This window comes from Carassius carassius, chromosome 45 (genome assembly GCF_963082965.1).
Source record: "Carassius carassius chromosome 45, fCarCar2.1, whole genome shotgun sequence".
Classification (NCBI taxonomy): Eukaryota; Metazoa; Chordata; class Actinopteri; order Cypriniformes; family Cyprinidae; genus Carassius; species Carassius carassius.
This window is the reverse complement of record NC_081799.1, coordinates 3,981,254-4,125,432: the sequence shown is the minus strand read 5'-3', so window position 1 is coordinate 4,125,432 and position 144,179 is coordinate 3,981,254. Positions and strand designations below refer to the sequence as shown.

The window sequence follows — 144,179 nt, the reverse complement described above, 5'->3', positions numbered from 1 at the left end:
CATTAAAGAAACAGAACAGAAATTAGCCTGTACATCAGAAAACATAGGAAATAGTACTGATATATATAGATATATATATAAAATAAACACAGGAAATATCAGAATTACCTCTGAAAGAAAGATACAAATATGATATATTCAGCTTATGCTTGAAATCAACACTCCACGAAACAATACTATACAAATTATTGAAACATAAAATTAGCTCTTACAGTAAGTGTGCTTTGTTATTAGTTTAAGTATTTGCTGTTTAATGTTCAAATGGAGAGTTTTACGCATTGCATGTGTGTGTGTGTGTGTGTGTGTGTGTGTGTGTGTGAGAGAGAGGGAGAGAGAGAGGGAGAGAGAGAGAGAGAGAGAGAGGGTCATACAGTTTAGTCAGCTGTCTTAACCGTCCGTGGCTTGTTTACTGAAAACACATTCGAGCTTAATCACTGTGTCTGTCACGACTCTGTTCCTCTTTTGGGCTTGAACTGATGGTAAAACTAAGGACATTATTAACTGTCTTTACATTTATTATTATTATTTCCGACAACTGCTTGTGAAGTTCGGCCAATCACAATGCACTGGGTCAGTTGGCCAATCAGAGCAGACTGTGCTTGTCTGAAGGAGGGACATTGTAGAAAATGACGCGTTTGAGAGGGGCGGGCATACAGGACCTATAATAATGCACAGTATTTAAAAAAAATATGTGTTTTTTTTACCATTAAAGCATGTCACCATATTCTGTTACACCAATTACACAAAATAATGCTTTTTAAAAAAGCATCATAAGACCCCTTTAATTCTTTAAAACAGTTACATAAAGCAAAACAATTTATTTCAAATTAATCAATAAAAAACATGTAAGAGAGAATGAAACAAAAGTCTAACTTTACTTACATAATACTAACATTAAAAAAAATTGTTTTGTGAGAAAATAAGGACAAAAAAGAAAATGAAAATGAGAAAATGCGAGAGAAAATGCAAGCCAGTCAACCAAATTTCTAATGATTTACAACACCACTAAAATTTCATCTGGTCTTCATTGTAAGGCTCACATCCTTTTATGTCCCATCATTATTTATTCATTCGAGGGTTTATAATTTATTGCTGTTATCTTCACTCCTCTAGACAAAATGCAGTAAGGGTTTTTCTTTTCTAAAACAAAATAGTTTATAGTCAAGACTTGTACACTATGTTTGCATTTCAATCTCCATGTTGACATCATTTGATAGCTGAAGCAAGCCACAATGTGGTATTGATTTCTATTACCCTATAGTCCCAGAATTGAACGTCATCCTCATATAAATATTCCAAACTCAAAAGCAAGATTTAGCACTCATATGTTTTCTGAAAAACGCTGGGAATGTTACACATAATTTTTCCACAGGCTTGCTATATGTGCCAACAGCGCAGAACTGGCACCAATTCACCTCTCAGTGCCTCTTCAATATATGGCCCATCCAACCCCCCACACTAGATAAGGTCCCAGCTGTGGTGAGCAGCCAGGTAATTCACGTCTTATCATCTGTCCTTCAAATAAATGTCATGGGAATGAGAGGGCCAAGAGGTCAGAACCACTGTATGGTTATTCAAGCAGAGGATTGCTGTCGAGCACCATGAAGAATCACTGCTTTCAAACTCTGTTGGTTTTACGCTGTTAATGCACAGGATGATGGAAAAATAGAGCCAGAATCTGAGCGAACCATAATGAGACTGAACATGGTCAATTTGGTGCTAGTAAAAGCACTTTGTTCTGGCATAACACTATGTTAACATACATGTGTACATACAAACTGCACATATGGGCACCAAGAATCTTGTAAAATCAGACACTTTTTATTTATTATAAGAAAGTGGTTCTCATCTGTCACAGGTTTGTCTCAAACAGCAAGGAAATAACAATGCAGTCACAATTTATTTTAAGGTCATATTCTTGCTATTAACAGACCATTGACTATGACTTTAGCCTCAATGAAATCCTTATTTGCTGCTTATTTATAGTTAAGTTTAGGTACTGGGTAGGATTAGAGATAATCATGCAAAATATGTACTTTATAATAATAATAAAATCCAATATGTTAATATATTAAGCTTTTTATAGTGCCTTGTGTTTAACAGGAAATACTTAAGTGCTTTGCATCACAAATGCAATGCTCTACTAGGTGAGCTTCTAAGCAAGTTTACGATGACAGCCATTCATATGGAGATGGTTCAGTGATGCAAACATCAAAATCTGTAAGTTTACAACTTATGCACTATGATAAACATATTTTGAGATCATAACATACCCATAGACTTTATTGTTCAAGGAACCTACCTGAAAATAAGTGTTTATTAGTTGATAATGTATATCTCCCTGTAATCATAATAATGATGTTATGAAAAGCATAGTCAAATAACGTTTTTTTTTTTTTATTATTAACGCATTGGTAAAAAGAAGGCATCTTCAAGAAGGACATCAAGGCCTTCAGAACAAAATCAAAGAGGACCAAATAAATATTTGTGAGGTTGGTCTCTGCACACTGTTTCTCTTTGAGTGCACTTGCCTTGAGCACACTGTTTTATAAACCCAGTCATATTGATTAGATGAGTATTCAGAGCTCTAGACAGGTTTACGTTTTCAGTGCCTCCTTTTAGTAGATGGCATTGCAGAATAGAAAACCAGCTTTTTGAGCATATGATAGGGTGGTATCTACCTAGTGATCTAATACTGACAAATAATTTAGTCATACATGCATATGACTGATATAAAGTCATGAGACATCTGTAAACAACAATTAGGAAACGCGAGTTGTTTTCAGATTGCAAAACTTCCTGACACAATCTTAAATGTTTTGCTTTCCATTGTTGCTTGTTTGGAGTGATTTCTATCTTTAATTTCTAACCAATTATGTTTCCTACAAACAGATTTTGGCTTTATAAGATGTTAACTGATGGACTGATGGAGCGGTGTGGATTATTGTGATGTTTTATCTGTTTGGACTCTCATTCTAACGGCACCCATTCACTGCAGAGCATCCATTGTTGAGCAAGTGATGCAATGCTTCTTTTCTCCAGATATGATGAAGAAACGAACTCATAATTTCACATTGACACTGAAAGCTATACAAACACTTTACGTTTTCCTCCATACCTCTAAATCCAAAGATCACATCATAAAAACATCTCATGAATATTCATGCCAGCATGTGATTGAGGATGTGTACTTAGACGGTGGATCTATTTGGAGCTGTGAGAAAGAGATGGGGGTTGTGGAGTACATTCCTCCTCAGGGCAAGACAACCAGGGCATTCAAATGACTGAAGGCCAAAGCCTGGGAAACTTCAGCAGCAGGAGCCTCATGTCTTTGATGAGCTGTTCCGTGTACACAATATGTGAAAAGGATTTATTAGGTAAAGGAAGAGCGGTAAAGGAAATGGACACAAACACGGAATAGAATCTCACTGGATCATTTGTGAAGGGAATCACATTGATCAAGTGTAGCACAGAAATCAATGCTAATTTTCTCAGTGTGTCTTGGGATATGTGAAAGTGAGGGAAGCAGTCAACATATTTAGCTTTCAGCTTAAAAACATACAAGTGAACCATTACCCAGTGATAGGATATCAGCTATAAGTATATATATATATATACAGTATATAATACATTTCCTTTAAATGAGTTTGGATTCATTACAGAAAAAAAACTTGATTTTTATAAAAGGTGATTTGCTTAAAAAGTTTTAAAATAACACTGAATATATTTTCATTTTGGTCTACGCTACATAAGCAATGTAGAGGAAAGTTACTTTTAAAAGTAATGCATTGCAATATTGCTTTACTCCTTGAAAAAGTGACTATTAACTAATAGTTACGTTACTTAGTTATGAAAAGTAATGAGTTACTTTTTAAATCTGAGCAGGGCTTGTTTGTTTGTTTCTAATATAAAAAGTTCTTCTTTTAAAAATGTAAAAGCCCTTTTCACAACAAAAGTGAAATGAATAATCCTCAGGCTGAAGGAAAGGTAAATTCATGTCTGTTAAGTAAAGGGTGCAGCTCAAATTGCATGAAGAATATGACACAAATGACACATTCCTTTTTTATTAATATGGTTGAACTGGATCATCAAAGGTGAGTAGCAAGGACATTGGTTAATAAATTGAGAATAAATACATAAATTATATATGTCGTAACATATTTATTTAACGCAGGTTTGTATAATGTTCTGAGTTTACATTTGACTGTTTTTATTCATTTTGAGGAATACTGAATCTGTTTTCAGGCAGGTGAGATGAGTAAATTAATGGTAGTCTAGAATTACAGTAACATCAGGTTCATGTTCTTCACTTATTCCCAATTTCTCTCAACATGGCAACATGAGAGCTGTCAGTCAATTTGTGGGAAACAAAGTAACTGGTGTTACTTATTTGCAAAAGTAACTCAGATATTTCCTTCTAACTTGAAAAGTAATGCAATATTTTACTAGTTACTTAAAAAAAGTTATCTGATTACGTAACTCATGCTACTTGTACACTGTACATAAGTTTGTTATTTCTGCTGACATCACTTCTAAACTCACAGCCAGACATCTTCATTTCATTCCAGTGAGACGCTTTGTCTGAAGATGACATCTATTTATGGATGTCAGATAGCCTGCAGTCAGTCAGACCACGGTCAGGATATAAATGACCTTAGGTCTAATAGAGACACAAATTACCCATCTTTGTAGCCTGAGAGTAAATCATCTGAGTGGGTATTGCAGGTGCTATCAGAAAGGAGTCTGTGCGGCTTGAATTTCAACAGTCCTCGCCCACTGAGGGTGACCCCATTACCCCGGACCACCCCACACTGGCAGAGCTGTCAGAGGTGCCATCCCTATACAGTATTTCACTTCTGTAAAAGCACACTGGTGCACCAAATGAGTTTTCATTGCTTGTCACATTGCTTGAGAGTAAGAACATTTCAAAATAAGCTTCAATAGAGCACTGGATTGTGAGCTCCAGGTTAGAATATCACCTCCCTAGATCTCTTCCATAACGGCTCTCTTATTCTGCCTAGGTGTGTTATGGGGAAGGTGGCCTTTCTCCAATGCATTAGTCTTTCTTTTTGCTGCTGTGATCATGTGCAGTATAGTGTTAAAACATATCATAATTATATCTGTAAAAGACTAAATGTTATGTAAAAAACCTATTACTTGGTTGAGAGGCTCTCTACTATATACAGTAGTCAAGTCAAGTCACCTTTATTTATATAGCGCTTTAAACAAAACACATTGCGTCAAAGCAACTGAACAACATTCATTAGGAAAACAGTGTGTCAATAATGCAAAATGATAGTTAAAGGCAGTTCATCATTGAATTCAGTGACGTCATCTCTGTTCAGTTAAATATGTCTGTGCATTTATTTGCAATCAAGTCAACGATATCGCTGTAGATGAAGTGACCCCAACTAAGCAAGCCAGAGCGACAGCGGCAAGGAACCGAAACTCCATCGGTGACAGAATGGAGAAAAAAACCTTGGGAGAAACCAGGCTCAGTTGGGGGGCCAGTTCTCCTCTGACCAGACGAAACCAGTAGTTCAATTCCAGGCTGCAGCAAAGTCAGATTGTGCAGAAGAATCATCTGTTTCCTGTGGTCTTGTCCTGGTGCTCCTCTGAGACAAGGTCTTTACAGGGGATCTGTATCTGGGGCTCTAGATGTCCTGGTCTCCGCTGTCTTTTAGAGCAGTAGAGGTCCTTTCTAGGTGCTGATCCACCATCTGGTCTGGATACGTACTGGATCCGGGTGACTGCAGTGACCCTCTGATCTGGACACAGACTGGATCTGGTAGCTACGGTGACCTCGGAATGAGAGAGAAACAGACAAATATTAGCATAGATGCCATTCTTCTAATGATGTAGCAAGTACATCGGGTGTTATGGGAAGTGTTAAACCCGGTAAACCCGGTTCCGGTTTACCTAGTTAATGCATCATTAATCCTTTAACGGATTTGGATATTAAAAGCATATTACTATGTTATGTGTAAGCCAGGTTAAAGAGATGGGTCTTTAATCTAGATTTAATTTGCAAGAGTATGTCTGCCTCCCGAACAATGTTAGGTAGGTTATTCCAGAGTTTAGGCGCCAAATAGGAAAAGGATCTGCCACCCGCAGTTGATTTTGATATTCTAGGTATTATCAAATTGCCTGAGTTTTGAGAACGTAGCGGACGTAGAGGATTATAATGTAAAAGGAGCTCATTTAAATACTGAGGTGCTAAACCATTCAGGGCTTTATAAGTAATAAGCAATATTTTAAAATCTATACGATGTTTGATAGGAAGCCAGTGCAGTGTTGACAGGACCGGGCTAATATGGTCATACTTCCTGGTTCTAGTAAGAACCCTTGCTGCTGCATTTTGGACTAGCTGTAGTTTGTTTACTAAGCCTGCAGAACAACCACCCAATAAAGCATTACAATAATCTAACCTTGAGGTCATAAATGCATGGATTAACATTTCTGCATTTGACATTGAAAGCATAGGCCGTAATTTAGATATATTTTTGAGATGGAAAAATGCAGTTTTACAAATGCTAGAAACGTGGCTTTCTAAGGAAAGATTGCGATCAAATAGCACACCTAGGTTCCTAACTGATGACGAAGAATTGACAGAGCAACCATCAAGTCTTAGACAGTGTTCTAGGTTATTACAAGCAGAGTTTTTAGGTCCTATAATTAACACCTCTGTTTTTCAGGATTTAGCAATAAGAAATTAATCGTCATCCAGTTTTTTATATCGACTATGCATTTCATTAGTTTTTCAAATTGGTGTGTTTCACCGGGCCGCGAAGAAATATAGAGCTGAGTATCATCAGCATAACAGTGAAAGCTAACACCATGTTTCCTGATGATATCTCCCAAGGGTAACATATAAAGCGTGAAGAGTAGCGGCCCTAGTACTGAGCCTTGAGGTACTCCATACTGCACTTGAGATCGATATGATACATCTTCATTCACTGCTATGAACTGATGGCGGTCATATAAGTACGATTTAAACCATGCTAATGCACTTCCATTAATGCCAACAAAGTGTTCAAGTCTATGCAAAAGAATGTTGTGGTCAATTGTGTCAATAGCACTAAGATCCAATAAAACTAATAGAGAGATACACCAACGATCAGATGATAAGAGCAGATCATTTGTCTCATTTGTCTAAGGAGAGCAGTCTCAGTACTATGATACGGTCTAAATCCTGACTGAAAATCCTCACATATACCATTTTTCTCTATGAAGGAATATAATTGTGGGGATACCACATTTTCTAGTATCTTGCACAGAAAAGGGAGATTCGAGATTGGTCTATAATTAACTAGTTCTTTGGGGTTAAGTTGTGGTTTTTTGATGAGAGGCTTAATAACAGCCAGTTTGAAGGTTTTGGGGACATATCCTAATGACAATGAGGAATTAATAATAGTCAGAAGAGGATCTATGACTTCTGGAAGCACCTCTTTTAGGTGCTTAGATGGTATAGGGTCAGTGTTGGGAAGGTTACTTTGGAAATGTAATAGGTTACAGATTACAAGTTACCCTGTTTAAAATGTAATAGTAGTGTAACTTTTTCAATTACTTTATTAAAGTAATGTAACTAATTACTTTTGAGTACTTTTTGATTACTTTTCTAAATTTGTGAAATTTAAAGAATAATAAATAAAAGCATATACATCAACTTAAATACAGTTATCTAATAAGCATGTGTCGTATTCTGTGTAATAAACTCCTAAACATTGGTGTTTTTTTTAAACTGCTGTCTCTGTATATGATGATAGTTTTCTCAAAATAAGTAAAATGCACATGAAGTGACACAGAGCAGTTCTAGAAATTATGTTTATGTGCTCGTGTACTCCTATATTGAGGCAGCAGAGGTTGAAAACACTGCAAGCTTCAGTAGGCCTATGTGTAGTAAATGAAACCATGTCTTTGCCATTAATTTACAGGAGGGGCGGACTGGGAAAAAAAATTCAGACTGGAAAATTCAAACTCATACAAACAAATTCATGGACAAAACTATTTTTTATCTATTTTAAATCTTTAATTTGGGGACATGCAAAATAATTATAAGTTCTCTCCTGAACTGCACCTTCACTTCTATTTTTCTCTTCAGTCTCTTTATTTTGCCCTGTTATCCATCTCTCTCATGACTTTAATACTCAAGATTGAACAAAACTATACAATACAATACTCTACAATACTACAATATCTTTATAGAAAAATCCTAATACTGTACACGAGTCATGTTTTCCTTACAAAAATTGACTTGCTTTTTTTAGCCTATATAAAAGTAAAATAACCTTGTTTTTTTGTTTTTTTTTGCAAATGGATTTGTATTTATTTTTAAATTTTTATTTTTGGTGATCACAGTTAAACAATAGTAACCATTTTCTCTGGATTTATAGTTAAATATTAAAATGTTAATTTTCGTAAGGGTTGTGTTGTTGTCTGTCGTAGCTCCCCTAAACCTATAAAAAAAAATCTGATTGTTTTTCAGATAAATTCCTACTGTAACATTACAACTGATAATAATGATGTCCTTTATATAGTTTTTTTGAGTGATGACTGATGAGCAACGTGCTGCTGCTTGATTAAATAAATAAAAAAACAAAGACAAAAAAGCATCTTTACAGATGAAACTGACCTGAAACCCTGAACACTAGTTCTGCTTCTCTGCTCCAGCTGTGCGCTTCCCCAGTCCACTCTACTCTCTCTCTCTCTCTGTCTCTCTCTCTCTCTCTGTCTCTCTCTCTGTCTCTCTCTCTCTCTCTGTCTCTCTCTCTCTCTCTCTCTCTCTCTCTCTCTCTGTCTCTCTCTCTCTCTGTCTCTCTCTCTCTCTCTCTGTCTCTCTCTCTCTCTGTCTCTCTCTCTCTCTCTCTCTCTCTCTGTCTCTCTCTCTCTCTGTCTCTCTCTCTCTCTCTCTCTCTCTCTCTCTCTCTCTTCTCTCTCTCTCTCTCTCTCTCTCTCTCTCTCTCTCTCTCTCTCTCTCTCTCTCTCTCTCTCTCGCATTGATTACTCTGAGTCTGATCCAAACCATTTGGCGGAGGCGCGGAGAGCTTATTAGAGATTTAATTATCAAATGGCGGATTCGCAAATGATCGCTTTAGTACATTCGGCAGGCAATTATACAATAATGATATTAAATAGTGGGGCAAAATCGGCTGCCAGGCCACCGAAATTGTCCCGGTTCTCCCGGTGTCCAGTCCGCGCCTGATTTCCACAGACACGCAGAATGTGCATTCAAGTGTACTGACCTACTTTTGATTTAGTCATCCAAAATGTGGCATATTCCGTCCGCGTTAGGCATTCCGTTTTTATGACTGGATTCTACGAACCATAGTCAGTGCGATTTGGGAAAGAAATCAGTTAAATCTGTATGTGGATGTGTGTAAATATTCAAATGTAATCCCCTTTGTAATCGTAAAAAATTTCATAAGTAACTGTAATTTAATTACTCATTTTTTCGTAGTAACTGTAACTAATTACAGTTACTATATTTTTGTAATTAAATTACGTAACGCTGTTACATGTAACTAGTTACTCCCCAACACTGTATAGGGTCTAACATACATGTTGTTGGTTTAGATGATTTAAAAAGTTTATACAATTCTTCCTCTCCTATAATAGAGAATGAGTGGAACTGTTCCTCAGGCGGTCTATAGTGCACTGTCTGATGCGATACTGTAGCTGACGGCTGAATGGTTGCAATTTTATCTCTAATAGTATCGATTTTAGAAGTAAAGTAGTTCATAAAGTCATTACTGCTGTGGTGTTGGGAAATGTCAACACTTGTTGAGGCTTTATTTTTCGTTAATTTAGCCACTGTATTGAATAAATACCTGGGGTTATGTTTGTTTTCTTCTGAAAGAGAAGAAAAGTAATCGGATTTAGCAGTTTTTAATGCTTTTCTGTAGGATAGGTTACTTTCCCGCCAAGCAATACGATAAACCTCTAGTTTTGTTTTCCTCCAGCTGCGCTCCATTTTTCGGCTGCTCTCTTTAGGGTGCGAGTATGCTCATTATACCATGGTGTCATACTGGTTTCCTTAACCTTCCTTAAGCATAAAGGTGCAACTGTATTTAAAGTGCTAGAAAAGAGAGAGTCCATAGTTTCTGTTACATCATCAAGTTGTTCTGAGGTTTTGGATATGCTAAGGAATTTGGATACATCAGGAAGATAAGTTAAAAAGCAGTCTTTTGTGGTAGAATTGATGGTTCTTCCATACTTGTAACAAGAAGTAGAATTTACAATTTTGGCTATATGAAGTTTTCACAAAACTAAATAATGATCTGAGATATCATCACTTGGCTGCATAATTTCAACACTATCAACATCAATTCCATGTGACAGTATTAAATATAGAGTTTGATTTCGACAATGAGTAGGTCCTGAAACGTGTTGTCTAACCCCAATAGAGTTCAGAATGTCTATAAATGCTGATCCCAATGCATCTTTTTCATTATCAACATGGATATTAAAATCACCAACTATTAAAACTTTATCTGCAGCCAGAACTAACTCGGATGTAAAATCACCAAACTCTTTAATAAAATCTGTATGGTGCCCTGGTGGCCTGTATACAGTAGCCAGTACAAACATAGCAGGGGATTTATCATTAACATTTGTTTCTCTGGATAATGTTATATGAAGCACCATTACTTCAAATGAGTTATACTTGAAGCCTGCCCTCTGAGAAATCCTGAAAACGTTGTTATAAATTGAGGCAACACCTCCCCCTTTGCCTTTTAGACGCAGCTCATGTTTATAACAGTAATCTTGGGGGGTGGACTCATTTAAAATAATGTAATCATCAGGTTTTAGCCAGGTTTCTGTCAAACAGAGTACATCTATATTATGATCAGTGATCATATTATTTACAAAAAGTGTTTTCGTAGAAAGGGATCTGATATTCAATAAGCCAAACTTTATCATTTGTTTATCCATATTGCATCTGTTTTTTATTTGTTGAACCTCAATTAAATTGTTAATCTTAACTTGGTTTGGATGTTTTTTGTATTTTCTAGTTCGGGGAACAGACACAGTCTTTATAGTGTGATATCTAGGTGAAAGAGTCTCTATGTGCTGAGAATTAGCTGACCTCTGTGACGTGAGGCAGCTAGCAGACGGTCGGTTTAGCCAGTCTGTCTGCTTCCTGACCTGGGCCCCAGTTAGTCAAGTATAAACACTAAGAGTATTTGCCATATTTCTAGAGAGAAGAGTGGCGCCACCCCAGGAGGGATGAAGACCATCTCTTTTCAACAGGCCAGGTCTGCCCCAAAAGCTCGTCCAATTGTCTATGAAAACCTGTGTTATTCTGTGGGCACCACTTAGTAGACTAGGACATTATGCGTAATTATAGAGTTAAATACTGTTAACCTTTTTGTGCACCATTTCGTACCATGCTCAATTTTTTTAAGTGAAAAACAAGTCATCTTACAATTTACAGTGAAAAGAATATAAATAGACATTTACATTTTTTCATAAATGTTGTTTCCTACCTGTTATTTGTTTGTTTTCTTTGTTTTTTGTTTGTTTTGTTTTTTGCTTGCTAAATGTTATTAAATTATTGTTTATGTTAAGCCCCTTAAATATTTACATCTAATAATGAAGGTATTGGTTTACAAACTTTTGATGATTTAAACATAAGCAATTATGTTTTGACAATTAAATAATTTAAATTATAAAAGAGTTTAGTATTTCATTTATAGAGAGATTAATATATTTATGCATTTATATATTTCCCTAATATATATATATATATAATATATATATATAAATTAGACAATCAACCAATGGCTTAAATATATTTGTCTTTGTGAAAGCTATTGAAGATTATTTGGTTAAATCTTACCAAAACTTTGTTAAGAGTGCATAAAAATTTGTCTCCTGTCTTAGGAAATTTCACATAATGCATCTTTGTGACATCCGTAAACAAAATTTAGAAGCCCCGGCTATTTTGTGTGTGTGTGTGTGTGTGTGTGTGTGTGTGTGTGTGTGTGTGTGTGTGTGTGTGTGTCTGGTGGACAATTTGTGAACCATTGTGACAGATTGTATCCATAATGAGCAATATTATTAACTCAACAGGGTGATAAGGTGAAAAAGCAATAGAATTTGTATTTATTGTGTGAACAATTCCTTCAATGATCAACACCAAGGCAAGCAATCTATTGAATGGACTGTAGGTCAGTCCCTCACAGCCGCATTTTCATTTGTGTCAAACCTATACCCTGACTATGGTTCAATGAAATTTGATATTGACATGATACAAATAAATCAATCTTGCATAATTCACATAGGACTGTATTGTTCAAAGTTCAAAGCAGTTAAGTCAGTTTAGTAATTATCCAGTAGCATTCATTAAAATGGCTTGGGAAAATGCTCCCAAAACACTTACTACAGACACTTACTCTGGTGCTTAAGGCTGTGTGTGTGTGTGTGTGTGTGTGTGTGTGTGTGTGTGTGTGTGTGTGTGTGTGTGTGTGTGTGTGTGTGTGTGTGTGTGTGTGTGTGTGTGTGTGTGTAATAATACATAAGATGTATAATGATGGCACAATTAATTTTATAATCTTGCCTATTTGTGTCTGTCTGTGTATGCTTTTTGTGTGAATAAGCTGACTATGCTTTGAATATTATATTAACATCATGTTTAAAAAATATTGTTTAAATGTAGTATAATTTATAAATTAATTTGACGTTGGTGAGATTTTTTTTTTATTAAAAAGTTTATTTTGCTCACTGTCATCAAGGCTGCATTTATCAAAAATAGAGTAAACCGTAATATTGTGACAAATTATTAAAATATAAAATAACTGCCTTCTATCTGAATATATTGTAAAATGTCATATATTTCTGTTTCACATGATCTTCAGAAATCACTCTAATATGATGATTTGCTGCTCAGCAAACATTTCTGATTATTATCAATTTTCGAATAATTTTTATTTTTTTGTGGAAACTGTGATACTTGCTTCAAAATCTGTGTTTTTGGTATATACCTGTTGTGTGCAGTTTATTGGCAAGTTATGTTTACCACAGGAGTTACTTTACCCATTAAATTTAAAATCCCATAGGAAAATCTCGAAAGAACCAGTGTCGACTTCCGGGTTCTGACACCATAGAAAAACAGTAAATTAATGTTACACACGTCTTAATATGAAGCAATTTTCTGTTTAGATTTTTAACATATATTTTTCCTTTATTTTGAATCTTCATTGCATTGTGTTTTAGGGATGACAGAAATGTTTGTAAAATTAACTGATAATGTTCTTGCAGAAAATTTCCAGTCCATTTTTAATAATGTATGCGTTTGTTTGTTTGTTTGTTTGTTTGTTTGTTTTGTTTATTTCTTACAGTATGTTTCTTCACTTTCATAATTTTTAATCCAATTTTGTTTACAATTTTGTCTGTTCAAAAAAATTAGATGAGAAAGAGATTTAAAATCCTGACTGGTATTAATTCTGGTTCATTTGTCACACTGGAAAAGAAAGGTCAAGTCAAGTGTATTGCATTTTGGGATATTGCATCAGTTGTGTACTGCATATAAAAAAATAAAAAGTAATAGGTCATCTGAGTATTCCAAGCATTCAGAAAATCTGCATACGGTGCTCAGTATACATTCTGCATCCTGCAGAAACAGCAGTATGGTAGTGTGCTGTTTGAGTGTTTGCAGTCAGTCTGTGCGTCTGAAGGCATGCGGCAAACACACACACACACACACACACACACACACACACACACTCACACTCCTTTATTTAATGGCAATTCCTCCGGTGCATTTTTCCATCTTTGTCACCATAGCAACAGAATCTAGCAGGCTGACATTCCCGTCTCCAGGGGCCTGGCCTTGTTCTGCAGTTCACATGCAACACAGCTGTTTCATCCCTCAACAAAGCAATTAACACACAGGGTCAAAACGGAATCCCTCCTCCAAATATCAGCCTACGCTCGGCCTGAGGGAATGTGTTGCTGTCTGTGGTAAAGCCATCCATTCCCACTGGAAACTGGTGGAAGACATGGTCTGTGGGGGTCACGCTGCCGATGGGATTCAGCAAATTAGAAATATGATCAAATTTTCATATTATCCTGAGCAACAGAACAGCCATTATGCTTGCTTTTTTACACACCTGCTTTACCATTTGCGACGAATGTTTTTGCAGTATAGGAAATCAATACGTAATCTAAGTTAACAATAACAACTAAGTTATTTTACCAATCAAGCATCATTTATCCTTTCTCATGTTATTGTGGCTTCTTTTTCCAATTGGCTGAAAAAAAAAGAAATCTACAGGAGAGCTAATAGAGTATTTATCAGAGTTGGGTGGTAACTGGTTGCATGTTATCTGGATTATGTAATATGATTCCAAGAATTAAGTACTTTTAATTAGAGTATATTACCTTTTAAAATGGTCATAGTCATATTACAGTTACTTTTTCATGGATCACATGATTACATATGATGAATTTGGCATATAACATTTGGCAGTAAATTATTAAGAATGTATTAATTCACACTAATTCTTGTTTTTTTTCTCTCTCTCTTTTAAATTAACAACAACTTTTTCCCTGCCGTTGACAGAATTTTCCAGTTTTTTTGAGGCACTATCACACATTTTCTGATAAGAGTACTAAACACCTGAATCAAAACACAGCTTTCTGAATCCAGTCTGTCCGTAGTCTTTGATAAATATCTAGTTTTCTCAGCTTTTTGTCTAAAGTGAAACATACACATAATCAAGTGGTGATTTAAAAGAATGCATTAAGCTAGAATCATTTTGTTGTTGGTGTGTAAAAGCAGTGGGTCTGTGTTTTTTTTTGGTGTTTTTTTTTTCATACAGCATGTTAAGATGTGCATACAACAAAATAGACTGTGGGGCTATGAACATTTTGTAAAATTATAAAAAATGCAGGCAGTGGCTTCAACTAATATATACAGTATATTTCAGCCATATCACCCTGGAGCCCAAGACTGGTTTCCCACTGAAGCTAAGCGGGGCTGAGCCTGGTCAGTACCTGGATGGGAGACCTCCTGAGAAAACTATGTTGCTGCTGGAAGAGGTGTTAGTGAGGCCAGCAGGGGGTGCTCACCCTGTGGTCTGTGTGGGTCCTAGCGACCCAGTGTAGTGATGGGGACATTATACTGTCAACAAGCACCGTCCTTCAGATGAGACGTTAAACCGAGGTCCTGACTCTCTGTGGTCATTAAAAATCCCAGGATGTCTTTTAAAAAAGCTGGTGGGCGTTCTGGCGAAATATGGCTGCCGTTGCATCATCCAGGCGGATGCTGCACACTGGTGGTGGATGAGGAGATACCCCCTGACAATGTAAAGTGCTTTGAGTGCCCAGAAAAGCGCTATATAAATGTAAGGAATTATTATATATATATATATATATATATATATAAAATGCTAAAGCGTTAAAGACTTGACCCAGTAGTATCATCTAATGGAGCAACAGAAGTAAAACAGCAAATAATTTAAATATAAATTAATTTTCAAATAGGTATCCCAAACATTCCCTCTTCTAGCCACGCCCCAAACTCATGCCATTGGTTGGTCAGTATTGCTGTGTCAGACTGGGGCACTGCTTGACTATAGTATGATGCATTGTTGGAGGAATTAAATAGGCAGTAATGACTCATTGAAGAATCACTGAAATATGTTGCTACCGATGGAAATTGCAACCATGGTTGGCTAACAATTCTTTTGGGAAACACACCATTGTTTGCTCAAACAATATGAGAGATGCTTTGATAGCCAGTTACTCATAGTTATCTCTACAAGCTGAAAGAGCGGAAAAAAATATGCATCTCTTCTTTGCCTAAAGGGAACAAATCAGAATCCTGTCTAATCATATCAGATTCTGCTGGATAACCGGTTTGGTTATTTTGTCCGATTTTCAGTAGGATATTAATTAATTAGTATTTGATCTATTAATGATTGCTTCCAAATGAGAGACATTTCATTATTAATCCATTAACATTCCTTGAGGATTTTTTGACTAGACAGCTTCAGTCCGTACATATCAAGATATCAAATACCAAGAACCCATAATATGTTTATTATCATCCCCTGAAGTTTGTCTCCGTCTCTGTGTGTGTGTGTGTTTTATCCTGTTTTATCCTGGAGTTCGCCATCAGTTCGTAGCAGTGAATGAAGATGTATCCTATCGATCACAAGTGCAGTATGGAGTACCTCAAGGCTCAGTACTAGGGCCGCTACTCTTCACGCTTTATATGTTACCCTTGGGAGATATCATCAGGAAGCATGGTGTTAGCTTTCACTGTTATGCTGATGATACTCAGCTCTATATTTCTTCGCAGCCCGGTGAAACACACCAATTTGAAAAACTAATGGATTGCATAGTCGATATAAAAAACTGGATGACGAGTAATTTCTTACTGCTAAATTCTGAAAAAACAGAGGTGTTAATTATAGGACCTAAAAACTCTGCTTGTAATAACCTAGAACACTGTCTAAGACTTAATGGTTGCTCTGTCAATTCTTCGTCATCAGTTAGGAACCTAGGTGTGCTATTTGAACGCAATCTTTCCTTAGAAAGCCACGTTTCTAGCATTTGTAAAACTGCATTTTTCCATCTCAGAAATATATCTAAATTACGGCCTATGCTCTCAATGTCAAATGCAGAAATGTTAATCCATGCATTTATGACCTCAAGGTTAGATTATTGTAATGCTTTATTGGGTGGTTATTCTGCACGCTTAGTAAACAAACTACAGCTAGTCCAAAATGCAGCAGCAAGAGTTCTTACTAGAACCAGGAAGTATTACCATATAAGCCCGGTCCTGTCAACACTGCACTGGCTCCCTATCAAGCATCGTATAGATCTTAAAATATTGCTTATTACTTATAAAGCCCTGAATGGTTTAGCACCTCAGTATTTGAATGAGCTCCTTTTACATTATAATCCTCTACGTCCACTACGTTCTCAAAACTCAGGCAATTTGATAATACCTAGAATATCAAAATCAACTGCGGGCGGCAGATCCTTTTCCTATTTGGCGCCTAAACTCTGGAATAACCTACCTAACATTGTTCGGGAGGCAGACACACTCTTGCAGTTTAAATCTAGATTAAAGACCCATCTCTTTAACCTGGCATACACATAACATACTAATATGCTTTTATTATCCAAATCCGTTAAAGGATTTTTAGGCTGCATTAATTAGGTAAACCGGAACCGGAAACACTTCCCATAACACCCTATGTACTTGCTACATCATTAGAAGAATGGCATCTACGCTAATATTAGTCTGTTTCTCTCTTGTTCCGAGGTCACCGTGGCCACCAGATCCAGTCTGTGTCCAGATCAGAGGGTCACTGCAGTCACCCGGATCCAGTACGTATCCAGACCAGATGGTGGATCAGCACCTAGAAAGGACCTCTACATCCCTGAAAGACAGCGGAGACCAGGACAACTAGAGCCCCAGATACAGATCCCCTGTAAAGACCTTGTCTCAGAGGACCACCAGGACAAGACCACAGGAAACAGATGATTCTTCTGCACAATCTGACTTTGCTGCAGCCTGGAATTGAACTACTGGTTTCGTCTGGTCAGAGGAGAACTGGCCCCCCAACTGAGCCTGGTTTCTCCCAAGGTTTTTTTCTCCATTCTGTCACCGATGGAGTTTGGTTCCTTGCCGCGGTCACCTCTGGCTTGCTTAGTTGGGGACACTTCATCTACAGCGATATTGACTTGATTGCAAATAAATGCACAGACACTATTTAACTGAACAGAAATGACATAACTGAATCCAATGATGAACTGCCTTTAACAATCATTTTTGCATTATTGACACTGTTTTCCTAATGAATGTTCAGTTGCTTTGACGCAATGTATTTTGTTTAAAGCGCTATATAAATAAAGGTGACTTGACTTTCTGTGATATCCAGATTTGATTAGATGACTGAAGAAAGTTCTTTTCAAAAGGTACTAATATAAAGTGTTAGGAAAAGTTCATTTTAAAAGGTATTGCATTACCACATTGCCTAACTCCCTAAAAAATAAATAATGGATTACTTATTTGCCTTTTTGGAAAATAATGTGTTACGTTACTTTTGCTCTAGTTTGTATCATCTGGGCTTGGCTTACTTGTTAGTTTTTAATATAAAAAGTTATATTTTGTCAAATATAAAAGCCTTTTCACACCAAAAGTGAAATCAATAAGCCTCGGGCCGAAGGAAATGTAAATTCAAAATGCTCAAACAAACCGTTCAGCTGCGCTTCCATCCTGGGTTACATGAATAATAAAGCACAGGAGAAGAGAGGAGTTCAACTCTTGCCTCTCAATCACAATTTTTTTTTTTTTTAATGTCAATCTATGTAGACACTGGTTCACACAGCACACACAACGTTCTGCACTTATGTCACCTAGTGACCAACGTTACATAAAATCAGGTCCCAGCCACAGAAACAAAACAGACAGTCAATGTGCGGATACAACAAATAGTCTTTATTGGGACAGCAAGTACTAACTAGAAATAGTGTTACGTAGGGGGAAGAGTTCACTAAAATGAGGTCTCTGAAGCCGTTTGGAAAGAGGCTAAGGTTCGTGGGTTCACGACAGTTCGCTCCAGCGGTCCTCCCTCCAAAAAGTCAAGCGGACACGTCCAGAAAGTCACGGCAGTCGTCCGACCCACAGGGAAACGTTAAGGTATTCTCGGCGGCAAACAGCAAACGCTGAGGGAGATTCCGGTGTAACCAAGGCAGTCTTCACAGCAACACTGGGCCCAGGGATCCAAGGTGGATAATCCAGAGGCTAGAAGAGAGCACCACGAATGACCACCAACATAACAGCTAGCGGGTCACACTTACACTGTAGTACGATAAGATATAATTACAGCCCTTCAGGCAGCATTAGAGAGCGTTGATGGAGGTTTGAGGATTAGAGAGCATTGAGGGAGGTTCGAGGATAGCCACAGTCTTCAGGACAATGCCAACCACTGGAACCATAAGACAGGTATTGCTGAGACTAAAAGCAAACGACCACAATGAACACCAACACCACAGAAAATGGACACACATTCACAATGTGTGGTAATAAAATATATTTACGGCCCTTTAGGCAACATTAGAGAGCGTTGAGAAAATCCAGCTGCAGTATACCGGTGGTCAAACAGAGATGCCTGGGAACTTGGGCTTCGTGTACAGCGCAGGGAAGTGCACAGAACACAAAATGGCAGCAGAACAGCAGCCACCAGGCAAGACCCCTCTCTGTTCCAAAGAGTCAGTTTTTATCTCCTTCAAACTAGGCATGGCCAGCTGTTAGAGAATTAGTCACTAATTGCCATTATCAGCAGCAATGCAGAGGCAATAATAAAGTTACTCAAATCACAGGAAGTGTCGTCCAAATATGGGCAAAAAGGTGGAGCATGGTGACAAGTTCTAATGAATTAATTAAGTCACATTAGCAGGGATGAAGCACAGTCCAAATATGGGCAGAAAAATAAAACAGGAAGCGGGTTGCCAGGTTTGTCCATTAATAGGTGTCTATAAAGAGTCAAGCAGGGCAGATTAAGAAATAGAAACCCACTACAAATTTGATGCAAATGCACCGTAAATAACCACTACAATTCAGAGTGCCAATATATTAATGCACACAGTAAACACCATCACACATGACACTGCACAATATAAGGCCCAAATGTCTCTGATCAAAAACAAACAAAATACTGAGTCAACCCTTGACACTTACTCTGGATTTCTCTCAACATGCGGACAGGAGCTGTCACTCAATACATTAAAAAAACAAAGTAACTAGCGTTATGTTTTTGAAAACGTTTTTTCATGTAAATTAAAAATGTAACATGTTACTTTAGTTTGTTACTTGTAATGTGTTACCCCTAACACTGCTAATATAGCCTACAGCTTTTAAGGGTACATAAGGTGTACATTTTGAAAAGGTAACACCCCAGTGATAGCTTCTGTATCTTTTTCTGAGAGTGTAAAAATTTTACATGCTACAAAAAAAAAGATTTATTTTCTTTTAATTAAAGAAACTTTGAGGAAGCTCTGAGTAAAACTGCTTGCCTTGCAAAAGTGAGAGCAATATAGCTTCAGCCTTACAGGTGAGGTTTCTAAAAATGTGGGCCTAAAAAGAGGCTGCTCCCTGCAGAGCCAGTGGGTGGAGCTTGACATCAGAGAGGTGGAGCTGGAGTGGTCCAAGCTCCACCCATTTGACCCAGTTGGCTCTGCAGTGAGTGCCAGAGAGATGAAACCTGAGCTACAAAGCTAACATGTTTCTGGGTTTTGACCTACAAAAATAACATGCGTCATCCCTCCAGTAGTTGTTGCAGTTATTGTGATCTAATTAAGTGCTAATTAGTGCAAAAAAAAACAAAAACAAGGCCCATGTGTGAGAGCATGCATGGTTAAAAACATCCAGCTGCACATGTAAAGTCTGATGTCTGATGACAAAATATACTTCAAACCCTGATCTTCCTCCTCACCTTTTCTACTTACTGTGGACGTTCGTCTTACAATCCTAGTTGATAAATTCATGGCTGTCTTCCTCAGATGTGCTGTCAGCATCTCAGAGATTTCCAGAAGATATCCAAAATAGTTCAGACAGGCTCAGATCAAAACTAAATTAAGAGTAACACTGTTTAATGTAGGCCTTGTGGTGAACATCGTCTTACATCCCTCTGGCTAAATTATTTAAACACAATGATTGACAAACGCTCCTTACTTCCTCAGCTGCTCTTCACGTTACTGAAGACGGGACACTTTTGAACCTGCACACAGAGAGGGTTCGATGGCTACATGATACACCCGTGTTGCCAGTCTTCAAAAAGAATGTGAAATATGAGGCAACATGAAAAGCTTGCTTACTTTGTGGAGCATACTTCAATATCCAGTTATGTGGGATGTGGTATTTCTTTACTTAATTTTATTTCAGTATCCCAGCCAAAAAATTTAGTTCATAGAAGCATTGTGGGAAGACTGTTATGAAATGCTTCTGAAATATTGAAATGACCAGTTTTCTTGTTGAGATTAGAAAGTGTTCTCTTACGAGAGCTCTCTCGTACTGCGTCTTAGCTAAGACGCTACGGGAAAAGTCTCTTTTCACGAAATACTGAAGCAAAAAATTATCCTTAATTTTGTATTTTTGTAAAGCGCATTTGCAGCAGTACACAGCCATAGGCCCAACCTATAAAAGGAGCTCGAAAAGGCTGACTCACCTGAATTTTCATCTCTTCAGTGAAGCTCACACATCGCTGTATCACGAGGAAGCAAGCGCCATCTGGAAGAGCATATCAGCAGGACGAGCCATCCTGAAGCCGCTGGCATCGCCGCCTTCCACTGCCGTTCCTGCTGCGCTATCCGGCGCCCATATCCTTTACATCCTTGTTCTGTTATATCCTGTGTGTGTGTTCGCCCTGCGACGCACATTCACAAAAGAGCTGCGTCTTTTTAAAGATGCCCTCATGCGGCTCGTGCAGAGCCCCGCTCAGCGAAGGAGATCGTCACGTCATCTGCATCTCCTGTCTGGGTGAGGACCATGCAGCGCTCGCGCTCGCTGACGGCGGATGCCCTCATTGCGAGTTGATGCCTATGCTGACTCTGAGGACTCGCCTGGCATCCTTCTCGAAGCCTGCATCATCCGCTGCGCCGCAGCGCCGTAAGAAGCGCCGCTCGCAGCGACTACCAGAACCGTCTCCAGCTCGGCCGAGCTCGCCGGTTCCCTCCGCTTCGCCGGTCTCCCCTGCATCGCTTCCCGATGCTCAGCGTCCGCTGCTTGCCGACGCGTCATCTGAGGAAGTGGATCTCAGGCCCGCGTCGGAGGAAGAAGACACGTGCTCTCTGCTTGCTTCGGGCAGTGAGGGTTGGGCGAGCTCCGTGGATCTTGCGCCCGCTGCTCAGAGGCCCAGCAGACGGGGGGATATCGATAAGAAGCTGATGCGTGTACTCTCGTTGGCCACGGCGAGCCTAGGCCTCGAGTGGTCTGCACCAGCGCCCCCTTCACGTTCCCGGCTGGATGGTAGCTATCTTCCGGATGAGCGCTCTTCCTCAAGCTCAAAGCACGCCCCTTTTCTTCCTGAGCTTCACGAAGAAGTGGCGAAGGCTTGGGACGCTCCATTCTCGGCGAGAATCCGCTCATCTGTTTAGCCAGCATTCTCCACACTGGACGGTGCTAAGAACAGAGGCTACCTGTCACTTCCGCCGGTGGAACAGGCTATAGCAGCGCATCTTTGCCCGCCCTCTGCTGGACGGCAGACTAAGGCGGCGTTACCATCCAAAGCCTGCCGCATGACGTCATCGCTGCTCGCACGGATATTCTCTGCTGCTGGGCAGGCTGCGTCTGCGTTACACACTATGGCTACGCTACAGATCTTCCAGGGCGATCTTCTCCGCAAGCTGGATGAGATGGGACCTGAAGCAATCTGTCTCGCGGATCTGAGGAGTGCTTCGGATCTCTCCCTCCGCGCTACTAAGTCCGCTGCACAGGCCATGGGACGGGTTATGGCTTCCGCTACGGTGGCTGAGAGGCATTTGTGGCTGACGCTTTCTGACATCAAGGAGTCTGAGCGCGCTGCGTTCCTTGACGCGCCGTTAACTCCTGCCGGCCTCTTCGGACCTTCCGTCAACGAGTTTGTGGAGAGATTCGCCAGACAGCGAGGACCAGACAGCTTCGCAGGCGTTCAAGCACTTCTTGCCGAAGCGCTCCAGTTCTGCAGCTAGCCGCTCTAGACCGGCCCCACAGAGCTCTCAGTCGCGCCCACCGCCTCCTGCTGCGTCATCGCGACAGCGCCAGCAACGCAGCTCGGGACCCCGTTCTCGCTCTTCAAGCCGTCGCCCCGCGCTGCGGGAGCCGCGGCAGAGGCTTGCGGTGAAGCCAGAAGCCCCAAGAGCATCCTAGCACTGCTGGGAAAGCGCCGGTGTTCGAGTTCCGCTGCGGCCGAGCTCTCACCCAAGCGCGCCGCTGTTGCAGTTCCAAGAGTTGTGACTGCCTCAGTGTCTTCTGCAATGCGCAAGCCTGCACGAGTGCCCGCTTGCCTGCACACAAAAGCCGTTATCACGGCTACCCAGATGTTTCACAAAAAGAGTGTTTTTTCTGATGTTCCGGCCACGGCCGATGGTGCGGTAAATGTTGTGACGATGCCCACTCCTCAGTGCCCATCTCCACATGTAAGCACAGCCCTGCACACAGGGCCTGCGCCCATAATGTCGACTCAAGTCGGTCGCGCACACTGCATAGTAAACGTGCCCACCCCTCAGTGCCCACAATTACTATGTCACACGCGTCATGTGGTTTCTGTAAAAACGAAACCCGTGCACGCTCGTCCGGCCACGGCCGATGGTGCTATAAATGCAGTGACGATGCCCACTACCCAGTGCCCATCTCCACATGTAAGCACAGCCCTGCACACAGGGCTAGCGCACATAAGATCGACACGGATCGGTCGAGCGTGGGCTTCTGTAAAAACGAGGCCCGTGCACGTACATTCTGTACAGGCAGACAGCGAGTTGAAAGTGGTAAAAGTGCACACATGCAGCCCACGGTTACTTGCAGACATATCGAGTCCCACGGGACCCGCTCAGCCTCCCTCTAGTCGGTTAAGCGCCGGAACGTGGTCGAGGAAGAGCGATCTGCCCGCTGTGATCAGCGCGCTCCCTGCCTCAGATGCGCAGCGCACTCGAGCGCCGCCGTTGCCCACTCAACAGAGCGCGTTTCGCATCCAGCCCTTAGCCATTCATGCAGATGCATGGTCAGCGCTTCCAGGGGTTTCGGATTGGGTGCTAGGCATTATAAAGAGGGGCTACTCGCTACAGTTTTCTCGACGCCCACCGCGCTTTTCAGCGCGCGTCGAAATTACGGTCAAAACAGAAGTAGCACACATACTTCGGGCCGAAATATCAAAACTGTTGAGCAAATGGGCTGTAGAGCTTGTGTCTCAAGCTCAAAGCGAGGGGGGGCTGTACAGCAGATACTTTCTGGTGCCCAAGAGAGACGGGGGTCTCAGGCCCATACTGGATCTAAGACAGCTGAACAAGGCATTGATGAAACGCAGTTTCAAAATGCTCACGACCAGGAAGCTCCTCGCGCAGATTCGCAGAGGGGACTGGTTCATGTCAATAGATCTGAAGGACGCGTATTTTCAAATACAGATAGCGTCAAACCACAGGCGATATTTGAGATTCGCCTTCGAGGGCAGACTGTCCTTTGGCCTATGGTCAGAACGGGAAAAGCTCCATCATATCAACTGCCTGGAAATGCTGGCAGTGGAGAACGCGCTGACGCGCTTTTGTCCCCGTATCAAGGATCACCACGTCGTAGTCCGTTCGGACAACATGTCCGTAGTGTCCTACATAAATCGCCAGGGCGGTCTCGGGTCCCGAAACCTGTGCAGGCTGACGGAACGCCTCCTGATTTGGGCTCAGCGCAACGTGCGCTCGCTGAGAGCAGTGCATGTGCCTGGACTGCAGAATCTGGGTCCAGACAGGCTGTCCAGAGGCAATGTTCCTACGGGCGAATGGTCTCTACACCCGCAAACAGTCCGGCTGTTGTGGGAGAGATTTGGCATGGCGGAGGTGGACCTCTTTGCGTCCCACGAAAACGCTCATTGCCCCGCGTTCTTTTCCAAGAACGAAAGCACGCTGTCACGGAGATGGCCGTGCTGCCCGCTTTATGCGTTCCCTCCCGTCTCCCTCCTTCCGCAGGTGATAGAACGGGTGAGAGAAACGAGATGTTCAATACTGCTTGTAGCACCTCTTTGGAAGAACCAACCATGGTTCCCAGATTTGATGCAGTTAGCAGATGTCGCCCCGTGGCCGGTACCGTTGAGGAGAGACCTCCTCTCGCAGGCCAGGGGCTCGATTTGGCACCCTCAACCGGAGTTGTGGTCCCTCCATGTATGGGCACTCAACGGTTACCCGCTGATCTCGCAGTGGGAGTGCTAAATACCATCACTCAGGCTAGAGCTCCGTCGATACGACGTCTGTATGCCTCGAAGTGGTCGGTGTTCTCCAGCTGGTGCACAGCTCGAGGTTATTCACCCCTTAGTTGTGAGGTGACGGAGGTCCTCTACTTCCTTCAGGAGCTGTTGGATAAGGGCAGAGCCCCATCCACGCTCAAAGTTTATGTGGCTGCCATCGCGGCGTTTTCTGAAACGGCGTCCGGTCAGTCAATAGGAAGGAATGATTTAGTCATCCGGTTCCTCAGAGGAGCTAGGAGGCTGAATCCTCCCAGACCTCCGTCAGTCCCTATGTGGGACCTCGCGGCGGTTTTGGAGGCCTTGAAGGGTCCCCCTTTCGAGCCTATCCAATCGATTAGCCTTCAGCATCTGTCGTTCAAGACAGTATTCTTGTTGGCTCTCGCTTCTGTGAAGCGTGTGGGTGATTTGCACGCGCTCTCGGTGAGCCAGTCGTGCTTGGAGTTTGGGCCCAATGACTCAAGAGTCATACTCAAACCTAGGCACGGTTATGTGCCGAAATCCCTCAACACGCCGTTTCGGGCTCAGGTTATTGCCCTGTCTGCCCTGCCGGTGTCAGGGGAGGATGGAGACTCGAGTCTTCTTTGCCCTGACAGGGTTTTAAGAGCTTGTGTCTCGCTCTGCTGCCTTTCGGCAGACGGAGCAGCTATTTGTCTCGTTCGGTGGACGTTCCAAGGGAATGGCTGTTTCGAGACAGACTCTATCCAGATGGATAGTTGACGCCATAGCGTTAGCTTACGCTTCCAGGGGCCTTCAGTGCCCGTTGGGCGTCAGAGCACACTCCACAAGAGGCGTCGCCTCGTCGTGGGCGTGGTCTACTGGGATCTCCTTGCAGGATATATGTATGGCGGCAGGTTGGGCCTCGCCGTCTACATTTATCAGGTTCTATAACCTGGAGGTTCCCGCCTTGCAAGCAAGGCTGCTGTCGGTATAGACGAATCAGGGCCCTGAGGGGAATTCTGAGTTCACGAGCGCTATGCGCTGCCGACTGTTATATGGGCAGTATTGCATAAGACCTGCATTGCCACATTGGTCAGGCCTTGCCTCAGCTGTGTGATGTCATATTGCCGCATCTACGGATGCTGCTAGATATGGGACGGAGGGCTTTCCCCTTTTCTGTCCTGGACTCTCTGTGAGTCCCTCAGGTGACTGTGCACTGTAAATCCTGGGCGTTGCTTCAGGTTTATTGGTGTGTGATCCCTGCGCGCACGGCGTTTTACATTGGGTTCCCGTAGCGTCTTAGCTAAGACGCAGTACGAGAGAGCTCTCGTAAGAGAACGTACTCGGTTACTAAACGTAACCTCGGTTCTCTCTAGAAGAGCGAACGAGTACTGCGTTCTCTGCCGTGCGTACGATTCACTCTGGTTCGCTTCGGCGATGAAATAAATCAGGTGAGTCAGCCTTTTCGAGCTCCTTTTATAGGTTGGGCCACACCCGTTTCGGCGGGAAGTGGCAAGAAGGGCGCGAAGCGCCCTTATTGGTCTGATGTTGCATCAGCCTGCGCTCGATAGGCTGTGCAGTTGCCGCAGAACAAGCCAATGAGCGAACGAGCCGTCTCGCCTATGGCTGTGTACTGCTGCAAATGCGCTTTACAAAAATACCAAATTAATTTTTTGCTTCAGTATTTCGTGAAAAGAGACTTTTCCCGTATTGTCTTAGCTAAGACGCAGTACTCATTCGCTCTTCTAGAGAGAACCGAGGTTACGTTTAGTAACCGAGTACGTTTTACAATGTTCTACTAATGTTATTTTAACCCAAAATCTAACATTTTGTTTTCTTGTCATAATTATAACTATTTTAAAGGTTACAAAAACCTTTCTTACAATGTTGCACTAAAGTTATTTTTACAGAAAATATAATGTTTTTTAACCGTTATTTTTTATATTTTAAGCACATTATAATTTTGTTTTCTTGTCATGATTATGACAAATTTTAAGGGCTACACAAACATTTCTTGAAATGTTCTACTAGCGTTATTTTAACAGATAATGTAATGTTAGTTTTTTATATTCTAAGAACATTAAGATGTCCATTAAAACATTATTTAATGGTTACAAAAATGCTTCTTGCAACATTCTACTAACTTTATTTTCACCCAAAATACAGTGTAATTTGACTGTTTTTTTATTATTCTAAAAACATTAAGATGATCAGTTTTCTTGTAGTGATTGCAACATTATTTAAAGGTAATAAATAACATAAGAAAGTGTTGATCCACGTTTTCTTTCATTTCTGTCAAAGAGAACGTAAGACTGTTCCATGAACACTACTTTAAGGATGTTTTATCCTACTTATATAACTTTAAAAAAAAAACCTTAGGCATATTGAAGATGCAAGAACATTCTCTGTTAGCTGGAATGCTGTTTGTGCACATTGGGCCACAGCAATAGTTTAAAGAAAGTATACGCTCTGAGCATCTTGTTTTGAACACAATGAACCCTGATAATGAACAGTAAAACACTGGTTGGACTCAAAAGCTCAGCAAATAATACACTATGAATTATTCAACAATGCATTCATTTATATTTTATTGCACCGATAACAGAAATAAAAATTTGAGATGAAGGGCATTAAAGGTGAATTTCGTTCCATGCCTGTGGGAAGATTGCTCCGTTTACGTGCACAAACACAATCAAAACAATAAAAAATGAGATGAGAATGAAGAAAATGATTCAGCGTGAGAAATTGATTGTGATTTCTGCTCATGCTCAGAGTGATTGGACTGATCTGGCCTGCATCAGCTGCGTGATTGTGTGAATCTGGAAAGAAGCGACAGAGACAGTTGGCCCAGAGATGTGTCACACGTGTTGAGATCACACACATTCTGTCTGTTTCTAGGCTGTAAACCTCCTGAGATGCACAACATAAAGCTGCATGTTTTACATTAGTTTTATTTACATATTTCATATGGCTTTCTTTCTTATACATACCTCTGATTTGGCATGAATGTTGTATGTAACCAAGAGAAATTACAATTACACATAGTGATTCTAATACATTTAGCAGGGTTTAGATCATTTGCATCAAACAGTAACTATAAGCAGTAAAAGTGGATGCTGCTATATTACACTCAATTCAAGTTCTAGGTTCAATAGCTGCATTTGTTTAGAAATGCTGCCCTCTGCTGTTGCATTATTTAACTTACAAGTGAAACAGGGATGTGCAGATATGAACGACATTTCTGTAGACTTGTGACATTAGAGAAATCTCTTGGGATAAATGCAATGCACTGTATAAGTGACATATATGCTATGCATTTTTTTAATGACTGTAATAAAGTAATGAGAATAAAATAAAATAAAATAAAGTATCCATAAGTTCGAAATATTAAACAGTGCCACAAATAAGTGAGCAGTCTGAATAATGAAAAGTTTTATTTTGACAGTCTTTTATTAATAGTATGTAAACAGCCTTTGTCTTTGCTTCCTCATTGGTTCAAGTCCAGCAGATTTTAAGAGTTGCCTGCTGTTCTTAAAGGCTTTTAACCACATCTTGTTGGTCATTAAATTCCAGCGTGGAAAGAAGTAGATTTGCCGTTGACTTCTGTGACATGTAAAGCATTCTTAACACCGAGAACTATTGATTTAAAGCAATTACAACTTAAGCTTGGTTTTACTGGGGGGTTTGAAGAGGAAGGATGAATTATACATCCACTTAACTATATCCTTAACCAATAGTGTTTTTGTTTAGTAAAAAATTAGCCAATTAAATGATAGCTTACACAAAAATGAAAATTCTGTCATTTACTCAGCCACAAGTCGTTCCACAGTTGTATGTATTTCTTTATTGTGTGGAACATGCAAAATTATATTTTGAGAAATGTGATTTTGGACATCATTAGATACCAAAACTGTTTAGTTACAACTTATTTATTTAATTATTTATACCACATAAGAAAGAAACTCAGGTTTGGACCAATGAATGGGTGAATAATGACTGAAATAAAATTTTAGGGTGTACAATCTCTTTTATCTTTGGACATATAGCAACATTGGTTATTGCTTATTTCTTTCTTTTTTATGTTTGACTTAAAATATATTTCCTACACGACTGTTCAAAAGCTTGCAGTACATTTGTTTTAAAGAAGTCTCTTCTGCTCATCAAGATTGCTTTTATTTGACAGTAAAAGTATTATTTGACTATTACATGAATATTACATGTGAATGCATGTTAAAATATAATTTATTGCTGTATTTTCAGCATCATTCCTCCAGTCTTCAGTGTCACATGATCTTCAGAAATCATATTAATATGCTGATTTACTGCTCAAGAAACATTTCTGATTATGATCAATGTTAAAAACGTTTTTGTGGAAACCAATTTTTTTTTTTTTTTTGCAAGTTCAAAAGAACATTTATATAAAACCAAATTATTTTGTTCATTTAATGCATTTTTACAATAATTTATTGCCAAAAAAAAAAAAAAAAACTTACTAACTTCAAACTTTTAATGGCAGTGTATAATTTTTAGAGAAACTTTTAGAGAGTTAAACTAGTTTTTTGTGCTGTGGTGCCGATGCTAGCAGTCCCCGACTCGGGAACGACCTTAAATAGATTACTGATGAGGTGACGACTGAAAGGCCCCTTCACAGCAGAAAAATTCCAGAAAGAGCCGCCAAACAAAGCTAACATTGTATCAACGTGTGATATCTGTGGCTCTGTCGCTTACATAAATGGCCTTGTCCCTGACGCCCCCATTTACTGCTTTGTTTTTTTTAACACTACTGTTTGGGACTCTGTGGTGTTTTTGTACTGTGAACATGAGGAACACATGCAGCTGAAGGGTCTCAAGGTCTGGCACATAAACAGCCCCCACCAAATTAACGCTGAGAGGTGCAGCACACGCTCCTGATATCCTGGTAAGCCGTGACGGGCCTCGGGACCCCAGAGCTGGGTAAACAAGTGACTGTCAGCCATCCCATTTGTTCACGTGACTTCACTTTACTGTATAATGATGCTTTCTCTCTTATCCTTCATTTCCCAGCAAACAGGAAACATTCTCGGAGCTTTGGCTAATACTCTGGCAAGGATCTCTCAAAGCTATGAACAAACATCCTTACAGTAATGTTAATGGAATGATTAATAACAGTCTTGAGGTATTCGCAGAAAAAAACATTATTAAAGTTCATGCAATGTTTTTCTCAAACATTATAGTCGGACGATCTTCTAACATTTTTTAAGAAGCATTCCTTATTACTAGATAGTTAGTGTTGAAAAGGCCAGCGATGCATATATTGAGACATTAGCGCCCCCTTGTGACTTAAGACGCATTACTCTAATGACTCAGTAATTTTCCTTTTAACGGGTCGATATTGACCAGAAGCAGTTCGGAGAGCTCGTATAGAGACTTTGCTAGTGTCCCGCTGTTACTGTTGTTGTTGCAGAGTGCGTTCATATACAAGTGAGTGATTTGTTTTATGTTATTCATTATCTTTAAAGAGCTGCGATTTGAATGTGAGATTGACTGTATCTGCGTTAGTTAGTTATAATCGCGTATGTACGCAACACGCATTGTCGATTGCATCATCCATATACGGCGCTAGTGAAAGCATACACAGACAGTTATATATTGATATTTACGTATTATATTGTAATTATGTGTCCCTTTGGGTCGTTTTTTGGTTAAGTGTATGTTCTTATTTACTTTGAAAAGGGAGATTGTTCATTTTACTGAAACCATATGTATCGATTCCAGTCAGCTCACGTGTCAGAGAATGTGATGCCATTTTTCTTAAGTGCTATAGTCTCTACATGTCTGAATCGATTGCTATGTGTATAATTATAAACATAATGTACGTATAATTTACAGATTGTGTTCATTCTTGTTATTACTGTTCATGACTAATTTAGTATTATTATTTTCTGTTTGTTTTAGAACCACTCATACTACGTTACACTCCAAACTACTCTGTCATACCCTCAACTACTTGTACTGCAATTGTTCACTCAACTCAATTCTACGACTGTAACTGTCTCTACAAGCCTCAATCCATTAAAGTGTACTTCGTCTCTGACCGGGCGACTTATGTCTGCTCAATATCCACCAGCACCACACTAGTCTACCCATAAAATGGTCCTTCGAGCCGGATAGGGAGCTGTCATAAGAATGATGCATCAGAGTGATTCAGATCCTAGACCTGACCTTCCTTAGCCCACCGTCAGACCCAGACGATCGGTGCGGCTCCCTAGTTACCTGTCAGACGTCGAGCTTACTGATCATCAACAGAGGATACAGTCAAGACAGAGAGTAGATTCTTCCTCTGAGATGAGTGATGATTCAGAATCACGAGGAGCGGCTGCACCCAAACGCACCGCTACCTCCCGTGAGTATAGAGCAAGTATGCAGCCATGGCAGCATTTGAAAGAGTGGAGTCCCAGTAGAGAGTACGAACAACAGCGGGCATATACTTCCCCCCTCCCTGAGCTGTCTTCAGAAGTATTAGTAGAGTTCCAGCAGTTGCGGAAGGAGACAGAGGAGTTGCGACGTCATTCCCATGAGCAGATAAAGAAACTTGAGGAGAGGAATGAGGCCCTGGAAGCACAGTTGAGTCTACTTACAGTGAGTGATCGTTCGAGTTGCCATACACAGAGTACATATTCCCCTGTTCCGCAACCCCGTGTTCATACTCCGCAGATCACTACTATTGACAGGCCCATCCCTCTGCCTAGATCCAAGCTACCTCAGAGACCAGTTGACAAATCAGCAGGGTTATTCAGACAAGATCGCCTGCATGATTTAGAACAGAGGCTTCAGCAGCTGGAGAGGACGTCACCGCCTAATTACGCCCGACCCACACAGCGTCAGCCTTTTCCACAGACATCTTACGACAGAGTTGATGATAGCCGAAGTGGTTACAGCTTAAACAGATTACGTATTCCTCCCAGTCAAGAGATTACCTATAGGGGACCAGCTCCCACCATCCCGAACTTCATTAAGCCAGATCCTAGAGAGTTCTCTCGGCTGCGCATCGCTCTGGAGAACATTCTACCAGCGGACGCTACAGAGAGGTTTAAGTACCAGATTCTTGGCGATCACCTGAAGTTTGAGGAATCATTACTGATTGCAGACTCATATTGCAACTCATTATTCCCTTTCTCAGAGACTATGGAGGCGCTTAATCAACAGTATGGACAGCCCCACCAGTTGGCACTCCAGCGAATAGCCGAGCTTATGGACGGTCCGAATGTCAGTCACGGAGATGTGAGAGCCTTCCGGATGTTCGCATTGAAAGTTCGCTCACTAGTGAGTATGCTGCAGCAATTGGGGAATAAAGGCTACGTGGAGCTAGAGTTTGGTTCCCATGTATCAAGACTGTTGTGTAAGCTTCCACATGATCTGCAGACAAGTTTTCGACGGTCTGTCCATCCCCAGCAAGTTCCTATACCCACTTTGCTGGATTTATCAGCATGGTTAGAGTTTGAGCTGCAAGTTCAAGAAGACAGAGTCGCACAATGTAACCTCAAGACACTCTGCAAGATTTGTAATCGCCGACACTTATACGTCCTTCATGAGGTTAATGATCGATCCTTTGCTGAGAAACCTAAGATCGGACCTTCAGAGAGCTGTTTGGTGAACACGACTGCAGAAACACTGTACCTAGATCATCCCACTGACAGCCGGCGTGTCTTGTTGAAGATCTGTAAAGTACTATTAAGAAATGGCAACCACTGCTTAGAGACTTATGCCCTCTTGGATGACGGGTCCGAGCGCACAATCCTCCTTCATTCAGCAGCACAGCAGCTCGGATTGACTGGTCGACCAGAAGAGCTCGTACTACGTACAGTCCGACAAGACCTCCATAGGCTACGAGGTGCTTCAGTGACATTCACAGTGTCACCAGCATCCCAACCTAAGGCCACATTCAGGATTCATCAAGCCTTTACTGCAGAGACACTGGGATTAGCTGAGCATACTTATTCAGTAGATGAGCTACAACGAAAATACAGCCATTTGCAAGGTCTACAATTGCCACATGTTGAATCCGTCCAACCTCTCCTCCTTATAGGGTCGGATTAACCTTACCTCATCACCCCAGTAGAGCCAGTCCGTCTAGGCCCACCTAATGGTCCTGCTGCCATCAAGACCCGACTAGGTTGGACTCTGCAAGGTCCCACTCAAGAGATCAAGCATCGCCTTCACAGCCAGCAGTGCCTCTTCACAGCTACTTCAGGCGCGTATACTGATCTGTTCAGACAAGTTGAGAAATTGTGGCAACTAGACGTGCTCCCTTACCGCAGTGAGAAACTCATTACCCGTTCGAAGCAAGATCAAGATGCTGTTTCACTGCTCGAGTCCAAGACTACCAGAGTGACAGTAGATGGAGTTGCCAGATATGCCACACCCTTACTAAGAGTGAAAAATATCCCTCTCCTGCGAGCCTCCCCAGAAAGCACTTTACCTTGCTTCCAAGGAATAGAGAGGCGATTAGCCAGGGATCCAGTACAAGCAGCAACCTACCAGGTGGAGATGAACAAGTTGAAGGAGGCTGGATATGCCAAGGTGATACCTCCTGACCAAGTGGATCAAGCAGAAGAATCTTGGTATATCCCCCACCACATGACTCAACATAATGGCAAGAACAGAGTCGTCTTCAACTGTTCATTCGCGCATGGAGGGAAGAATCTCAACCAATTGCTTCTCCCTGGTCCCACACTAGGCCCTTCCCTGATGTCTGTGCTCCTGAGGTTCCGTCAACATACTGTCGCCTTGAGTAGTGACATTAGGGGCATGTTTCATCAGGTGCGACTACTGCCTGAAGACCGCCCACTGTTAAGATTCCTTTGGAGAGACCTCAACCGAGACAAGTCCCCGCAAGTACATGAGTGGCAAGTTCTTCCCTTTGGGACGACGTGCAGCCCATGCTGTGCGACCTTCGCGCTCCAGAAGCATGTCATCGACCACAGTCAGCCAGGTGAAGACGTTCTAGAATGTATAGAGAAGTCCTTCTATGTGGACAACTTCCTTCAGAGTTTTAGTTCCCAGGAAGAAGCCAGCAACGTCCCTCAAGTACTAGACCATATCCCATCAGAATCCAAGTCTAGTAGCCTGGTGTTGTGGCTGACTCAAGTGCGACCAGATGCGCAAGAGTCTGCACTCGGACTACACTGGCACTGTACCTCAGACACGCTGTCATACAAGCATCGTCCCATTGAATGCTCTGCCCCTACTATGCGTCACATATACAAGGTACTAGCCAGTCAATATGACCCCCTAGGGTACATTGTCGCTTACACCACCAGAGCTAAAGTACTGGTCCAGCGTCTGTGGGACAAGAAAAGGGAATGGGATGACCCTCAACTTCCAGACGAGCTGCTCCAAGCCTGGCGGTTATGGGAGCAAGAGTTACCAGACATTCAGCGCATCTCACTTCCCAGATGTTACTCCACGGTAGAGTTGGATAACCCAAAGAGTGTCCGAGACATACACATCTTCTGTGACGCTTCCGAGCGAGCCTATGGCTCAGTAGCCTACCTCCGAACACTAAGTCCTCAAGGGTATGTAGAGATAGCTTTTTTGACTGCTCGATCCAGAGTTTCACCAAAGAAACAACAGTCCATACCTCGTCTCGAGTTGTGTGCCGCTCTGACAGGAGCCCAACTAGCCAGATTATTGAAGTCTGAACTCAGTGTCCCTATATGTCAAGTCACACTCTGGTCGGATTCCACTACGGTGCTGGCATGGATCCAAGCTGACTCATATCGGTTTAAAGTCTTCATCGGCACGAGGGTAGCAGAGATCCAGGAGTTAACTGACCCCAAGGACTGGCGTTACGTCGATTCCAAGTCGAATCCTGCCGATGATATCACGAGGGGTAAAACGTTAGCCGGGTTACCTAAGCCGAGCCGATGGAGTCAAGGCCCATCATTCCTCCTCCTGCCCCCAGATCAGTGGCCTCAAAGTCCTCTGCTACAGCTCCCTACTGAAGATGCAGAACTGAAATCAGGCACATTTTGTGGACTTACAGTTCCTGTCACCAACCCAGCCTTACCAGATTGCAACCAGTTCACATCCTATAAACAACTGCTTACAGCTGGGGCCAGAGTCTTACACGGGCAGGCTAACCCTTCCGAAGCACTAACAGCTGAAGATTATCGAGAAGCCGAACTAGCCCTCCTTCATCAGGCACAAAGCCAAAGTTTTCCAGTTGAGATGAATCATCTTAAGTCGGGTCAACCTCTACCAATGAGTAGTCGTCTCCTGTGCCTTGCGCCAGAGTATGATAGCACAACACACCATGTCAGAGTTGGTGGTCGTCTCAGGCGAACAGAGCAGCTAGACGAATCTGCTATTCACCCCATAGTTTTGGACCCTAAGCATCCCCTGAGCAGACTGATTATCCAGGACTTCGATGAAACTCTGCACCATCCAGGAGCAGAGAGGGTGTTTGCAGAAGTGCGTCGTAAGTACTGGATATTAAAAGGTAGAGAAGCTATTCGGCAGCACCAGAGAACATGCTTGGGTTGTAGACAGTTGAGAGGCCAGCCCAGCATTCCCCGGATGGCTGATCTACCTCCTGCGAGACTACGTTTGCTGCAACCGGCCTTTTACTCCACTGGAGTGGATTGTTGTGGCCCTTACCTCATCAAGATTGGGCGCAGACATGAGAAAAGGTGGGGGGTCATTTTTAAATGTCTGACAACGCGAGCTGTATACCTTGACCTGCTCTACCAGATGGACACAGATTCATTCTTAATGGCCCTCCGAAGATTCATCTCCCGCAGAGGCAAGCCATTTGAAATCATATCAGACCATGGTACAAATTTCAAAGGTGGCGAGAGAGCATTACAAGAGGATTTCGCTGAGCTCCATCCTTCCTTGCAAGAGCAATTAGCCAGCCACCAGATCAGTTTCAAGTTTAACCCCCCTGGTGCTCCCCACTTCGGAGGTTGTTGGGAAAGAGAGATAAGATCCCTGAAGTCTGCCCTCTGTTCTACTATAGGGGGACAAATTGTGACAGAAGAAGTCCTACGTACTGTGCTCGTTGAGATTGAAGGCATTCTCAATTCAAAGCCACTCGGATATACATCCTCAGACGTAGCAGACCCTGACCCAGTTACTCCAAACATGCTGCTCATGGGGCGGCCTGACGCATCTTTACCTCAAGTAATATACCCTGAATCAGAATTGCTGAGCAAACGGAGGTGGAGACACAGTCAGCTTCTAGCAGACCACTTCTGGAGACGCTTTCTCCGTAACTATCTTCCAGAATTCCAAGTCCGCCAGAAGTGGTGCAAAGAGGCAGAGAACCTGCAGCCTGGCACTGTTGTAATGATTGTTGATCATCAATTACCCCGAGCTCTATGGCCAGTTGGACAAGTGACAAATGTCATTCCAGGAGAAGATGGGAGAACCCGAGCTGCTGAAGTGGAAGTCAAAGGGAAATCCTATATACGTCCCATCACCCGTCTCATCAGCCTCCCAGCTCTACTGGACTGAGTACCCCTTGGTACTATCCCTTACCTGGTATACCTATTCTAATTTACACATTTACACCGCAAATGTGGGGGTGGCTGTTGAAAAGGCCAGCGATGCATATATTGAGACATTAGCGCCCCCTTGTGACTTAAGACGCATTACTCTAATGACTCAGTAATTTTCCTTTTAACGGGTCGATATTGACCAGAAGCAGTTCGGAGAGCTCGTATAGAGACTTTGCTAGTGTCCCGCTGTTACTGTTGTTGTTGCAGAGTGCGTTCATATACAAGTGAGTGATTTGTTTTATGTTATTCATTATCTTTAAAGAGCTGCGATTTGAATGTGAGATTGACTGTATCTGCGTTAGTTAGTTATAATCGCGTATGTACGCAACACGCATTGTCGATTGCATCATCCATATACAGCGCTAGTGAAAGCATACACAGACAGTTATATATTGATATTTACGTATTATATTGTAATTATGTGTCCCTTTGGGTCGTTTTTTGGTTATGTGTATGTTCTTATTTACTTTGAAAAGGGAGATTGTTCATTTTACTGAAACCATATGTATCGATTCCAGTCGGCTCACGTGTCAGAGAACGTGATGCCATTTTTCTTAAGTGCTATAGTCTCTACATGTCTGAATCGATTGCTATGTGTATAATTATATACATAATGTACGTATAATTTACAGATTGTGTTCATTCTTGTTATTACTGTTCATGACTAATTTAGTATTATTATTTTCTGTTTGTTTTAGAACCACTCATACTACGTTACACTCCAAACTACTCTGTCATACCCTCAACTACTTGTACTGCAATTGTTCACTCAACTCAATTCTACGACTGTAACTGTCTCCACAAGCCTCAATCCATTAAAGTGTACTTCGTCTCTGACCGGACGACTTATGTCTGCTCAATATCCACCAGCACCACACTAGTCTACCCAACAGTTAGTTCAAAGAAAATTCAAAGTGAACATTCCAATAATGTTTGCACCATGTTTCTGGGATGTTCTTACTATTAATATTAGCTGAGACATTGACACAACTTACTTCAAAGCATGTGTCACTTTACCCCATTAAAAAATATATTGATGTAATTCATATTTTCTGTTTCAAAATAATAGGGTTTGTAGGCTATACATTGGCCAGTCACCAATATAGTATATTTTGTTCAGAAAAAATATATAAAAAATTATAAATACAAATTGTAATACAGTAGTAAATAAAAAACATACTTTTATAACCTGGCATATTAATTTTAACTAACAGTATAAAGACTATTGATTGCATGCACAGACTGCTGCTATGAAATCTTTAATCTAGTAGTAATCTAATAGTTACTGTAAGTATAGTCTTGTACACGAAGTGCCCTAAAAGGAGAGTTAGTACGGGTAAATGTTGCTGAAGCCTAATAAGGCACAAACACATCTAAAGTCTAAGCATTCCAGACAGTTTGATAATGAGACATGATCACAAACCTCCGAGTGTGTGACACTCTGGCACGCAGAAGCTCTGAACACTTGAGAGGAATGTGACCTTGCTCTCGTCTTTTAAGAGCAGTGCAGCCCAGTCCCACTGTCTCTGGAGAATAGTTTAAAGTCCTCACTTTACTCCAGCTAGAATGACACTCAACTGACAAACTAGAGTCAAAAAGATCTCGCGAAAGTGATTTATAAAAGAAGTGTGTTTACAGGTCTCATACCTACAGCTACAGCTATTCCATGATGGCAGGGGATATTTAAGTATCATTGAGATATTATTATTATTATTATTATTATTATTATTATTATCATCATTTTTGGAGTGTAGAGTGGAGTTTGTGTGTATGGTATATGAAATCAAAGTTTTAGTAATTGTGATGTGTCTTATTGTCTTAATTATTATTAATTGATTTTCAAAAAAAAACTACATATGTTTTTATTTCAGTTTTGGTTAGTTTATTACATCAAGTTAAACTAAATGAAAATCAGAAATATTGCTTTGGCAACTAGCTGAATTATAGCCGAATATGTATGTCCAGACTTAAGACAGTCACTGCAAAGGATTCGCGACAAAATATTAAAAATGAACATTTTATCAATGATTATGTTTATTTGTGCAATTACATTAGAGCCCCTGAAAATGGGGGGAGGGGAATAAAAATGGTTGCAATTCCTAAGTATTTAATGTTATGTTTTTTGTTCAACCCCTTGAAATAAAGCTTAAAGTCTGCCCTTTCACATCATCTTGATTGTTCATTTTAATTTTAATTTCAAAACTATTCTGGTGGTATACAGAGCCAAATTTGTGAAAATTTTGTCAGTGTCCAAATTAACAGTATATATATTTATGTATATATATTCCAAATTCCATGTGCTTTCATTACAGATACTCACATACATTCACAATCTCCACTAAAATGGAGTTTAAAGCCACAGCATGTAACATTTGTTGGTTAAACATTAAACATTAACAATAAAAAATCTATACATTTTTTCACAAGATATTCACAGTAATATGGGTCAAATGTGGAATCATTTAATATGAATCAGTAATGCATAAATCGAAGGTTACTTTCAATGTGATATATGTCATATATTTTGAGACTGTAGATATGATGATGTATTTCTAATTACAATTACTGTAATATTGCATTCTCAAATGAAAGTTCAAAGAGAAGCACAATCTCTACCAATAAAATCAGACGTTAAACAAATGTGACCCTCCCTCCTCTCTCTCTCTCTCTCTCTCTCTCTCTCTCTCTCTCTCTCTCTCTCTCTCATCCTGCAGGCTAGACAGAGTGGAAGCTGTGAGCTGCAGCATCCAGCATCCATCTGAAATCTCAGGAAAAGCTGGAGGAGAGCCGTCGATCCCAATGTGATGCTGGTAACAGCAGCGGAGAGAAGACGAGGAAAGCCAGAGAACGAGGAAGAGGGAGAAGACGCAGCCATGATGGGCACACCTCTCCGGAGGAAAGCCCCGGCGTATGAGTGAGTACTTCCATTTTTCCTCGCCCTCCCTCTGTAGGGTTGGACATCTCGGAGCGGTTGCCATAGGAACGGCAGCCAGGGCAGCAGGAGGAGGAGGATGATGCAGCAGCTGCTGTCTGCAGTCATGGATTCCTCCAAGTGTGTGTGTGTGTGTGTGTGTGTGTGTGTGTGTGTGTGTGTGTGTGTGTGTGTGTGTGTGTGTGTGTGTGTGTGCAGCAGACATACATGTAATGTGTCATAGTGTCATTGGCAATCAAATCATCAGTATGAACAAGCATACAGTAGGAATGATGAGATCGAGTTAAAATAATGTTGACTACCATTATCTGTTTTGGGGTGTTTACCTCTTGTCCAATATGGAATTAGTGCAGCAACTGGAAAGGCAATTGTGAAATAAAAAGGACAGCCTGTATAGCCTCTTGGGTCTTTCTAATGCACATAAAACTGGCTGAAATTACAAGCTCTAATCTGGGGTTTGTTACCTGAAAGCATCATTAGCAAACTGTGGTCACCTGTTCTGTCAAAAGCAACAGAGTTCATCGATTCTGGGTTTCCCAAAACTGTAGTTGAAATGAACATTCGCAAACCTCTGTGCCTGAAACTACATCTCACAAAACTGGTTATAAGCACAGTTTCCTGTTATTATGACAGATTGACTTCACCCTCCCAAAAAAGTTTTTGAATGAATTTAAATGAATTAAGTTTTTTTTTGTAATTTTTAATCAGAGTCTTATAGCTCCTCCCCCTTCTCAACATAATTAAAGCTTTGACATCCACACTTTCCAAAAGTGTGGTTTCCCAAAAAATGTTTTACAAAAGAAATCCAGATTTTTCTGCACTTTTTCGTTTTGGAATTTTCAGTGTGAACACCCTACTTGCACTATTTATACTACAAAACATCATAGGATAGTGCATTGGTACACAATTTGGAATGCACTTAATGGCTACCATCAACTTTTTGGTTACCGGGATTCTTTAAAAAAGTTTGTTTTCAGCAGGTCAGGGTGCACTAACTTTTGCCAGTCCGTTAGGAAGCGTTGCATGTGCTTTAAAGAGTTGCTTAGTGAAATTTGGTACAAATAGTTTTTTTTTTTAAATACAAATAGAAATTTCTCGACTTTAATCAATTCTAATTTTTACTAATTCAGTATCAATTCTTAAATCCCAAGAATCAATCAGTCTAGCCTGTTTAAAGTTAATGAACAGATGAACAGAACATTTAAGCACGCCTCCCATCCAGTAAATCACAATAAGCTTTGTGGTTTGTTACTTTTTACTTTCTTTATTTAGTTATCTACTAAAAGTAAGTAAATTTGCAACTACATTTCAACTAGTAGTAATTTTTTTTTTTGACTTACTCAAACAATCAGCTTAGATATTTACTGATCCTGTATTTACATATTTGGTAAATAACCATGTGATTAAAGAGTAATGTATGTCAGCCAGGCATTAGCGTGGGGGGGGGGTGCTTATTGTATATTGTCCCTTAAATTTTGAATGTCATTTTGTAATAATTGCTTATTGATTAAGTCAGATCAGAGCAAACATGTTCCCTCGAAAGTGTCACTGCTGCTATATGTAACAGTACAGCTAAAACCAGGTTTAAGGTGAGTTTATACAACCATTATCAGTTTCAGTGGACTGAATTTATATCGATTTGCCTTATAAACCATGCTAAATTTATCAGTTTCGCTTGTCGTGCCTTTGTGACATTGTTGCAGTGTGCTTTGAGAGTGCTGTCTTGATAATAAAAGAAGGCCTGGAGCCTTTGAGTTTGTACAGAGCACTTGTGCGACTGCTGCTAATTTTGCATGTGTGTGGAATGCGTCAGCTGCAGTCGCACAAGTGCTCCTTACAAACCATCCACACACATGCATGCACACACACAAGTCCTCAGAGCTAAACACAGTATCACTCTTAATTATAATGATATATATATATGAGACATATAACTGTTTTGTTCCAAACTGGTGTGTCCAAGTTAAAACCTAAATAAAAGGAGGCATATCATTTTTGAAATAAATAGAAAAAGTAGTGTAAACAAGATTTGTGACACTTAGAGAATGCAAACCGCTTAATTCTTAAATGGTGAATGCATTTCCAAAAATGTGCAACTTTGATCATTTTTCCTTTGCTCAAGGTTCAAAACATACTCAGTTACCAATCGCTTAAGCTGTAAATGGCATGATGATGGCGTAACTACACACGCCACAGGCATTAAACATCTCTCTCGCTGAAAATGTTTACTTCTACTGCACACAATGTAGACTTTCATTAAGATGGATTAAAGTGCTAATGGATAGCTTTCTCCAGGAATTACAGACCTCATTGGGAGGTGCAGGAAAATGACAGCCTGATAATACTGACTGGTTGATGGCACCACAAGTCTACGGCAGAAGACTAGAAGAAATGCAAATCAAGACCGCCAAAAATCAAGGACTGCTAAAATATCTGCTTTACAATGAAATTATACACTTATACATGTTGATTCACTGAGAGTTAAGTATTATAATCTTAACTGGCAGTGCACTACTTCAGAAAGAATCCAGACCAAGAGCTGTGACAAGCTCCAGAACAACTGCAGCCATAAACACAGAAAACAGCAGGCCACCGTTGTCATTATTGGAGACCGAGCAGAGTTTCTTACGGATAAACTAATGTTTATCCAACAAAACTACACCGTTTTGCAGACCATCTTCCTGGAAAACATCCCCTCATGATCGTCACTTGAACTAAACAGCATTGCACAAAAATGAATGATAAACATTACCTTAAAAGATTCGAAAAGTATGTTTTTGGGCCACAAAAAGTTGGTGCTCAGAAATTTTTAAACTTGCTGTTTGGCTGTTTTTAAACTTCTCTGGAGTGCACATGGAAAAGTGGTGGCTTGATTTATGTTCAGCATTTACATACTAAACCACCAACTAAACAAGTCATGAATCATGTCTGATTACTGCGGATGATGATTGTGTTTGCAATCATAGGTAATGCATGGGAATTATAATCACCCCTAAATCAGTGACTAAAGCATTTTTGACATGTACAGCTTCCACGATTTTATAAATCCAAGCTGTATTTAAAAGTATTGTAAACTATTGAATATTTCACTGATTATAGTTAATCTAGATTACTTAATCAGATTCCAAAAATTTAGTACTTGTAACTGGATAATATTACAATATAAAATGTTCCTAGATTACAGTTACTGTTTATGGGTTATTATTCATAATTATTCAATTGTTTTATTTGAAATGTGTTATTTGCTTTACATTTTCATAACTGAATTAATTATTAGCTTTTCATTGAAATATAAACACACTTTAGTTCTTACATTATTCACAATTGAAGTCATTTGTTTATTTAAAAAAAAAAGTTTAAATATTCTATAAGAGTTTCTTGTATGTGAGCTAAAATTTGGCAGGAATTGCTTGAAAGTTGTTATAACTGGTTATGAATGAATTTGTTAATGAGTTATTAGTCAATAATTAACATTTCACAAAGGTAACATTAATGTAAAGTAATGGGTTAAAGTTATGAGTTACACTTTAGTTTGGGGATAAATTCTCACTATTAACTATGATTAAATATGACATTTGACTCAATAAACTCCTAATATTCTGCTTATTAATGGTTAGTAAGGTAGTTGGTGAATTTTGGTATGAGAAGGAATCAGTAATATGTTCTAATAATCAGCCAATATGCCAGGAATATGCATGCTAATAACCAAGTGTTTAATAGTGAGAATTGGTCCCTAAAGTAAAGCGTTATGGTAAAGTGTTACAAGATTTGTAACACTTTACTAAATACCAGCCAACATGAAGGAAGGTATGTTGTCTGCCTTCTTTCTGAAATGGAGACATTTCAAGGACTGTGTGTGAGTTAGAATAAGCATGAATTAATATATGTGACATCTGTCACCCTCTTTAGGAAATATATATATCGATATCTACAGCAAGTAATATTACTGAAACCTTGTAGATAGCGAAAATTGTCTGGAAAATGTTATTAATATAAACAGCAGGTTTTACTTTTTTAAACCTAATCTATGTGTAAATACTGCAGTTGTTAACAAGTGTTAGAATAAAGTGAGGTAGCCCACTAATAGTGTGTTTCACTTTAAAAAGTAATTTGAGAGTCATTTTGCTTTGCGTTTGCGTAGTCTTCATTTCCCAGCGTATGGACTGCTGCACATCTGGAAGGGATTACTGTGCCTCGCTGGCTCATGGGATGAGGTCACTGTGCCAGAGAAACAATGTTGCTTTTGTCTGTTATGCCGACTGATGACGTTGCAGCCGCTGGTTGGGAATGGAAAAGTAACGCATGCGGTGGGGAGAAGAAAGTCTGTACACAAGTGAACTACTGCTCTTAAGAATATATATAGTACTCTTGAGATTGCTATTAAATCTCTAAAATGTCTTCTAGTGCATCAACGTTGACAATGGAAAAGTCCAGGTGCAGTAAAGCAACTTCTTAGGTTAACGAGAGGCCATCATAAAGAGATTTGGAACCGAAATCCAATGAAATCAACAGTCACATGCTTAGTTTAAAAAGAGCAAAGTGCTGACTAGTAACACAGAGAGCTACAGTAAACAGACTGGCCCGAATGTTTCACAGAGCTCTGTTGAATGATTTATTCTGAACTTCTGTGTCGCACAGCTTCTGAAGTCTGCCGTCTGTGAGCGCTGTGTGTTTTGTGGCTTTAAGCCTATTTCCAGTAGTTACGTGAACCTCCAGGAATTTCCTCCATCTACTGATGTTCAGTGCTGCTGTATGTTGTGGTTTCTCTATGAATGACTGCGACATCATGTTGAAATTCACCTATGAAGATAACTCTTACTGCCTGACAAGTAACAGAACATTATTCTTGACATGCAGATACAGTCCTGCAAATTCATTGTGCTGCATTGTATTTGAAACGAAGCACATAATACATGCAACATCAGAGATAAACATTGAATGCATGATAAAGCATTACAATATTCAGTGTTTATTGTTACTGTGACCTATCTAAATCATTGTCTGTTGCAGTACAGCTTATACCTCTGCATTTATATACTTGATCTCAGGAAACAGTAATTCATAACAGCCGTTTAGTCTTATATATAGTAACAGTACTTGTACTGTACACACACTGAAGGGTCATTACACTTTGTTATAATTTCATTCACTTTCTTACAATTCCCATGAGTCTTCCTCTCGCAGAACACTCCAGACTCGTTTAGTACGGCCTTTTCTCCATATAAGGAGTTCTGAATGTGAGGTTGGATGAGGGAAAGCAGTTGGACCCCCGTGTTCCCATTCCCTACTGCTCCCTTTGGCTTTACTGGAGGAAAAAATTAGAACTCAAGATGTTTAGTGCAGACTTTTGGAAGCTGCTTTCCAAATAGAGAAAGCCACATTTGCAGTGACAGTAGACATGTTTAGAGTCAGCGACTTCTGCAGATGTTTTTATGATCAGATGTTGTCATGTTATGAAGATCGAGGTTACATGAATAATTTTCAATTAGATAGATAGATAGATAGATAGATAGATAGATAGATAGATAGATAGATAGATAGATAGACAGATAGACAGATAGATAGATAGATAGATAGATAGATAGATAGATAGATAGATAGATAGATAGATAGATAGACGAACAGAAAAACAGACAGATAGATAGATAGAAAGCTTTAAACCAACATGTTGTATAACATCAATTTTTATGAATAAAAAACAAATGTCGTTCAGAATTGCATAACAGTGAGGTGAGGAAAGGACAACAACATTTTTCTTTTATGGCTGAGCTATTCCAAACTCATCAGATAGTATTAAACAATAGCAAAGAATTGGCAGATGTATAATTTTAATTTGTAACCATGGAGCAGATTTCCTCTAAGCTTGCAGCCACTCAGATCCCCAGTGTAGGGCACACCTTTGTTTTCCATCCAAGCTGGCACACACACACACACACACAGAGAGAGAGAGAGAGAGAGAGAGAGAGAGTCACAGTTAGGTCCTACTCTTAGTGACATCTCATTGCCTGCTCGCCTGTAGCTCTCTTCCAAACACAGGGGGCGGGTTCAAGACTCTGTCATCTGTCCATTACCCGGCCAGTGACGGAGAGGGAGGGATGTAGGAGGAGAGAGAGAACGACAGAGAGAGAGAGACAGTCTGGCAGACACATGGCCAGTGAATGAGAAGATCTTGCCCTCAGTACACTGTGTCTTTTACTGGCTTGCTTACTTCAGAAGACCAGGGCAGACTGTGTGCGTGTGTGTTTGTGTGTGTGTCTGTTAACTTGCTCACCTTCCGCCCAATACACACAAACGCACTTGGGATTAGCAGTCTCACAGTTACTGAGAACTCTGCCTTTGTTTTTCCAGGATGGCTGAAGTTGAACTTCATAAGGAAAGGCTCCAAGCCCTGGCGGTAAGTTCTGCGTTGCTTTGTTCTTACACAAATCCTTTATTTTCTTTGATACTAACATAGTTATTGATACGCTCATAACTATACACAAGAAAAGCATTAAAACACTAGTTTGTCTGAACTCATTCCTAAATGAAAGCATGTTATGGAAGCTTGTAGACCCAGTAGTTCTGGTGCCATTTGGTGTGTTCTCATTAAGAAAAGATTTACTGTCGAATCACCCGATATGAACCAGAGGGCAAGAATTTGAGATGTGACTAAAAGAGAGACTAAATCTGGCTGCAGGTCAACCATTCTGCACGGACCAGCAGTGAGCAACAGATGGAAAACTATTTTGGCTACATTGTTTACATCTTTGTAATTCCATAGAATACACATTGCAAAAATAGGCTGTAGGGACCAGCATGTGTTGGTATACACTAGGAGCTCATTATATAGTTATTCGATTGAGTTTTGAAGATAATGTGAATGGTGCATGTCCATGCAAAACTTGCCACCACAATGCAAGGCAGTTCTGGAGTGCATTTCCCAAAAGCAACTATCATTGCAAGTTCTGTCATTATCAATTGAGTTTAATAGAACCATAACAATGCTTTTGGGAAATGCACCCCTGGTTGGGTGTTTATACAGTACATGGTCTTCAAGATTTTATGGATATGGTGTTTTTTATCATCCATCTGACAAAGACTATTAATCCAATGTAACAGTACACCTCTCTTTCGTCAAGTCACTAACCTTTACGAGCAATATAGTGATGCTTGCCTTTAGAAACACTGCTAATTAAAATTCTTTCAAGTCAATAAAAATTGATTCTTGGCAGCTATGACTGTAGCAGGCTAATGTCTTTTGGATGAAATATGATGAATGAAAGTTTAAGTGTTGAGATAGCAGGCCTGTGGTAATGGTGCTGTGCTCAGACAGAGGAAATATAAATAATTAAAGTCATACAATGTCTGGCTGCATCTCGAGCATTGGGGGAGGACTGTTTCTCGAAACAAACCTAGATAATCTAAATAACGTCTGTTAGATTGCTTTGGCATTGAAAGTTAATTTGCCAGAGCAGCTGTTTGGCCTCCAATAGCACAAATTAAAGTAATTGCATGATTATTTTCCCACATTTTAGAAGTATTTCAGCGCATTTGTCACATCTGATAGTTGTGAAATAATATACACAACAGTTTTTTGACATCTGTTGTTGGTATTGAGTAAATTTACATAGTAGTAATGGTGATGTGAATCACTTTTGCAGCATAATTGCAATGCTTGAGCACACATGGCAAAGACTCATAAACTTAGTATTTGGTGTGCCATGTGTTTGAGTAATGCTTTAACCCAACTCTAAAATTCTAATTGTTTTGCATCAAGTAATTCTCTTCTAGTACTCTATTCCCAAACAGTATTTATCTATCAGTCACAGAAACTCTCAGACTGATATTTGACCAGCACAAGCTGAAACAGCATGTGGGTTTCCCCTTTTTTAATAATAGGGAAAAAGAGTGACATTAATGAGGTGGTGAAACTTTATGGCACTGTCTGTTTTGACGGTAGCTCAATGGAAAGCTGTTATAGTCCCACACAGTACGATTAATATTGTATGGTAGCTTAACAACTTAACTCGGAGTCAAATAGATAAAATCAACTATCTTTGACCCATTGTGCTTTGAGCAGCTGAGATTTGAAATGTAAGATGTAACGAGTGGTGGTTGCCAGTGCTGAAGTCGCACCACAGAGCTAATATGTTGTGGGTGATTAACAAGGCATTATGAGATTGCTAATGTGTTCCGGGACGTTTCTATCATGTTGCTATGGGGTCTTTTGAATAGTTAATAGTATTAATAGGTAGTGTCCAGGGTGTTCTTGGTCATTGAAAAGTTGTTGCATGGCAAAAGAGTCTACTCATGCAGAGCTCCAACAGCAGTCTAAAAGTTTCTATGTGGCATCTGAAAATACCAACTCCACCATTTTGTTGGGTAAATTTGTGTTAAAAAAGTGTAATGTCAGTCACAATTCATTTTAAGGTCCAATTCTCACTATTAACAAACCATTAACTATGACTTTTGGCTCAATAAACTCCTAGTTTGATGCATAGTAATTGTTAGTAAGGTTTTTGTTAAGTTTAGATATTGGATAGGATTAAGGATATTGAATATGGCCATGCAGAATATGTGCTTTATAAGTACTAATAAACAGTCAATATGTTAACAATAGGCATGCTAATAAGCAACTACTGTAGTTATAGTGAAAATTGGTCCCTAAACTAAAGGGTTACCTGAAATGTCCCATAAGTGTCACTAAAAAGTGTTAAAAACGTGAAAGTGAACACATTTTACTTCCATTTTATAATGTTAGTACAGGCATCTATTACTGTGTTTATTACGTTTCTTCAGTTATGTATTGTGGGAGTTAGAATTGAAATGACTGGAGAGTGATGTTAAAAGGTTAATGCTTTGTTGTGTTAGAAAATAACCAACCCCTTACACCAAACCTAAAACTAAACCTACCCGATAGTGTTAACGAGAGAAGAGGTGAAATGAAAATGAATTCTCTGATGCAGCTGTGGTGTTTGAGCTTCTTATATGGGTAAGAACAGCTCAAACTCTAAATTTTGTTGAACTGTATTTTCACAGGATTCGTATCCGAGCACTTCACCTCACAAGTGCTTACTTCCATATTTAATAGTCCATGCTGAAAAAAAAACAATGGACACCACCACAAAATTTTTAATTATTTTACTGGTTATAATGGAACATCTATTGGGTGTTAACGGAAACTGTAATGGACCCTGTAGGTTTCTTTTGGGAATTGGTTGCCTTCAATTGGTAGCTTGTTAAAACCACTAAATCCCAATGGAACATTTCCCAAAACACATTACAGAATACAAATTTTTAATGGTTTTAATGGGTAAAAGTTGATGGTTTGTAATGTTTGTAGTGGTACTTTTAGTGGAAACCATTTTGGTGATGATTTCTATTGTTTGATTGTTTTCAGAAAGGGTATACAAAAAGAGTATGTCAGAATACACAGTATTTGAATAGCCTGATTACCTACTACTTCTTCCGGGATTCTGAAGTGCACATCCATTGGATTTAATTTGAGGTCATGTGAGAGAAGCTATAAATGGCATGCAACCAATGCCGCAGGTTACATGACAAACCCAACATGGCGGATGTCGTATGTCCAGGTTACTTTCATATTAGACTCACATGCAATGTCGAATACCATTTTTTAATGGTTGCACAGTACGTTTTTCATTAAATGTAGTAGCTACTGTATGCAATTTCTAACAGTAGTAATCCTGATCCTGATTCATTGGGTCTAGAGCTAAACTAGACTGGCTATAACCCCTGGATTGGGGGTTGCACAAATCCCAAACCCTAAGTATGATAAGATGACTTCCTTAGTAAACACTACAAATTAGCAGCATAATGCAGCAACAACACAACTTTTTTCATATGTCAACCCAATTTTCAGCAAACATCCTGTATTTTATTATCTGGTTGCAGTTTTATTGTCAAATGCACATGCAATTTTTATAACAAAACAGTGGCCTGATGTTTTAACTGAAACTTGTGAAGGTTTGAGATTCAAAAAGATTTTATAATGGTCAGTACTTTATGTACATTGCGCTCATTAGAAAGCTTTTAATTTGGAGTTGCCTTCAAGAAGGAAAGTACCACAAGACTTTGCCCATGATTTCCAATTTGGGGTTTCTAGTTTCACTCAATATTCAGCCAACATCTTTCTTAACCCAACCACATGCTTTATCTGGGCTTCGCTTGGTTTCCCATGCTCTCCAGAAAAGCAAAGCCTGCAGGCTGCATGATGTTGGCCAAGCAGTTGTGTTTTTGAAATGAGCTAAACTAGAAGCTAAACCTCAAGAAGATTACTGAAATGTAGTGGAGTTTAATGGTTGTTACATTCTAATCATATGCTGGCCTGTTGTACATAACATTTATATCTTCATCACTGTGTTCTATCATGCTGTTTTGCTGGGAGCTCATTATAAATATCGGTTTCTGCTAGTGGTGAATATAGACTCCCTTGCGTCAACAATGCTAACCAAAAATTGACTGCCTGACTGATAAACTGTTTGATTTTCACTTTATCTGTTTTAATAAGCATGTTATTAAGATACAGATGAACTGATTTTTGATAGGTTTGCCAAAAAATTCCCTGTTGTTACATTACAGTAAGTGAGGGTTTGCTAGCTAGCTATGTTTGCCTCAAATCACAGACTACTGCTGCAGAGGACAGTCATTGGGTCCAAATCTGTGGCTTTTCTTTTCAGTCCATCAAGTGAGGGAATGTCGCTTGCTCAAATGAGAAACGGGTTAGCGGGTTGCTAATAGCGGTACACTGGAGGTGATTGCACATGGGCGGACTTCCCACTTGTCTTGAATGCTTGCAGTTCTGACTTGTTTACATGGATTAATTTAGTCAAGCTAAGGCCTAGACCTTTACTAGAGGCCTCATTTACATGGTGCTCTTGTTAGCGTAGCACAGGCAGCCATTACTATCAGGTTAAATTTAGCTACAGCTGTCTGTGATGATTTGGCCTGGGGTCGCATATTTCACAGAGGTGGGGTGGCCCTCAGGTGGGTTTGGATTCCCAGAGCTCTCGGGTGTGGGGGCTCAGTTGCATTTCTAAAACAAGTATTGGGAACTGTGCTGAAACTGAAAGCCTTTCTGCTAACTAGCACAGCAAAGTCAGGTATTTATGGATGTTGCATGATAGCAACAAACATCAGCACTGATTTATGTCACTTACAGCATCACTTACAAATTTGCACTCTTTTTACTTTGGTTTATATTTTGATTTTCAATTTCTGTTTAGTTTTAGTTTGTTTTTAGGTAGTCAGTATAGTCTGTAAAAAAGTCGGCATAAAATATTCAATTATATTCAATTCAATGTCTGAAGTGACCACTGTTCAGTTTCCCACCACTGACAACTAAAGGCATGAGATATTAATTGTAAAAGTCAAATATAATGGTTTTCCGAGCACACCCTCAATTTCTATTAGATGGATAAAAACGTAACTCACGCCACTGGATGAGGCACTGTTTCTATGAGGTTTTAGGAAAAAATATGCTAAAATTTGCAACGGACCTGACCTGGAATGTGATCAAAATGATGTCCAAACTGGATGCTATAACAGCAGGGTGTAGCTCTGCTGACATTGGAGAGAACACATGGATCGAAAATAGCCTATGAGCACATGACAACACCAATGCAGTCATACCATCATGTACCGTATTTCTCTTTAAATATGTTTGCAATGTGGACTCTATATTAGTAGTTCACCTAATACATAATTTGCTGTATTTAGTTTGCATTAATGAAATGTAAGACTGTCACCTGGTTTTATCTGGTTCATTGCAACCTAGAAATGGCGCTTTTCCATTACCAGTATCAGCTCGACTCGACTCGGCTCGGCTCGCTTTTCGCTCCGTTTTCCATTGCAGATAGTACCTCCACAATAGTACCTGGTTGTCATAGCGACGCTGCAGGAAACTGCCGTGACGTAATCTTCTACGCGACACACACCCGCTACCCACACACACAGGACAATGGAGGATATCGAGTGCATGTTGTTTTTGATCCTCGGGATATATTGGATATATCACGCAATCTCTGGCCAAACTTTTTAAAAATGGCGTGGTTATTCTGGATACTATCTGGATACTATTGCTGGCGCGTGTAATGATGACGCAGTGAATAGTGACGATTCTCTCTGACCAATCAGCAGTCTGCTGTGTTTTCACGTCACATTATAGTATCGCCTCAGCTCGCCTCAGCTCGCTTGGAGCCTCGCCGGAGGTGGTACGAAAAAAAGTACCTGGAAGCCGGTACAGGTACAACTTTTACACAGTGGAAAACCAAACAGAGCCGAGTCGAGGCGAGCTGAGGCGAGCTGGTACTGTGTAGTGGAAAAGCGCCAAAAGAGGGCTCAGGCCAGTCCTCTGCATACGTTCCTCATCTAGCTCTTGTCAAGTCAAGTCACCTTTATTTATATAGCGCTTTAAAAAAAAACATGCCGTCAAAGCAACTGAACAACATTCATTAGGAAAACAGTGTGTCAATAATGCAAAATGATAGTTAAAGGCAGTTCATCATTGGATTCAGTTATGTCATTTCTGTTCAGTTAAATAGTGTCTGTGCATTTATTTGCAATCAAGTCAACGATATCGCTGTAGATGAAGTGACCCCAACTAAGCAAGCCAGAGGCGACAGCAGCAAGGAACCGAAACTCCATCGGTGACAGAATGGAGAAAAAAACCTTGGGAGAAACCAGGCTCAGTTGGGGGGCCAGTTCTCCTCTGACCAAACGAAACCAGCAGTTCAATTCCAGGCTGCAGCAAAGTCAGATTGTGCTGAAGAATCATCTGTTTCCTGTGGTCTTGTCCTGGTGGTCCTCTGAGACAAGGTCTTTACAGGGGATCTGTATCTGGGGCTCTAGTTGTCCTGGTCTCGGCTGTCTTTCAGGGCAGTAGAGGTCCTTTCTAGGTGCTGATCCACCATCTGGTCTGGATACGTACTGGATCCGGGTGACTGCAGTGACCCTCTGATCTGGATACAGACTGGATCTGGTGGCTGCGGTGACCTCGGAATAAGAGAGAAACAGACTAATATTAGCGTAGATGGCATTCTTCTAATGATGTAGCAAGTACATAGGGTGTTATGGGAAGTGTTCCCGGTTCCGGTTTACCTAATTAATGCAGCCTAAAAATCCTTCAATGGATTTGGATATTAAAAGTATATTAGTATGTTATGTGTAAGCCAGGTTAAAGAGATGGGTCTTTAATCTAGATTTAAACTGCAAGAGTGTGTCTGCCTCCCAAACAATGTTAGGTAGGTTATTCCAGATTTCAGGCGCCAAATAGGAAATGCAGCAATATCTTGTAGCATGATGCACACCCCAGTGATGCAGTGTGTTTAGCTTTACGCACAGAATGCAATTATATTGTAGTTTTATGATTTATTTATTTTATTTTTTATATATAATTTACACAGCTAAGTTTGGTGTTATGTATGACCTGTTATAAGAGGTGAAATCTCCTCTGAGATCTGTTCATTACTGCCCATATTGCTATCTTTAAATTTGCTCTCCCAAAAATTATAAAGTTTACCCTTATATTTGTACTATTGTTCTAATTATGTCACAAAATTATTACCAGTAGACTTAGTATATCTGTCCAAATTACAGTTGTCCCATTTTAGAAAAAAATACCTAAAAAAATTATATATAACAACGCCATTCCCAATTTCCCAGTTAAATCATTGAACAGAAGCTAGAGAAATGAAGACAGGTTGGGAGAAGGCGAGAGAAAGAGAGGTGTGAAAGTTATGCCCCTGAAGCCACAAGCAGCATGAAGAAGTGAGTGAGAAAGTCACACACTTGTGGACTTGCTGTATTCTTACATAATTCATAACAAAATTGTGTTATTTTGTCGACAAGCTGGAAATATTTCCATGCTGTTAAAAAACTGTCCTTTTCTGTCATGCATGTAAATAACACGGTAGCACGAGAGGCAGACATACGTTTGCCACCCAACTCAGTGATCTGAACCAGTCACAATGTCAAATTTAAAATAGTGCTGGGCAACAATTAATCGCGATTAATCGCATCCAAAATAAAAGTTGTTTGTTTACATAATATATGTGTGTGCGTGTGTAAGTGTGTGTACTGTGTATATTTATTATGTTTATATAAATAAACACACATGCATGTATATATTTAAGAAAAAAATGTTATGGATATATATATATATATATATATATATATATATATATATATATATATATATATATATATATATATACAGTATATATATATATATATATATATATACAGTATATATATATATATATATATTTTTTTTTTTTTTTTTTTAGGGGTGTTACGTTACGTGTATTCGTACCGGACCGTTTCGGTAAAGGGCTTTCGGTACGGTGCACGTGTGTACCGAATGACCGAATGCAATATTTTGTGTGCGGAACATAGGTACATTTTCGTGTTTCCAAACAAATATATTAAGTGGCGGAAGTCTCCGTGTTCAGCGCAAATTCCCTGCAGCTGATTCTAAGGCCGGTGACACACTGGATGCGTGGCGTGAGCGTGACGTTTCTGCTGCGTGTCAGTTGCATGACGGCTGCTTCACGTTTTCTGTGTCTTTACACACCAGAATCGTGCCTGACGTGGCGTTGGCGCGCTGCTGCTAATGTAGGTGACATAGAGGGAGGCCGCCGACAGACCAGGATCTTGTCTTCACGACAACAATATCTACACTTCATGTTGAGCATAAATATAAAGCCTACTGATAAAGGACACCGTCAACAGTATTGACGGCAAAATAGACTATGTTTGACAGGTGCAATATGCCAGTGTGTCACCGGCCTAAGGTTTTCAAAAGGCATCACGCGAGTGTGAACATCACTACAATTAGGAAAAAAACTATTGTAATTCAAACGCAGCTCCCGTCGGCATTTAAACAGACCTTTGCTCTTAATTCCGATCGGTCCAACGCAATAACGAAATCTGAGCAGGTCTAAAAACTGAAACTTTTGATGCTGCACTTTACACTTTGGAAAAGTTATATATATTTTTTAAATATGAGCAGGCCTACACGCTGGGACTGGTAATGCTGCACTGTAATCATAGTTATTTATTTATATTTTTCATTATATTTTATTATATGATATTGGTTTGAGACTGAGAGTATTTTATTTAGTGGAGAACTTTGCAGCAGTATTTTATTTCTTATTCTTTTTTTATTTTATATATATTTTATTAAAAAGTATTTTAAAAAAGTGTAAACAAATTGTTAAAAAAAGTTTATAGTAATAAACAACCTGCAGTTTAATGATTGCATTTCTTTCCTTTACTGTACCGAAAATGAACCGAACTGTGACTTTAAAACCGAGGTACGTACCGAACCGTGATTTTTGCGTACCGTTACACCCCTAATATATATATATATATATATACGTACCTCACTGTATAATGTATGTTCTTTTTTATACTCACTGAATAATGCAACTTCTGTTTATACTTTCTTTGCACCCTATGTTGTATGTGCAGTCATTTGCATTGTGCTGGTCTCCTTCCTCGTACCTCATAACTTGCACTATATGTCATAAAGCTTAAGATATACACACATTCTATATTTATTTTATATATTCTGTTTTTTGCACTTCTGGTTAGATGGTAACTGCATTTCACTGGTTCTGTATTTGTACTCTGCACAGTGACAATAAAGTTCTATAAATCTAATCGAATATAAGTGTGTGTGTGTGTGTGTGTGTGTGTGTGTGTGTGTGTGTGTGTGTGTGTGTGTGTGTGTGTGTGTGTGTGTGTGTGTGTTTGTAATATATATACAAGATCACATAAACAAAAGAATGGATTTTAGTAGGCTCAACTTTGATATCAAGACTAGTCAGAATGTAAGCACTCGTTGAGTCAAGTTCACAGCGGGTTGATCATACGGATTCCCAGCTTTGACCATCAGAAAACTGACCACACCTTTAAAATGTACAATTGATTATGATAATGAAGTGTGTACATTATTGGTTTTACATCATTAGTGTTTTTGTTACACTTTTATCAATTAGTGTCACAGTCACAAATGTTATATTTAGTGTGTGAACTCCAGTGTTTATTGTGATGTTTCTATGTATGTATTATTAAGTGCAGAGATTTGTTGTTCCCTACTAGAAGATAGGTTTGTCTAACCCAATCTAATGAAATAACATAACTGGTTTATGAGGTGCTGATTTGCAATTTTCATACCAGTAGCACAAGATCTTCTTGAAGACTTCCTTTCTCATGGTTCTTTCTGGGAAAACTGTGTCCAGTCTATTTTTGTGTATCCTCTGGGACAAGTGCTCGACTCTTGATTAAGATGCATCATCAAAAAAGACTCTGAGACATGTTTTAGAAAATTAGAGACACAATGAAAACAAAAGACAGCTTACATAACACTGCCTTCATTCGCAAGAAAAATTTATGCTCAGATTTTGGTCTTTCATAACTGCAGAGATACGTAAGGCATTGCTGAAGTCTATGGAAACTTAAGCCAATTTGCTCTCTATTTAATTCCATTGCTGTAAATAACTGAGCAAATACAAAAACGATCCATGTATTAGTAAGTCTTTGTTAAAGAGCATTTCAATCAGAAATGTCAGAATGGCTTGCACTGGAGGCGTCAGTTGTAGGAGTCAACAGCTCGGCATTGGTTGTATACAACAGAGGAAATAGACTGTTTCTCAATCTCAACGAAAGTTTTGTTGAATCCATTTGCTGTGACTCATTGGCTCCTAGGTCATGGCTTCATCCCAGTTGGCACACTTGTGTACTTCACTGTAAATGACCAAGTAGTATGAAAGTACATCACATCTTATCACAGACCACCATGATGCTTACTGTTTGCATCTTCATTTCAAGCGTCTACACTTTAAGAAAATAAAAACCTTTCGGAATAGTGTTTTCATGGTTTTTCGAACCAGTACACTTTCGTTAATTTTACCAACATTTCCTTCAACCCTAAAACAAAATACAATGGAATGCTTAATTCAGAACACTTGTAAGGAAAGTCCCTCTTTATTAGCACAGCACACTCTGAAGTTTAACCAATTCAAAATGTTATTATAAAGGAGTTTGGGGAATTTTTGGTCCCATTAAGAATATCACATCATTCATCAGCCATGACATTTCCACCTAGTCTTCACTATAAAGTAATATTTATAACTTAATATGTTGATTACTTTCAGCATATGCTTATCCAAACACTGAAATCTACACTATAATGCCAAAAAATGTATAATGATACCAGTAATTCTCTGCAAAGTTTAAAGATCAATACAGAAAATTATATTATTGTCATATAATCATGTTAACAGTACACTGGACTGTATATTTACACAATATTCATTGTAGTTGGTGGAACCTAGGACTTTACTTGCATCTGCGGATGTTTTTTGAAACGTGAGTGAATAAAAAATCCCTAAGCTCCTTAAAATGTATAAAACATCAGTTTTATGAAATATAAAGTTGTAAAAAGTGTGAAGTATCTTAAATAGTGTAACAATATACACATTTCAAAGAGTCCCTGTGTATTTCCGGCTTATTTACGTACAATTCAAAGTCCTGCATTATCCTATTTTCCCCTATTATTGGTATTTTGGTTATGCAACAAATTGTGTATTGCATTTAATTAGAAGTAAACTCTCGTAGCTTCTCTCTTTTGATCAGTTTCTCATTGTGAAGACTTATATGTACTCCTTGGGGGAAAAGTAAGCATCAAGCCATGTTTCACATAACTTGGGAAGCTTTTTTTGTCAGAGGGGAATGTGGCCTGTGTAGGAGTACATGGCCTCGGCTATAATGACATCCTCGGTGGATTTCCAATTGTTTCTGTTAAACTTTAGATCTCAGGAAGTCTCCTATATTTTGTCTGTAACAAAAGAGAAATTAAAAGGAACTGAAGAGAGGCACTCGGGTGTTTGATGGCATCAGTAGAGATGGAGGGGGAGGCTTTAGCACCGCCATGCAGATGTTTTCCATTTGAGCTGGGAAACAAATCATCATTGTTTGGGTCTCACCAGCCCAACAGGCTCAACGTCACTGAGCATTTTTATTACCTGTTATCATGCTCAGCTCATATCCCCAATACTTTACAAATGCTATGGTCTGTCTGGAAAGTAGCCTCCACGTGAGGGATATTTTGAGATGGTTGGACCACAGCTTATGTGTCCGTGGTGAGGAACGACTCTTACTTCTGGCCTATTCCTGTATGTTACTCTGAGCTCTGGTATGGGTCACATACTTGGTGTGAAATAGATCTGGCTTTAGTTTTCTGTCCAGATGAGAGGGGCGTGGAGAGCCGTGCCAGTCGGTAGGGTGCGTAACCAGTGACGAAAGCTCTGCTAGTGTAATTACAGCCCTGCCATCACATGAGAAATTGCTTGCATAGATTCAGAGTTGACGTTGTTGTGATGCACATTAAAGAAACATCTGCTTTTACAAAAGACAGAAACCATGATGTTCAAATTGCATACAGCACAATAAATTTTGATATGCTTTCTGATGCATTTTGAATTATCAAAAGACCCCAAAAATCTGGAATATATATAGTATAGATATTTTGAATTTGCTGCTTATTGATAGTAAGTTAGTCGTTGTTGTAGTTATGTTTAAAGTAAATTTGGGCTTTGTAATTACTGCTAAACATCCAAAATGTTAGTAATATGCATGCTAATAAGCAACTAGTGCAAGTTTTACCAAATTTGCATATATTTTAGTTCTTATTTTACTAAAATATTTTGGGCCATTTGATGATTCATTGTCTCTTCCTAGATTCAGAACTACATCATACTAACATACTTCTCTTTCGGGTATTTTTTACCATATTGTTATATTATAATTTACCCAACACTTTAATCCATATACATTTATAGTGCATTAATAGAAAAAAAAAAATATATATATATAATGTGTGTGTGTGTGTGTGTGTGTGTGTGTGTGTGTGTGTGTGTGTGTGTGCAATCTGGAAGTTAAACCCAGGTTGCTAGAGAGTTGCTCTGCACAAAAACAGTACATGCACATTATTCTTAAATACAGGGAAAATCAACATTTGTGATCAGTTTTAACATTAGATATAATTGTCTGAAGTTTATGACATGTTCACATGTATACCATTTGGCATAAAAGGAAATAAAATCATCCAAGACAAAAAAAAAATTGAACGAATAACATCACATTCAGAAAAAGGTGACTGTGTATAATCTGGTTTAACCAAAAGTGTATTTGTTTTACAGTTAAGCCTTATATTTATAGTCTTTGCTGATATAATTTCATTGGAATTAAAAAATGATTATTCCAGTTTATATTTCAGGTGCCAGAATGATGATCATCCTAAAAGTGTATATTTTACAGATTATTGTGGTGACTTTCTTGGTCCATATTAATGAAGTTAGACAGACACATCGTGAGCACTTCCAGTTGGCAAGACTGTTCGCAAAGGGACATAAAATCTGATGCCAAAACATTCTCTCTGCTCATGCATTGTATTTTCTGTGTTCTCCTGCATGCTGTTAATGTGTTATTTCAACAGGATGTCAGACTCATTAGTTTTCATCAACTCCATAGTCAAACCACATTTATATACAAACACACTCATACATAAACAATAATCAGTAAATGAGAGAGGCACATCTTAGTAATGTTACTCTGTAGTAAACAGAGTTTCACTTACAGTATACTGGATTTAATTCTAAGCTTTTAAGATAATTAATAAATAAAACCATACAAAATTTACAAATGATTTTATAATCCCCATTTGAATTTCTTTATTTATAATTTGCTATTAAAAGGTCTATCTCAGACAGTTTCTCTTGCTGTAAGTTTCAGGTCCGGTTTTTAGATTGACATGTTTTTTAAAAGGAACAACTCTAATCAGATTCTCTGGAGCAGAGGGTAATCAGATCTTTCCTCTTACATTCTCTTGCTCAAAATCAGGGATTATGTTTCAGTTTCAGTGCTCTGCTTTTAAAAGAAGACATAAAAACCATTAACAGTTAGCTTTCATGTGAAATCCAGTGGCATTATTCACTGACGGATATGTAAGGGTCCATTTTTAGAGGCACATTTGTTCACATCTGGATAGCATATTAGATTTCCCTGAGTGGAGCTCACAGGAGAGCACACACTGACTGCAGGAATGTGCTTGTGAAACTGTGTCCTAGCCAGCCAAGATATTTGAACACACACTCAAGAACCTCAGTAACCTACATATAAGGCTCAGTTTCCCTCTATGGGCTTCTCTGGTTATGTTAAGTGAATAAGAATTACTGTAGATCACCTGCAGAGACGGGCTGTCAAAACCTGAGTTTAAGGTTATGATGGGATTTGATTATATTACATACAGTGTTATAAAGTTGTGGACAAGCCAAATGTGTTGTTCCTGTGGGTTGTATTTTCAACCAAGGTATCACTTTTTCTGAAGAAAATGTAAATTGTACTCGCCATGTTTAACAATTATTTCTGCCTCTGTGCAGCTATGCATTGGAAATTGATGACATCCTGTTCTCAGTCTGTTGTAGTTGGAAATGAAACAGCTGCTTAAGTATTTAGCTATGAACAGTCGAAAAGCTAATAGTTATGCTTGCTTTAGCAAAAGGTGTAAAAGGTGTAGGATAAAAACCCTGAAAATGCTTGAAAGAACATTTGTCAAACAAGCTTCTATTAACATCAGTTTAAACTCATTGCATGCACTACTAAGTGCACATACATCTTCTTTTTGCATAAAAAATATCTAGGTTTTACTTTTGTTTTGTTGAAGGTAATGACTGCAAAGTAGTTTGAAAAATAGCATGCAAGCATTGTCAGGGACAGGGAAGTCGTGGCCTAATGGTTAGAGAGTCGGATTCCCAATCTGAAGGTTGTGAGTTCAAGTCCCGGGCCGGCAGGAATTGTGGGTGGGGGGAGTGCATGTACAGTTCTCTCTCCACCTTCAATACCACGACTTAGGTGCCCTTGAGCAAGGCATCGAACCCCCAACTGCTCCCCGGGCTCCGCAGCATAAATGGCTGCCCACTGCTCCGGGTGTGTGCTCACAGTGTGTGTGTGTGTGTTCACTGCTCTGTGTGTGTGCATTTCGGATGGGTTAAATGCAGAGCACAAATTCTGAGTATGGGTCACCATACTTGGCTGAATGTCACTTCACTTTTGTGCATATTTGACCAGTCATGGCGTAAGGAGGTGGTATCAGAGAACGATCAAAACAATGCAAAAACACATACAAATAATGTAAGAGGATTGCAGAGAGCATGTCAACAAAAAAACAAAGACAAAACTCAGACATTTTAGGAAATGTTAGAAATCCTGGCCATGACAAATGGTCATCATAACTAAACTGAAATCATTTGAATCATTTTCACATGACTTATTTATCTTTGAAAATCTTTCAGATTTTACTCTCAGTGATATAACAAAAGCATGCTCTATTATATTTTCAGGAAAAAAGGAAAAGACAAGCCGAGATAGAGGACAAAAGAAGACAACTCGATGAACTTGTTCTACAACTTCAACATTTCAAGGTAAAAAAAAACTCTTTAAAACATCTCTGAAAGTTTGCACCATTACAGCAGACTGATCATTCAAATTTCAGCTTTCAATATGTTTTCCACACAATAGCTTTTATGTGGACTATTGAATCCATTTCACATCAAGACTTTGGGTCTGATGTGAATTTGAACATATTTGAAACTCAGCTTGCAGAAATTAAGCTTCAGTTGATCCCATAACATTTGCATCTTTGTATTGCTCTGGGAAATATAACAAATTTCTCATAAGTTGTTAATTTAGAATGAGTTATCTTTAAAGAGCAGCTTCGACAAATGCAAATGTAAATCAGAGTGTGTTTTGAAGTTCATAGAGAATCTTCACTCCTGAATCCCTGTATAGCATTACTATCTGCACTGATGATGCACAAATACTAGTTGGACCTAAATAATACAATGGGTAAGGGTAGGATGGTGGGATCAAATTTGGATTTATAAATTACTGGAGAAGTAATCTTTTTTTTTTTTTTGTCTTGATGGTAATCTTTTTTCTCTCTGCATTAGTCCACGTCAGGGGAACAGCTCTTGCAACACAAGAGTGTGTTATCAGATACCCAGGAGTTTGCCTCATTTACGCAGAATTACTCTGTGGTGTTATCACCCAAATTTAATGGCAGTTAGTTTATACAAAAAACACAGCCTTTGGTTTAAAGTCACTCATGAAAGAGATTTTGTCTAGGCCACAGGAAAGAAGGACTTGAGGGAAAAGAAACACTTATTCTCAATGACTGAAAAAGATTTGATAACGCTGTAGTACTGTGAGACTTTTGTTAAGACCGCCGAAAGACTAAAAGATAACAGTGATCGCTTATGTTCCACCACACAACAGCACTGACGTTAGCTATAGCTAATCATACGCGCAAATTCTGGACGATCTTAGTGTGAATGTTTACCGTAATGAAAAGGAAGCAAATGTTTTTTCAAAGGGCTGATTTTAAAGTGAGGATTTGACTAAAAAGAGCAGGAAAATAGATGTTTTTTTAGTTGTGGGTGTAATCGGCTTCTAAAGCAAGTTCTCATCGGAAAGCTCCAGCTGCAATGCCTGTGATGTCTGTCTAGATTTTGTGAGTATCAACAGAAAGATTTGTATTTAATTTTTTCTCATAAAGAGATGTGAAATTCTAAACATAATGTAAAAAAATGTAAAAAAAAAAATTGTACTGTGCATATACCAAACAAAACTCAAATTATTTATGATATTTATAATTATATATATATGAATCTGGTATATGAACAGTCAGGTTCCAGAAATAAGCTCCAATTAATTTTCTCAATCAACAAGTATTTGATAGTTTCTCCATCATTTTACATTTATGTAATTTGCAGTGTTTAATGGGATTGTGATTCTTTCCTGATAACGTGCACAGTCTTGTACGTCTTTTTGTTTCAATTTTAAATATTTTAAATGGAAAATTAGTGGGAAAAAATACTTCTGATAAAAAAATCCTGATAGTAGCTATTATGCAATTATATAATATACCAGCAACCAACCATTACTGCAAAATTATCCCACAGGTTGCTCATAATGAGACTTTGTGCCTTCCAGAAAAGATTTATTTTCCAATATTGATTGGCTGACCATATGATCACACTCATTTCATGACTGCATTACCAAATAAATGAAACTGACAGAGCTATGTGTGGAACTGGTGCTTCACATGTATAGTATAATAAAATATATATATATATATATATATATATATATATATATATATATATATATATATATATATATATATATATATATATATAATTGAGGCAGAATGCCATGATTGGCCATTTTCAATTAAATATCCAAAAGAGCTATGCAATAAAATGTAAAGCAGCTTTTTATTAGTGCTGTCAAACGATTAATAATGATTAATCGCATCCAAAATAAAAGTTTTTGCTTATATAAATATATATATATATATATATATATATATATATATATATATATATATATATTGTTTATATACTTAATATATATGTGTGTACTGTGTTTATTTATTATGTATATATAAATACACACGCATACATTATATCTTTTGAAAGTATTTACATATACATTGAAATATTTATATTATTATATTTTATATTATATATATAAATATATTTAATATATAAACAAAATATTTTCATAAATATACACAGTACATGCATGTGTTTGTATTTATACATAATAAATATACACAGTGCACACATATATTATGTACACAACAACTTTAATTTTGGATGCAATCAATCGCGGTTAATCGTTTGACAGCACTATTTTTTTAACAAACTTCTAAGAATATAATGCAATTGTCAAGCTATGAAAATCTTAAATATAAAAAATGCTTTTATGAAAGTGTGTTTAAAACAATCTTCGAAGCACTACCTTGAGTCTTTTGAAGCCAAACATGTGGTAGTCTTGTAATCCAAGTCGGTTCTTTCTCCAGCATTCCTTCAGCAGCTTGTGAAACAGTTCTGAGTTCCTGTGGTTGACCTTCCTGAAGGTGATGACTACCTAGTAAGGGGTCTTGAGAGATCTCATAGCTCACATAGCTCACGCAGAGTCAGTTCGGCCACAGCTGGTGACTTCCATAACAGCTGTTCATGTTGTACAGGTTATAAATATATATTCAAGTTTACATGAGAATGTGGCAATATGTGACATTTATATTTGGAACTTAAATGTCAAACAATGCACATATAAAGGTTTTTTCTGTGGTAAGCCACAATCCACACAATAATGAGCTGACTAACGTATAAACATAGTCCAGTATTAGGTTCAGCTTGTACATTAAGGTTATATTCACCATGCAGCAGATTACTTTGGAGCGTTAAATACAGTTTAAAGTTAAATATGGATTGACTGCCACATTCTGTAACTGAATTGGCCAAATATTTTTATTTATTTTTTTTTTATGTGAGGTTTTGCAAACTCACAGAAATGGAGAAAGTATTGCAAACTCACAGAAATAGAGATTTCAAGTCCAGTTGTCTTCCACAAAGCTCTAGCCACCAGTTTTTTGCTCTAAATGTTGCACTGCTAAAACTGCTTAAACCACAGATGGTTTGCTGATTTTCTGTGGTTTAGCAGAATTATGTTGTTTCAACTATAATAAAATGTTCTGTTGTTTTGGATGCCACTTTTCAGCAACTGCCTTTTTCAAGACAGCTAAAAGCCTTAGAAATGCTGATCTATTTTTGTCAAACTATCTTGATCAAGTGTTCACCAAAAATCCATTGACTTTAGGATAATTGAACCGCAAGTGCTAAAATGCTAACTCATTTCAAGGTTTTAGGACTCATTTCTGGAGCACTCTGTTGTCACTCTGGATGCAGGCATTATTCACAGCTGTCATGAGAACAGAAAAGCAGACTGTCTCCTGCAAACTGTATTATGTACTGTATATGATTACTCAAGAGTCACACCTCTTGCAGTACTAATACTTTTGTCGATCCCAAACACCTGTGTGTAGAACACCTAAAAAATAACATCTGATCTAGATCAATGATCTGACCACAGAAAATGCTTCTGTCTTACAGTCTAAAGCCATGAGGGAAAGATGGCTTCTGCAGGGGACACCAGCAGTGCCACAAGAGGAAGACGAAGGTCGGATAAAACAAGTTGAGCAAGATGAACTTCACGTCAAGACACTAGAAGGTGCCATTCACAGGTACAGTAATGTATTTCTGATGGAAAATAGCACAGTATTTACTGAACACTTTCCACTGATCTCATCTTACAAAATAAGGGATGTTTTGATGGGTTATATGTTTATTTCCTGCGACAGCATCCATTAAGCAACCACTGTCCCAAACACTGGAGTCATTTCCTCCAGACTTCAGTGGGTTCTGTATTTCTGCTCAGCTTTGCTTTTAATTATGAGAACTTCAAAGCTGCTCCCTTCAAGCTCATCTGGTAGACATATTTGAATCTCTGCAGATGCCATTTTAAGTTTCCTCATAGGGGATGCAATGCCAAACCAATGTGTGTTTGTCGATTGCTCTGCAGCAGGATATTATGTTCTGTTCTGAACATAAAGTATACTAGCAACTTCTAGAAATAAACATGATAGAAACACTACACCATGTTCAAATATGTTAACATTTGTAATGTGATCATGTATTGATCACATTACTAGCATGTTTTAGCACAGAAAACCACCTAAATCGTGCAAGGAGTGCTACATGTAATACGAACCATAGGCTGTGGTGTATTTCTATCAACTGAATCTGATCACAAAAAAAACTGGTAAGCATTAAAAATTTGATTTACAATATAAAAAGAAGACAGGTTATGCATAAACAAGAAACAGATACACAGAAGCATATGCTAATAAAATAGCTTTTCTGTTTATTAATTGCACATTATTTTCCATTCATTTGGTACAGAAGTTCCCATGGCTAAGGCCCAGATCACCATTGGAACAGTCAATATTCCAATAATAAGTTATGAAACATTGGAATATTCCAATATAACTGTTGTGAAAAATTGGTATTCTTGGAAACCAAGTTGGTTTCATTGAGGTTTAGTGTATTATGTGATTTCAGTTATTAGGTTTTGTTGTTGTTTGTTTGTTTTTTAGAGAAGGCCTGGAGGGTGTTTTGATTTCTCTAATAATCTGTTTAAAGGCTAAAGCTAAATTTTTCAATGCTCAGTGTCTCTGAATGTCTGATGAAACCCGCAGGAACAAGTCTTGCCCAAAGCGCCTGGTCATCTCAAGAGATACTATACGGAGGGCTAACTGGTTTTCTGGTTTGGGAGCAATCAGTTGTTATTCAGTTGATTCAAGTGAGCTGTGTGGGAGTGTTTGGAAGATGTTTAGATTTTGAAAACACATATTACATAAATTATGTTCTACCTTTTGGTCCTCATGAGTGATTATGAAATCAGTTGTGATTGAAGTGGATGATGCTCTTATGATCTGTTTGACAGTAATAAGTGGATGCTCTGAATTACATCATCAAGTTGATTGGTCATTAACTCTTCCATGATGTCATCCATGTAACGTCCAATTCATTTTTTAGATTTTATTAAGTCTCTAGGGTGGGTTTCCTCCCTGCACAGGGTGTCGTCTTTGAATTTTTCCTTGGGTAAACAAAGTGGGTGGAGCGAAATACAAGGGTGGAATCTTGATAGTGGATACTAGCACAGAGCTAATGTGTGCAAACAATGTTGTACTTTCTGTGTTATTTTATATCTGTGATGTAATTTAGGAGTAATGTATTATTTAGAAAATTCAGATTAAAAAGTGTGCACACATTTCTGACAATTATTTCAGTGATTTCAAAAACGTAACATTCAAAAAAGGTTAACTGAAATTGAAATTGAAAGAAATGGATAGGCAACTGACTGTGGTTAAGTTTGAGCTTAAAGTATAATTAAATGCTTATGATTATGACTACAATAATAAATAAAATGGTAACAATCAATAGCTATAATACAAAATAATCTCTAAAATCTGTAAAATCAGCATTCAACATTTGGTCAGTATTTTTAATTATATGACAGTGTTTTTTTCCACCCTGGTCTATTATTATAACGTCAACTACTTCAGATAAACCTGCATCTAAACCATAAGAAAACAAACAGTGGTTGGCCATTTTACATGTCAATTAGACAGTCTCTTTCTATCTGATTCTTGTCCAAATTAAGCAGCTATTTGGACCAAACAGTTTGCAAATAGTTCAGAGTTTTTTAGGTGAGTCTAGTGGGCCACAGATACATCAGGGCCCTGAAACATTGAGAACTAACTCTCACTTATGGTTATTTTTAAAAGCAAAAGTCCTTGGGCTATGAGCTCCCATCTGTCATTGGAAGGGTAATGTAGTCAAATGGACTGGGCGATTGTTTGGGTCATTGTGCGGGTGTGCTGGTTGTGTGTGGCAGCTGATATTTCCTGGACTCGCTCAGAAATCTCTCTCTCTGGACGCTGGGAGGAATGAAGTGATAGAAACGCCTCTGTGGCTGGAGTATGGAGACTGAGGGAGTGGCTGCTGGCTATTTCTGTACCCTGTAGAGGAGATCCTCCAAAATAATTTGGCACTCAAGATTCTATTTTATCCAGAGTTGATAAAAAAGAATGAAGTCTTCAAATCTCTGTATATGTTACTAAAGAAATGGTTAATCATTATAGTTAAGAAACAGTTAATCAATAAATGAAAAGTTTCTTACCCTCAGGCCATCCAAGATTAGGATGAGTTTTTAAGAGTTGTTTTGGCTTGTAAACTATGCTTGATTTGTGCATATTTCTCTACTGATTCAGATTTCCTTGCTGAAAAAAGACTGTATAAAGTTATAAAATGTATGCTTATTTTGCCACTTTGTAGTCTAAAATAAGAGAATTGTGAGCGGGAATGTGTTTTTAGACTACGCTTGCACAAGTCTGACTGTCAGCAGACCAAACAGTGCTATCGACAGATGGCTATAATTTAGAAATATGCAAATATCGTCTTAAACAAATCAGCCTAACCGATATACTTCACACTGAAAACGCAAAGCATGAGGTTATGCCTGCCTGCTTCAAAAAACAAAAAACTGAAAACTAAAAGTTTATGGTCAACGGATTTGGCTGTCTAGTGCTGGTGGTTTTAACTATAGCCTGGGCTGTACACCAGTGCATCTCTTGTGAGGACAGACTTCTCCTAAAAACGTATCATTACAGAAGACGTCCCAGCCACTGAGTCTAAAGTAAAGCACTAACAACCAGGCTTTCCAGGAAAAATGTGGCGTTGACATGATACTAAAACTCACTAAAGCACCTCCCCGACACATCTGCACACACACTGTTTATACAACTGTGTGATATGAGCTCCTAATATGGTGAAAAGAAAGTGTAAGGTCACTCCTCTTGCACTGGAAGAAAGGAAGACATAAAAATAAACATTACATCAAGGTTACAGATAAGACTGACTTCTATTACTAAACCGAGACCGTGTGAGCTACTGAATTTCTTCCTCTGTTTGGAATGAAACAGTCACCATGGAATATATTTCAGAAAGTCTTTGGGCCAGTCTGTTATTTTGGTTATTATTGAGATATTATTATAGCTGTTATTAAAAATGTATTTTAATATTTACATTTCATTTAAATTTAAGTTAAAGTTCTAGTTGTTGTTTTTTTTTCATTTCTACTTACTCTACTTTTTTTACACACTACAGTTGTTTATACTGTTTATATACTCTGTGTTTGGAACAATTAAGATTTTTGTATGTTTTTGGATAAAGAAAGGACATTAATGATAGTTAGGATGTTTCTTGAGAATCAAATCAGCATATTAGAATGATTTCTGAAGATCATGTGACACTAAAAAAACTGGAGTAATGATGCTGAAAATTCAGCTTTGATCACAGGAATAAATTAGATACTAAAATGCAAAAAGATACAGAGATACAAAGATGTAATATGAAAACTACAGAAATCCTAGCGATTTCTCTTACAGCAATTCAGATTTGACATCTGTTTAACTGGACAGGAAGCAAACAATCTCTGTTTTCTTGAGAGCAGCAGTTTGTGGGGTGGCTCTGCTGCTGATGATCTCTGGCTGAGTATAGGAACATCACTGCCGTGAAGTGACGACCTCACACCAGTTTCATAATGATTCTAGCCAAGGTTTAGTAAACATGCCTGTCATAGATTTTGGAATGATTGCAAATGTGAGAATATCACACAAAAAAAAAAAAAAACCTGCTCCTAAATTTCAGGGTAGTATTTCAGCTCAAAACCAGGAGAAATTATTTTATGTGTGGGACAAAATTAAGCTGATTTTAAGACATTATTTTTAATAACACATAATAACTGTAGCACATTCTAATTTATTATATGTGACCATTTACCACAAAAGCAGTCATGAGGGTCAATTCTCTGAAATTGAAAACTGAGTAAATCATCTTTTCATTGATGCATGGTTTGTTAGGAGGACAATATTTGGCTGAGATACAACTATTTGAAAATCTGGAATCTGAGGGTGCAAATGCATATTACAAATCAAAAATTAAGTTTTGATATATTTATGGAAGGAAATTTACTAAATATCTTCATGGAACATGATCTTTATTTAATATCCTAATGATTTTTGGCATAAAAGAAAAATAGATCATTTTGACCCATACAGTGTATTGCTGGCTATTGCTGCAAATATACCCCAGAGACTTAAAGGGTTAGTTCACCAGTACGCATTAATCCACAAATGACTTAAGCTGTTAACTTGTTTAATGTGGCTGACACTCCCTCTGAGTTCAAACAAACCAATATCCCGGAGTAATTCATTTTCTCAAACAGTACACTGACTGAACTGCTGTGAAGAGAGAACTCAAGATGAACACCTAACCGAGCCAGATAACGAACAACAGACTGACTCGTTCCAAAATGTATTTTCGATGCTTCAAAATATTCTAACTGACCCTCAGATGTCACATGGACTACTTTGATGATGTTTTTCATACCTTTCTGGACATGGACAGTAGACCGTACACACAGTTTCAATGGAGGGACAGAGAGCTCTCAGACTAAATCTAAAATATCTTAAACTGTGTTCAGAAGATGAACGGAGGTCTTACGGGTTTGGAACGACATGAGGGTGAGTTATTATTGACATAATTTTAATGTTTGGGTGAAGTAACCCTTTAAGACTGGTTTTGTGCTCCAAGGTCACATATTATTTTTATTATTATTATTATTATTATTATTATTCAACTTGCTCTGCTGAACCACAAGAGTGTATGATGGTAAAAAATGCTGCTGCCAGACACAAGAGAACCTTTATGAGGTCTAAACAGGTGGTGCTGGGGAGGAGGAGGATCTAGAAAATTAAGGCAAGCATAGATAGAAAGAAGCAATTGATTGTCTGCAGAACCGGAGAGAAGACAGCCAGTCAGTGGCATGGAAGACTTTGATGACTGTACTTATTTATTATTATTAATAACAATGTAGTATTTACATGGTATTCATAAATAGCAAAGTATTTACACAAAGATGTGCAGTCACATTAGCAAAATTTCATTGAAAAAGGTATATTCTTGTCAGTAAAGTGGTGATGTATGAAGAAGTCACTTTCAATCCAAGAAGTTTTCTGTTGGTCAATAGAGCAAATTCGCATGACAGTTTGAAATCAGTGCAAAATTTGCATAGCAATTTTTTGCCCTCATGTAAATTTCGAATTGCATATATTGAAATTAAATGACTGGATTTTTTTGTGTGAAAATTCACCAGACCCACATTAATTGTGAACCATGCGCTATTATTTTCTGTTGTTTAGTAATTTGATTTAAATAAAATAATACATCATAAAATCATTGTATTACAGTGTTTTCACAAGAATCACTATTGAGAATAGTTGGAATAATCAAAAGGAGAAAGTGATGCACACAGGAAGCGTGAGAAATGAAGCAGGAAGTGAGCGGTGGGTGTGAGGCCTGTATGAGCTCATCCACGACGCAGCACAAGATGCACTGTTGACCTCTAACTGAGCTTTGGAAAAAGAAAAAAGGGGAAAATCTGCTTTTAAATGAGTCATGGTCAACACCCATCTCAGCGTACAGGCAGCGCCACGCATGGAATAAAGTGACTGGCACCTCTCTGTGATGGAAAAAAGGCTCTGCTTACTGAAAAAATAACACTGAAATATGAAATAACTGATAATTCTGCTAGAAAATAATTTGGTTCAAATCAAACTTTTCACACTATACTGAACACACTTTTGTTTTAGTTATTTGCACATGGAAGTCCCGCATTAGCAGTTATTAAAGAATACATTCATCTAGTGAAAGGGCCTTGTGTGTACAATCACAACCTTGTGTGCTCACACAGTTATAGCTCACAGAAATGCTCCATTCATAGATGTGGATGTTGATGTTAATGCTGGACTGATTTCCTGTTTCTTTTTTCCAAAATTGACATAATAAAAGTCACCGTGACGCTTTCGTGTGAGCTGTGTCTGTTCTGTCAGAGCTTTGGACATGAGGCTAAATAGCTAAATAGGCTAAATCCAGAAAATTCCAGCTTGATGATTTATAGGAAATCACAGTTGATTCATTTATTTTAAGCATAAAATATTCACAGGAGGATAAGGGAGACAAGTTGAGTTGTCACATGGAGAAGTTGTTTCATCTCAGTAAAGGCTTTGAGTCAAAACTCCAATTGCAGGAATGTTTTCTCAGTGGTCTGTGGTTTCAAACACATTGTAAATCTTTTTTTCTTTTTTTAAGTTTGCTCTCCAAACTTATATTCAAAATGAGAATCATTATATTTTGTAATACCTTTTTACACAAGTGAGCACAATAAAATAATTAATGTAAATTAATGTAAACTAAATTTTAATGATATAAAAAAAATTATGTGAAGTTGGGGCAAGTGCCTAGACATAAACTACATTTTAAAAGTCAGCTGCAAACCCTACAAAATATTCACTAGAATAAAAAGTATTCAAGCTAACCCGGTCTCCCTATATAAAGTATAAAATATTATGCATGGTTATTGATAATGATATATAAATGTTTGAAGAATATATAAGCTTGTCTATGACATTAGTTAGTCTTGCCCTAGCTGATCTTGAAACATGCTATAACATGATTCCACCACCAGAGGGCCTTGAAGACTTTTTTTAGTAAATCTGTAGTTTAGTAAGAAAACAAGTGCATTTTGATGGTCCCCTTTAGAAACTCTGTTGACTTTACCTTTGCAGCTACATGTCAACTAACTCTCAGTATAGTATTAGTAGTGTTAGTAGGATAAGTTGACATGCGTTTGCAAACTTACTTATACTGGAGCATCTGTTGAAGACCATCAAAAATTGTTAGCAGATATTAAGCAGACAGTCTATGAATACTTTAACGATTGCTTGCTGACATGAAGCTGCAATGTTAGGTGTAGTCAGTAGAATGGGAATCAAAATAAAGTGTTACCAATATTTTAGTTCATCATATCTTTGAAGAAAGCAGTCTGTTGGATACAAATGAAGTGTGTTTGTGTGTGTGAGGGGGGGGGGGTGTCTGCACTCTTGAGCGAGACTCATCGTTAGACGCCTTCAGCTAATTGTTCTCCACTGATCACTAATTAGGCTTGCACCAATACAGTATAAATACATTCTACTGCAGGCAAGCCCTCATTACCAAGCTATGATTAAAACACACTGTTGTACTTGTTGCCCACAGATGTTAAAGAAATAGTTCAGCCACGATGAATAAACAGTCATTATGTACTTAACCTTGTGAAAAATAAGTGTGCTTAACTGTATTGTAAACTTGCAGTGAACATCACAACTTGAACTATATTTTATAGTCTAACTATATATTAAACTATATTTAAAAACCGTACTTGCAGATAATATAACATTAATAACATAAAAGTTCGCTTGAAAGCATTTAAGACTATTTCTTGACTTTTTCTTAACACGATTTTAAAAACTGCACTTTGTAAAAATGTCAAATTTAAAGTTTAAAGTATGTAATCATTTGTCACAGAAGTGCACTTAAGTGCAAAAATCACATTTGAAGTTAATATATTTCAAATGTTCTAAATTGCAATTTCATCATTATTATTGTGTAATGACAAATATATGTTTAATACATGAAACGTTTTAGTATAAGTGGGCCAAAAAAAGCACTGTAATCAAAGTTAATCGAATTTGCATGTAATATGAATTTAAACTTTTATACATTTTCATTTAATTGCAATTAAAATGCAGTTAATTGTATTATTTTATAATGTGTATTATTTCCATAATAAGTACTCTTTTTAAAACTATCCTGAAGTGTATTTGTATTTCACAAGGGACCATGTTGTTTCAACCCCTCTTTTCATGAAAAAAAAAGAGTTGTTTTACAGAATGTCTAAGCTGCTCTTTTGCATAAAACATACTGTTCAATATTGAATGGGCTACTTTTGTCATCCTCTCTCTCTCTCTCTCTCTCTCTCTCTTTCTTTATTTCTCTGTGCTTTACAGTCTTTGGGAGCTGGAACCTTCTAGTTTCATCAAGTTTCACAAAAACCAAATGGGGTTACTTTAATTGAATTTGATCTTGAAAATCAAACAAGAAGTTTGTACAGTGCCACATGTTGATGCATTCATGGCCATCCATTATGTTTGTATACACAGATCCACATGTCCTTTTGTAGAATGAATTCTCATCAGGAATCGTGGGAAGGCTCCTTCTGTTTTGTTATCGCAGACCATGTAACCTCAGAGATCCAAACAATAGCAGGAAATTCTCATGGGCGGACGCAGTGCGGGTTCCTCCGCCGGCAGCTTCCTCATTGGCTGCCAGCATTCAGAATGAGTGAGAAAGGAGTCCGCTGGGAAAAGAGGAATATGCATGGGTTAATTGACACTGAAGGGATGTGTCTCATTCATTTCCACAATGTGTGCACACGACTGCATTCCATGCAGTGATTTCACTCAATGGGCAGAACATCTGTACATCAAAAAAAAAAAAAAAACGCGTTCAAAGCTGTAATACAGTAAACGGGGGATTTGGTTCTATGGTCCTCATTTTTCATCAGGGACTAAAGAGCACTAATTTTGTTTCCTCCATGAAAGGCAAAATTTTATTTTTAGCAGAATGTACGTACTGCTTTTTTGCATTGAACAAAATTGCTTCCAAAAAGCATCAAGGTATCCTAAATGTAGTCCTGCACTATATTAGAAGTATTCTGAAGCCAAATAAAAGCTTTGTGCTCGGGACAGAGCACAACTTTTGTTATGTGTACTTCTAAATGCGTTACTGTACAAATGTTTTGGGTCAGCAAGATTTCAAGATTTTCTATATTTTGTTCAGCACGAAATTTGAAAGTAAATACATTTAGAATGCTACAAAAAAGTGGTATTTCAAACAAAAGCTTATCTTAATTAAAGAGTCATAGTTTACACAAAAAAATACGAAGCAGCATAACTGTTTTCAGCTTTGATAAATAATAATAAATGTCTATTAAACAGCAAATCAGCATATTAGAATGATTTCTGAATAATCCTGAGACATTTAAAATATATTCATATAAAACCTTTTATTTTGAATTATAATAATATTTCAGAATATTATTATTAATATTAATACATTACATTATAAAAAAAAAAAATGCTTTAAAAATCATTACAAATCTTACACAAATCTTGTGTGTGTGTGTGTGTGTGTGTGTGTGTGCGTGCGTGCGTGTGTGTGTGTGTGCGTGCGTGTGTGCGTGCGTGCGTGCGTGCGTGCGTGTGTGTGTGTGTGTGTGTGTGTGTGTGTGTGTGTGTGTGTGTGTGTGTGTGTGTGTGTGTGTGTGTAGATTGGAATCAGAAATCTGTCTTTTGGAGAATGAAGAATCACAGATCTCAGCTAAAGAGCAAGTTCTCCGAGAGCGCCTGCGGGAAACAGAGAGATCTATTGAAGATCTACAGAAGGTATGTGATCCTCATGACAGAAAAACACACATCAGAGTGGCCTCGAAAAGGGAATGGAACTTCACAATTATAAAATCAGTTCGGTTGCATAAGATGGTGGTGTACCTTCTCAATAAAAAATGTAAATTTCAACAAATGTTCCATCAACTACAGACACTTCATCCATTGCATCTGCAAATGCGTTGCATTCTTACTGACTCGAGGCTCAAATGAAATAAAATCTTTCCGACATCCACTAAAAATCACCTTGACACCAGTTATTACCAACATGGGTCAGAAAAGTTCTTATTATTTCTTATTTGTTCACAGTAGACACTTCTAGAGTCTGATGTTTTGTTGTCTAACATTATGACATGCAGACATTTTTAATTGTGACTTAAATGTACAGTGTGTATTAATTAATTAATTTATTTATATCCAATAGCACCATTTGAGAACCACTCTGGAAAACAGTAATTATTTTTGCAATGCTGTTTGGTAAAAAAAAAGTCAGAAATTACACACTTCAGCTTTAAGGGTCTTCATTATGTAACAGTAATGCAGCAATTTTTGAAACACTAAGGATGAAAATGTTAAAAAGCAAAAGCATGTTACAGCAGTACAACGTCATCTTTTTAAATCACACTCCTTCTTTTTTCTATCTACAGAGTCTTCAGAATCAAGATGGAGGTATGGAAGTCATATGCACATTTTTGTCCTGTAGTAACAAAATCAGTCTGCATTCACAGAAACATTCAGATCAAGTTCATGGTCATTTCTGTAATCCATCGGCTGTTACTTCCAAGGTAGCAGCGAAATGGACAGTCACTCAAACATACATGCTGTCTGCAACTTTAGCCTTTTGGATCATTTCCCTCTTGCCTCAGCTAGACTATTGAACCCCACACATACACCAGTGACCCTGCACTTTGTGTACTCTGATCCACCTATTCACAGGGAAGCCCTGTTACCCAGAGCCGACCATTGTATTATTCACTTGTGTTGCTTTTGCTATCTAAGCAATGAGCTGCTTCATGGAAAAAGGGCGAGAGAGAGAGAGGGAAACTCAGTTTAGTACGGGGGGATTGGAAGGGGAGGGAGCAATGCAGGAATCTAGTATTAGTTTCTCTTTTGCTCTCCACCGGACAGATGTGGTGAATTACAACTGCTCCCAGATCCCGGACCTCCCAGAACTGAACTCCCAATCTCCCTTCTCAGCTTCAGGAGATCAACAACCGGCAAGAAAATCTGGTAGGTGGTTGTTGGGCATGTGGGAGGGGCTGGGCTGGTCACGGGTTTGGGCTGAGGCCAAAAGAGGGTACAGTAATGTAGATTACAGATGGCAAAGTTACTCACCACAGCACATTTATGTGAACCAACGGACAACGTGCTGTGATTTACAATTTATGTGTAGTAGGGTTACTGGTCACCAACATCTCAAAGGCTTAAACTGAATAAACGCTGAGGCCTTTGGACAGCTGTGAAACCTGCTTTTGGTGAGCAGGTGCTAATGACCATTTAAGCTTGGCTTACAACAGACCTGTGATGTGATGGAGATGAGTGATAAACTCCACCTCCGTAAAAGTTTATTGCATGTCTAGTTCATGTAAATACCAAATACCGCTAATAGTTACCATACAAAAATATTAATATGAACTGCACTGGCCTGTCAACAGGCAAATGTTATAACCATGGCATAATAGGAGAATGTACAATGTTGTAAATGCATAAACAAGAGCACAACTGTGATTTACTAACAAACACTGAGCGAAATTAGTGCTTGCAATTCCAAATAAACCAGCGAAAGATGAATTTACGCCAAAATACCATCAAGTTTTATTGGACACACAGCTTTTAGATTTAGTATTTTCTACTCCTTTATAAAACTTGTGATGCCTGTACCAGAAAAATGCTTTTAGAAAGAGTATTTTTTATGAAAATGATATACTTTAAAAGAATATACCTAAGTGCAAACTGAATGTAATGTTTTCAGACACTTAACTGCATGTTAATTGCAATTAAATGAAAATGTATTAGAGTTTAAATTTATAATAAATGAAATTAGCTTAATGTTAGTGTGTTGTTTTTGACCCAGTAAGTAGGATTAAGTAAATATTCAAAAAAAAAAAAAAATGCACAATTTGGTTGTCTGCAAGTGCACTCTGTCATTTATTGAAATATATTAGTAATACACATTTGTAAAGATGAACTAGCAATTTAGTACATCCAAAATACCATATGTTAGCTTATATTTGAATGCCCTTTCATTAATATTATATTATCTGCAAGGTTTTTTAAGGTTTGAAGATTTTACACTACAATGCAAAACAATTGAGTTCAGCTGTTTTTCAAAAGGGATTTTTTTTTAGCTGTCTAACTATGAACAATTTTATGGTTCATTGGATTTTCATTATTTGCATTGGTATTGTTTGTTTTTTGTTGTTGTTTTTTTTCTCCCCTTCAACCTATTTTTAGGTTGCAAGACTCCACTTTAGAACCATGGTTTAGATTAATCAAATTAGCTGCCTCAGAAATAGCTCAGGGTGTTTTTGTATTTTACCAAGCAATTTTATTTCAATTTATTTCAATGGAAGCTGTTATTAATAACTCCAAAGACTGCAATTTGTCAAGTATTATATAAGAGGAATGGTGCATTTCCATAAAATGAAATAAAAAAGTGTGTCGAGTGTGTCGTCAACTAAGCTTACATCAGCATACAGTGGTTACTGGCAAGAGTGTAATAACAGTACAAAGGGTAGGTTGAATTTGTTTTTGGCTCTGATTTTAATGCCAATTTATGAGACAGTACAAATGTCATGGATGTAGTGACATCACTGATTAATAACAAGCATGTCACATTTCAGTAATGCATGATAGGCCACCCTGAGTAGACATTAACCCACAATCATCTGCACTCTTCCCCAAGCATTATACGCCATGGAGATCAGTGTCGAGAAGGACCGGAAAACAGGTGCCACCAAGATCCTCTCGGCCTCGGCGGTCAGCCCGCGGGACGCTCACCAGAGGGGCGTCAAAGTCTACGACGACGGCCGTAAAGTGATCTATGAGGTGCATTCTGGAGGATCCACTACACTGGAGAACGGCACGCACCCCTGGAGTCCCGGCGAGGTGGATGAGCTCATGCAGCAAGTCGGCAAGACCCAACCACGAAGCGACGGAGCCCGGGTCACTGTCACACCACCTGAGCCCCAGCCATCGGGAGGACAGCTGAGCTCCAAGCAAGACAACAAACAATCCCCTAGGAAAGCCGAGGTCACGGAGACTCCACAAGCCTCAGCCGACAAACCAGTGACCATGATCTTCATGGGCTACCACAGCGTCCAGGACGAGGAGGAATCCAAGAAGCTGCTTGGCTTCGATGGCACCATCAAAGCTGAGATCGTCCTCATCGACGAGGACGATGAGAAATCTCTTCGGGAGAAGACCGTCACTGATATCTCCACCATCGACGGCAACGCTGCAGACCTGGTGTCAGGCCGGCCTCTGTCAGAGACCACCGAACTGTCTTCAGAAAGCAAAGATGAAAGCTCGACCAAGGAACTGCCACCCACAGGTATTGAAAAGAAAAAACGCTGCCAGTGCTGTGCTGTCATGTGACCTTTCTCCTGCAACTTCTCTTTCCTGGAGCACATTCACCAAGGCTCTGCCTTCCTTAAAAACAAATCTCACCCTGTTACTAACAGCACCTCCACCTCTGTGAAGTGAGAGAAGTTCGCCTCTCACACTTTCTGACCTGTTTTCCACAGATCGTCTGGCTCTCTCGATGTAAGGTTGTACGATTCATAGGGAACATCTTTAGGAGAAGATCTGCTGGCCGATAGCAACACACACTCTTAAAAATGAAAGTTCCATGAAGAACCTTTAACATCCATGGAAACTATCCATTGTGCAAAAGGTTCTTAGAAACGTTCTTCACAAAAAGAAAAATGGTTCTTTTAAGAACTTTAAGAACTTTTGGAACAATAATTTTTAAGAGTGTCTGTGAAAGGTTTGTAGCTATATTATTATCCTTTATTTAATTATCCTTTGAGATGGAATATAGATGAAAAAGCCAAAAAATAATATGTAAATGTCTATAGAATCAATAGAAGACTTCAACTTAGTTGTCCATTATAAAATTAGATCATTTCATGGAACTTCTTACAATGCTGTAGCATAGATGACAAAGATGTGGTCCATTAATGTCCATCCCATTTTATATTTCATACAATATGGAAACGAAAAGTAGATCCATGCAACATAAGGATGTTTGACCATGTTGTGCAGTAGCCTTACGAAGCCTTCAGATTACCATAAATGTTGGTTGTCCAAGATATTTTTGTTTACAGGTCCAGATTTATTTTTCCCAACAAAATGGAGACAATGTACTTATGCTCAATTCATTACACAAACTGATTTACTGAAAGACATCTGCCCTTCAGTGCCTCTGTATCCTCATATATAACAGGATTTTTATCCTTTTTCATGTTTTAAGCTGCAAAAGGACAGTGAATATTAAATAGGAAAAAAATCAGACCAGACCTGAATCATTCAAAGAGCTGCTCAGAATCGGCTCAGCACTGCCATGTGTGCAAATACACATCTTAGAGAATGAAAAGCACTGGTGTGACTCTAGATTACATGCACTATGGAGGTAAACAAGGTGCTTGATATATTTGGATCTTTCGGAGCAATGCACAATTTGTACAAATATTGTACCAGCAAACCAATCTTTATTTAAAATTATTAACTGACACTCAAATTCAAACCATGCATTATCTTAGGCATAACTTAACTTTGAAATATTTTGTGAGAGAAAAATATTAAGAAAAGAAATGTTACTATTGTACATGAATAGCCCTCTAGTGCTTATTGTTCATAATCAAATATGAAGTCAAAGAGATTATGTATGCATTTGTATAATATGCCTGTAGATAAGAGAATGTACATATATTACACTCAAAATGAGTGTTTAATCCACATTTATTTCCATAGTAGTTGAAATCTGAAAGTGTTTTTAATATTTGCACATTGTTTGCATATTCACACTTCCATACCATACCGATAAATCCCAACACTTCTCGGTGTGGTCATAAAAGACATATCTAAAGGACATATTTCTGAGTAAATTCTTCACTTTTCACTAATACCAGCTGCCTTGCTGTTTCTCTATTCATTTTTATAAGTCTTGCCACATTACAGAAGAACTTGTTTTAGTGCCATAATACATAATTTTTGTACAAATGATGCTCAGACGGGGAAATTTAAAGCCAGCTTACCTTATGTTTACAATGAACAAAGATTTTAAAAAAAAACGAAATTAGAAGTTATTTGCCCTTTCAGGTATAACTTAAAACATGAATTACATTTCACCAAAATTTAATTGAAGATAAACCTTCAAACCTAGAAAAAAAAATCATTCATTAGTGTAAGTATATTTATGCATGTACAAAACATTTCATTAAAAAAAAAAAAAGAAATTGTCACATTTTGGGATTTTTTACAAGACCTTTCCTTTTTTGACAATTGATTTTACAATAAAAACTGTAGTTAAAACAGTAATAGCCAAAATAATACAGTTAAATATGCAGATAGTTCATGTATAATAGTCAGTGACATTCATTATGCTTTGATATGCCACAGAGAACTTATTAGAAATGTTTGTTTTTGTTTTTGTCATAAGACATGTGCAATGTCATGTATGAAGGTTGTACAGTACCTGAAATGATTCTGTAATCGGTGCCAAACTCAAAGTTCACCTTTTCATGCTTAAAGACCCCATGAAAATTTTTGGAGGAGTACAGCTTCCTTTCATGAGTTTACATATTTCCTACTGAAACAGGAAGTTGGGCAGGAAGTTAGCTGATGTCACAGCCCACCAATCCCTAAGAGTTATGTCTTGCTGGTTATTTTTGGCTCTTAGCCCCTCTACCGATGCTGTGACTGCACCATCAGCTCGATCTCATGCGGAAACTATTTTACGACTTTCTGATTCATATGAAAATTAATTCAAATGTATTTATAAAAAAAAAAAACAGATCATACGAAAGCACTAATAAGACACTATATTTCTGTCAAATTGCCAAAATATAAAATAGAATTCAATTCTCGTGAGACTATTGAATTTTTCCATGCAGATGTCAATTAATTAGTCATTTCGCTCAAATGGAACTGAATTCCCACAAGCAAAGATGGCAGGTTGCATACTTCATAACATGCGTCAACCGAGTAACTACCATTGATGTGAATGATAACAGAACCTTGATGTGCTACATGCCATTGCAGGTGGTATTTAGGCAATAATGTATATTCTCATTAATGAGGATTTTACTGGACAGAAACTTGTATATGCTCCTGTGAACAAGACATCAACAAATTGAAATGTATTTATCTGGTAGATGTGTGTTTTTTAACCTGTAGGAGTAGCGTATATGGCCACGAATCCAAACATGGATTTGTTTTATTGTTATTATTCATGGGGTCTTTAAGATTGAGCATTTCAAGTTTAAATCTGTTTATACAATGCAGAAATGGTCGCCGTGATTTTGACAAGTAAGACATGTTCCTGGATTAACATCTTTTGATGATCCTGGATCAATATTATTGTCCAAAAATATAGACTTAACCCAATCCCTACCCCTAAACCTAACCCTACCCATAACTTATTCCTAAAATCAGTGGGAAATGATAGCTGATTAACAAGGGTGTAGAAGCACCTAACTCTGATTGTAAGCCTAAAACAGATATTTTCAGAAAAATTATATCTCAATAATCAACAAGGATGTTGATCCAGGAACATGTTGTACTTGGTGAAATCACGCTTTCCATGCAGGAATACCAGCTCCATAAAACATTAATGCTGCCACAGTAAAGCTAGTGTCAATGTTGTCTATCAGGATCTTTCAACCTCAAACTGCCAAACAGCATTAATTCAGTTTTGGACTTTAATATGGTGGTGTGACTCCCATATGAGCTCTGATCTGCCATGAAAGTACTGCTGTGCTTCTTCATTGAGATTCTGCTGTATTTTTGTACTCCTGAAGTTTCATTTTTAATTGTTCCACTTTGCTTATAACTTTTTTAATGATGATAACATTCTCTTTCTGTGTCCTATCATTCTTTTCTCTCTCACACACACTCTCTCCAGTACGGACTGTCAGCAGCACTGCTGTAACATTGGCTTTCAGTTATTTATTTTTCCTTTGTATGGTATACTTAATCAAATAAACAGCATATTTTTCCAATGTGACTACCCTGTGTCTGTGCTATGGTTCTTTCTCTAACTTATGTCTCATCATCGGGACACTACTAGTACTTTCCCTATCCATAATCGCATCCCTCACCAGTTTCTGGGCAGCACTAACTCCAGCAGGGTCTGTCTTGAGCTCGTCTCTCCAGATGTGAATGAGATGTGCTGATGTGTCTGCCCCGCTTCACAGATTGCATGAACAGCAAGTTTAACCCTCACCAAATCTGTTCCCTCGCTCACAATTAAAGGCTGACGGCCACTGAGGAGATCTGAGTTTGCCACAGGTTTGTGAGAGTCATCATATCGGTATTCTCAAATCACTGAGAAAGCTGAAAAAGTGTCATTTTCCAAATGAGTAGTACAGTTGTCTTGGTTTTTCATTCACAAAATGCATATTACTAATGTGTCTTGATATATTCCTATGTTTCCTATAACAACCCACTATATACTATATAAAGTTATTTTTGTTTGTGTGTGCTGTGGCAGGATTATCCGACCAAACTACACTTCCATCATTCTCTTTAGCACCATGAAAATGAAAGAAAACACAGATAAAGCATCAGCTGCACGCTTAAAGTGAATCTCTATGTGCTCTTTAATATGTTGCATTAGTGCAAAGCTTCCTAGGTAATAAAAATGAGATCAGTATATATCTATAAAAGATTAAGTCGTAATTGCAATTTCCGAACTCATAAGTACAAACCTCCCAGGAGGATCTGAGAGCATCATTAAAGACATTCAAAATAATCACTTAATGCGTTATTAGTCAGAGAGCCTTCCACAAATAAAAACAGCACAGCTGCACTGGGCTCTTATCATCCTCTCCTCATTTACATAAACCATTCCAGTGACAAATGTGTTATTTACAAGATCCTTCTTCTTTAAAAAAAAGAAGAAGAACAGAATGGAAGCAGTTGTCTCGAAGCAGACTTACACTATAAGAAACCGGAGCTATAAACACATGAAATATGAGATATGACCTTTGAAAATACAGTTAAAGATATTTAGATGTATTGAGCCCATCAGTTGTCCCGAGTGGCAGGACCTGCAGCTTTACTGCTCTAGACAAACCAGCAACAAAAGTTTACAACCAGCTGCTTTAGAAACAGATGCTTGGGAAAAGAAACAGGGCAAAATATGTATTTAAAAATATATAATATACATCCCGCACAATGAGTACACTGTAAAAAGTGATCATTTTCAAGTGCTACCTTTATCTTTAGAGCTATTTTAAATGACATTTTTATAATTATATGAATTGTTTTGTTGTTATTAATCATGTTGTCATTTTTACTTGAATAAAGCAATTTAGTTAATTAGGTGTTATTTTTATTCAGTGCAGTAAACGTATGAAGCAGAATTGAATGTAATTAACACTATTAAACACTATTAAACTTACCAGCTGCAGAGAATAATCTCAACAGTGTAATGGACAGATCTGCCTGAACCATATTCACACCTATTTATCAAAGCTCTTCTATTAGAGAGTCTGTTTTCACTCTCACATGTAGCATTAAAGGAATATTTCACAAAAAATAAATAAAGTAAATTCTGTGTGTGCCTGTGTGCGTGTGTGTGTGTGTGTGTGTGTGTGTGTGTGTGTGTGTGTGTGTGTGTGTGTGTGTGTGTGTGTGTGTTGCTTTGATTCCAGCTGGTAGGCGTACAGGAAATCTATATTTGAGGCTGTTTGAATCCAGAATGTTTGAGGTTATGATAATGTAGTGATTGGGTTGGTGATGTTCTGTTGCAGGCGGGGAGAAGGCACGTTCAGTGCTGCTGACGGCCGAGAACGGACTGTATCCTACAGCCACGCCACGATCCACTGACCCTCTGGTAAGACTACAGTGATCATTTTCACAGGGCCACCTGGATTATATTATTACACAATATTTCAATATGTCTGAGGTGATTTAGAATTTGACTTTAATCTTCCATCACCACCAGTGACAGGAAACAATTCTGGAACGTCATTTCTATGCAAGATCTTTTAAATCCATTAGTACATTCCTACCTTATTAATCTGCCATTCCTATAACTTCAGTGCACTGTTAAATGTATTAGTGAGAAGTAATGTGGGTACCTGGAAGATGGACAATCTGATACTACTTAATAACAGCATTATATTTCTCTACATTAAATTATATCATTTTGAAGAATTGCTTGGACATGGGGTGTGGGGGGGTGACTCAAAGACTCTTATCTAGGCTCATATGTACCACTTGTTGGTTGGTTGGTTGGTTTGTATTTATTTATTTTTATTCATTAATTTTTACTTTTTACTTTTTTATTTTTTTTATACAGAGTATTCCAGCACTTTCAAATATGAATGCATGAATCAAAATATAATGCATATTTTTTACTAGTACTGAATGTTAAACATTGTGGGTGTATCTCATGAAAACACGCAGGTCATATTTAACCTCAAAACCAAACTAAGGAAAATAATGAATTATAAGCTGTTCTAAAAGGTCTTTGCCCCTTAATTGTTTTTTTTTGTTTTTTACTTTTTTGCATATTTTCCATACTTAAAAGATTCAGATCATCAAACGAATTTTAATATTACACAAGATAATGCAAGTGCACATGCAACACATCATGCCGCGATCTAAAGAAATTCAAGAACAGATGAGAAACAAAATAGTTGACATGTATCAGTCTGGAAAGGGTTATAAAGCCATTTCTAAGCGAACCACGGTCAGAGTCAATATCCACAATGGAGAAAACTTGGAACAGTGGTGAACCTTCCCAGGATTGGCCGGCCTACCAAAATTACTCCAAGAGCACAACAACGACTCATCCAGGAGGAGAATAACCCATAACAACATCTAAAGAAGTGCAGGCCTCACTTGCCTCAATTAAGGTCAGTGTTCATGTTTCAACAATAAGAAAGACACTGGGCCAAAACGGCATCCATTGGAGAGTGCCATGGCAAAAGCCATTGCTGACCAAAAAAAAAAACACAAAGGCTTGTCTCACATTTGCCAAAAAATATATTGATTATCCCTAAGACTTTTGGGCAAATATTCTGTAGACTGATGAAACAAAAGTTTAACTTTTTGGAAGGTGTGTGTCCCATTACATCTGTCATAAAACCAACACAGCATTTCATAAAAAGAACATCATACCAACATTCAATCATGGTGGTGGTTGTGTGATGGTCTGGGGCTGCTTTGCATCTTCAGGATCTGGACAACTTGCCGTAATTGATGGAACCATGAATTCTGCATTCTATCAGAAATTCCTGAAGGAAAATGTTCGACCATCAGTTTGTGACCTCAAGTGCACTTGGTTATGCAGCAGGACAACGATCCCAAACACCAGCAAGTCCACCTCTGAATGGCTCGAGAAAAACAAAATTAAGGTTTTGGAGTGGCTTAAATCTGATTGAGATGCTGTGGCATGACCTAAAACAGTCCATTCATGCTCAAACCCTCCAATGTGGCTGAATTAAAACAATCCTACAAAGAAGAGTGGGCCAAAATTCCTCTGCAGTGATGTGAAAGACTCATTGGCAGTTATCGTAAACGCTTGATTGCAGTTGTTGCTTCAAAGGGTGGCACAACCAGATATTAGATTTAGGGAGCAATTAATTTTTCACATAGTGTCAGGCAGGTTTGGACAGCTTTTTTCCCCTTATAAAAGAAAGCATTTTGGTTTTGACCCCTGCCTGGACTGGATTCATTTATTAGGGGTAGTCCAAATCGAAATCCAGTCCAGGCAGGGGTCAAAACCAAAATAGCCAATCAACATAAACAGACATAAAACACACGGGCAGGAACAAGACTTAGAATGGTCGTGAATACTACAAGGACTCTGTGACACATACTAAAACAGACAGGGTATAAATACACAGGGAAATGGCAATGCTAATGGGGAATTGGCTGAGTGCAATGATTGATGACCAGTGACAGCTGAGTGCAATGATAAGACAGAGAACGTGGGGAAAGTGGTTCAGGAAGTGACAGACACCGTGGGGAAGGAGGACATCTAGTGGTTACCCAGGGAACACAAACCAGACACTGTGATAGTTATGACTTGTAATTCATAATTTAGAATTTTTTTAAATCTCAATTTCGACATTTAATCTCGTAATTTTGATTTAAAGTATGTCATCATTTTGACTTTTTACTTTTTTTTTCACGCGGTGGAAATGGGCTTCCATAAAATCAGGCATATTTTTTGCACTGTGACATTATTTTTGTCATTTTTTCTCAGAGATTTTTCTTGTTATTTTTTAACTACTGTAATACACTACAATGTCATGATTCAAGGATCCCTTCAAGGATCCCAGGAGACTCGGAGAAGTATTAAACAGTCTTTTAATGAACAAATAAAGGGGAAAATTCACAACAGGAACGAGGAATGACACATGAACATACTATAACCTGTAGACCCAACAGAGACAGACTGCACAGACTAGGACGTAAAAACATGGGGTGACAAGCTTTAACACCTAGACACATCTGGATTATATGAACACAATCAGACAAGGGTGAATCTGGGGAAGGACAGTGATTAATCATGTGTATTTGTTAGTTATCAAGTTATCAAGTATTTATTTATGTTGGTTGGTTGGTTGGTTGGTTGGTTGGATGGATGGATTGATTGATTTAATTTTTACCTGGACATGTTCTTGTCAAGTTTTGTGAGATTTCCCCTCGTGCCATTTGCTAATAACCAATTGCTTAAAGTTATTATTTTGCATTACTGTATTCTTTTATTTTACAAGTCTTTGATATGTCGCTGAGAAGGAGGTATGTTGATTATCCAGACATGCATGAGGAAGACATTCTTCAGATGCCTTGAAGTCTTTTAACTTTTTCTCTAATGAGTCCACAGCAGGACATTGTAGCACAACTTAATTGTTCTAGAGAATGTTCAAAAAATAAAATGCCCTGGGCTTTCAATATTTCACTGTTGACCCCCTGCGTCTTTGTTTGCCAGAGTGGAAACAAAGGCAGGATGGGGGCCAGACTGAATAGGCGAGCAGTAACCCGAGCACAGCGCTCGACTCATTGTGACCAGTTCCTGATTGAGCTAGAACGAGAGAGAAACGTCCACGCAGCTCCAGTGCTGCTCTGCTCATTCATTATTCAGCGGGAGCGTGCCGAGCGCGAGAGACAGAGAGAGACAGTACAGTACAGAGAGAGAGAGAGAGAGAGACGCAGACAGAGATCAGACAACAGCACAAGCGCCCAATGCGTTAAATCGCTCAAAGTCAGAGTTGCTGCAGCATCTGAGAGCGATGTACAACACTGGCACAGTGACGGTTCCATCTTACAATCTACAGCTGAGGAACTGATAGACACTTGATGCTGTTCACTGGTGAGAGGTAACCTTCCTTTTTATATCATTAAGAACATGTGAATCATAACAGGATACAGAGACCATTGAGATAAACCTTGTGCATCTTTTGTCTACATATTCATCTAAGATCTGATACAGGCAAGTGCATTGGTCCCGATGTCCCTTGCAGCGTTACACTGCATGAGTCCCAGTGCAGGTGACCTCTTCTTTAATTGCACCTGGTATACTGTAGAAGTGAATATCAGTCTTGTGTGAATAAAGTACTGGTGGAACGGCTAGAAAATCCATGCATTCCTGTTCAAAGAACACAAAAAGTTGTGCATGCCAAATGAGATCTGTACTGAATTGCAATTTTGTTGCAACTGACCATGCATATTGCAGTTTAGCATCAGTTTGAATGGCAGAGACTGTGTTTGAGATGCTGTTAACAGACTGATGGGAGTGTATTGATTATAATGGTACTGAAATGTCATTTGAAGGATTCTCAGAAATGCATGCTTGTTATCTAATCACTATTATAGTTTTTGCTCTGAATGGGTCTCTGGGAATTTTAATATAATGTGTTAATCTGCTCATGTTGTGCATGGAATACAAAGTGAAGTGAGGAGAAGCAGAGGTCATAGGCACATTCTTATTTGGTCAGCATTCCTGAGGCACTGTGATCCATGAGCAAAGCTTACGTTGCACCACAGGCTAGCACAGATGTCCTCCACTGATTCTGATTTGTTTTGTGGGGAAGTCTTGGAAAAACAAGAGAATAACAGATATTGCCAAGCAGTGTGAACAAAGCAGCTTTTGACTTAAAAATCTATCAACAGAAAGCTGACATTACTGTACATCACTTGCTCATCAGTGAATCCTCTGCAGTGAATGGGTGCCATCAAAGTCCAAACAGCTGATTAAAAGAGCCTTATAAATAGCAGATGAAAATGTGTATAAATAGCAGATTTATTTATTTTATATTTTATATTTATACGCAGAAATTGATATTGGCGTGCATACAATACACACGTGTTTGAGATGCATATAATTCAAAGTTTTTGTATGCTAATGATACTCACTTTGTTGGCTATGCATATGATACACATATTGGCATATACACACTTGCACCCTTAAAGGTGCAATAGGTGATTGTCTTCAGAATTTTTTTTTGTTATGCTGGTTGAAAGTCTCTTCACATCCCTATTGCAATCATTAAGTTGAGTGGTCTAAATGTATTTATCTGTATTTATATATTCTGTGGAAGGCCTAGGACCAAGAAATGTACGTCCAATCAAAACACTCGGTCTGAGCATTTTAAATGGCTTTCCCATCTGCCTGTCAACACATGTATCTGCATACTTCTGCGCACCCTGTTCGCGCAGACAGCAGGTATTTACTTCACTTCGGAACATGGGCTGGAATTGGGAACCGCTGATGTTGCCTATTGTAGTAGCTACTGTTGTCTCTGGTATTCTGGTCTGTGAGCATAAATGCGTTCAGGGGGCGTTGGATGGCGATCGCAGGGAGGGTGGGGCGGTAGCTTTCAGTGCTATCAGGCTAATGTTAGCATTTTCCAAGATCTCCTATCCCACCTTTAAACCAAGCAGCAACCTCCCGCTCTCTCTCCTGAAGCCAACAAGGAAGTGACTTAAACTGTAATTTGTCAACTGTCTGTTAGAGGCTGGCTGCAAAAGGGAGTCAATCCCATAGACTCCCCATGTTAAAGCAGAAAAAAACATGTTTACAGCCTAGTTCAAAAATGATTTTGGTCTATATAGCTATGCTATCTAGCTACCTTCACGACAACACGGGGGTGAATTTTTTGTTATAACTCATCCGTATAAATTATGTTAAGCCTTAAAGTGCTTCATAATTAAGGGCGTGGCCACCTGAGTGACAGGTGGGTTGCCACTGCTATCACAACCATCAAGTTAGGTGGGCGGGATTTCAGCAACCAGCTCCTGCCTTTTTGCCAATTTTTTCGAATATCAGAGAGTGATGTGTGGTGACGCGCTGCCAAGATGGCGACGGCCCGCTCCGCCCACTTTGAGCTTCAAAACCGCTCTTCAGAAATCTATAGATGATGTCTCAGACACTACATCCATGTTTTTATATATTGGGTCATCCATACCACTCCAGTCCATCAATTAACATCTTGAGAAGATAAAAGCTTTTTGTTTATAATAAAAAAAAATAAATAAATAAACATCACCAGACATTTATAACTTTGCTGCTAAAATATGATTATCTATCCATAGTATTGCTTTGTCCAGTGAAAATGTGGTCTGGTCTGAACCAGGAGAAAAATCTGCGCAGATTGAGCACAAGCCAAAACAGCTCTAAACAAATATGTGGATGGATTTTTATGTGAGAGACAACAGCAGATGGGTTTTTCAGTGAAGCAAGCAACATTATGGATCACAGACTCTATTTTGTGCAGAAGTGATGGTTTGAAGTCTTAATGATGAATTTGTTTCTTACAAACATGCAGCTTTTGGCTTCACAAGATGTTAATTGATGGACTGGAGTGGTGTGGAATACTTTGGATTATTGTTTTGATTTTATCAGCTGTTTGGACTCTCATTCTGACGGCACCCATCCACTACAGAAGATAATGATAATTCATAATCATAAGGTATTCCACAAAATTCAGCATGTTAATGGTGTTAACTGCATTTTGCATAGATGGTTTGTAAACTGTAGATTGTGGGTGATCTGTAGCTTTTAAAGGTTGAAAAGACTACAGACTTACTAGAAAATATGTAAAGGCTTAATTATTAACATTTCTGTGAGTCCAAACGTGATCAAAACTGATTATTTGATTATTTGTGACCATGCAAAGATAGATTTTCAAAACAAAACTCATCATGTCATCATTACTCAGACACATGGTTTGGCCGTAGATTACACAACCACCATTCACACCAGTGTTTACTACGAATTATCCATCCATATCCTGTTGCTTGTAAATGATACAGGAATACAGCTATCTGCACATAATCATCAACAGGTGAAGTGGTGTTGTGTTCTGACATTATATCTTAATGGGAAGTAGAAAGCATGCTAGTGGCCTGGCGATTTTCCTGCTGTGTAATGGAAGCGTTGTTGGATAGATGTGAGCCGAGGGGTATCATTTACTCCATGCTTAGAAACCAGGACAGTCGAACCCATGGGGTATAGTCCACTTTGTTGTCCCGGTTGTAGTCTATGGACCTGAATTACATTGTGTATGGAACTTTTACCAAGAGTCCTACAATTTTGGACCATTAACATGTAACTGGCATGACCATTAAGCTTCCATATTTAAATGTATTCATAGATTCTGTTTACTGTAATACAAAAAAATCTCCTTCTCATTATAATAGCAGAGGGAAAAAATTGCAATATTGTTATATTTGCCTTTAATTTGTAATAGCTAATAGTTACAGTAACTTTATTCATAGGAATTACAAAAACTGAAATGTGAGCTGGGCATGTGGCACTTTCTAAGATTCACACATATATGCGCTTCATAAAACTGAGTGTTAACCTTGCTAATCTTTTAACTTTTGTCATGGCCATCAAGCTGGTAAAACCCATAACTTTATGTAGTGTACACACAGAAAAATCTATAAACATATAACCAGGCATTCATCTTTGTGATTTAGTTGCTCCTGTAAGGCTGTTGATTGATTTGTGGAATTGTTATTGATTAGTGAGGAATTCAGCATTGCATACCAAACTACCATGTGACCAGATTCCAAGAAGATGAGAAACTACAATACTGTGACCGGAGTGATGCAGAGAACCTGGAAATAGCTTCTGACATAACCATTTGTATCCATGTTGGAACAACCCATCCCATCTAGTCACCATGCAATATAACATATCATGCAAAGTAGTTCATGCAATCTTTATGTAAATTATGCTGCATAATTCTGTATAATTCTGTAAATTAGACAGAATTTAGGTGAACAATGCCGTAAAAAGACAAAATATCTGCAGTGTTGAATATTGATTCCAAATGAAGAATAGATTGGCAGCCCAGGACTTATTCACACCGTCTAAATAAAGCAGGGTAATCAGGAGCTGGAAATAGGATTGTGGGATGCGGTGATTATCTGTCTGTTGCACATTACGCTCACAGAAAAACCAGCGACACTATTTATTTCTCATGGCTCTGCCTTTGCATCTGCATGAGAGACCGCTGGTGTTCGATGTGCTGAAGGCAGCCTGGGGCAGACAGCAGCTAATTGAGTCTGCCATGCTGACACTGATGCTGAAGCCGGGGCACAGTTAGGAGTTACATTCAGAAGTCAATAGACGAGGGTGACGCTCGCACAAACGGGATTAATCTATATCTGCAACTGTTTTAACCAGGTCATGTCACACCGGGACTTTAATGGCATTACAGGTAAGGGTCGCATTCATTTAGGATAAAATGTTGAAGATGGTAATTCCATAAAGTGAATACTTCCCCCTTTGCTGATTAGGATGAATACTTACATAAGTAGTTTAATTGCATTAATTATACATAGTATACACTATAATGCATTGTATGATCTCATGAATAATTGTAAACACAGCTGTAATACATTATAATACTTTTACACCAAGTGCATTAACATGCATGACACAAACTTTCAAATAGTATAATACATGTTGTCTTTGTTCATAATTATTCATGAAAAGATGAAATGATGCATTATAACACATAATGTATGCCTTTATAATGCATATTGATGATGCCAAAGCTTTTCTCTGAACTTGACATGGTTTAACATGTAATGTTTTGTGAATAAACATTATAATTAATCAAATAGATTATACTTATTTATATATATTATAATATTTGTAAATGAATAATTAATAGGCAGTATCCTAATGGTCACAGAAACATTGTAAGAGCATTTTGGAGCATAGAAAGCTCCTGCAAACAGGACTACAAAATGCAATGCTCTAATAAGCATAGTGCATACAAATATTAGACAAATATGTCAGTTGCTTTATCATTTTTTTCTTGGTTGCTTTTGAGTTTTCTGTGCAGGACTGATGCATTGCTGTTTTAGAATCTCTAGTGTAGCTTTTGAATGATACACAAATCAGTTCCAAATCAATTATATATGGGATTCCGAATCAGTCACTCATTTGCTGGCTTTTCCCTGTTTCAGATGTAGAATTGAGTTTAAAGTTGAATATGTCTGACTCCCAGTGGTTGTATTCCAGTGAGTAAGAGAACTTCAAGTTGTTGGGAGTGCAGAATTAGAATATGTAATCCACTGACAGCGTGCAGCAGACTCGGTTTTGGAAAAGAGCGATTTTTACACCAGTATGTATATTGTTGATTGCGTGTGTTTACGTGAATACACCTGTGCAAACAGATGAGTGAAAGAACTTGAGTGTGTGCTCTGATTGAAATCTCATCAGGGCGCTTTCATTCACACCTGCCGTCCAGATCAGAGCAAAAATCATCCACAGCTGTTATTAGATCTAAACCATAGCAACAGATAATGAGTGAAAGGGGAGAGGTGCAGTGCACTGTGGCAATCTCCATTAGTTAGCATCAAAATGAAGCCTTCTGTCAATGTTCCGTGACAAGCATAATGACAGCTAACAAATGAAGGCATATCTGTTCATTTTAGTGAATCTGTGATCTGTGATTTTAAAGGGGTTTGTTGTGCTAGGGGTGCACCATGCTGACCACAGCACATAAAACAGGCCAAAAGCACTGAATGTGCACTAATAAGAAACCTTCCTCCTCATACGACCCTCAGTTTGCACTTCTCAGTGAAGCTGATTCCAATATGTGTGGTTTCTGTTTGTATTGCATCTGTAATACCTCATGTCAACAAAGCTGTTTTATATATGCTTTACACATTAACCGGCAGTAGTACGTTTTATTGCAGAGGTGTGTGTGATGTCTATGAGTGGATGCAAATGTTGCGATTCTGAGCCGGGTTGCGTCTTTAGAATCTCATGCACAAAGTCTTTCTTTTCATGTCTCCCCAGCATTCAGCCTTTTGTTGAGCTGCCTGTTTATAAAGAGAGCGAGCGAGCGAGCGAGACCCATGTTGCCATGACTGTTGCCAGCGTAGAGTCCATCTAAGTGTGTTTCCCAGTTAAATCAACAGATCAACAAGAAATGGTTTCATTTTGGATGATATTTTCTGCTTTTTTGGTAGGTGGATTGTTTTTATTTTTTAAATAGTCATATTAAGGAACACTTTTAATGCATATCTGTAGCCAGTTAGACTTTTGGTGCCTTTGAGATGCACTTTTTTGTGTTTTTTTTTTTTGTTGTTGTTGTTGTTGTTTTGTTTTGTTTTATATTCGGAAACTGTACTCTAGGAAATTTTGTTTTAGAAGATAAGACTTATTACAGAACTGCAGGAGGGTTGTGAGTTAGTTTAAAAAGCTAATAATTAAATTGTAGCATAATAAATAAATAATAAATAATAAAATATGAAAGTTAAATAATAATTTTTTTAATGAAAATAGTGATAAAATAATTCAATAATAAAACTGTAAAATCTAAATAAATATTTCAAAATAAATTGTTTACCTGCATATCGTGTGACCATTGATTCACTGATCAGAGAACGTATGGTCATTTTTATGGGACATGTCCTTGCCAGGGTTTCTATAATGCCTCAAATATCCAGGCTTTGGCTGTTTGCACTGTGCAGGTTGATTGTTGTATGACATTCACGAGAGCTTGTAGAGAGCAGAGCAGATATGCTTTTGAATCGCTCTCGCATACCTTGGTGTCATACAATGACTGGTGCGTTTATTGTATGACAGATTAGAGGATCGTTCTCTGTAGATCCCACCTTCTCACGCACCACGATTGGTTGATTATGTACAAATACCTGCATTTTATTGGTCAAACTACTTTGGATGTTTTGTAGGCAATATAAAAATCCTGGCCAAGATGTGACCTGTATAAATGGCACATATGAACACTCTAACTATGACCTAGTTAGTTTGTTGTTAAGTTTAGGTAGGATCTAAAATAGAATAAGACATTAACATGTGCTTTAAACGTATTAAAACATCCAGTGTCGTAATAATAGACATGCTTATAAGAAGCTTGTTAATAGTGAGAATTTGTCCCTAAACTAAAGTGTTACCGAATGCAATTACATTTTTAATTAGATTTCAATTCTCAAGACCTTTGAAATTTTAGTTAATACCAGTTCACTAGGTTTCAGAACAGAGTCATAGAAAACATTACACTGTCTTTGTAAATATTGAATATCTTTTCTTATGGATAAATCAGCAAAGATTATATTAAACCTATTTTAGTCAGGAATGCACAGACTGCATTAACAGTGAAAATAGATTAAGTAAACGTCTCAGTTTAGTTTCAGTGGCCTGGAGATATAAACTGTATACTTAAAATATCACCACTTAAAAGAAAAATATGCTATTTTCTGGGCTTTACTTAAGCCTGGGGAGCTGATAAGCTTCACTTTTTGCTAGTATGTCTTCCAGACTGACAAAGCATCTACAAATGCTTTTCTACAGGCTTTTCATTCCAATTCATAGGTCTCTTTTTTATTTATGTCTTTTTTTTTCTCTTGGAAAAAAATCTCCAAGAAAGAAAACCTGAGCACTAGACCATCAGTAACCTTCAGCCCATAACCAGGCATAGACATAATAACTACAATCCTGTCTGAATCATCAAATGACCTGACATAGGTCTCCTGTTAATAATTCTAACTTCATAAATTAGTGCATTAAAAGTTTTACTGTATTATGAGAAGTCTATGATTGTATGCTATGAGCTCATGTTGTGATATTGTGCTCACTCAGCAACATAAGCAATAAGAGAAATATTAATTAAGGGAAACCAAAAATGACCTGGAAAACCTGGCCAGCAAACATCTGGGAAAAGAACAACATTATCCAAATCCTCTTCTCTGAAAGAAGCCAAATAGCTATCATTAACTCCAAGGCTCTCTCCAAGCCAAATAGTTTTAAATATTATGGCACGAATATGGCGCTTTTTCCTTTGGCCCTTTATTGAGTTGTTCAGGGTTTGTCCTTGGAATGGTTTTGGGTTTTTCCTGTCTGGCTTGACCTCTCACATTGTGCTGAAAGCACAAACAAATCAGCTGCTTCCTCTCGTCGAAGTCTGTCATGGAGTTAAAAGACAGCTGCTTTCAGTAATGCCTGAGGAATAACCGGAAAATGAGAAAATTCCTGCAGCTGCACTGCACAGTATTTTTTAACCAGCAGTGTACCTGGCAGGGAACTGTTTACTGAATATGAAATGTTGAATGTTGTGGGGAAATCACTCCTGTTGATAGCAAGCTAGCTTGGGGAGAATTGCCCATCATAAGATGAAACTGAAAGGACTCTTGCAGTTAGATTCCTGGAAAAAGACAGAAAGTGTGTCAGCTTCGCTGCGTGAATCTGGGTCGCATTTGGCAAGGACGAGCCAACTGGTGCACGACAGACATACAGAACGATCTCTGCTGACAGTCAGATACACCAGAGGAATGAACTTTCCCGATCTTTCATGCATCATTACACGGATGAACTGCAAAGAACTAGCAATATAGAAATTATGAGATGTTTAGGCTTATTGTTTTGCGAAGGCTTGAATGGATGGTTAAAATTCTTACCGGTTCAGTTGAAGAGACTGTTGGAAATAAACTCTGTTTGCAACCCATTTGACTTCGGAATGACAAAATATGTAGGACGGAGCTTGGTTTTATCCCATTGGGAAGAGAGTGTGTTAGTGCAAAATAGTTAATATTTAGTTATTTTGAGAGGGTAGAGAGGATGCATTGATTATGTTATCCATCATGAAAGTGTTAAAGTGCCCTATTATGGGTAATTAAAGATTCGTATTTTTGTTTTTGGAGTCCCCAACATGCATGCAAGGTCAAAAAACACATGAATTTTCTTATAATATGCATTTATTTTTACCTTATTTGCTTAACGACTCCCAACGATTCACTTACAATTAATTTTTCCAAACCCCTTCTTAGCATGATGCTTCTCTCCTTTTCCATTTCATATACATATATATACAGAATTTTCATTATTTTATCATTTGGAATGATGAGCACTGATTAATTTTGTACAATAAAGCCCACAGCATCCATTATAAAGTAAAGATTGATTACATATTGACTTAATTTAACCTAGTATTGCTGTAGGGATCAACTGCGTCAAGAATGACATCAATGACTCTGGGGCTTTCTGCGGTTCTGTTCAAAAGTTCCTGAATGAAGAGCACTTTGACTCGCATAATTGACGTTTTATTCTTTGTCATTATATTGTCCTTCATTTTGAGAGAGTTATCGAGTGCACTTATACAACAGCTTCAAGAGCAAATGGAGAGAAGAAAATGACTGCTCTCACCTATCAGACAGGAGAGCCATATAATTGGTTCTGATGCTAAGCTCATTTTCAGATGAAAAGCCCTCGGGGATGACTTTGCTTGGATAGCCGCTGCTGTAATTGGCAGTAGAGAGGAATGTTACTCCCTGTGCCTAGGCTTCTGATTTTATTTATTTTTTCCAAATGAACGTTGAGGAGGTCTCTGGCCATAATTAAGGAGGAATAAACATCTAATGAAAGAATGCGCGAGCACTGATTGCTGTTTTATTGTGTAGTCTAGTGAATCAAGGAACCGTTATAAGTATGTTGAAATACACAGCACCTTGGCAGGTCCTCTGCCTCACTTTGGAAAAAAGCCCAAAGGTAAGACCTTTTTATTTTAGAGCTTAACATGGACTTGGCGCTGTCCCTCCAGTTTTGTAGTCTTTGAAGTTTTTTTGAGGAGCAAGGATCAGCTGAGGGTTGTCTGATGCTGTGATTGTTGAGAAGATTGCAAATGAGTTCAGTTGTGGAGTGATGAGGAAGCTTTGCAACATTTAGAACAATTTTACATTGAATGAGTAATATGTAAAGACAAAAATAGTGTTAATAACTTGTTGCAAAAGATCACTGAACAAACTTGTTCTGCATTCTGGCTGTAAGATCTTTATAGCAAAAATGTTTGGCACTGCTGTCTAGTATCATTGTGTTATCTGTAAAGCAACACCAAAGACATTTTTCAATGCATTAAATTCAAATAGATGAACAAAACATGTCATGATGTTCACATGTATCACTCTTGTCTATTTTAGTTGAGATCACAATAACAATTAGACATATAATTAAGTTGAAAATGCAGCCTAGCTGTTTCTTTTTCTAGAGAACTTGTCCATAACACAAAGCAGGGTTTACCACAGCACAGCTCTGCCTGCAACCTGGATGCCAAATTTAGAGTAGAAAGATGTGCTATATTTCTCTTCTCCCGCTGGGCTTGGAAAGCAGGTTAACCAAGAGTTTGAGAGCCACACTGGAAATGCCATGCTTAGAAGTTCACTCTAAGACTAGCCTTATTGAGCTGTATACAGGTGCTGGTCGTATAGTTAGAATATCATCAAAAAGTTGATTTATTTCACTAATTCCATTCAAAAAGTGAAACTTGTATATTATATTCATTCATTACACACAAGACTGATATATTTAAAATTTTTATTTCTTTTAATTTTGATGATTATAACTGACAACTAAAGGAAAATCCCAAATTCAGTATCTTAGAATATTAGAATACTGAGAAAAGGTTCAATATTGACGACACCTGGTGCCAAACTCTAAATAGCTAATTAACTTAAAGCACCTGCAATGCCTTTAAATGGTCTCTCAGTCTAGTTCTGTAGGCTACACAATCATGGGGAAGACTGCTGACTTGACAGTTGTCCAAAAGATGACCATTGACACCTTGCACAAGGAGGGCAAGACAAAAAAGGTCATTGCAAAAGAGGCTGGCTGTTCACAGAGCTCTGTGTCCAAGCACATTAATAGAGAAGAGAAGGGAAGGAAAAGATGTGATAGAAAAAAGTGTACAAGCAATAGGGATAACCGCACCCTGGAGAGGATTGTGAAACAAAACCCATTCAAAAATGCGGGGGAGATTCACAAAGAGTGGACTGCAGCTGGAGTCAGTGCTTCAAGAACCACTACACACAGACGTATGCAAGACATGGGTTTCAGCTGTCGCATAGCTTGTGTCAAGCCACTCTTGAACAACAGACAGCGTCATACTGTAAGTGTCTAAAGACAAAAAGTACTGGACTGCTGCTGAATGGTCCAAAGTTATGTTCTCTGATGAAAGTAAAATCAGGGTCCCAGAGTCTGGAGGAAGAGAGGAGAGGCACACAATCCACGTTGCTTGAGGTCCAGTGTAAAGTTTCCACAGTCAGTGATGGTTTGGGGTGCCATGTCATCTGCTGGTGTTGGTCCACTGTGTTTTCAGAGGTCCAAGGTCAACACAGCCGTATACCAGGAAGTTTTAGAGCACTTCATGCTTCCTGCTTCTGACCAACTTTATGGAGGTGCAGATTTTATTTTCCAACAAGACTTTGGCACTTGCACACAGTGCCAAAGCTACCAGTACCTGGTTTAAGGACCTTGGTATCCCTGTTTCTAATTGGCCAGCAAACTCACCTGACCTTAACCCCATAGTGAAAGTGATGTGACATACAGCTAAGTATTCAGTGCTCTGCATTTAACCCATCCAAAGTGCACACACACACAGCAGTGAACACACTCTACCCGTGAACACACATCCGGAGCAGTGGGCAGCCATTTATGCTGCGGCGCCCAGGGAGCAGTTTGGGGTTCGGTGCCTTGCTCAAGGGAGTCAAACTCTCTTACCATAGGCCACGACTTCCCCATAATAGAAAACCTATGGGGTATTGTGAAAAGAAAGATGCAATATGTCAGACCCAACAATGCAGAAGAGTTGAAGGCCACTATCAGAGCAACCTGGGCTCTCATAACACCTGAGCAGTGCCACAGACTGATCGACTCCATGCCACGCCGCATTGCTGCAGTAATTCAGGGAAAAGGAGCCCCAACTAAGTATTGAGTGCTGTACATGCTCATACTTTTCATTTTCATACTTTTTAGTTGGCCAAGATTTCGAAAAATTCTTTCTTTGTATTGGTCTTAAGTTATATTCAAATTTTCTGAGATACTGAATTTGGGATTTTCCTTAGTTGTCAGTTATAATCATCAAAATTAAAATAAATTAACATTTGAAATATATCAGTCTGTGTGTAATGAATGAATATAATATACAAGTTTCACTTTTTGAATGGAATTAGTGAAATAAATCAACTTCTAATTATATGACCAGCACCTGTATAACAAGTATCAGTTAATATTTGGATTACACTTTATTTTGCCAAGATATTTAAAGAAAGTAAAATGTCTAAAGTCAACAATCAAAATAAAGTGTGAGCAGATAGTCTACTAATAATCTAATGATTGCTAGCTGTCATGTAGTTGCAAATTTATAGTTAGCAGAATGTCTAAAGTGGACTACCGAGGAAAAAAAGTGTTACTTTGAATTTTATCTAAATTTTATTAAATTGAACTTCTAAATGCAGACTTTATTCTTAGGTGTACAGGTTTTCGGTCTAATAAGTAATATCTGAATTTAATAGAAGAAATTTCTGGTCATCCAATCTTTTATATCCTTAACACATTCTGTTAAATTAGATAATTTAGAAATAGAATGATATGAAAAATGTATCTGATATATATATAGTTGGGTATAATCAGCATAACAATGGAAATTTAACCCATGTTTTCTAATAATATTTTTTAAGGGGCTGGATGTACAGTATACTGAGAAAAGCAGAGGGCCTAAAACAGATCCTTGAGGCACTCCATACTTTACTGGCATTAACTTATAATAATTGTATACTTATAATATATAACTTATGATTCCTTATTTAAAAAGATACTATGTAAATGGTCAGACAAGTGGGATCTAAACCATCCTGAGGCTTTTCCCTGAATGCCAGTATAATTTTGTAGTCAGTCTAAAAGTATGTCATGATTAATTCATTTATTATTCTGAATGTAATTTGAAAGTATCTGTATTGTGTAATAAACTATATAAACGTAATATCTTTTATTAAAAATAAATCAAATTGGTGTGTGTGTGTGTGTGTGTGTGTGTGTGTGTGTGTGTGTGTGTGTGTGTGTGATATGTATACATATATACATACATATAAAGGAATTAGCTGTTTTTTTCTTCCGCTTAAGTGAGCATTAGCGAAACCATCCGGAAAATTATTTTAGCCTGATTTGAAACATAAACTTACAAAACAGTTTTTGAAATTTCAGTGGGAGATTTGAAACTTGTGTGATTAGAAACTAGGTGTTATCATAGCCACTGAATGAATTTTACTTGCTTAAAGTTTGGTATTGTTGAGAAGATTTTAGAATACAATTAGAATTATTGGCCTGTCACTAATAGGTTGGTTTAAGTCAGTTATGCTCCCTTGACCTTTATTCCATGATGTCTGGGCAAGCCTGTGAGGTGTATAAGTGTCAGTGTACGGACATCCCCTGAGTAATGGACATAAGCCATTAAGCCACTGTAATTCAGCTTTCACTAACTGGGGTTGGTGCCATTTTTAATGGCCTTTAAGCCAGGTTAATTTCAGGACAGTAAGCCGTTTTCCAACCAGCTCTACTAGTTGTAAGTACTAAGGCTAATTGAAACAGTACAACGAGTTTCACAAAACAATATTCTGATTGGGCTTTGCTGACGAAACCATCCTTGTTTTCGTTTAGGGTGTTGATTTTTCCCATTTTACCCTTGGGTTTGGCTGACAATATCCAGATGACCCTCTTCCAAATGTCTTCCCATAGATTAGAGGTCATATTTGAGGCAGGGTGGTGACAGGGTGTTAAGCACAGTGTCCTGGGTTTATTTTCTTCCTCACCTCCTTGTCTCTAAATACATCGTTGTTTCAGTCTACAGGGTCTACAGGGACATCTGATCTTCTTGGTTTCAAACCAGCTCCTCTGAAAGCTGAATTAATATTGTCCTTTCTTCAAGAGGTTTTTGTTGTATTTGCATGTTCTTCCACAAATAATGCTTTAATACTTTCAGAAGTGAAGACAGTAGGTAGTATTTACCTAAGCATAAAGTGTTCATGAACTTCAATTTCTTCCCATCTCTCTCATCTGGCTTTGAGCTTCTCACTTTGGAAGAGTGTTTGTCTTCAAAAATGGTTGTGTGGAAAAAAGAAGACGTTCTGAAAACTTTTTGTTGTTGTTGTTGTTTATTTTTTATTGTAGTTAATTCATAGTTCAGAAATTGGAGTCTCTACAATATTAACACATTAATAGGATTCATACAAATAGTGAGTTCTTTACTCGTTGTCACTGTAATTTACTAATTATTACTGTTTTTATCACCTCAGATAGTAATATAATAGAAATATATTGATAATGTAACAATTAAAAAAATAACTGAAATTACATAATAATATCAATGCTTTTAGATGCTCAAACATGCAGAAAAACAATACATTTTGTACCTTTAAATGTTACGCACAAATATCTACGTATACAAACAATGAGATTAATCTGATTTGAACCAGTAATAAAGGAGTTATTAATGTTTCCTGAAAACATGAAAAAGTTATTAATTGTAAAAGCACATGTATTTATGAATTGATAAACATTTATGCCTAATGTGTTTGTAAACATTTTAGGAACACTTATTATTAATGCAAATCATGTCAACTAGAAGTTGAAGGTGTCCTGAACACATTGATCGATTTGACCTCATTTCTACAGCTTTCTTTAAAAAGCCACAAAGCATTTTTCTCTCGTGTAAACTGGTGGACATTTAATCAGGCTTTGTTTTTGTCATTCCCACTTCCATTCATGGACAGTCCTGGACCTTTAAGGTTCTGAAAGCTCTTGAAGTTCAACTGTGAGGTTAATCTCAGTAGTTTTTGTTGCATTGTGTAGGCATTGAGTAAGACTGTTTACAACTGCCTTCTGAGAATAGTTTAAAAAGATTTATTTTTTCGGTCCTCGAACTATAAATAAGATAGTAATGGCTATTATGAGTGGCTTTGAATTGCTTTTATGTCTGGGGTTGGAATGAATGTTGTCATTTAATAGTATATTAGCCTCACTCTAGGAGGTCTGTTATATCTGAAGAGAGCTGCCATTTATCTGACAGCTGTTTGGCAGGCACATTATACCTGAAATGACCTGTATGTTGCCAACTTTCCTAACTGACACTCAGTTTTGTGCATGTTTTTGAAAGGATTTTAGTCTTAGCTGGTGTTGGAAAGTAATTAAGAGCATTGAATTTGATCTTTGTCCCATTGATTTTTATTTTAGTGTTCCATAATTTCAACTTTTTTATGTAATAATTATGACTTATGATGTATATCATAATTTAGACTTTTTATGTCAATTTCAGCTTTTGTTTCAAATAGTATCTTATAGTTTTGATATTTTTGTGACTTTCAACTTTTTAGTTACAGCTTAGTATATCCTGATTAATATTTCTTGCAAGATTTCATTACTTTTTAAGTCATACTCCACATTCCATACCAGATGGGATCAGTATGCCTCAATAAAGTGAATTGGTCTACTCTAGAGTAACAACCGAGAAACGGCATAGTCTCTATGCTCCGCCCCTACCTACACAACAACCCTACAGCCATAGCCGAAGCCTTGAGAGGACGTTTTGCCTCCAGAGGAACGTTGGGTGATGTCAAGTGATTTTGAAACATGACATCTTCAAGCTACTCCCCTTCACCTTTACCAGTGAATATGTTCATATTCGTTTTGTTCATATTACATTTTGAGTTGTATATACACTTTATTTGAATTAAATTAATTTGACAGACAGCTGATGTTGACCAAGCTAGCGCCAACCAACGTAACCAGAGCTGCCAACTCTCAAGCATTCACCGTGAGACACATGCAATTGACTCTTTTCACACGCTTTCACGCCACACATCAATTTCCTCACGTACAGAAAAATCTCGAAGCAAAGAGGACACGGAGACCAACAGACTAGGCAGAGTAGGTTAGTTATGATATAAAAAAATGGGTAAGTTATAACTAGCTAATTATCAAACGCAGCTACGGTTAGCCATCGCTAACATTAGCACGTTTATAGAACAGCCTTCGATACATTTCTATGTTATAACTTCCCGAAAAAAAATACAGAAACATATAAAACAAACTTCTAGCGAAATACTAACAGCATCTAACTTACCAATCCAAAAGAAATGTTGCAAGTTCGGTGTCGAACCTCATTTCTTTCAGGTCCATCAGTTGTCTCCAGCGATTGAAAGCAGTGCCGATGTTTACTCTGGTTCGGCTCCTTTTCTTATCAGATTTGATTTGTGTTTCCGAGCGTGGTTGTTTCCCTGTAGCGGGTGGTGGTCTCTTGCCAAGGGCTTCAGTCATCCTTCCGCTCTCTTCCCTGAACTGAAATGAAGTAGTGGGCTGTACTTTCCACACGATTGACATCAGGTTCAATTACGCCCACAAGCCGTGCGAGTTATTCGTGTATTGCAGGTTGGCTGGTGGTTATGTTGCCTGCATACCGCCTCCCATGGCCGAAACTGGTATTACGACACCTGTCGGGCCGGGCTAGTAATGCTAATGCTAATTAAGGTTGATATCTCTGCAGCACTATAACTTGACTTTTTTTTAATGACATCATCGCCCTTATTTCTTCTCATTCTTTTGATGCGTGTAGGTCATTTTTTGGATATTTTTACCTCAATTTTTGCACATGGCACCTTTAAGTATGAATATCTTAAGTGTCAATTTTTCGAAATGATGTATGGTTTATTAGGATAGGACAATTTTTGGCCGAGATACAACTATTTGAAAATCTGGATTTTGAGGGTGCCAAAAAAATCTAAATATTGGCGCCGGCACCTGTCAGGGGGGGCGTGAGCGTCAGTTAATTCAGACATTCCCTTGAAGATTCATGAATATAAGTTTTAAAATCGTAAAAAGTTATAAAATCTTTAGCCATCCACTAGGGGCCAATCTGAGTCCCACTGCTAGTGGACAGGTAGAGCAGAGTAGGCTCGAGTATCAGTCACGCTTAATGACAGTGTAAGATGATTTACGGTTAGCCGTTTCAGAAATCCAAACACAAATTGTCATGTTTTTTTCTCAGAAACACGCTCAGCCATCACACAAGTAAACTGGTTATATATTTATGTTTCCGTATAATTACGCACACTATACCAGGGGTGGTTCTAAACCCTTTTTAGGTGGGTTTCAGCCCCCGATCTATCTTAATGATCAGGCCAGTGCTGCTTCCTAAAGAAAGTTTTTCATTCGTGTTTTAAGTCTTGTCAGTTTAAACACTAAAGTAATTTTAAGCCCAAGACATCTCAATGCGGTACTCACCTGTTGTGATAAAGCATTTCTTATGGCATTGATTTACTGACAAATGTCGGGTGCGCATTATTGTAGCGTGAAAGCACATTAATGCAATGTGCGAGCGCAAATCTCTCCGCTCATGTGCGGATTTTTTAGGTGCGGAAATAATTAATATCTATGGCGCATGAGCACAGAGAGATCTGAGCGTGCACAGGACACAGGAGAGACACGTTTTAGGTGCACGCACTTTCTCTGGGTGAGAGCAGTGTATATCTGAGCATGCACCCCCGGTTTGTGCAAGAGCAAAGGAAATTTGCGCGTGAGCGGAGAGATTCACGCTCGAGCATTGTATTAATGTACTTTCGCGCTACAATAACGCACGTTCCACATTTGTCAGTGAAATAACGCAATCATTTCTATGCACACCATAGCCTTAGCCTTCTCAGACAGCAGGTGAATACAAGTGGTTGTCTTAACAAGTATCCTTGTAAGCACAGTCGGTTGTTTTGTGTGAACGTAAAAGTAAAGATAATATCAAATTTATGTGTAACGAATCCTTGCATTTCTAAAGTAAATAATTTTAATGAAAAATAGCAAAATCTTTTTTTTTCTGCTTTACTAGCTTTAATGGATATTTGCATCTATGATAATGTTAATAAAGTAAATAGGAGTGAATATGGGGCGGGGGGCGCGAGTGAAATTAGACAAACTTGGGGGGGGGGGGGCATGTCCTAAAAGGTTGAAAACCCCTGCCAAGTAAATATCACTCCGCCCAAGTAGCCACTCCGCCCAAGTAACGTTAGCTGTGCTCCTACGCCTAGTGAGAATATAGTTCCCAGTATTTATACGATTAAAAATGGTCTCTGTCTCATATAGCCTTGTTATTTGTACACGCTGTGACTATACAGATCACAACATGTAAATAGGAAAATGTTTGCATTATTTTGTCACTTATTGGGATTACTATGCTACCAGTATCCATTAACATCCAGTCTTTGTGCTAAGCTAGGCTAGCTGGGTGCGTCAAATAACACTTACAGAACGCACAGAAATGAAAAAGGTATGGATGGACTTATCTAACTCTGGGGGATACTGTGAATAAGCTAAAGTCCCAAAAAGTCGGAGTGTTCCTTTAAGACCACAAGTTTTGTGGTCCAGGGTCACATCTTATTTTGTCACATTATTACCTCCTAAATATGATTTTGTATTTATAATTTTTTGACTTTTGTCAATTTCAGCTTTGGATATTACAAATATGACGTTTACTTTTTCTCATTTTATATCTTAGAATCGTATTTTTTGACTTCTAATGTCATATTTTCAGCTTTTTATATCATCAATATGACTTGGTAGGTCATAATTACAACTTTTATGTCATTATTATAATTTTTATGTCATAATTAAAAGAAAATGGCTTCCATAGAACACTTTTGCAACAAGGTAGCTTGACTGCAGCTACATTAGCAAATTATGTGAAGCTTAAAGCACGACACAAAATACCCAAAACAGCACACAGAACCCTGCATTATTATTATTCTTGATCCACAATGACACACGGACTGTGGGAGGAAGGAGCTCTCTAACAGAGGATGACACACCCCAGACCACTGCTACCAACATCCTCCATCAAAACACACTTCCGTTCCAGCCATTCCTTACAGACACCTTCCAACTCTAAAGAAGGAGAAATGAACAAAAACCACCACCACAACCTGTTACTGTTTTGAGCAATAACACACATACTCCTTTGAGTAATATTTAAGAATATTTCCCAAGAAATTATGAAATGGTAGAGCATTGCGTTAGCAGCGCAAGGTTGTGGGTTCGATTCCCAGGGAACGCACGTTAGGTAAAAAAAGTGAAGTGGTTAAATACATAAAGGAAACGAACTGCAAAACAGTAAAAACTCTTTAATGTTGATATGACTGTTGTTTCTGGGTTCAGATGAAGGTTTTACTGCAGTCTTTGTGTATCTCTGAACAGAACCAAGCATGTGGTGTTATTATTAGCACAACGTCTCCTTTGCAGCCTTGTATGACTGAGTGGCATTCAATTCTCACAGCAATCTTGCCTGAATCTCTTTTGCTCTTATCTGTATTTCTATTGTAGTCCCATTTTAAAGGCCCTTGTTGGCACAAGGACATTATAGTGTTACTACAGCAAAATCTCAGCAGGATTTCGTCAGGGACGTACTGTACTAACTTCTATTTTGAGATTTCAGTGAAAACAATAACTATAGAGATCTATTTAATAATTTACCCATAAATTCACAATGTGTACTACACGACCTGATAAGACATACAAATAGTACTTGCTAGCTTTTGTGAGTAAATTCCTGAAACGAGCACAACAGGGCTGATTAGAAACTGAGAAAGCGAACACAAACACTGTTTATGGGATGGTTTGGTTGCTGTGAACTGTGTGAGTCTGGTTTAGGATTACCAAAAGGTATTGGTATAGGGCCTATAGAGTAATGACTCAGTTTGGTACCTGCACACTTCTCCCTGCTTTCCAGTGCTCACTTGTGTATTTGTGATAAGAAAAATACTTGAAATGTGCCGTATTTGCTCATATGTAGTATATGAGCCAATAACCTGAGCCATAAATGCCATGTGACTGATTATAATAAGAGCTGCAAGAGACCTGGGTGTGTAAAACTGTCACATTTCACATGTTATTTAGCTAAGCAATGTCTAATGATATGGGAATATATAATGACGAGTGCAGCAAAAGTTAAAATACAAATAATAATATAAAAAAAAACAATAAAGTTTTTTTTTTTGTTTTTTTTTGAAAATCAGTGTTAAATAAACATTACATTTGTGTTAAATTAACATTGTATAAAAAAAACCATAACAAAAATTTACAGTGAACATTAAATTCATTGTAAATGCATGTGTGTTTATGGAATGTTTCAATGTTTTAATTGTATTTATTTTTTTACAATTTTAAGAACATTTGTAATTTAAACATTTGTTTCTATTGAAACTTGTTTGTCATGTATTTAAAAAATCAATTATAATTACATTTGTAATCGCACCTTTGTAATTAAGTTGAAATTTTGTACATTTAAAATATATTAACTTTAAATGCAATATTGAATGACACAACAGTTAAAATTATACTCTGATATATACTTATATATACTTAAAGTGCACTTTTGTAAAAGTCTACTTATGTGTGTTTAGACGCATGGTTATGGAAATGAGATTAAGTTTTAAACAGTGTGCTAAGAATCATAGTTATGAAATTTTCAATATAAATTCACAAAAATTATCAATTTGTCCTGTACGTTCAAATTCTTGCAATATCAATATCAAAACACTTGAATGCAGCCTGCCTTAGAGTATTTAAATTTGTTATATTTTAAACAAATGTTTATTTTAATTTTGTAATATATTAAACTATAGAAATAAAGGTGTAGAAATTAAACCATAGCATATTTCCAATAGCATATTTTTGCTGTGCCGTGGTGAAATTCCATCTGTATCAACTTCCCAAACTTGTAAACTTATCTAATATGAGTAAGAGAATCCAGTCAGGGAGTCATTTTTGAGTCAGCGGTGAAAAATTTTCCACCCAGAGGACAGATGCCCACCCAGCCATACTGCGTCTTTCCTTGTAAGGTGTCTGCGGGCCTTACTAGAGGAGTCTGGAGACTCCCTCTGTCCAGGTCAGTGAAGGGCGTTTGGAGGGCGGCTCTGACAGAGCGCTTCTCTGTGTGAGTACAGGAAGAGACCACACCCCTAACTCTTAAACCACACATGCGGGACACAGACACACACACGAGGAAGAGGGGCGGGGGTGGAAGCAGTGGCCAGGAAAAGCCCTCCGTTGTGTTGTTCTGGGCAGGGTTTCACTGGGTTTCCTCAAAGGCTTATAGTTTGATGTGTTGGAGAACTCAGCTTTGACAACGGGACACTCAGGACTTCTAGTCTGGACTGAGTTTTCTTTTTCATGTAAAGGATCTGTGATTTGGTGGCAGAAATCTGTTTACAAATTTGGAAAAGTATGAAAAAGGTAAGAAAAAACTCTGGAATAGGGGTTTAGACATATGGGCCTAAATATATAGAAAGTGTAGTTTCAGATTCGAGTCTGAGAAAAGTGATTGCACATTCATAGCTCAGGAGATTCAGTTGTGTTTCATTTGTGTATCAGCTGCATGAGATGTTTCGACTGGAATCCCTTAGGAAAAATAACTTAACTGTAGACGTACAGTGAGAGTTTATACTCTTAAAATAAAGGTTTTTATTGGCGTTAAGGTTTCATGAAGAACCTTTAACATCCCTGGAACCTTTCTGTTCCACAAAAGATTCTTTATAATGTAGAAAGGTTCTTGAGATTTTTTTTAAGTTCTTCACACTGAGAAACAAATTTAGGAACTTTTATTTTTTTAAACCATGTTTGTTTCCACAAAGAACCATTTAGTCAAAAGAACCATCTGCTTCTTACCTTTTTATAATTTGAAGAATCTTCTTTCGCCACAAAGAACCTTTTGTGAAACAGAAAGGTTCTTTAGATGTTAGTTAAAGGTTCTTTATGGAACCATTTAGACAAAAAGGTTCCTCTATGGCATTGTGAAGCACCTTAATTTTTAAGAGTGTAGAGCTATAGTATTCTATTTAATATAGAATATATATATATATATATAGTTATATATATAGTTTCAGTAAATGTAAAATGACAAATATGACGCACTTTGCCCTTAAGCACATAAAGTTATATAAATATACAAGGAGTTTATCTCCATCCATCTCGTTCTTTTGCAGGTTTAGTTAGGTTGAGGCAGGGCTGAGTATCCTTCATCACTTCTGTAAGACTGCCGGAGTCTGGAAGACAGCTGAACTATGCTGGGAATGTCAGAGGGGGTTTGTGTGTGTGTGTGTGTGTGTGTGTGTGTGTGTGTGTGTGTGTGTGTGTGTGTGTGTGTGTGTGTGTGTGTGTGTGTGTGTGTGTGTGTGTGTGTGTGTGTGTGTGTTCGTCTGATGTCCTTCACATCTGACTGCTGCTCAGGGCCACATATTTTAATGTACAGCCTCAGCAGATATATATGTGATCGGCTTATGGTTATTAAATAGAAAAAAATGAAGAACCCAGGAGGTAATGCTTACAGGTTGCTCTTTCAAAACTTCTTTAACGAACCAGCTTTGGCTTGCATGTTTCATCTAAGATTACTTAAGAAATACATTTTCACAAATAGTAACAGTATAGAGCATTAAATGGATGTGAATATCATGGGTTAGATAAGAAAGACAAGTTTTTAGTGAAATTTCACTATAGACTTACTATGAGCTCTGAGGTTTGTTGGTATACAGTATGCTTCTGTAGTGATGTGATTTAATAAAACAAAAACTTAAAGAACTACACTATCCATAATCCTGAACAGAGCTTCAGCAATCAGACGAGTCGCTATTACCAATGCGACAAAAAAAGCTTTGTCATTTGATTTGGTCACTCAAACACTGGCTATATCTGTAATACTTAAATATTTTGCAATAAATGTTAAGTATACTGATTTTGCATATTCAGTCAGTCATATAGTTTAGTCAGTATTTTTGCTTCATGTGGTTAGTTAATTTCCTCATTAAAACTTTTTTTTTCGAACACTTTATTTGAACACTTGTAGAACGAAGGTTTGCAATGCTGTAGTTCATGTCTGACTCTTTTCTGAAGATAAGCATTGATGGTTACTGTTGTTTTTCACTTAATTATGATGAGCAATGTTTGACCTCATATTAAAATTACATACAGTCTCTTGACAAATCTGAGCATTGTTTGGGATACTATTGAGAACTAATGAAATTGCAATTTTTTTTTTCATGAGAAAAACCTGAGCAAGAGACTTAAATGGATGTTTCAAACATGAAAGCTTTGTCTGTCACTGTTTATTACGTGGTTCCAAACCTGTATGAGTTTCTGTCCTCTGTTGAGCACAAAAGAAGATATTCTGAAGAATGTTGGTAACCAAACAGTTGATGTTATATATTATTCAGATCTCTGTTAGAACCCATTGTTATGAGAGCTAATTGAACGGGACACGTCTTTTCATCTTCTATAATAAACAAGGAGTGGCATATATGCCTTATAAATGAACTTATAATAAATCAGTTGATAAGCCAGGTTGTTTGAGGTAACAAAACAGTTTCTCCAGACAATTCAAAATGATAAACATTCACTCTCTGTCTGTAAATCTGTCCTAGTCTGTTTTTCACAGCCTCGGGGAAGTTCACATGACTTCCTAATGTCATTATTTAGTATGAGTTTGGGCTGAAAGCTTGTGAACACACCCGGAGGGGAAGGGTGGTCTGTGCGACTGAAGAAAAGGGTCTTATTGAACTCATGCCACATTAAAGACATCATGTGCCTGCTACTCATACACACTGCAGTTTGAGATAAGAAGGACGTTATTACACTTGTTTGATCTGAATTAATTCTTCAGATTCGCTCTTACAGGCTTGGGCATAAAATGTTTTTCCCATTTAGAGCAATCCAGTATTTTGAGAATATGTAACTGTTTTATAGTTGGTGATTTTGTAAGAATTGTACAATTGTTAGAATAAAAATATACAATGATGTAATACAGGTTTTGTTCCGCCCAGTGTTTAAACAGAAATAGGTTTACTTTATGTGGCAATGAACACACCATCACCTGAAATAGCACTTGGCTTTGAGTTGAAACAAATTCCTCTTTTCTAGGCTGTCCAGTAAAAATAACATCTCTATGCTTCATTCCCACTAGTTTATTATGCTTTTCCATTTATGGCAGGTTATATTACTGCTTTTTTAAACAGGTCTCTGACTAGCCTTTTCAGGAACACCAAATTTCAAACAACAGCAAACAAGTGAAATTGCTCAGGCATGCATGCTCACCTCTAAAACATAAATGCTGAGCAAAGAAACCGAATTCCTGCCATGGCCTCTGTTTACTAGAGAATAGAGTGGTTTGGTTCAGTAATACTGCACTTTAGACAGGTCTAACAAGCAATAACTCTCTCACATTGTTAGTATCTTGTATTGATACTGTGATTTTGTATGTTAAAGGTTTGCTTAAACTTTTCTGGAGTGCTGTTTATGTAGGTATGGCACCCTGTGTTTTCCAAACTTGGAACCAATATCAGCAAAGGCATTTCATGCAGCTGGAACAGCAGACCAGCATAATCTTGTGGCCAAGATTAAACATGAAAGCATAAAATAAAAACTCATGCGGACTAATAACAGTCAACAAAAATGTTAACAAGATTGTCATTCCACAATAATCTCAGCATTATTTCAGTTCATACCAATTGATGAACCTAAACCTGGGATACTGAAAATGATGTCACATTGTGTAAGTACAAAAGGCTCTGTCAGAGTTTTTAATTTAAAAAGGTCTGTCCCATCTGGTGAATGAGCAGCAATGAAAGCAAAGCTCAGCGTAATAAGTGGCATTTTCCCCTGAGGAGACCATGCAGTGCTTCATTCTGCAAATGCATCTCAGCCATCTCCCACAGGGTTACCAGACCACTTAAAGGTTTCAGTACCAGATCCACGAAGTACAAGAACCTCTGCAATTAGTGCTCTGTAAATAAAGAGAGTCTACATAGTCTAGACATCTGTGTTTTTCTTTTAGTACATAATTAGGGCCTATTACCCACTTACACACATTAGACATGGACATGGAGGGGCATATTGAAAACTAAGGCGTGCAAAACCTTCTCTTTTCTCTATTTCTTTTAGTGATTTCTTCAATTTAGCTTGTGAACCAATTGTGTTTCTCATAAACTATTACAGTCTTGCTTATGATGTTTCTGTAACTTAACCCTTAGAGCAATGCAAGGTCGTTGGTTTGAAACTTAGGAGATCAGTTGTAGCTTGCTTTGGATGAATGTCTCTGCCAAGTACATGAATGTAAATCCTTCCAGCAAAAAGAAGAAATCATAACTGAAAATATATATGTACTTTATGTTCTATTGCAGGTAAAGGGGATTTTCCAAAAAGATAAGCACAAATTCCAATACTATTTTGGTTCATGTTTTCTTCTAATTCAAAACTTTTGCAACTCCATTATACCATTGTAGACCTCTGAAGAGACCTTATATTATTAATACTCAGGATCAGATAGCACAGGTCAGAGTTCAACAAACCCATTATCTTCCACATTTTATCACAGATAACCTATATTATGCATGATGGTCACAAGCAGTATTTCCTTCTCTGATGTTCATACAACTGGCAGTGTAGCAACTAATATAATTGGGACATTTCATCATTTTAAGTACAGTACGTATGCAAAAAAAAAAAAAGCAAACCAAGTACTTGGTTTGGGACAGGGGTCTACCCATGCACATATTTTGCCATTGCATCATCTTACACTATTGTAAATTATGCCTTTTTTGCATGCAAATTTCATTCATATCAACAGCAAGAGTTCACAAGAACTACATCCCAGAACACCTCAAGCAGACTTGAGTGTGGATTACATGTGCACACACAGCTTCAGAAAACAATGCATGCAATCCAAACCAACCAAACTTTGACGTCAAACAAACCCAGTTGTGCAGAAAAAGTGTTACTAAATTTTGAAGGTATGGAATGTCTTAAGTTTTGAAAAAGGTCATGTCTTGCAATTATAGAAATGCTCAATCCTTGCTCTCACATTGCTGCCAAATATGTGATTCCTCAAGTGTGCATGCCCATCCATAATGCAGTGTTTATTGTGAAGAAGAATTGCATAAATCCATGTTTAAACTAATGTGACCTCTGTTTTATTTCCCCAGAAGTCCCCTGTACTCTCAGAGGATGACAGTGAGCTGAAAAGCGAGAGAAGCCTGAAGACTGTGAGTTTTTTCGATTCTGTGAGTCTGATATCCAGTGAGAGCAGTATGGAGCTTGAAACTCAGACCGACTCTCAGCAAAGTTATGAGAGCAGTGGACAGAACATAGTGAGACATGGAAGAGAAGGAATGGACAGCGAAGTTGCCAAGGAAATCCTTTACCTGGATGAGGTCCTTGAGGCCAACTGTTGTGATCCCAGGGCAGAAATGACTTCAAATGGGACAAGTTCCCCTGATATTAAGTCAATTCAAGTTCATGGAACTGGACCATCTGTGCGTACTTGTGACACATTTCCCTTACACAACCATGAAGTTGTTTTAGAAGGAAAAAAACAGACCACTTTTGTTGAGGACAACTTCAACACCAAACCCAATGGTCATACAATGGACTGCACAAGGTCACCTGAGTCACCTAGGACAGCAATCAAGAAAGAGGCCCGTTTTGAGCTCCGACCATTTCATGAAGAGAAGAAACCATCGAAACTATTCGACACCCCAACTAAGAAAGAAGTTCGGGTGAAGAAAATCAGACCCTCAGAGGAGATTGAAGAGCTAGAGAGGGAAAGGCTGGAACTCATCCGGGGTCAAGCAGTCAAGAAGAATCCTGGAATTGCAGCAAAATGGTGGAACCCACCTCAGGAAAAGACACTGGAAGAGGAGCTAGAGCCAGAGCAACTGGAGTCGCTTCGAAGATATGAGGAGAGGAAGCAGATGAGAAACGAAGTCAACCTTATGCCACAAGCTGCACCCAGACAGACAACCTTCTTTACCCAAACTGAAATAGAAAATAAGGAGGATGTTGTCATGGAAGAGATTTCAGACTTTTCTGCTGCACGCAAGCAATTTCTGCAGATTGAACATAGCAAGCAGCCCACAGCCCCTAAGAGGAATGTGGCACCACAGCTTTACTCTGCCAAACCTTTCTTCAGGACTTCAGAGGTCACACATTTAGAGAGGCCATGCGGTTCTGTTACAGTTGCCAATCAAGAAGGGGTCACATCCTACAATGGAAGTGAAGTTTCTACAGTCAAAGCTGAAAAGATTTACTGCTGCTCTGAAGAATCTGCCATGCCACCCAAAGAAAATTTGGCTCAGAATGAGTTGAAAGATGATGAATTTACTTGTGCCCGGGCAGTGATGACCATTGTGAAGGAAGAGGACTCTGATTTGTGTCAACGCTCTTTGAACAGCTCTTACCATATGGAAGAAATCGACTCCGGATTAGATGACCTATCCCTTCGATCTCAGGACACCACTGTACTTGAGACGCTCTCCAATGACTTCAGTATGGACAACATAAGCGACAGTGGTGCATCAAATGAGACCGTGAGTGCCTATTTGGAAAACTCTCTTGGGGAATACTCTTTTCCCTCAACTCCAATGGCCACTACACCAATCAATGGAAAAAATGAAAGTGGAATCAAATCTCCAAGTGAACAGAGTGGGTCTTATCAGGCAGATTGCTTGACGGAAGAAGAGCTGGAATACCATGCAGGTATTCTTGTCCAAAACGCTATCCAGCAAGCCATTGCTCAGCAAAATGACAAATGGGAGCCTTTGCAGGCCACACAACATTCATCCCCCATTCCTGAGAGACATGTGGAAAGTATTGAACCACAACCCCAACCTTTAGTGGAGAGATCTGCTGTAACGCCACCTCCCAAAGTGCCATCTCCCCTGGAGGAGAAGAAAACAATTGTTCCTCAGATAACTGTAGTTCAAGCTGCCCCGGTTATCCCAGTGAACACTTACAAACCTCCCAGTCCCTCTCCACCAGCAAGTGAGAAACCAGAATTCAGCTATTTCAGTAAGTACTCTGAAGCAGCAGAGCTCAGGAGCACCGCAGCTGTCACTCGTTCTCAGGAAACAGAGGTCACCTCAGGACCATTCAAACTGCGCTCACGCAAACAGAGAACCCTGTCCATGATTGAAGAGGAGATTCGGGCGGCCCAAGAGCGTGAGGAAGAATTGAAGAGACAACGACAGGCACAAACATTGCACCTGCCCCGTACACAGAAGCTAAAGTCCGGCACCCAGCCGAACAAACTGGTCCTTGCTGGGAAGACAGCACCGGGTATGATTATATCCAACCATTTTATGCAATCATCGCAACAATAATTGAACACTCAGAATGATAAGTCTGATATATGTGTGAAACGTTATTTGAAGACTCTAAACTATCAAGTTTATCATGATTTTTACATTTAAAAAAAACACATTTTAGAAATAATAGGTTATTTTCTGTCCTGTTTTGACCCCACTCATCAGAATTTTTAAAACGTCTATTTCCCACTAATATTTAGTGCTGTTGAGCGGATTCTTAGACTCAACAGATGTGACTGTGATTGGCCGACTGGTACCTAAGTCAGTACTTTTGACAAAGTATCTTATTTTAGTTTGAGTTTTTCTGAAAATCCTGTGTTGAACTGTGCCTTGTTTGTAAATGAATCCGCTGTTAAATGAAATGAATGAAGAACCAAATTCTTATTGACATAGTCTGGCACTTAATTAAAAATCAATCAATCAAATAAAATGTATCGTTTGGTTTCTCTGTAGACCGACATTTGTTGTTCTCCATGTGTGAATTGATGGGCGGGATTAAACAGGCAGTGATGTGGAATCGGTGGGCAGGGCTTAACAGACAAGGGCTGGGCTAATCAGTCAGTGATGCAAAATCGGTGGGTGGGGTTAAACAGGAAGGGATGTAGAATCGGTGGGCGGGGTTAAACAGGCAGTGATGTAGAATCAGTGGGCGGGGTTAAACAGGCAGTGATGTAGAATCGGTGACGGGCTAAACAGACAAGGGCTGGGCTAATCAGGCAATGATGTAGAGTCGGTGGGCTGGGCTAAACAGACAAGGGCTGGGCTAATCAGGCAGTGATGTAGAATCGGTGGGCAGGGCTAAACAGACAAAGGCTGGGCTAAACAGGCAGTAATGTAGAATCGGTGGGCAGGGCTAAACAGACAAAGGCTGGGCTAATCAGGCAGTGATGTAGAATCGGTGGGCGGGGCTAAACAGGCAGTGATGTAGAATCGGTGGGCAGGGCTAAACAGACAAAGGCTGGGCTAATTAGGCAGTGATGTAGAATCGGTGGGCAGGGCTAAACAGACAAAGGCTGGGCTAATCAGGCAGTTATGTAGAATCGGTGGGCGGGGCTAAATGGACAAGGGCTGGGCTAATCAGGCAATGATGTAGAGTCGGTGGGCGGGGCTAAACAGACAAGGGCTGGGCTAATCAGGCTGTTATGTAGAATCGGTGGGCAGGGCTAAACAGACAAAGGCTGGGCTAAACAGGCAGTGATGTAGAATCGGTGGGCAGGGCTAAACAGACAAAGGCTGGGCTAAACAGGCAGTGATGTAGAATCGGTGGGCGGGGCTAAACAGACAAGGGCTGGGCTAAACAGGCAGTGATGTAGAATCGGTGGGCGGGGCTAAACAGACAAAGGCTGGGCTAATCAGACAGTGATGTAGAATCGGTGGGCGGGGCTAAACAGACAAAGGCTGGGCTAATCAGGCAGTGATGTAGAATCGGTGGGCGGGGCTAAACAGACAAAGGCTGGGCTAAACAGGCAGTGATGTAGAATCGGTGGGCGGGGCTAAACAGACAAAGGCTGGGCTAATCAGGCAGTGATGTAGAATCGGTGGGCGGGTCTAAACAGACAAAGGCTGGGCTAAACAGGCAGTGATGTAGAATCGGTGGGCAGGGCTAAACAGACAAAGGCTGGGCTAATCAGCCAGTGATGTAGAATAGGTGGGCAGGGCTAAACAGACAAAGGCTGGGCTAATCAGCCAGTGATGTAGAATCGGTGGGCAGGGCTAAACAGACAAAGGCTGGGCTAATCAGCCAGTGATGTAGAATCGGTGGGCAGGGCTAAACAGACAAAGGCTGGGCTAAACAGGCAGTGATGTAGAATCGGTGGGCAGGGCTAAACAGACAAAGGCTGGGCTAATCAGCCAGTGATGTAGAATCGGTGGGCAGGGCTAAACAGACAAAGGCTGGGCTAAACAGGCAGTGATGTAGAATCGGTGGGCAGGGCTAAACAGACAAAGGCTGGGCTAATCAGGCAGTGATGTAGGATCGGTGGGCAGGGCTAAACAGACAAAGGCTGGGCTAATCAGGCAGTGATGTAGAATCGGTGGGCAGGGCTAAACAGACAAAGGCTTGGGCTAATCAGGCAGTGATGTAGAATCGGTGTTTAGGGCTAAACAGCCAAGGACTGGGCTAATCGGGCAATGATGTAGAATCAGTGGGCGGGGTTAAACAGGCAGTGATGTAGAATCGGTGGGTGGGGTTAAACAGCCAAGGACTGGGCTAATCAGGCAATGATGTAAAAGCACTCACTGATCTTCTTCTGCGGAGGCAATGTTTAGCCACACTATTACATAGTCGTACATTACGACTAAGTTTTGAGTTTTGAAACTCACAGGATGTTTTATAGTGCAATTTTGATTTCTCAGTTTATGAACCCTTATCCCAATTGATAGCCCTGTAGGACAAGCTATATAAATTAGTACTCATACTACAGCTTTTCTTTGTATGTTTTTACATTGATTGCACCAGTAAATTATGTACTTCAATTAGTAATCAATGCATCTTCCTCTGATGGTGTATGAAAATTAACCATGGTTTTGCTAAATTAACCATAGTTTAACCATGGTATTTGTAGTAAATCTGTGGTTATACAAATGGTAGTCAACACGCCAAAAAACCATGGGTTACTACAGTTTTACTATAATAAAACCATGGTTATTTTTTGTAAGGGGCAAAGCAGCTAAAACCAAAGGTTCTGATTTCTAGCTCTGAGCTTTGATGTTAATTAGCTGGAGATTTTCAGTCATGTAACTGGAATCCTGGACGTTTTCTTTATAGAGCTTCTTTAGTTTAGATTCCTTGCACACTGTGTCCCATGGGTCTGCACCGGCTGTTCATCCTGAGACACTTTTGCAAGCTGTGCTTTTTGAAGAGGGTTTTAGGAAAACTGCAGCACAGCGACAGGGGAGGTGGTGTTTTTTTTTTACTGTATGAACATGATGAGTGATGACTCCTCTGAATAATTAGCTAGATAATACTGTGTGGCTATATGAATAACATAATCAAGGTTTTCAGTTCTAGTGACCACTAACACTTTAAATTTGTGTAGGTTTGATGTAAAAAAAAAAATTACAACCGGCTGTACTTGTTCCTGTTTATGCATGATTGGTAAGAAGCATGTTTGCACTCCATTGTCCCATTGAGGCTTTATTTAGCATGGAGCTAGATGTAATGCTCAGCAGCACAGTGTTTAATGTCATTGTGTGCTGTTCCTGTTGGCCACTGTCCACGTCGCATTCTTGATGATGTTCTGTACTGGAGAAGCTTATGTCTGCCCTCTAGTGGTGTAATAAGGAAAGAATGAGTCCTTTCTTTTAGCTAACTTTTAGCTTGAATGCTAAATACCATAGTGTTTGTTTATAGCTATCTTTTGGTATAATTACAGGGATCTGTAGAGGACAAATATACAGTAGACTTCTTATAAGGAGGTACTTACTTTCTACAGTTAAATGTTATTTTCCAAAGCAGTTACCAATGTCAGTAAATTAAAATAATGGCACTTTCAGTTTCAGAGAATATCATGTAATAAATATGTAACAATCTATGACCTGTATACAAAAAATACATATAATAATATATTATGCTGCTCTTTTATTCTGCCTTGTTTTTGATATAAATAACTTATTTATGCTTGGTTTGGTTTTTCTGGCATGGTTTTCTCTCAGATTCCCTTGATTTAATGAGATGAGGAACCACATTGTGGGTTTCTACACTGAGTTCTCTGTGCCTCTAGTAGTCATACTTGGGTCATCATCAAGAATGTGTCTGGGACTCTGGGACTCTGGGACCTCTAATGTCCTCTAAAATGATGAGTGATGGAAAAAGTATTTTGCTGAAACATACTTAAATTCCAAATTAATCCAGACCTCATTTCCATATCAGTGCTCGGAATGGAATGTAAAAAAAAAAAAAAAAAAAACAGAAACAAGAGTTTGAATGGATCTTGTGAAAAATGCCAAGATTGTATGAAAGTCATTTTACACCCTACAATATAAATAAAGAAATATCAAATTATATGGATTTCTTGAAAATTCATTCATTATTCTGTTTTGTTTTCTTCTGTCTGCAGGTAAGATAGAGAAGGTTCGTCAAGTTCCTCCAGCATCGCCGTGCTCTTCAGATGGAGCTCTGCCCTCGCCGCTGTCTGATCTGGGCAGTGATGATTCTGGAGGACAGCGACCCAAGAACTTCATGCAGACTTTGATGGAGGACTACGAGACACACAAGGTCAAGCGCAGAGAGAAATCTGAGGACAACAGTGTAAGTCTCTTATGGCCAGGTTCTTTTCTTAATGGTGCTAATCAGTGGTATAATTCATTGTCTGTGGTTTTTCCTTGTCTACACTTGCATTCTCTCAAACATCCATTTGCTATTATAATCCTGTCTGATGTCCTCTATTTCATCTCATGCTAAGAAAGTGAAGAAACGGGACTTTCCAGCTCATTTAGAAACTGAATTCACATGAAAAACCACCACAGAATGCATACTGAGGACACACTGTTTCATGTCAAACACAATCCTTCCCCTTTTGCTTCCTCAGATATCAAATATACATTTCTTCTTTAAAAAACTATTATTTGGAGAACAAACTATAAAGTACCTGTGTTTTGCAACTTCGCTGCACTGACAGTATCACATTCCATTATAATAATGCTTGTAAAGTAACAGAATCACAGTAGTGGTAATATTATTTGTCTTTGAGGATTGAATTCACTTTCAGTTCTGAATGCAAAATAAATGACAATTACTGCAGCTTTATGTTGCACTATATTGGTTAACCACAGATCTAAATATAGAAAGACATGTCTTGTGGTATATTTGAATAAATATAGTCTATACACCTGCTCCTTGAAAAACCTAGTCATTTCAAATGCAGTCATTAGCTAATATGATCTGTATTCATGTGTACACACGTATGAAAGAAACCTAATTATTTGGTGTGAGCTGACCTACTTTCAGAAGCTGTTCTCTACACAATAGCAAGTGTTTGCACATTAACGGATTCTTCCTCTTTCTCTCTCGTCAGTATGTCCGCTCAGTTACAACTGAGGTACTTGTAGAATGCTTGCTTCAAACTTCACTGTGTCTTCATCTGTGTTATTGCATGTTTGTTTGGTTTTTTTGGGGGGGGGGGGTGGCTTGTAGCCTTGCCAAATACTTTGACTTATGAAAAATGTTCCTGAGAAATCATTGTATTGTATATTGGTACGATATAAAAACCTTCATAGTCACGGGAAGAAGTAGGCAGGAACTGCCGGACATTTAAATCAAAACTTTAATAATAAAATAAACACAAAACAGCACGACAGCCCCTCGCAGATGACTGTTGCGCACAAACAAAACCAAAACACAAAATAAACTCCAGGCCTGGTCCTCTCTCGTCCTTCACTGTCGTCGCTCCTCTTTTATATCCTTCCGATCTCCTCCGTGGGACTCGAGACCGGTGAGTGGAGCAGGTGTCGCTCATTTCCAATCACTCCACCGGCCTCGCTCCGTTCCCACGGCTCTCGGCCCCGCTCCACTCGTCACAATGGTATCATTGCATAATTCATTACATAAACATTGTACAGAGCCACATTTTGAAATAGTCAAAGTATTTGCACCATCATGATCTACTGTATATCCAAAGTGCAGAGTCACGATCCATTCCCATGAAACCTAATGTCCAGTCTTCATTTGATCATTTCAGCACCTCCATTTAGAGTCCTATTATTACAACCCAAATGTGTTTTTGTGTTTTTAGATTTTATATAATGTTGACGTTATTAAAGAACTTCAGATTGGACATTTAGGTTCACTAAAATAAGACACAAAGGCCCCTGTGAGTGTAACACTTGGCAGCTGTTTTTACAACTATATTTCTTTTGAAACAGCATGATTGTTCTCTTTTCTGCATTATTTTGTCTGCTTTTATGCTGTGTTCGCACTTTAGCTTGTATTGCGTGTTCACAACAGGTGTGCTCTAAAATGGACCATCTAGTGTGTATGTTTGCACATGACGTGTGATTGATATTTTAATAACTAAATGTCTTTAAAAATGGATAACTTTTTATTTTATTTATTTTTCTGCTCAATATAAATAAAGTATAGCCACAGTATAGCATGGTATAACAATATAACATATAACCCTGTCCTTCTATAACATACATTTTTATTTGTTATTTTTGACATGCATAAATAATAACAAATATATTCATAATAATTATTATTATTATTATATTAAATAACGAAATATTAAAATTAAGGGTTAAATGAGTTGTAGCCTTTCTACAACAAAAGTTTTATACACAGTATTTAAAATATCATTGTAAGTCAACATCAGTTTATGGTTGAAAGATAAATTTCTTCTTCAAATGTTTTTGTATCTTTATATATAAAAAGTGAAAATATCATCACATAAAGAAAAAAAAAAAAAACGTCCATTAACACATATTTTTATATTTATCTTAAGGTTCTGGAGGCAACGCGTGTCACTCGCAGAAAAAGTAACATGGCCCTCCGGTGGGAGGCGGGAATCTACGCCAACCAGGAAGAGGCTGAGGAAGAGGAAGAGGAAGAGGAGGAGGAGGAGGAAGAGTAAACTACATTTCCATTGTATCCCAAAAAGAAGGAAAAAGAGAGAAAACCCAGAGGGAAAATGTGCAACAGGACAAACACAAGTATTTATTGGGAAGTCAAACCCCAACAGCAATTCCCACCTCTCTGAAGATTTGTTTCAGGAGACTATGAAAAAAAAAACCCAAAGACTACAGATACTATACCGCTTCACATTCTCACGACCAAGTTATTGCTTTTTCTTTTGTGCTGATACGCTTTGAGAAAATGGGATTTTTTTTTAGACTTTTGTCATTTATGATTAGTATGAAGATCACATTGCATTTGAATTCACTAAGGCTAAGGAGAACTTGGAAAAGAATGGAAAATATGGGATAATATGATGTTATTAGTAGAAGGAGCTCAGATGTAGATAATAGTGTGACAACTGATTTGTAGCTAGATTATTGACATTTCGACTGTGCCATGTATATGAATTCAGTCCTGAGCCCATTCAGAAAGCAGAACTACATAAATGTGTCTTGCAGTCTCCGAAACTCTCATTTGTTTTCCTGTTAATCACATGATCTCAATTGCAGGCTGTAGGGATAGGAAGACAAATCATTCTCCTGACTTTGCCATATAGTTCAGAGCGAAACTTTAATGAGGAGGACAAATGAAAGTAGGGCACAGATGTTCACACCCTTGAAAGATGTTGTGAGGTTTGTGAGAACAGACCGATATAACAATAAATCCAAGCAGAAGAGGAAGAAGCGGTAATAACCTGCTGAGGTGGCAATGGCTTGGCTTTCTCCATTGATGAAAGACAGGAAACGCGTGTGAAATGTAACTTTAGGATGTCGTTGCTGGTGGATCGAGGTTTACTGAGATGCAGAACATTTAATGGCTGATGTAGATGATTTGGGAATGTTTATGTTGTGTTATGTGTAGCGCAGGAGAGCTAAAATTATGGAAAGAGCATGATATGCATTCACTGAATCGCTTGGTTTTTCCTTTAATCTTAATTTAAAAGGTTGAATATTTCTCTTTGCATCCTTTGGCGTTTTTGAAGCCATTTTAAACAGAAATTGTTAATGGTATTGCAAACACTTTCTTGATTCATATGTACACATGAAATGTTGGAATGGTTTATTCTTTGTTCACATTCTTTTAAAATATATATATAACAGATGTTAGAACACACTTCTCTACAGGACACTGACATCAGTGATGGACGTCCAGAGACGAAGTGGACAAATACATGGATAAATCTTTCATTTTTCACTTCTCATTTTTGCCTTTGGTCGGATGCGTTTTTCAAACCACAAACAAAGAAGATCCTACAAGGTTCATTCAACAATGTGGCTTTGTTATTTTTTGTACCCTCCACATATAATATATATTACACAAAAGTATTCAATGGACTGCTGTCCTTTTATGAGTATACATGAAGTATTTTTAGTCTCTCGAAATATATTGCATAGGTTCTCAAGTTGCAGGCAAAATAAAAAATACAGTTATGCAATGTTATACCATCTAGAAAGTTACAAATGCGTGTTTCTGGAGAGGGTGCGTTGACTTTATTTAATGGATGGAAACAGATACGTGTTGATCTCTGGATCCTGACTTTCTGAAGTGTTTGTTTGTGTTGATGAGATTGTGTACTGACCATCAGTTTTACTCAGAGCAGGGTATTGGGTTTTTACTTGGATTCTTTGATATGAGCTGATTATTGTTGGTGAGCAAATAATTTGAATTTTATAAGTGGAAAATATTTGTATTTGAACAGTGTTCCTGTTTCGACTGGTGTTTAGTACTATTACAGCACATTTATTCATATATATACTGCGTTGTGTGTATTTGAGGGCCAAGTTTGCTATACTATATGCAGTTTTCATTAGTTTGTGTAGGTGCTACAGGTAACATTATTAGCACAGATTGAGTAGTTAAAGTTTTGACTGTGATGCTGATGGGTTTTGCATCATGAAATGTGCAGCGTTCAAATGAAACGTAAAGCCAGCTTATAGTTTTCCTAAAGATGGCATGCTTTTGTATTATAATGTATGAGATATGGACAAAAAAAAGTTTTTTTTACCTCAAAAAGCTAAATAATAAGAAATAAGCCAAAGTTCAAATCTGTAATATAGGTAGGCTAATAGGATTCCTTTGGCATTGGAAGGTGGCCAAACTGCTTTTAACATAGACTACCAGAGGAAAAAGGAACCGTTAGAAATGGAGCAGTCTTGCAGTTGTCAATGAGTTAAAGCATTATGGCAAAAGTATGAGCCTCTCTTTTGGACATCAGGGAACAGCAGATGAGAATTGCGAGCACATTAGTGAAATTTCGCTTAATATTCGCAAAAACATTAATTGTCTATTGTCATAAAGCACAATCAAGCAGCTTTCTGTTGGTTCACCACGACAAATTCGAAGTTTCTAAATTGGAAATTGGGAAACTTTAACGCGTATATTCCTATTTAAATAACTGCATTTCTCCCATAAAAATCCTCCGAACACATTTAATGATGAGAAATTTCACGGCTGATGTACAGATGTTGACATATAATAACTGGGATTCATGTCTTCGCATGAGGGCGAAAAAGTTTTCGTTCGTGTTTAAATAAGGCTTGGGCGTCGTGACGTCATTACTTGTCATTACTTGGCGCCATGTTGATGGCCTCCTTTACCGCTACTCGGACTACTGCGCAGTGTTTAGACATACTCCCTCTCATCCGTGTGTCTTGATTTGATTAATTAAAAATCTATTATGTGTAATAGCACAACATAATCGCCATGGGAAAAAAATTTGAATTGATTAGCTTACCTGCTTGGAGGCACGACCATGGAGATCATAACATCTTAATAATCATTTATATACCTTAAGTCAACATTGAACATTGAAAAAAAGGGAAATTACCCTGGTTACTCATACAAAATATGGGACATTTTTAACATTCATATTTCTGTTGCTATCCCTCTGCTGACAGCAAAAATTCGTAACGTTACTACAAAATTGCTGCATTAACTAAGCGAGTTGTGAAGCTAGGTCTGATGTGACTTTGCTCACAGATTGGCATGAAATCGTGCTCTCACAACAACCATGCTATCTTAAAAAGCCCAACATCACGCTAAGGTTGCTTTCAGGTGAGTAAAACGAGGCTTTGAAAACATCTGTTTCACTGGAAGGGCAAAGGGGGTAGCAACAGGACAACAACACAGAGATTAGACAGGTCCGATTGAAGGGCTAATGGGATATTTTACAGGAAATGCTAAAACGGGAAGACAGACAAAAAAAGACAAAAGAGCTCAAATACGTGAGAACCCCAGAAAAAAACGGGAGGGTTGACAGCTACTAACTACACTTTTGAAACACATAGTTAAAAGTACTTTTGTGAATGGTTGTTGGCACTAACGGTTACTAAACTAGCAGCTAGCTGGAGCGCAGCTTACCGTTGTCCGGATTACTGTATTACTGTATACTGTTTACCAGCTTTATGATCTGCAGCTGAACCCATCCATTTGTGAACTGCACATGAGACTCCAATGACTTGTAGCTTCGGAACTGTTCGAAGTGTAGGTGCTCACAAAACAAACAAGGTAGCCGAAGATATCTGTAATGCAAAAGTGCATTTCATATGGATCCAAACCGTTAATAGTGCCGATTTTGTCCATGTACCGGTCCCTGGCATTCCTATTTAGCGTATCCCTGTAAATCCCACAATCTTTTAACATATTTTTTCTTTCTCCCAACTCTTCTTCTCGTTCGACTTGCTGTATGTTTACATTCGCGAGGCCATCAACATGGCCGCCACGTCCCAGAATGCAACACGGCGCCCAAGCCCTATTGGTCACGCGATTCGTTCCGTTGACCAACACAAAGCTGTTGGAATAAAGCAGGGTTGCCAAGTCCACAGTCTACCTGGGTTGTCAGTGGTTGTTTTATTTTTTTAGTCCAGGGCTGCCTGGGAACGCGGTTTTGATTTGAGGAATGGAGTTGTTTTGGGCTAGTTTTGTTCCGTAGATCTGGCAACCCAGTTTGAAAGCGACTTTGGACACACTACTGAATTACCTTTTTGTCTGTGAAATTTCACGAAATGTCGCTAATGTGATTGCTAAAGTTTTCAACTATACTTTACACTTGTAGTCAAGCATTTTCCTCGCCAGTGTCCCATTTGCATGACAACTACTGCGTCTGTTTCAATAGCTTTTCAGTTTATTTTAAGTTTCACAGAAGACAGTTTGTGCTTTTCAAAGAAAAAATATATATATTGCCTTGAAATCACACAAAGTATTGTTTTTTTTCACAGTTTGAACCAAGTAAACAGTGTTTTTTATCTTTAATTTTGAAGTAACACCAAGAATATGTTACGTGTTTTTGCTCTTGTTGTTTAAATAGTTATTATGACAAATCCATTTGCATAGGCTATGCTTCCTTAAAAGGTTTATTGATTGCTCTAGTTCCCTTTGGGAGAAACCAAAGGAATATTGATATGGTGTGATTATTCAATCATGCTTCCAAAAGCCCTCTTTTGACATGTTAACCACTTATCGTATGTTAATATTCTGCCTATATTGTTTTATAGTAATTGTAAGTCTCACTCTTACACACATATATAATTATTTTCTCATTAAAAAGAAAATGTGTAAAACGTCTCTATTCTTGACTCATCAAAATCTGTCAATGTAATGCCAAAAGAGTTTAAAGGGTTCACCCAAAAAAGAAAATTTGATGAAAGTTTACTCACCCTTAAACTATCAAAGATGTAGATGAGTTTGATTCTCCATCAGATTTGGAGAAATGTAGCATTATATTTATATTTCACTTCCATTTAGTCATTTAGCAAATGCTTTTATCCAAAGCGACTTACAAATGAGGATTTTTTTTACATCACTTATTACATCACTTGCTCATCAGTGGATGCTCTGCAGTGAATGGGTGCCGTCAGAATGAGAGTCCAAACAGCTGATAAAACATCACAATAATCCACAACTAATCCACAGCCCTCCAGTCCATCAGTTAATGTCTTGTTAAGATAATAGCTGCGTGTCTGTAAGAAATGAATCCACCATTAAGATGTTTTTAACATCCAGCTAAAACACAGTACAAGTCCTGTACACTAAAGGTATACAAAATATACCTTTTGAAAAGTTACTGCCTCTGTGACAGCGTTTATTAAAAAAAAAAGTTCTGAGCGTGTATCCATAATAAGCTTTCTCCAGTGAAATTACAATAAAAATGCATTCCAGTTTTGTTAAATGAATAGGTTGTAAAAAGGTGTAGAATTACGCCAAATATCATAAAGTTCATTCAGAAAGAGAGTGATTAAAATATTTGGTTACGGCTGAATGGTCAACTATGTGGTACTTTCACGCTTTAAATGTGCAAAATAATAATAATAATAATCCCTATATACTTAAAAAGAATGGGAAAGTTATCATTTTGTCCTGCTTGAAGATTCACTTCTGAAAAAGTGCAGAGCCTACGTTCTTTTCTTTTTTTTCATTAAAAAGAAACAGCATGAGGGTGAGTAGATCTTTATTATCATTATTATTTTAGGTGATCTATCTGTTTAAGAAAAATGTCCTCGTGACCACGAGATCATCGCCTGCTCTTCTACTTGAAATCCTGTTTGACTGGTTTACACAAACCAGCAGGTATTGCATCACATGGGGATGTATTTTTCTTTAGGAGACTTTTTATATTCTTTGCAATCAACACATTTCCTTTTCTTGGAATCTGTATCAAATATAATTAACTTCATATAAATCAAGCCTGTACTGTAGCCTATGTCCTTACTGTTTAAAAAGTAAAGTGAACGTGTTTGTGTCTGGGTGAAACATGACTAACCACTGAAAAGTATTTCGGTGTAACTTCCCCATAGCAGAATGACGCGATGGGCTTCACCCAAGGAGTTTGAGCTTCTGTGAAGTATCGACTCGGATCAAAGAAGGTTTTGTTTGATTTTATTATCTGTATGGCTGTAATGATGTCCTGTCGTAAATACATCGCGCCTCTAGTGTTCTGTGCCCAGGTGGCCAGCTCGTTTTTTGACACCGCTCTCCAAATGGTGGTTAAAGAACGATGCGCAAACCCCGACAGAGACGCCGAGCAGAAAGCCATCACAAACTTCAACATGACCTTCAACATGGTGCTCAAATTCATGCCAATTGTGCCAGCGATCCTTCTGGCAAAGGTCGGAGACAGAGGTTACAGGAAGGTGCCAATAGTGGTTCCTCTGGTTGGATATTTCCTGTCCAGAGGTCTGCTCTTGCTGGATATCGTGCTGGACTGGCCTCTCCAGGTGCTGTACGCGGTGCCGGTGATCCACGGACTGTGCGGCGGCTTCGCGTCTTACTGGGCGGGTGTGATGGCGCTGGTGTCGGTGTGCTCCGGTGAGGACGAGCGCTCCGTGCGCATCATGAGGACCGAGCTGGTGTACGGAATCGCCGGGTTCGTTGGTAGTTTGGCTTCTGGTCACTTATTTAACCTCTATACCGTAGATATCAAACAAGGAGCAATTTTATCAAGTTTCAGCGTGCTACTCTATTTCCTGTGCCTGCTCCATGCGGCATTTTTCCTGCGCGTCGATCTTTTCTCCGAGCTTGGAGAGAGACAGGAGCGAGAGGAAAGTGTTGGGATCATTAACCACGAAGCCCGTGATAAAATAAACATCGCTTTGCTCTTCGTCAGTGGGATCTTGTATGATATAGCAGTGGCTGGAGGAATGGAGATGTTGGCAGCTTATGTGCTCAAAGACCCCCTCAGCTGGGGCGCAACCGAGGTGGGTTACGGAAACGCGGCGGGATCTCTTCTCTTCATCACCAGTTTTGTAGGTGTGAAGATGTTCACAAGATGCTCTGTTAGAGATGAGAGCATGGTCATGATCGGCATGGTGTCTTTCGCAGCTGGGATTTATTTCATGGCTTTTGTGACCACAACTCCGATGTACTTTTTGGGTAAGTTAGGCTATAACCAAAAATCCATAGCCTATCTTCTTCTTTTTTCTTTTTGTTTTACTTAATGCTTGAACTTAAGGTTTATTCATATATCCTTAAATCTACCTTAAATGTATTAAATATGACCATTAGCCTATGTGGCTAAATATTAACCAGACCCTGTTGGCTTACATCAATGAAAGCAATCAATTGCCTAATGGTCGGTTAATGTACAATATTCAGATGTCATGGTGCAAATATGTATAAGTATATTAGCATTATAAAACAATTAGAAATAATGTACTGTACCTAAGTGACTTTTCTAACCAGTGTTGGGGAAAATCCGAGTGTAAAAGAGTGTAAATGAATAAGCCTCAGGCTGAATGAATGTAAATTCACATTAGTACAGTGGAGAGCAAACAAACAGCTGTGCTGCAATTCTGGATTACAATGAAGAATAGGACACAGGAGAAGAGAGAAGGTGTAACACTCTTCAGCAATAAAAAAGAAAAAGAAACACAAATGTAATGTTATGTTTAAGTAATTCTTGCTTATTGCAGTTTTTTTTTATTGCTAAACGACAGTGAGCACAACTGGAGCTACATGTGCAAAACTCTAACTACAGTCTTCACTAGCAACAGTCACCTGAGCTAAACAGTTCACATCATCTGCAAAACTCATTCCAAGCAACACAACTCTTAACACATGACTCAAAACAGACTCAGTGCAGCTAAATACTAACCCTCACTGAGATAACACACACCGTCACTCCGAACACACCGAGAGGAGAAACACTCGCATCAAACACCATTACAGAAAATACTCACTTTTCATCTTTACAGTTTGAACAGTTTCAGTGACTTCATACAAAGTAATATTGTCTTCAAAGAAAAGAGTGAGATTCACATGATTTATTTACATTTTTAGAACATAACAATTCTTTAAGGTAAATGAAAATTAGAAGTTTGCTTCAATAGTCTGTAGTAATTTACGGAATTACAGTAATGAGAAAAAAAGGTAGAAACTAAAAGTACATACTGTAATTCAAACAAATAAGTGAGGGGCTAATCCTGAAATTGCAATCAGCAGTGTTTGAAATCTCTTCTGTTTTGAATGTGTGCTTCACAGTTTTGACAGCAGTGTGTTAGCATTTGAACAAAGTGCTGTAAATCCACAGTGTTGTGCAGGTTGTGTTTAAAGGCATGGGATAAGTGTGTAGAGTTTTGAAAACTGTGTTCAAGCAATGAAAAACGAACTAGAGTTTGGTCCACATGAACTGCTGCTGTGCAGACTGTAGTTAGAGTTTTGCACATGTGACTCCAGTTGTGCTCACTGTCCTTTAGCAATCGAAAAAAACTGTAATATGGTTGAAATGGATCATTGGAGAGCTGTCGGTTAATAAATGTGACAGCAAAGTAAATGGCGTTACTTAGGTGAAAAAGTAACTCAGATATTTTATTTGTAAATTAAATAGTAATGTTACTTAACTAGTTAAAAAGTAATCTGATCATGTAACTTGCGTTACTTGTAATGCGTTATCCCCAACACTGTTTCTAACTATAGTATATTAAATGAGTATTTAAACTGTAATGTAAACCAGTGCATGGTTTCTCAAAGGAAGAATATACAAGTCACTTTACTGATTTATAGTTGATTCATCTGAGGTTTTGTTCTTGTCTCCTTTAGCTCGTTCTGTCACTCTGTTTGCTCTGATTCCAATGCCCACCATTCGCTCACTGCTGTCCAAACAGGTCAAGGGAACCTCGTATGGTAGGTGTCAGTTCTTTATTCTTTCAGTGCCCTAAACGAGATGTGTGTCTGTATATGGTGCTGCCAAAAACATTTTATGGAACACTTAAATTTCCTCAAAAGTAAACTTAGAGTTCAGTTGACTTTTACACAATTTGCATGTTAGCTCATGCAGCTGTGCTGTAAAGCTTATCAGTATCTGGTGTATATACTCAGAAGTGTGAACAAAACAAATAAAAAAAAAAAAAGAGAAATTAAACTTTGTGTCAGTGTATTCACAGGTGGAGGCCGCATGAATATTTATGCTTTTGTGTGTTAACAAGAAGTAGCTTTATTGGCAAGTGTAAAATTATGCTTCTGACCTGCGGTGCATTTCCCAAAAGTAACTATGGTAAAGAATTACATAATTACCAACAGTTCAACAGAACTTGCAACCCTAGTTAGCACTTAACAATTATTTTGGGAAACGCGCTCCTGGTTGTTTTCTGGTAGTCGTTGATTTGTTTGTCAGTGCTTAATTACCCATGTAGGTCCACTGACCTAGCTACTGTTGCCAGTCAATTAGGTTAGAAAAGGTGCAGCATTCACTCTTAAAGAGACCAAAACTTTTATAAACTAGTTTGGATCTCTTCAAGAGTGTTGCCCCTTTTCTAATTGTCATGGCTTTTTGATTTTTGGTTGCACCTCCTCTTTCGTTGGTAGAGCCCCTCTTTTCAGTAATCTTTGTAGCTACTGTTGTTAATCCCAGTTGTACAGTCAATGGTTGATGGGCTGGCTGAGGTGACAAGGAGTTAGAATATGGTTTATCAGAAGGCAAGGGTCCAAGTACCAAACCCTGAGGAACTCCAGTGGATAACAGATGCTACACTCCCTCTCTTGAAGATACCTTGTCGAATCTGCCCATGGTAGGACTCAGGCCAGTTAAGTGTAGTTCAAATAATACCCTGTTCAGAGAGAGTGGACAGGTGAATTTCTAACCCTTGCTACAATGCAAGGCTGTGCTTTATTCAAGTATGAGCTAGTCTGTTCTAGTATTTGAGGCTGTATACTTTACCTTATCAACAGCACAAGCTGGTGACAAGCTATGGAAGTCAAAGCAGATTCGAGCATTTGTAAATGCTCTTTTTTTTTTTTAAGAAAAGACAGGCTGTCGGGGTGTAAAAGCATTAATTTATTTCAGTCACATTCAGTCACTTAACACTAACTGTAATGTAGCATTTTTGAAACCTAAAAATCAAAGTTGTCCTGAAACAAAAATAATACCCGTTCTTGTCTTAGGACAACTTAGCCTAACTTTTTTGATCCACTTCAAATGTTGACTACTGTATGTGTGTGTGTGTATATATATATATATATATATATATATATATATATATCAGTATATATCAGTATGAGTGTGTATCCCATCAGCCAACTACTGGAGTGCCTCAGGGTTCAGTGCTTGGCCCACATCTCTTCTGATACCATACCTACAGGCCACATGAACGAAACCCTCACCTCTGACACTGTTGGCACTGACATTGTGTAACTCATATATAGTAGAGCTGAAAAAATAGGCATAATTGTGGTAGTGATAGGATGCCAAGCTGAACAAACAGTCTTTTTTTAAGAACTCAGTAGTTTGATGAAGCACACCTTTTGTAATTTTCATGATTAGCTACCTTTCCTCCCAAAGGCATTACCTTTGTCATGCTCCAGTTGTCCTTCAAACTTGCAAGCTTGGTCACCACACCCATCTACACAGTGATCTATCAGACCACACTTGACACATTCCCAGGGTTTGTCTTCATACTGTCCAGCATCTTCTCCGTTCTTTCTATGATACCCATTAGGTAAGCTGAGATTTCTGACACATTTGATAATATTCCATTTACCATTCAATTCTGAGAAAAGTTGGTCTTAAATTTTTTCTTTGTTTATGTCTAGCATTGTAGGATGCCGCTCTGCAAGACATGATGGATATGAGAGAATTCAAGGGAACTGACAGCATCAGCCACACCAAAGGAGACACAAAGCGTCACAAATTGACTCGTTATTGAAATATGTTTCCTTGATTAAGGATTTAAAGTTTTTCTCAGTCACTTTGGTGCATTTCTCAGATCAGAATTGAAATTCTCAAAACTAACTGTTCAATTCTCATCTCATTGTGTCAATTGTGCACATAAAAAAAGCAGTTTCTCATTTCTTTGTACAAGTTGCAAATGCTTTGGTACATCCATGCAAATGATTGTGTACAATTCTCTGTTGTTTCCTACATTATCAGTTGCAAATGTCATGTTGCTCAAAATTTATTATATAGTTTTCTGTGCAATAGTCTTACCCCCCAAAACATCGGGTCTTTAGTTCGTCGTATAAGTCATTAAATGCAAAATGGTTAATCTAGTTGTCATAAACTGCCAAGCACACTTTTTTTTTTACACATTATTATTAGACTTTTTGTCAATTTGGCATGAATTGTGCAAGTGAATATTTACTAATGAGGAGAATGTAGATGATAAACCAATGATAAACCATTTCTCTGAAATAGCTCAAAGGTGCATCTCATGAATCTTCAGTTGGAGAGCTTATACTGTATAGACAGAGGACAACACAAGAGTTACACATTCTGACAATTGACTTATTTTCATCTTTGTGCCCATATTTATTTTTCCATTTCTATATCACAGTGACATTGTTTTTTTTTTTACAGTATTATAATTTTTTTGGCCAGACCACTAGTAAAAGTGTAACTGGGAATTCTATCCAGTCTCTTTCAATCAATATCCCACATACAGTAATGTGTAAATTTCTACTTTTGAAATGGATATATGGCATACATAAGCATATTGCATACTGTTCAATACAGTAACTGTCATCCAAAATGTTGCCATAGTTTACATCATAACATCCCTCTAGAGTACACTGTTATATTGACAACATGACTAAGCGATTTGACTGTCCATCCGTAAACTATGACACAAGGACTTGTCATTCGATGGCACTGACATGTTCATTGACACAGATATTTATTTTTGAGAGATGAACTAAGGATTTTGAGCAAGAGACTGGCTTTTGCAGGTAATCCATGGTGTTTTGCTATTTGTACGAGTTGTTTTGAGAAATGCACTTACTGTTTTGCAAATTATGAGTTTGATTCGAGAAATGTACCAAAGCGACTGAGAAAAACTGTAAAGGTTTACACTGGAGTTACAATATAATATATCTTTCAGTTGACTAGAAGTCAGCTTGAATGAATAATGTTATTAGATAGTGTTATCTACTGAAATAGATAATATTCATGATGCACTGTGGTTACACTTAGCATTATTGGTAATGCAGTCTGTGTAGCATCATATTTGACAAGGTTTTTACATGTCTTTGTACGAAATGTTGACAGTCTTTAGATTTTAGATATTTTGATAGCAGCTTACAATTAATTTCCATTTGGTACCATTAATTGACTACAATACTAAATATGAACTCAAAATAGAGAAAACATTGAAAGTACAGTATAATAATCTTAATGTTAATTTCAACATTAGTACAATCCAAAGTTGTATCTGTTAATATTATTTAATGGACCTGAACTGACAAAGATCAGTTTTATTTTTATTAGCCAGCATACACAAAAACTTTAATATATGTATTGTTCATTTTAGTTAACGAATTAACTGATGTTAACTAATGGAATCTTATCATAAAAGTGTTAGCAATATTTCTTTATGCACTGTCTATTTGAAATGGATGACATCTTTTATCAAATTTTTATTGTACAGATTTAGCAATAAATCAAGTTATGTGTACATCGGTGTATGGTGTGTTCATATTAAACATACTTTTTTTTACACAATGTGTACAGGAAATACAATTATTATACAACTAATCATCATTCTATACGGCAGGCTGTGAGTCTATATAGTTTTTAGTATTGCTTGTGCAAAGGCACAAAAATACATTATAGAAAAAATAGATATTAGTATATTCTAATTATTTTTATGGCAATGGTCTAGTATTAAAATCAGGTAACAGCATCAAACAACACTGTGCACGTTATTCTTCCTTTTAAAGCCCAGACTTTATATCCTATCAATTTAATGATAAACAATTTATGCTGAAGAGAAGCCAAATGAGCTTTAAAAAACATGACATGTATAAAACATACAAAGGGAATAAACATTTAATAAAGTGGTAAATAAGTGATTCTCCCCACATGCTTAAGTTTAATTTGTTCATTTATACTTCACACCTGCTGGACTGATCTGTAAGTAAACAGGACACACTCATGCTACAGTTGCTTAATATTTGACAAAAAAAAAAAAAGTTTAACCATTAAGTACATAAAATAACACATTAATGGACCACAATTACCGCAGATTCTGCAGGCAGTCATATATTCTCTTTACATTTAACCTGTTCTTGTAAAAAAAACTGTATTTTATATCAGAATGTACAACATGCTTTAAAGCAACAAAAGTCATATAGCTGCCTTTGTAACAAAATAAAATATATTCAAATCAAATCATCTTAAAAATTAATAAGAGAAAAGGCCATGTATCTTCTCTAGACCACATAAAAAAGGGCAAAGATAGACAGAAAAGAGCCTATGCTTCCAGACAGAAAATGTATTCTGGTGCGTCTGTTTTCTTAAAGAAAAGGCAATGAGATTTGCTCAAACACTGGAGGGAGGGCCAGATCTGATTTAACATACTTTCTGACTGGTCTTTGCTACACTGATGGAGAACTCACTTAAAATGTCAAAATGATGCAAACTGTGATCTCTAAATGACCGAACTGTGAGAGATGATTTGTTCATGAAGTCTGCTTTATATACTACCTCATATATACATATATATATATGTATTCATTCCATGGTAGTGGTGAATCTCACAAAATGTCTGGTCATTTAATATAAAGTGGAAAAAAACGTACAGAAAACGAAGCCTATGTTCAAAATAAAGCAATCAAATTTTTCCCTGCAACTTATTACTGAAAAACAGATGTACTGAACTATAAGCAATATGTCTATAACACAATTAAAAATATATATATATTCATGCATAAAAAATAAATATGCTTTACATATCATATTAATTGGAAATAAAGTTATAATAATAAATAATATTAATTAGAAAAGAGAATCCAAAAATAAAAATGCTGTTTATTTACATTGCTAGGTGAAATATCCCTTTAATAGACATGAATTAGGCTTCATTTTCTTTATGAAAAATATCATTTTGATTAGGAGCTGAAACAAAGGCCAGGCATTTCTACAGTTTTTGTGAGAAACACACAAAAACACGTTCAGAAACACTTTGCGTCAGGAATGTTGAATAGAAAGGTTTTGGTTGGTTTGGCATCTATGATTCTACAATGTTTGAGCGGATTAATGTTCAAAAGTTTGGGGTCTGTAACATCTTTAAACAAATGAATCCTTTTATTCATTAATCCTTTTTTAAAGACAAAATATTTCTCTTTCAAATAAATGTTGTCCTTTTGAACTTCCTATTCATTAAAGAATGCTGAAAAATGTAATGTATGACGGTTCCCACAAAAATAAAAAGCAGCGCAACTCTTTTCAAAATTGATGATAATCGGAAAGTGTTTCTCGAGCAGCAAATCATCATCTTAGAATAATTTCTGAAGATCTTGTGACTCTGAAGACTGGAGTAATGATGCTGAAAATACAGCGCTTATAAATGACATTGTAACATATATTCACACAGAAAGGTTATTTTAAATTGTAATATGTCACTGTTTTTACTGTATTTCGATCAAATAAATGCAGCCTTGGTGAGCATAAAGAGACTTCTTTCAAAAAAAAAAAAAAAAAGAAATTACTATCCTGCACTGCATAACCACATTAAACATGAGCAACTTAATAGTGTTCTTTGAATTTCAGAATAGATGTATGTTATTGGAGATGAGCCGCTCTCCATTATTATCCCAGAGTTTCACAGGAAACGCCCCACATTACATTCACCTCACTTGACTAGTTGACCCAACCACAGATCCTGCCCCATTAACACAAGTACAAATCATTATGACACATCTTTAGTCATAAATATTTAATGAGGTCATGTATGGCTGGGAAAACATCCTTCATTTCAACGCAACAGCTTAGTTTAGAGTATAACGAGGGAACGGCCGATCCAGGCAAGGCTTTTGTAGTCCAGGAAATCTTCTGGAAAAAAAAAGTGATCGCTTCAATCGAGATATCAAACTGTTTGGCAAGAGGAAAAACTGGACTCTTCAGGACTCCACACGAACCAAAGAACAAAACACTGACGTCTCGGCTCCCTTGGACGGATCAGCATCAAAACACAAGCATTTACAAAAGAATAACTGGCAAACATCTCACTAAAAACGTCCTCCCCCTCTCTCTTCCTCACGAGCGTTTACAGTTTCTTCTGCAGTTCCAGTCCTGCAGATTCTCCTTCCCCAAAAAAAAGAGAGAACGAGAGAGAGAGAGAGAGAGAGAGAGGCAGTTGGACGGGCTTTAACAAATAAAGACACTTTACAAATGGATTCTCGGAGCTCGTTTGTTCCAGTAGCGTCCCGTCCCGTGAAAGCTCTGGTCCGAGGACAGCCTGGATCCAGAGCCCTGGACCTCGCCGGTGGCCAGGAGAACAACTGAAACACACGCTCAGCTCGTTTCTCCTTCTGCTTCCTGTTTGTCTTGTAACAGTGGAATGAGGGACTCCCATGCTGCAAGGCACTGTGGGACAGAAGCAACAGCAGGAAGTCAAGGAAGGTCAAAGCCAGCTTCTTCTGTGTTGACTGGACACCTCCACTTTTACAGGGTCAGATTTCCTAAACCATCTATTTCATATGGACAGGCGTAACATCTAGATTATGCACATTGTGATTTTGCTTTGAGACTATTTTCTTTACAAAAAAATAAAAATACATCACTCCACATCACTCGAACTGCCAGCTGTCAGCCGCGCCACAAGGATGCGCTGTTTTCTTTCAAATCAAAGCATAAATACACGTAGAAACAGCATCCTTGTGGCGCGGCTGACAGCTGGCAGTTCAAGTGATGTGGAGAGACAGAGAAGACTGCTGGGAAAGGAATTGTTGAATAAACTCGTTATTTTTGTTTTATTCGCATACAAAAAGTGTTCTCAACGCTTTATAATGTTACGGTTGAAGCACTGATGGCAGATGGACTATTCTGATGATATCTTTCACATTTATCTGGACCTTGACAGTGTAAGTTACTTGGCAGTCTATGGGACAGTCACAAGCCTCCCGGTTTCATCCAAAATATCTTAAATTGTGTTCTCAAGACGAACAAAGCTTTTACGGGTTTGGAACGACAAGGGGGTAAGTGATTAATGACTAAATGTTCATTTTGGGTGGAGTATCCCTTTAAATGTAGGACTAATGCTTGGCGTTTCATGACATATCCTCATATAAGCTAACGGCAGAACATTGCCATTGAGACTTACCCATGATGAGTCCACAGCTGAATGCAGGAGCTTCACTCATTGGATGCGTCAGCATAACGTTTGCATAGACCATACTATGCCATCAGACTAACTATACTTTGTACAGATTTGATTTTGTTTTGGCAAGTATTAATTATTTTGCCCAGGGAAAAACATTGGATTATGCAACAGATATGCAACTCATTGTCTCCATGCAGTTAATTAATAAACCATCTGCATCTGCCCTTTTCATGCTATTTCCGATATGCCGATGGCTTTAAAATATTTACAAATCGGCCAATAATTATCGACTGCCATCGGTATAAAGTTGCCAATGTTCTTTTTGCATTATTTACATATCATTATATTTATTATTTTGAATTAGCTTTTATTTTTATATTTTCAGATTCCATTTTAATTTGAGTATTTTTATGCATGCTCTATATAGCTTTAAAATTCTATTTCACCTGCTTGGCCTTGATTTCAGTTAACTTAGTAATTTTAGTAATTAGAAAAAACAGTAAACTTATTTTATTGTAATCAATTGCAAAGACAAAATTACTAAGATCTGTATGTTTTTTCATCTATTATTCATATTTTAATTCAGCTTTATTGTAATTAACAGAGACTTCTTTTTTTTTATAGTTTTAGTTAATAACAACACAGATTGCCATGATGCAAACAGTGAAATAAGTGAGCTGCTCTGACTCTTGCAGTATTAATGGTTTCCTGGGCTCTTCCCGTTTGACAGTGGTCTCTGGAATTTAGCCACACTGTGTCAGTGTTTGACAAAACAGCAGGAATGAAATGTGTGAGAGTTTCAACAACAGCGGAGCATTTTCAGAGCAAGAATCACTCCAAGTACTCTATATACAATTTATATGCTTACATCAACATTGATGTAAGTCAAACTGAACCCATTGATTTCCTAAAACACATTTCAGGTTGTTGAAGACAATTCATCAGTTCACATTATTTTGAAGTAAAACATTTGTCTTGGTAGCCGGTCAAATTTTGTTCTTGCTTAAAAATATAATAACATGCTCCGCCTCTAAAATGACAGATACAAGTTTCCACCTCCAACCTCATTAAAAACCACTTTTTTTTCACTATTCCAGGTGGAGGAAAGTTTCTGACCTTCTCGTAGTACTGGATGTTTTTGTCGGCCATGCCCGTCAGCAGCTGTCTGAAGTCCTGTCGCTTGTTGTTCTCCCAGCGGTCCCAGTCGGCCTTCAGGTCGGCGTTGAAACACTCCACACGGTCCTGGCACTTCTCCACATCAGTGGGCACCTGCAGGACAGAGATGTGTGGAGAACATCCACTCCAACCAGTTAACCAGTTTCCTCCAGCACATCGAACACTTCAGTACTGGCCAATATGTAGAGGAGTCGGTTTCATCATGGGAACAGATTGGTAGAAATGTAGCATTGCATCACTTGTTTTGCAGTGAATGGGTGCCGTCAGAATGAGAGTCCAAACAGCTGATAAAAACATCACAATAATCCCCAGCCCTCCAGTCCATCAGTTAATACCTTGTGAAGCCAAAAGCTGCATGTTTTAACAAACAAAACCAACATTAAGCCTTTGGTTTTGGCTGAAATACAAGTCCTTTATTCATAATATTGCTTCCTCTAGTGAAAAAGTGCTCTGGCCTGAATCAGGAGAGAAATCTGCACAGATCAAGCGCAGTTTACAAGAAAAACAGACCAAAACAGCTCTAATATGTGGGTGGATTTTGATGGACTTTTTCACTGGAGGAAGTGTTTTGAATCATGGACTTATATTTTGATCATAAGTTTACAGTTAAAATGCTTTAATGATGGATTTGTTTCTTAAAAGCACACAGTGTTTGGCTTCATGAGACATTAACTGATGGACTGGAGTGCTGTGGATTATTGTGATGTTTTATCAGCTGTTTGGACTCTCAGTCTGACGGCACCCATTCACTGCAGAGGGTCTATTGGTGAACAAGTGATATAATCATACATTTATCCGAAACTGACGAAGAAACAAACTCCTCTACATTTTGGATGGCCCGAGGATGAGAATAAATATTCAGCAAATTTTAATTTGTGGGTGAACAATTCCTCTAATAAACACAGCTCTAAAATCCCTGCAAATCAGAGTTAGCAAACAAATGCAACTCACCGGGGTCTTTTTGTCCTCTCTGAACACGACTGCCTCCAGCTTTGTTTCATACTCAGCCTGAACTTGGTCTCTCTTCTTCAGCACATTCTGACAAACAACAAGAGGCAGCTGTTACAGTTTCCATCCCAAGATTTCACTAACAAGTCTATGACTGGTTAAAACTAATACAACTGCTGTATTTTATGATGCCTCAAACTAGACGATGAAATGTGTTCAGTGCGAGTCATGACACAAATATGAAAGCTATTAAAACACTTCCTGTTGCTTCCCAGAAATCCTGGATGTCTCTCTGTAATAAACCCACAGTGACTTGTGGGTGAAAGAAATATGATCACGTTGATCGGAAATGCTGAAAACATGAAGTCTGCGGGAAATCAAGACTTCAATAAATTACCCTGCTGAAGGGTGAGAGATGTGACTGAAATCTCTGGCTTGTCACCGTGTTATAAATTGAACAAAACAAATTAATAACTCAAATAAACACATATTCATAATTAACAACAAATTAAAACTACCATGACCAACCTTAATCAAATACATACAGTACACTTACATAAAGTATTATTTACTATTTATGCTAATTTCACTGCAAAATGTAAAAGTGTGTGTGTGTGCGTGTGCGTGTGTGTGTGTGTGTGTGTGTGTGTGTGTGTATATCCATACATGAAGATGTTATGATATTATAAGAATTAACACCATGATTTTCTGTAAGGCTGTTTTGAAACGATGTTTGTTGTGAAAAGTGCACTACAAATATATTTGACTTAAGTTGACTTTAAAAGAAGAAACCAATGATCTAGTTGTTGAAATATGTTTGGGTTCTTTAAATTGTGTTATAATTTAAGCAGTTATGCAACTGTAGTCCTGGCAGTACTTTTAGAGAAGTTTTAAATACATTTGCTGATGGTGTAGATGCGTCAAACTAAGACACAGAGGAAGTGATTTTATCTGTCGAGTTTGCATAAGAACATTTCCTCATAGCTGAATACTGCAACAATTATTTCTATCAGTAGTTCTGACTTTGTTTTCCAGTATAAATATCTCACGAATTTTAAATATATATATTACTGTTCAAAAGCAGGGGGTCATCAAGGCTGCATTCAGACTTATACAGTCAGAGTTATATTCACAATAGTCTTTGTCTTTCAAGCTCTATCATTGCAGTCAGCGAGTGTTGCGTGCATCAGTCCAAAAGAAGTAAAAAAAAGCGCCCTGCCATAAAAAAAAAAGTCTCTCACTCCGCTCCAGGGGCTGAGCAAAGGCCTCCTGTAACAAATTAATGCGTTTTTGTAAGAAAAATTCCCAAATTCAAAACATAATAATTACTTTAATGTAGCTTGCGCTCAGTGTTGTAAACGAAGCAGTTCTGGGAGCACGATGTATGAGGTCAGCCCTGCACATGAAAACCAATGTTTACAGGAGCAAAAAAAGCAAAGTTTCCTTACTTTAGGAAAAAAACAGTCTCCTCTTGAATTATATAAAAATCCTCCAATATTCTTCTTTACAAATCCTGGTTTTGTAATTCTAATTAGTGGCCATTGTTTTGTTTTTTATCTAATTTCCGTGTGCGTCATTTCTGAGTGGTGCATGCACAAAGCTGACCTCATACTCATTCCCCCAGAACTGCTTCATTTACAGCTGTGAGCGCAAGCTAGATTCAACTGATTATTACGTTTTAAATATGGATATTTTTCTTACAAAAATGCATCAAGTCGCTACATGAGGCCGTTCGAGACTTTTTATTTCACCTCTTTTGGACTGATGCAACACCCGATGACTGCAATGATAGAGCTTGAAAGATCAAAGACAAGTTTGAATACAACTCTGACTGGATTCGTCTGAAAGAAGAAAGCCATATACACCTAGGAAGCCTCGGGGGTGAGTAAAACGCAGTCTAATTTTCATTTTTGGGTGAACTGACCCTTTAATGCTGAATCAAATTAAAATCACATGAAAAGGGGAAGAAATGAATAAAAAGCTCAGCTGAAAGCCGCTCACCTTCATGGACTCAATGTACAGGACGTATTCTCTGAGCACAGGGAGAAAGTCTTCGCTCATGTCCTCCGTGAGCTCCTCCAGAGCACTGGAACAGTTCGACACGCACCCCGACACCCCCTCCAGAGGATCATGGAGGTCCTCCTCAAAAGACGACCAGGAGGAGTAGACGGGCCCGTACTCTCTCAACTCCATCAGGAACTCTGACACACAGAAACAATGAAAAAGACGACTGTATTCTACTTTTTTTGTAGCATTTATTTTTACAGCTAAATTCCACAAATGGGCAATTCTTTTCTGATTATGGTATTTTTGTGATTTGTCAGGATTTGTGCTGAATAGAATGTTCAGAAAAGTGTTTATTTGAAACATTTTATTTGAAATAGAAATGTCTTTACTGTCACTTGGGTTTAATGCACCCTTGCTGAATTAAAGTATTAACATCCTTTTAACAAAAATATTAAGATGTAGAAGTTTATTCCATTGAGATCAGAATGAAGTAAAAGCACTGGAGAGCTGTTTTATAGTAGAAATTGAAGCGTAATTCTAACTGAATGTGACACTGACATGTTTTTTTTTCATGTTTTAGGGGCCATTCACACAGAACACGTATTTGCGTCTAAAAACCCAAAAATGTAGCACTTAGGAATTATTTTTTTAAATGTTCAGCACAGATTGTCTCTCCTCCATTTGCTGTCAAATAAAACAGTTGCCATGCCAACTTGCTACTGTAAACAAAGACTCAAAACGCTTGCCCCATCTCTGGGGTCTTCTGGTTGATCAACGATTTTGGATCTGACATTGATGAGCAATGTTGTATGTAAAAATAAAAATTATTTTAACTTAACACGGTGTCTTAAAAACATGGCACTCGACGGTCATACATGTACGCGTTTCCATAGAAAAATAATGAAAAACTAGTACATTGGGATTGAAAAACATGTTCTGAGTGAACGGCCTTAAAGGCTGCTTGCTTTAAAGCAATCTACTGTATAAAGTGCTTTATAATTAAATGTGGAGTGACTTTACTTGAGTGCGGAACTGCAGAGCTTCTGTATACATATCCACATTGTTATGGTCAGATGCTTTCTTAAGTGCTGTTTTCTCACAACTGGCATTTTTGTTGTGCGTTTATTTAGTTTTTTAGTGGAGAACGGACAACACATTGTTTATATATTCATTCTTAACACCACTCTCAGGAGCTCAGGTGGCAGCACTGGGATGTTAACTAAACAGAAAACTGCCACAAAGGTAGTTCAAACTTCTTTTTACCTTTCATGAAGAACGAAAAATTGCTTCGCTGTCAGTGTATCCAGGGTTTTAGAATGGAAGACTGAATGGATGTAACTTCTTTTAAACACCAGGTGAGATGTTCTTTACCTGACTGCTCTTTGATGATTCTCTGTGCTATCCTGTCAATGGTGCCCAGTTTCGGTGTGAACAAGTCCAGATAGTCACCCATGGCAGCAAACTCCGCCGGCCGTGCCCTCGGTTTATAACCACCCGTCACAAACTTCACAGATTCCCCCATTTTAGTCAGAAGAGCCAGGCCTTGACGCTTATTCAAGTCCTGAAAGTCAAGCATACAGCACATCAATTCTGTCTCACGGCCAAGAAATCCCTGCCAAACCCAATGAAATCCCACTGCGTTTCTGGAACAAGCTTTCCATGCTGGAAAATATAGCCTGCTAGCAACATATTGCAAATGCTCAATGTTGTCAGGCTACTCTCAAAAGGACATCTGGATTTGGTCATAAACAGCTAGTAAGGGTTTCCAGAATTGGCAAATGGCAATCCCAGACATGACCGGCACAAAATGTGAGAAACTATACAAACATGAAGCATGACATATTCATAATTCCTGTAAACTCAAGAGTTGTGTTTCCAAATTTAATTTCCAAATTATTTTAATTAATAATGTCAGTTTGGACTCTGGAAATATGTTCACAAAAGTATTTAGGAACCTTACATTTGCATTTATTAATTTAGCAGACGCTTTTATCCAAAGCAATAAGTTACAATAAGTGCAATAAGTGATCCATCATAAAGCAGCAAATAAATGCAGGAAGTCAAGTTCTTTTGTTGTTGTTGTTTTTTAAGATGAAGTCAAATGGTGACCAAAAAGATTCGTTTTCAGGTGTCGCTTGAAAACTGTCAGTGATTCAGCATTCCGGATTGGGTGGGAAGTTCATTCCACCAGCCAGGAACGGTGAACGAGAATGTTCTGGAAAGTGATTTTGAGCCTCTGTGATGGTACCATGAGCAGTGTTGGGAGTAATGGCGTTTAAGTATAACGGCGTTACTAACGGAGTTTAATTTTCAGTAACGGAGTACTCTAATTAATTACTTTTTCCATAGTCGCAACGCCGTTATCTTTACTAAGAATGTAAAGTGCCGCGTTACTACAATTTGGTTGAATAAAGAGCGAGGTGTCATGCTTTGACTAGTGGCTATCAGCTGCCTGACACCGTTGCAAATCCGATGATGATTGGCTGGGTGGGCGGTGCCCTGCTCATGCTGTCTCACTGCACGCTCTGACAACCACTAAACAC

At 38.3% G+C, this 144,179-nt stretch overlaps 3 protein-coding genes across 8 annotated transcripts in view; 2 read left to right on the top strand and 1 right to left on the bottom strand.

The window, feature by feature from the left end:
* Positions 1 to 39,139: 39,139 nt before the first annotated feature.
* Positions 39,140 to 122,805, top strand: LOC132127640 (A-kinase anchor protein 2-like). Of its 6 annotated transcripts, none has more exons than XM_059539613.1 (13): positions 39,140 to 39,332; positions 45,699 to 45,744; positions 60,755 to 60,835; positions 64,373 to 64,503; positions 74,094 to 74,208; positions 74,856 to 74,877; positions 75,337 to 75,438; positions 77,114 to 77,761; positions 83,187 to 83,269; positions 112,708 to 114,838; positions 118,926 to 119,116; positions 119,883 to 119,906; positions 121,308 to 122,805. In XM_059539613.1, the coding sequence occupies exons 1-13, from the start codon at positions 39,223 to 39,225 to the stop codon at positions 121,434 to 121,436; spliced, it is 3,813 nt and encodes a 1,270-aa protein (XP_059395596.1). In that variant the 5' UTR covers positions 39,140 to 39,222; the 3' UTR covers positions 121,437 to 122,805. The 6 variants fall into 6 exon arrangements, with proteins under 6 accessions (XP_059395596.1, XP_059395599.1, XP_059395597.1 ...); XM_059539615.1 differs by lacking the exon at positions 39,140 to 39,332 and adding an exon at positions 45,433 to 45,581; XM_059539616.1 differs by lacking the exon at positions 77,114 to 77,761.
* A 4,268-nt stretch (positions 122,806 to 127,073) lies between these two features.
* On the top strand, positions 127,074 to 134,117 carry LOC132127421 (thymic stromal cotransporter homolog). The gene is made up of 5 exons (XM_059539273.1): positions 127,074 to 128,347; positions 130,013 to 130,096; positions 131,751 to 131,907; positions 132,002 to 132,161; positions 133,262 to 134,117. Exons 1-4 carry the CDS (start codon positions 127,366 to 127,368, stop codon positions 132,057 to 132,059), a joined length of 1,281 nt encoding a protein of 426 aa, XP_059395256.1. The 5' UTR covers positions 127,074 to 127,365; the 3' UTR covers positions 132,060 to 132,161; positions 133,262 to 134,117.
* A 1,498-nt stretch (positions 134,118 to 135,615) lies between these two features.
* LOC132127181 (sorting nexin-30-like) overlaps positions 135,616 to 144,179 on the bottom strand; it is a 20,759-nt gene continuing 12,195 nt past the window's right edge. The window contains exons 5-9 of the mRNA XM_059538873.1: positions 143,008 to 143,197; positions 141,631 to 141,830; positions 139,633 to 139,719; positions 138,622 to 138,774; positions 135,616 to 136,769 (exon numbers count right to left, since the gene is read on the bottom strand). Coding sequence (XP_059394856.1) covers positions 136,698 to 136,769; positions 138,622 to 138,774; positions 139,633 to 139,719; positions 141,631 to 141,830; positions 143,008 to 143,197 — 702 coding nt within the window. The 3' untranslated portion in view covers positions 135,616 to 136,697. The remainder of the gene's footprint in view (positions 136,770 to 138,621; positions 138,775 to 139,632; positions 139,720 to 141,630; positions 141,831 to 143,007; positions 143,198 to 144,179) is intronic.

Bases quoted from the DNA above. Each gene is read 5' to 3' on its own strand.
- LOC132127640 (XM_059539613.1), top strand. From the start codon at position 39,223: ATGCTGGTAACAGCAGCGGAGAGAAGACGAGGAAAGCCAGAGAACGAG. The intron at 60,836-64,372 runs GTAAAAAAAAAC...TCTGTCTTACAG, and splicing joins TACAACTTCAACATTTCAAG to TCTAAAGCCATGAGGGAAAG. The intron at 77,762-83,186 runs GTATTGAAAAGA...GTTCTGTTGCAG, and splicing joins CAAGGAACTGCCACCCACAG to GCGGGGAGAAGGCACGTTCA.
- LOC132127421 (XM_059539273.1), top strand. From the start codon at position 127,366: ATGGCTGTAATGATGTCCTGTCGTAAATACATCGCGCCTCTAGTGTTC. The intron at 128,348-130,012 runs GTAAGTTAGGCT...TGTCTCCTTTAG, and splicing joins AACTCCGATGTACTTTTTGG to CTCGTTCTGTCACTCTGTTT. The intron at 131,908-132,001 runs GTAAGCTGAGAT...GTTTATGTCTAG, and splicing joins CTTTCTATGATACCCATTAG to CATTGTAGGATGCCGCTCTG.